This window comes from Lycorma delicatula, chromosome 11, assembly GCF_047948215.1.
Source record: "Lycorma delicatula isolate Av1 chromosome 11, ASM4794821v1, whole genome shotgun sequence".
Taxonomy (NCBI): domain Eukaryota; kingdom Metazoa; phylum Arthropoda; class Insecta; order Hemiptera; family Fulgoridae; genus Lycorma; species Lycorma delicatula.
In genome coordinates this window covers 40,321,320-40,465,498 of record NC_134465.1, presented here as the reverse complement: position 1 = coordinate 40,465,498, position 144,179 = coordinate 40,321,320, and the positions used below count along the sequence as shown (strand labels likewise).

General features: G+C 31.0%; 1 protein-coding gene across 1 annotated transcript; it reads right to left on the bottom strand.

Moving 5' to 3' along the window:
* Positions 1-22,637: 22,637 nt before the first annotated feature.
* On the bottom strand, positions 22,638-143,682 carry Spt20 (transcription factor Spt20 homolog). The gene is made up of 19 exons (XM_075378959.1): positions 143,459-143,682; positions 114,684-114,833; positions 107,402-107,590; positions 102,987-103,158; positions 96,759-96,928; positions 93,743-94,243; positions 90,697-90,947; positions 83,789-83,948; positions 81,030-81,530; positions 72,520-72,616; positions 66,091-67,071; positions 63,811-64,019; positions 62,049-62,136; positions 55,602-55,816; positions 52,518-52,631; positions 48,807-48,882; positions 36,347-36,420; positions 29,115-29,247; positions 22,638-22,927 (listed from the first exon to the last, which is right to left on the bottom strand). The coding sequence occupies exons 2-19, from the start codon at positions 114,717-114,719 to the stop codon at positions 22,638-22,640; spliced, it is 4,257 nt and encodes a 1,418-aa protein (XP_075235074.1). The 5' UTR covers positions 114,720-114,833; positions 143,459-143,682.
* Between the last annotated feature and the right edge of the window lie 497 nt (positions 143,683-144,179).

The following is a 144,179-nucleotide window of genomic DNA, read 5'->3' as shown; positions in this document are numbered from 1 at the left end:
TAAATTACATTAGTTATATCAAAATTCTAAAATTACAATATAAGAAAAATGTAAAAACAAAATCTAGCCACCAAGGAGATAAACCCTGATTTAATAATTTTCTTTAAAGTGTAACTTGAATGAGTAAATTGAAAAAAAATTAACAATGGGGTGGGTGAGTTTTCAAAGAAATCTTAATTGAATGTAAACTAGATATATATCTAAGTTGGTTTCAGTTAAATAGATATGTTCAATTTTCATAAAAATATTTTCAACTGATGCAATAACAAAGATAAGCACATATTAGATATAAAAGCTCGACATACAATCTATAATGCTATTAACAGTAATAATGAAAATAAAACCTAATTTTGTTACAAATTCTAAAAAAAAATATCACCAATATTTAAAGAATAGAAAAAAGTTCATACATTATAATATGAGAATAGAGGAAAGATCCCATTATAGCTTTATAAAAATAAACCAAGCTTAAAATAAACAAGATATGATAAATGAGTAATCAAAGTCAATAGATAATTTGAAAAACAATGAAAAAATATTGTTAAGAAAAAGTTTTAGGAACTACAAAGTATTTGAGGAAAGAAAATTAATTAAGACTGCAGGTTTTTATCAAAATTGTTAATAGTTTAACACAGGATAAGAAAGTGCCAATGAAATATAAACAGATGATATTAATGAATTAGTTCAATCACCCATGCTTGAACATATGGTTCAATCATGGGTGTCTACAAGAGAGTATTAGTAAAACGTAGATGACAGATGAAATCTTAAATTTTTAAGAAACATGGTAGAAAAGGGTTGACAAAATCATGAAAGAAATTCTATGAGAAAACTTAGGATTTATATATTACAAGATAGAATTGAACAGCATAAACTAAGAAGGTTCAGGCACTTACAGAGAACACAAAATGAAACAAAAGCAAAAAAAAAGATGAATAGATGATATAAAAGAAAACAGATGTGGAGAAAGTCTTGTGCTGTAGTAGCAAGAGGTAGAGTTAAGTGAAGGCCCATCACAATAACAATAACAATTTTATTAGTGTGATAAGTACAGATATATAACCCTAATTCAAAAATTATATAAAAAAAGTTAACGATTTCATATTTTCTTAAAATCTGTACAAATCAATCGATGTTTGCTCCTATTTTGTACTAACTATACTCACAACACAATGTACACATCTATGTTAAAACAAAAAGGAGAATATATTAATATAAAATGAAGAAGTAGATTTCTATACCAAAAAACTTGAGGATATGATCTATTGTGGCATTAATATGAACTGAAAAAAATACGATTCGAACTGAAATTAAATTGTTTAAAATAATACTACTGAAAACTGCATTTGAATTTTCTTAATATAACATTATGATAAAATATAAAATAGGCACAAAAATCATTGAAGGAGTAAATAAAATTGCATAGTTTGAAAATTAGAAAAAAGAAAAGTGAAGTGATAATATGGGTAGGTTTAAGGAATTAGGATGGTATAGTCTTGAAGAGGGCAATTAAAATTTATTTATCTTATGCCCTCACTGAAAAAGTAGAAAAACGAGTTACGAGATCACGAATAGGTTGAAGAAAGAAACAAAATTTTCCAAAATATAAACCAATTGTTATAGAATGGATTAATTACATAGAAAATAAAAATTCTATGTGTATTATGCCCCTCTTGTTATTTATGCAATAGATAAATAGATAATATCCGACAGGAATGACGTAGATTCAATGCAAGTACATAAAAGTTTTTGGGATCGGACAAACCAATATAAAGTTGGTTTGGAAATGCAATGAAGATGGAAGATGTGCGATACCCTAAGTGAATATAAGGAAGGTCACCAGGAAGTAGACCATATATGATTTCGACAGATTGCATTAAGGAGATTTTGAAAGAAAAGTTATTTCAAGAGAGGCTGTGGAATAAAAGCAATAGATGTTGAAGTGTAAGTAACATAGGAACTAAAAATATAGGATACACAAGCACATTACAATAATGAAGAGTTGAATTGAATTGAAAGAATTGAACTTAAAAAACTGTTCTGAATAAAATTAATTGTATTTATACATGTATACATGTATTTAAATAATACATTAATATTCAATTTATTAATGTTTATTTCAGTTTTTCTTGAATTAGTAAAAATATTACTGTAAAATTTTCAATGGACATTAGTTTTTTATTGTAATTCTTTTTTTTTGAAACTACAAAAAAAATTCGGTTTTAATATGATTGAACAATAAATAATAAGCATATATATTGTAAAACAGCAATGCAATATTTTGTTTTCAATACTTACAATCACAAACATTTTAAAGTGAATAAAAAAAAACAAAAAAATGATTTATAAAACAATATATTACAATGTAATAAACACTTAAAAAGGAGATACAAAGATACGTTTAACTGAAAAAGTAAAAATGAAGCAAGAATAGTAAACAAGCTTATTATCCACTCATAAAACATTAAACTGTGGTGACTAATGAGGGAACCAAGCACAGCTGTCATCTGAATGCGATGTAACAAGAAATACAAAATATACGAGCAGCTACGTGTGAAAAAATTATAATTCATATCTACATGTATAATAGTAAAGTACTTGTACTTATTTTTTAACTGCTGTAACATATCTAATTTTAAAAACCATAGAAAATGAATGAATAATATAAAAATATAAAGTCAGAGTGAACACAGCACTTGCCGACAGACAATGGTTGGAGAACGCTATATGTTACATTAAATTTTTTTATATACGGTAGTTATTTAAGGTTGATCTCATTTTATTATAATCTCCACAAAAACAAAATGGGTTCATTAATCCAAATCCTTCATATAATTTTTGTTATTGACCTGATAAGTAGTCATTAAATGTAATGTTCAACTGAGATTCAAGAAACAGTTCATTTGTGAACATTAAAAAATTATTTATAAAGCAAGGAGTAGGAATATTAAGTGAAAATTATGTTGTGAAAAATGTTATAAATACCGATTTAAAAATGTCTAAAAAAATTTATTTATAAAACTTAATTTTTTTTTTAAAAATAAGTAGATCCATGAGTAGTTTACATTTAGAAAACGTGTAATTAGATATTCTACAATTATTAATTGCTATTTTTTAAATAAATTATTTAACTACGCTTATTATAAAACAAAAAAATCATACAATAATGTTATATAAACAATATAATACAAACAGAAAAAAAATTAAAATACACTAAAACCTAAATTTATATGTAATTAACAAATTAAAAAGTACGATTTAAAAATTACAGTAAATTTATACTAAATTATGTCGACATCTCTATCTAAAGAATAAATAATTTTAACAATAAAAAAGAAAAAGAAAAACGTAAGCAATTACTATAGAGGTTGACCTTCTTAAAATCCCCCATTCTATAATTCTATTACCAAGACCAAACTTCTATATATTAATATATACATATATAACAGCGGGATCCTATAACGTGCACTACTGGTCGTATAATAGATTTCTCATAAAAAGCAACTCAGATGATCTTTGAATTCATATATTTTAGACACATTAAAGCCATAAGAAAGAATAGAATATAATTTAAAACAACAGATTAATATACGCCCTTCTGTAGCGATGCGATAAATTACATACAACGCTCTACTCTGCAGGTGAAATGGAATTCATACATATTTGTTTTTAATAATCCTCTTTATGAATTTCAAACAAAATTAGTTTTTTAATAATAGTATATTTTTAATAATAGTAAATCACATGATCAGTAAAAACTGACGTAGCCACTTGAATAAATGAAAAAAATTAATCTGATCAAACAATTTTCATATTCATGGTATTACATCAATTATTAGAATGGTTCTGAAATTATTAGAATATAAACAAATAAAAATACCCAAATACATTGCCCTCATCTTAGTAAAATCAAATAATAAAAAACCTTCTGAAACATCCCTCCAATTTCTGAATGAAAGTACTATATTAACTACATCTTGAGAGCTTTTTGATGGTTTATACTATAGATACTTGGCATTTTCAACTAATAACTTTACCACTATATTCAAAATAAAAATAAAAGTGTAAAATACTTGAAAAGAAACAAATGTAATATTCTTATTTATATAATGAAAAATTTAGAAGACAAAACATTTTGTAAAAATGAAATTGTTAATCTCTGATTAAAAACTTTTTTCAAATCCAAAAACAATCTTAAGATGTAATTCATTAAATTTATAAAAAATATATATATTAGATTAATTTTGAGTGCCGTGTTTGTAATATTATATAATAATGTTTTAATTATATAGCTCTGAGAATCTTATGGTTTAGTACATTTTTAATCAAATGATCACATTAATAACGCATATAAGAATTCATAATTAAATGTAAAATATAAGTTTACATTACGTTCTGAGCTAACATGTTTTATCGTTCATAATACAGTCTGTGATTCCAGTTTCTTCAAAACTAAAAAACAATATCTAATATAAAAAATTATAAATATTATATTTTAATATCTTTTAAAGATTTTTTAATGCAATACTTAGATTTAAAAAAAAAAAAAATTTTATAAAATAATCAAATTATTATTAATCTTTTTTATGGAAAGAATCCTGTTAGGAATCTTTTTTATTCAAAAGTAATAATCAGGATGTTACAAAATCAAAATATTTATGACAAAAGTACACTTACATTTTAATTAAAAAATAAAATACAAATGTAAGTGATGAGTAACAAATGGCCAGAATTTTTAGAAGGAAATTAAAATAACCAACAGTTCTACAAGGAGGTTCATATAAGTGGGTGGCACTCAAAGCATTATGTTTCTACGAAAACAAAATATGTTTTATGTACAGAATATATTAAAAGAATACAATTCTGTAATATTAGGCGTGTTTTTTAAGTAAGGGCAGTTTTCAATTTGCCACCATTAGATGTGTTGGAAATTGATGGTGCTAGTGTAGCACATGCATTTATATCAATGATCCATCTGTTAGCAACACTAAGTTAACGTTATTCACATTAGTTGCTGTGTATATCCTGGCTGAAATGAGCACTACAATAAATAATCCCACAAGTTATGAAGTGCGATCAGTAATTCGTTATCTATTGGAAAAAACAAATCTGTTGATGATATTCATAGAGAAATTGTTGATGTTTACAAACCCGGTGTTATTTGCAAAAGTAAAGTTTGAAGCTTGTCGTTTGTTTCAGGAAGGAAGAACAAATGTTCATGATGAAGAACGAAGCGATCACCTGACCATCATCACAGATGAATCGACTGAAAAATGAATGCAAAAGACTTACTGTTTCTCAATTATCAACTGAATTTGCTTTTGTTTCACGATCAGTAATTTACTACATCTCAACTGAAACACTGGATTAAAAAAAGTCATGTTCCAGACAAGTACCAAAAATAATGATAAAACATATAAAGAAAATCGTCTTGCTACGGCTCAAACTTTTTGAGATGCTACAAAAATGAAGCTGATGATATATGGAAAGACGTGTGACCAGTGATGAAACGCAGATATCTTATTCAAATGTTGAGATAAAATGGCAGTTGATGCGACAGCGGCATTCATCATCCCTGAAGTCCAATGAAAAGCTTATGGCTACAGTTTTTTGGGACACTGAAGGGATATTGCCAATTGAATTTCTTGAATGCAAAAGAACTGTTAATGCCGATACATACTGTGAAACTCTTACAAAACTTAAGACGTTCGATTCAAAACAAAAGGCGCAGGATACTAACCAATGGGATTTTGTTTCTCAACGATAACGTGCAACTTCAGATGGCAAACAAAACTGCTGAACAACTGCGACGATTTCATTGGGAAATCTTCGAACATCCGCCTTACGGTTCGGATCTTGGACAGAGTGATTACCTTTTTCTCCATTTAAAACAATGGCTTTCCATCGGAGAAGTTTTAATATGATGATGAATTGAAAAACAGAGTAATTAACTGGTTTAAATCACAGGTGGGAGAATTCTTCACTAATGTAATAATGAGATCGGTAAGCTGATATCAAAAATGTCTTGCAGTGAATGGTGAATATGTAGAAAAATAGTGTGTGTGTGTGTGTAAGTTTATTAATAAAGTTTTTTTCTATTTCACTATTTCAATTTTTATATCAAAACTGACCTTCCTTAAAAAATACGCCTAGTATTTCCTGTACATATATTATCTGACAAAGGTACTGTTACCGAAACAGCTATAATTTTTAAATAATTCTTTTGAAAATCAAAAAGCATTTTATTTTTTTATTTTTGAAAAATAAACAAAATGCAAATAGTGCTGAACGTATACGTAAGATATTTTGTATGACATTATGTAATAATTTTTCAAGTATATAAAAATATAGAAAAGAGGCTGTGAATGCGCATATTATATATTATAACCAGTACTGATTGAACAGCCATCATTTATTTTTTTCTTTCATTAGTGCAGTGAAGCAGTTCACAGACATGTCGATTAGTTACAAATATAAATTTGTAACTCTAAAAAACTCCCTTTACCGTATCATTTAGAAGATCATAAGGAAATATTCAGTACGATAATACTTTTCTTTAAGTTACAGGCGATCTAAAAATTTATGTAATATGCTGTACTGCACTCCTAAAGTTAAATTTTTTTTAAAATGATAACATACTTCATGAATTTCATTAATAATATTTATATAATACTATTGTGAAATATATTTTCTGAATATACAAATTAAGAGAAACATTAACATCTTAACATATGGGGTAATGAGAGGGTACTGCTTTTCCAATTTCCGTAGCTCTTTCTTACACGTTACTTGAATAGAATGAATGATATTTTGCTATGAAATCTTTACCTATATTTGGTTTTGTTTTATGACAAAATTTAAGACTCAATATTTTATTTTATTAATCTTTCAATAAAATTGCTGTAAGTTCTTATGTTCTACGATGAAACCAGTATTCTTTTAGTTTAATAGCTGGTACAAAAAAAAGAGAAAAGAATTTAACATTAATCTGAATTCATATATTTCAAACATTTATATTGGTGATTTTAGACTCCGTAACATTATAATGGTGATTATTACACAAAATATTAATTTTTTTTCTGATTACATCAACAAGATTTATACCAACACAATCATTAATATAATGAAATTAATTAATAAAACACAATATTTATTAAAAGTAAAAAAAAAATTTAAATCACACATATAATAATAAAATTAGAAAAAAATTGAGACATTACTTTTTTTATAATCATAACTATATTGATGTAATCTATCGATCGTTTCACAGTTCATTAAAAAAATAATATGTAAAAATATTTAAAAAAACACATATATCACAAGACAAATACTAAAATTATTAATAATGTAATTAAAAACAAAATGAATGTCATTCAAAGAATAAATAATTTAAAATAAAAATTAAATGTTATCAAATAACATACTATACAACAGACATTCAATAAAAATATATTTCTCACATAATATGGATGTATCTATAAACAAAAAGTAACTAAAACTTAAGCAACACCTAACATAAAAAATAATCTTTGCATCGAAACCATTATAAAATTAATGAAATTTATTAGAATAAAATACAAAATGTTTCTACTATTTTAAATATATCCTATTAACAGCCTAGCTACTCTTACTCTGTTCCAAAACACAGTAGTAAACAAAGAAAGGAACAAATTATATTTATTGTTATCGACAAAATGCTTACTTCAATTCATATAATAAATAAATCTTTCGACCGAAATAACAATTCTTGTTTGTATAGTGAAAAATGCAAATACAGAAAACCCTAAATGTAAAGTCTAAATGAGAAAAAATGAATTAATCCAAACATATTTACATGCATTAACTGAATTTGACTATCAGAATCAAACTTTAACGGTCTATATTAAAGAAACTGTTATTTTTAAATGCATTTTTGCGTTTTTTTTTTGGTCAGCATGGAGTGAAATCAGACTTACTTTTTGTTAGCAGAAAATGGGTTTTATATATATATATATATATATATAAATAAATAGTTAAAACTTTTGATATTAACAAATAATTAATTTTTTTATAAACTCTGTACTTAATAACTGTATTTTTATACATTCGTTTTTATTAGTAATACTTTTCAAATATAAAAATAATAGTATTATTAAGTACATGTCCTTATTAAATGATATACAGTATGTTTTTTTGCATTTAAAGGAAAGTCTCATTTTCTGTAATGGATAAGATTGTTTTTGTTCACCAATGGCGATGATTATGTTTATAGATACGATAACAAGCCTTAATACATTCTAAAACGTTCTGTTTTATATAGTACCAAACATGTAATAATAGTACATCTTGCGTTAAACGTAATATATTCTTTTATATGTGTTCCTATTTTCACATAAAACATTTTCTAATGCGATCAGAAAGATACAGTAATCCTTTGCTGTTCAGAAATCCGTAAAAAAAGAAAAATGGTTTTTGTAATCCAAATAAACACATTTTATTTGTTCTATCCAACATGAAATAGCTGTAACAAGCATTAGACAAGGAATTATTCCTGCTTTCAAAATGTACTGACAAAAATCAGACTTTTAGAGGAATTGAAAATTATAAAAACTTATGCGTTATCTGACAATAAAATAAACTACAACGTATCAGATAATATAATTATATTAAAAAAAAATCATCCACTGAAAATGCTATTTTGAAAAAAGTGTTGAAAGGATGCCGTGTCATCCAGTTTTCAATTTAACAATAATGAAAATTGTCACCAGAGAAGGGTTATGAGAGAAATCCAGCCTCTTAAGTAACTGTGATGCTCATATAATAAGAAACAGATGAAATCATATAGAAATAAAGTAAACAGATGATCAGATGACAAGAGTCAAGATGAGAATGATTAAATTAAATCAGAAACTACCAAATGAAATTTTTAGTTTGATAAGAAAATTACATAAAGGAAGCTGTATAAGTTAAATTCTGTTCCACAGAATGAAACAACACTTAGTCCAAATGGAAGGTTGGAATTCCAATGGTACCACAAAAGAGGTTTTTAAACAGCTTGAAAAAGAATCAATAATAAGCTGCAGAAAATGATTACACTTTTCTTTTATTTTATACATATATTTTTTAAACAGAAAAATTTTTAAATAATATAAAATAAATGAAAAAATTAAAGACAAGTTAAAAATTAAGACTTTTTTACTTTTAAGCAGGTAAATGCTATTTGGTTAATGTAAATAATAATGGGGAGTACAAAATAAAATCATTGTAAACAAATTTATATTTAATAAACAAATTTATACTTAACTACAATCCACAGTTAAGGATTACAATTTTAAATTTTAACTATAGAAGCAGTGACAGTTGATTTTTCAACAAATACAACACAGTTTAAAAGTACAACTGTACTTATATTCTTTATATTCTGTTCCTGTAAGTCCTGAAACACATTGGTATATGATATAGAATACTTTTATTATTTTTAGTTTAAGTTGAACACATTGCTTCTACTATTAAGTATTTATATGTGGGAAAATGTTTTGAAAACATTAATGTAATAGCAGTCCATAGTATAAACTAACTTCAAATTCATATATGTTAGCTTTGTGTTTAAATCATAAAAATAATGTTTATTCATATTATTTTACTTTTTATTCATAAAGATGTGAGGTAAATATTTAAAAGAGAATGAAATTGCATTTATATTACATTAATTTGAAATAATGAATTAATAAAAAATAAATGTAATAATTACGGTTACATGAACAATAGTGAATATGACAATTACTTGAATTATGAATGAAATATAACTGAGAATGCATTTCAGGTTATTTATATCAAACTATAGTAAGAATTTATGTACTAATAAAAAAGTACTAAAAACAAATGTATGAAACGAAGTAATCCCACAAGGAAAAAAAAAATTTTAAATGTTAGCATACAGGTTGTTGGTTCAAGCACCATTCCACTATAGAATTATGCTTCTATTTTTTTAGTTTTTTATAGTCTCAAATTTTAATTAATCATAAAAATATTGTGTATATAAAATGACTATTCGTAATTTTTTTTAATTTGTTAGATATAAATTTTCAATTTTGCTAAAAGTTTTATTCTGCAATTCTTTATTTTTTTCAATTCTCACCCACGATCACATTAACATATTTAAAAAATAAATAATAATTTAAGAAATTAGCTTTACGACTATATTTGATACTGATACTAAACTTAGGTTTATATCCAAAATACCTGAAACTATAAAAAAAACCTCTACAAACGTCAACAGGCAGGCCTGGCAGTAAACAGCTTTACTGCAACCACATTTACAGTTAAAAACCTATTGCACCACCCTCTTTTTCGCTACATTTTATAGTTCTATTGATCATAACATTCTCAGAAAATGTAATTCCTATGATTAACAAAAAATTATATTTACCTGAACACTAATGTATATAAATAGTTACATAAAAACGTAGTAGGTAATGTATTTTCTAAAACGATTTAAAAATAAAGATGTTACCTCATTCAAAATATCTGATGAATTCAAAAGGAAAATTTTTGGTAAAAAGAAAATTAAATATATACAATGCTAGAAATTTAAAAAAATAATTACAATATGTTGACTGATTGATTTCCTTATCAAAGAATATTTTATAAAACATTTTAATTCGGTGTTGTTTACATTCAATTATCAAAGGAAAAAGAAAAGGATGTTGTTTAGCATCAATACTTTTCAACAAATACATTGAGATAAGAATGCAGACAGCATTAGAAAAAGCAAAAGACATTATAGCAGGAGAAGAATGAATAAAGAGAATTAAATACGCAGATGATCAAGCAGTACGGTCAGAATATGAGAAGGAACTCCAGTTGTTTGTATGGAGCAAACAGTTTTTCAATCGCAGAATAAAGGGATTGATTTAATATAAAAATTTAAAAGAACATAAAAATAATCATAAATCTAAATCCTTTATGCTAAAAATAAAAAATTAATTTGTTATTCAATAAATTGATTTAATTAATTTAATAAGATTTGTTGGCAACTTTTTTTTATAATATATAAACTGATTTGTTGACAAATTTCAAATGTTATTAAAAAAAAATAAATAAATAAAAAATTAATTACCCAAAATGAAATTGATTTTTTGTATGATTAATAAAAAATTCCTTTCATATGAGAAAAACTAAATTTAAAGTTTTATATTTTAGTTCTTATAATCCTGCCTTTTTTCGTTTTTTTTTATTTTTATAATTTGATTTTACCTAATAGATACATATCCTTTAATTAGCATTCAAGTAAAAATATCATTACTAACAAATTAAAATTTAAACAGTTTATACCGAGTATAATGATATTAAAAAAGGAAACTTTATAGATTTCAAAATTTACACGACACGATAACAATATTTCCTACTTTTAAATAAAACTCAGAATACACTACACGTGTCACTATTATTAGTCCACTTTTCAGTAGTTAACCCTGTTATTTATTAAAAATATTAGTTTTATTTTAAAACATAAAATAAATAATTACGTATATAAATAAATATTTTAATAAAATACACATTGACAATAAAAAAAACTTACACAAAATATACGTTTATGATATTTTCAATGCATTTACATATTCCTGAGATAATAAAAATAATTATCATTTAAATGAAATATAAGAATATGTCTTAACATATCATGCAATCTAATTATTGTCAAGTTAGAATTTAAATGAAATAATAGCAAAAATTTTTTTTCTCTAAAAAAGAAATACAACTAAAATAAATAATACCGTAAAATTATAAAAGTGATCAAATAATAAAAAACGATACTTCAGTACAGAACTTCCTTCATTCTTCTTTTACAATATTCTAAAAATAAGATAACAACTAGAAATAAATCCCAAAATCATTTGAGTTACCCGTTATGCTTTAAATTAGAAAACCAGAAATGAAAGCGACAGATTTTTTTAACTATGATAAAAGGTGTCAATTTGGCAGGTTATAAAGTCTGATTAAGATGAACACTAGAAGAGGAAACAGTACGACAAATTTTTTTTAAAGAGATTAATTATATTGATGGAACATACAGATTAAACCATCAGACAAGCTGCAAGCGATTTCCAGAGGACACAAATTGCAGGTAAAGTGTGCTCAATATGTCATATTGAAGTTAATTACAAATGTTATTTGTATCTAGTCCCATGTATATAATTTTATGTACTTTTGTTTCACATTTTTTATATTACAGTAATAATAAAATCAACTACTTCTAATGTAGTGCCTGTTGTTTGGAAATTAAGTTATTCATAACAGAATCATAACAACAGGTCAGTCTTTATATTTCATTTTGTGCGTCAGTCACTTCTATTTCATACAAAAGCAAATCGATCGATCAAAGTTTTTAAAATAAATTTATAAAAACTACGGAATGATTATATTGAATGTATTTTTTTAATACTCAAATTAACCTTACTTTTAAAGTTTTAGTGTTGTTTTTAACTATGTTTTAATTGTTTTTTACTTCAAAACCGGACCATGTTTTATAATATAAAAGGAAGTTTGTAAATTATGTACATACTGATACATAAAAATATAATTTTTTAACTTAAGCGATTTAAAAAAATTATTGCCTGGTGAAAGACTAGAAAAAAACCTAATTTTTTGCATTTTAAAGGGGCTTCTGACAGGAGTTTTTTGTGCTGAATATGTTGTAGTATGCTGAACTACATACTCAGTTATCAATTATAACGTATAACAGAAGGTTAGGTTTGTTATACTAAATTAACCCAGAGGGTTAATTTAGTACAAATTAAGGGGTTAATTAACCCCAGAGGGTTAATTTAGTATAAATTCTTAGTTGTCTAGTGGTGAACACATCTTCCCAAATCAGCTGATTTGGAATTCAAGAGTTCCAGCATTCAAGCCCTAGTAAAGTCAGTTATTTTTACATGGATTTGAATACTAGATCGTGGATACTGGTGTTCTTTGGTGGTTGAGTTTCAATTAACCACATATCTAAGGAATGGTTGAACTGAGACTGTACAAGACTACAATTCATTTACACTCATACATATCATCCTCTTTAGTATTATCTGAAAGATAATTACCGGAGGCTAAACAGGAAAAAATAAAAAGAAAAAAAAGTATACTAAATTAAGGATACAGGAATTAATAAGATAACAATATTTATTTATTTATGTACACCAGATTACAGAGTAACAGCTCAGTGAAATGATGTCAACAATACTCTGCAGAGATGCCAAGGCATCTGTGTGCAGTCTGATGTGTAAGTGCAAATTTGTAGTTTTGAACAGACTCAGGCCGACCATTCCTGAGATGTGGTTAACTGAAACCTGACCAACAAAGAACACTGGTATCCACAGTCTAGCATCAAATCCATATAATCGCAACTGCCACTACAAGTACTCGAACTTGAATATGTTAATAATTATTTTTTAAATATAATATCAGTTCACATTGCATAACCAATTGTGTACCTAAAGCAGTAGCTGACAACACAATGAATACAGATAATCAGTGGACTAATCGTGGTGAAGTAGCAGTCGATAACATGGTGAATATAGATAATCAGTGATTAATCATATCTATTATTTATATGTTATAAAATATATAAAGAATGGAAAAAACTGTGGGAATAGCTGACACGTCAATATAAGCGATTAAGTGTCTTAATAAAGAAGGGATTACTGGAAGCGAAGAAATTATATAATACCATCTACAATAAAACAGAAAAGAGATGAAGTATAAAAGGAACCTACCTCAGGGCAGATAATCTTAATACGATAATGATCATCTATTTTTTGTGCATGTTCTTACTTATTATTACTTTGTTTTTAATAAAGAATTTTCTTTTATAATAATTGTGAATTACACTGTCCAACAATGAAAATGTTTCGGACTCAAAAATAACTTATTCTTATGTATTTCTATCAGCTGAATTCAAAAATCACCATGAAAATGACTGATGAGCTATTTGTTTGAAGATACAATGACATTTTTACCCGATCTACATTTTTAGTTTGGGAGTAATTTTGTTTTTGGAGTTGTTACACCTGCTAAATGATAAAACATAATATTCTCCAGCTGTTTGTAGGTAATAAACATTATTATTGTTGCTGTGACTGTGAGTTTCATATTGTCTGTGTTGTAATTAGTTCAGAATTTCTGGTTTTAAAGTGTTTTTGAAGTGAAAAATTTGTTAAATCAAAATGCCACGAAAATGTTTAAATTCAGTGAATAATTTTTGTTACATTTGTGATGAAATAACATTTTCATCACAGAAGTGCAATCTGACAGTGTATCAGCATTATTTTGGTATGACGGTAGGGGATCAGTATAAGTCCACAGAGCAGGTAAGGGCTCCACATATATGTTCCAACTCTTCTTCTTCAGTTATACTATGGGAATGGTTGAAAAATAAAAAATGATCTATGCCTTTGCTACACCTGTGATTTGGCAGGAGCCTACAAACCATACAGATAGCTGCTATTTCTGCTTGACTCCACCTATAAAGGCAGGAAAAGAGGAACAGTTCAATACCGTAATCTTCCATCTGCTATTCGACCTATTCCACATTCAGATAGTTTATCAGTTCCTAATCTACCCCAAAATTATGAGCTTGATGTAGAAAATGAAGACAGTATGGAAGAAACAGAATCCAACAAGCCTTCCACATCTCATGACTCTAATTTTGACGAAAAAGATGATAAACTGCAAAGAGTGAGTCAAGCGGAATTCAGTGATCTCATTCGAGACCTTGATTTGTCAAAGGAGAAGGCAGAACTTCTAGGGCCAAGACTACAGCAGTGGAATCTTCTCTAACGTGATGTCAAGTTCTCATAATACAGACATTGTCATAGGGATCTACTTTTCTTTTTTTTTGAGAAGAAAAATAATCTTCTTATTTGCTGCAACGTTAATGGCTTGATGAAATGTTTTAATTTGAATTATGATGCATCCGACTGGAGGCTATTCTCCTAGAGAAATCAGCAATATTATAATAAAAAAAGAGGGCTACATAGAGTAAAAACACTGAAGGAAGATAAAGACTAGAATACATTAAAAAATAGTAACTAAGAATTTACACATAAATTTAACATTAAACGATTAATATGTAACAGAAAGGAATGGAGAATAACATCAAATCAGTGGAATTAATGACAATCCAAAGAATCCTTACTTGGAACTAAAAGTAATATTTTAGTATACTGTTAAATAATATGAAAAAAAAATCCAGAAAGAAGTAGTAGTATTATTATTACTATAGAAAAATTATCAGTTAATTATATTAAATAGATAAATAGTATTTAAATAAGATGAAATTAAAAAAAACATTCTTGCATAAAACAAAATACAATCTGTTTGTGATGATATATCTTCTTGCTATTACATGAATCTGAAAATAATAACAAGGGACTTAAGAGCTTATTTACATGCTCATTAAAACTGATGGGAAATTGTACAGTTTACAAAACAATAAACTGCACTTTAATTCATTCACGCCATACATCACAGTTTATCAGCAAATAAGAAAAATTAATGACAATATGCTTAGTTATATTGTAATCAAAGTGAAAAAAATAAATATATTTCAGACAATGTAAATTTGTTTTCATTAAATATTAAAAAAACAGCATTATTGTACAAGATAAATTAGATCGCTAGAAAAAAATGAAAATTTCTTTACCATCTCATTTTAAAGTAATAACACTTTTTTTTAAATATACCTCACCATTTTAATTTTTTTTTTAAGATGAATACCCTGTGAAGGTTTCTTTAAATTTTAACGAACAGTGGCTTTTATAAATATACAGATTTACAATCTACAGGAACTTTGTCAACATTTACATTTTCAATCTTATTAACATCAGTTTGTATTAACTCTAATTATTACAAAACAACAAAAAAACCAGCTCTATGACAATTTTTTAAAATAAATCAATAAAATTATTTTTAAATACCTAGCGAATTATAAATTATTTTTGTAATATAACTGTGTACTAATACTATGCTTTTAACAAATAACGTAAAGGATGGCGCAATAGTCGCATGACAAAACGAAAATTATAATTAAATTATTTATATAGCAACAAAAGGCTGATACTCAATAACAGTTACTGATGAATGATAATCAATTTTATAATGTATAAAAAATGCTTTCTCTGACCAGGACACAAACCTGTTACCTCCGGATGAGAGACAGAGCCATTACCAATCCACTGGCATAATAATAATAAAATAATTTTTAATTATAAAGTTTACATTAAAAAAAATAATAACTTTATCATAACATACTAGTACCACTGGAATACTTAGGTATTCCAATACTAAGGTATTGCAAATAATTTTAATGACTTATGTTTTAATGTATTTGGAGTGTCATATTTCAATTTTAACAAAAAAGAAAAAAATTATAATCTTAGAAAAAGGTGCAACTACTGTTATTAATCAGTAGAATTAAATTCACTTTCTGATCTAGCATTATATGTTTACAATTTTTTGAAATATGGTTCTGATATTGTCTGCATTATATTCAATATGCTCAAGAGCAAGCTGAACAGAGGATTTTGAAATGAATGTTTATTTAATCGTGTTTAAGAGTTCTTGAAAGTCAATTACGAGATTAGTTTCTATCCTATCCAACATTTCAATCGCTTTAGTTATCAGGATTTTATACGGTTAAAAATTAAAAAAGTACATTTGCATTTACAACTCAGACTATATAGTGCAGATCAAAGACTTTTGATTTTGTAAAGCATTATTCGACCCACAAAGGGATAATCCGGATTAATTGTATATCAGGTTTATGTTGAATTTATAAGTTAATAGAAACAACTTTACATACCAGAAACGATGAAAATTATAATCTTATTTTAGAACAACTCAGGATAATACAGTACGGCAGATTTGAAGTAATACTGCTCTTTAGCTTATTGGGGCTCTACCATCAAAAATTTCAACAAATTTACTTTCGACATGATGCTTCACGCCTAAGTAATAGGTACATGAAATGTCTCTTTGTCTGCCAAATACTAACTCAATAACTTTTTTTCTGTGGGCTGTGATTAAGAGCCTTGCATGCAGGAAGAAGTCAAAAACGATTGAATAACCGAGTTTATACTGGGGGGGGGGAGGAAATTCTAGAATTCGGATGCCGATAAAATTGTGTTTCTAAGAATGTAAAAAAGAATTCCAGATTAACCTGAATGATGCATTTTGAAGATGAAAACTATTGCAAATAAAAGGTAGATAAAGAATTTAATTTATTTTTTTTATAAATTCAAGTGTTAGTTATTTTTGTGCCATCCTCTGTGTTTATACAATTTTTTTATAATAATTTCAATTATTTTTTTATATAAAATAAAATATTCATTGATAATAAAACAGTTAATATAATCTCACGTTATTCATAAGAAAGCAACACATAAAGATCATGGGTTCACTTCAATATTTTTAATTAGCATTTTACACACTCTGACTGTAGAGGATCCAATTTACACGAGATATCGTTCGCTTCCGAAAATTGCACAGTCATCTCAAAAATAACAAGAATCATTTGCTAAGCATGCAAAGTAAGGAGTTGAAAGTTACCTTTTGCTTTCTTCCCATCAAGCTGAATATAGGGTTGCATAACCCTGTTCATTTCATACCTATCGAAGAAATTCAAGTGATACCTGGCCTTACAGTCATACTCACTATGTTTAACACACGAAATGACTATAGTGAATATCATTAACGTCAGAAAAAGCAAATATGATTCGGTCCCTTTAATACCTCTGGTGCTTTCCATAAAGAGTAATAAAGCAATAAAAATTAATGTACACCTTTCTGTGAGAAACATGTGTTATTTGCAATGCCTCTACTCAATAACGGATTTTTAATAACATTTTTATGTAATGAAAAATTATATTTATTTCAGTTTTCAATAGCTCTATCACCATGCCAATTTAATAAGATTTTCTTGAATCCTGTGGTCAGCGATGAAATAAAAGATGTTTTTTTATTATTCATCTTAAATTAGGAATATGAATATTTTCACTGTTATCAATACCTGCAATAAAATTCAATGAAAATTTTAAAAATATTAGCCATTTGAGAAGCTTGATGAGTCAGCAATTTAATTAAAACTTATTTTCTTTAATATAAGAAAAATTCATTTAAACTATTTTATTATCATTGAATATCTAACTTATTTTAATAAATTCCTGAAAAATTTTAAATCCAAATTAATAAAAATAAGAATAAAACAAATATTTAAGTACTTAAAAAACTAAATCAATCATCGGTTTTATATAAAAAAAAGTAACAGATTTGTAAAATATTTAATTAAAATACTAAAAGACTTTATACTAGTGTTTTAAGTTTAAATTGCTGTATAAAAATCTCATGATAAAAATTGAATATAGAATAGAGAAAACATACATTTAATATGAATTTCTATTACAAAAAGAAGTTTTATTTTTAACCCTTTAACTGTGAAATTTTTAATTCTTCAAAAATTACATAAGTGATATTTTCAAGATTAAAATAAATCTCTTCTTGAAAAATACATTCTTAAATTTATAATTAATAACAGCATATAAAAAATCACTTTCATCAGTAGTTAAAAAAATATGATCAGATCTACAAATGTGATCAAGATTCAAAATTTTACCATTCAGATAGTGCATACCACAATAAAAAGCATCAAATTATATGTTACAATATTATCAGAACAACAAACATGATAAAAAATATTTAAAAAATAATAAAAATAAAAACAACTTTCTATATATTTTAACCGGTTTCTACATCTATTTCTAAATGTACAAGCAACATCAGATAAAATGATTTGAAACCTACTAACTAGACTTACCAATTTTAGTCCACTACAGACTTTTTTGCACTTTATCTTTCAATATTTATTGTTAAATTATTTATTAATTAATTGTATTGTTATTTAATAACAATATTTATTGTTATTTCCTGATAAAAACTGTTATTAATTATACCCGTACGACCTAATTCTTTTTTTATTATGACTTTTAATTACCACATAGCTATTAAAATACATTCTGTTGTATATACTATACTGTATTACATATATTATGTACTCTTATAAAAAACAATATGAGGCAGATTAGAAAGTAAGTACAATTTCCAAACATATCATGACTACATACTCACTGCTGAAGTTCAGTCATCTCTGTGCTTATACACTCACTCCATACATATTTCACTATCTATGCTAGTATAAAGTAAGAAATTTTTGTTTACACTGTTCCATAAGTTTTAAATCTTTAAGATAACTGAAAGACCTGATGACTAAAATATGGTCTGTTATCCAATTTTTTAATGTTAAAAATATGAAACCAGCAGAGATAGAATAATTAGTGAAATTTACAGTAAAATCCAACCGGTGAAAAAATGCACTAGACAGTTTAATGAAGGAGAAGAAAATATTCACGATTACTGACAGAGATTATTTTGCAGCAAATAAATTAAATGTTAGGAGAAATTTTGGAATCTCACCGCCTGAGATCGTGTAAAGTCACAAGACTTTACACAATCTTCAAGAACTATTCTGTATAAAATTGTAAGAAATGATAATCAGAAATCGATCCTACATTACAACAAACATCTAATACTTAGGTAGGTAAATGTCTAACAATGCGTATTGGTTTAAACCAAGCCAGAAGGTATTTTGGGTAAATTTTTTAAATTTACAAAAAAATATTCATGTTTTTTTTTGTAATAAGAAAATCGTTTAGAAATAATTTCATTATTTTTTTAATAGCTATTCAGCTAAATAAGAAATAAATTGATTTCGTGTGTCAAATAAAGATTTTTTTTAATGCAATAAACTTTATAATATATAAAGAGAGGTTGTAACATATAATAATTAAGACTTAACATTAATTATTGTATCTGTGTGGTAAAAATGACTGTACCATCGTTTCTAAAATTATCTCTCTCACAACAGAACAGCGGTCCTGCTTTGTCTCTAAAAATGGTATGCTTTGTCATATTGCAATAAGAAACCGACAATTTATTTTTAAACTTTTAATCGGAATAAAAATTAAATTTACCCAGTTAAAGAGTTAATTGCTTGCTATACAGTTAAAATTAATAAATTGAAATTAAAATTACTAATAAAATAAAAAAATACATAAATATTAGAACTATAGAAAAACTATGAACACAACATAATTAAACTAAACGTGATTAGAAAACATAAAACTGACAATATTATACAAATTTTTACATCGGTACAACTGCATTAATAAATGAGTATGGTATTACTCACATTTTATTACGCATTCTGAGTAATATTTTACATGTGTACAAAACTATATTTTAAATATTTATTGATCATAATTAAAAATTAGTTGTTTACTGTTGTAAACATTTTTTTTTATTTTAATTGATGATTGCTCTAGTAAACATCTGTTTTTCTGTGAGCATACACAGCTAAAAATGAAAAGGATAACTGAGAAGAAATAGATATTTTCAAAATTAAGATAAATAGTTTCTTTAATAAAATTAGATAATAATAATAATAATAATACATATGGAACACATGTTTAGTGGTTACCTCAAATGTAGGTATAGATATACAAAAAATTTAAAAAGATAAAATAATAGATGATAAAAGAAGAAACGTCATGAATCATAAAAAAAAAAAAAAAAAAAAAAAATATTTTAATATGAATGATAAAGGAATTACACTTTTATATCTCGCATAATCACGGTCAGGATTAATAAAATCCCAAATATTTTCAGGATTAAATTTAATTTAGATGATATAAATTCAATGAATATTCAAATTCACTCACAGCTGGTGGGGGATTACATTATCAGAAAAGTCAAAGTTGATCATTGATTACATTGAGCTCACGTAATACTTAAAATCATTTATTTCTTTATATGATAAGAATTCATGTACTGACTTTAAGAACAATTTTATAATTGCAGGCCAAGTTTATATCTTTACTTCATAGTTAAAAAATAAGTTAGTGAAATTATAAGGTATTGATCTGTTTCATTAATCCTTTGGACTCAACTATTATAAAAGCCTTGCAATGATGTTTCTGTTGTTTATTACAAGAATCGTGCTTGCAGTCAGTCTCAGCATGTGAATACAAGTAGAGTATCTTAATTCATCTAGCATGTCCTTGATCTATCAAATTTCTTACAACTACTCTGAAATATTTATGCCGTTAAAAAGAATACAATGCAACTGTTATTGACATCTTCCCTGAAGATATGTAAAGCGCATTTAACCTTGGCAGTTCATACCGCTTTTGTTTGCGCTTAAGTTATGTATATTTTATATTTTTTTGATCCTTTATTTATTACTTTATAATACTTAAGTTATCATTTCTTTTAACATTTAAGTTAGATTATGTCAAATTGTAATTAACATTTTTAATTATATATCTGTTTATATTTTTGACTGAATATATAATTTTATTTACAAAATGGCTTAAAACATTGTGAGATACAGTTATTTGAGAAAACAATACAAAAAAAATTATTTATGATTTACTAAATTTTTTTTTGATTTGTTTAAAAAATAAGATTATAAAATGTCAGAATTAAGAAAAAAACGTTAAATGGAGCAAAACTTTTTTTACTACAAACAACCTAATTCTACTATGGGTAACGTTGTAAAATATAAATGGTCTAAATGTTATAAAAACCGTTTCTAATTAGTGTAAACAAAAAAATGAAAGACATACCCGGATATGATTATAGTTAACTAAATTATTTTAAAAACCTAAGTTTTTATATTATTAATAATAAATACATAAAAGTAAAAAACTTAATTACTACTCTTTAACAAAATAGCCAATGTTTAAAATGTGTAATTACATAGTAAAAAAAAAAATAAAAGTTAATAGAATTTTAAAACTTGCTTACAAAAAACTATAATTTAAAATTAATATGAAATAAAAAAAACATCAGTAAAAATATAAAACAATGTTCAAAAAAAATCAGAGCCCAAAGGGTTAAAGAAAGAGATAACATTAAATATTACAACTAATGCAAAATTACACGTTAGAAGTCACGTATATTATTGTTTACTCAAACAGAAGTATAAACAAGACGATTATTAAATTATGTAATCATCCCATTTTTTCCTTTCAATAATGCTGTACTATTTCTGATTAAGTATTTTATAATATTTTTAAGATAAAAAAATTTTCAACTGAATACTTGAACAGATTAAATGAACCAACTGAATTTAAAAAACATGAAATAAAATGTAATCCAGAGAAATAAGAATGAAAAAAAAAACATACTATGTTCACCTCCTATCAGCGTAGAGAACAATATTCCAAGGCAGTAAATTGAAAACTCAAAATCAAGTCGATACATGATTTTAACCTATATTTCTTGTAACATAAATAAACCAAACACTCTGCAGGACATTCTCTATTTTGTTAATCTAAAACTGTTATATGTTTTTAACACAAGCATATTAAAATTCAAATACTAAACCGATAAAACAACGATCGCACCTATTATAATAATTACATTTCACATAGATTTCAAAACCTTCTTTAAAATCCTGAAAAAATTCTGGGAATTGAAAAATTGTTCGGAGGGCAGTAAAAGCTAAAACAATTCTAATCACGTTATTTAATTTATACAGCAGCAATCATCAGCTATTTATTAGTGTTAGAGGAAGTCGAACGCCGCCGTGGCAGAATATGAGCTTGTGGTTTTATAGCGATCACCGGTGACTGCTGAACCTGCTGTTGAACTTGTGGCTGTTGCTGTTGTTGTTGTTGTTGTTGTTGCTGCTGCTGAGTCAAGCACTGTTGTAAATGTAATTGCGCTGTTTGTTTTTGTAATGCTAGTTGTAGCTGTTGAGCAGCCGCTGGAATAGTTAGAACTTGTTGTCCCGTCTGTGTCTGCTGATTGTTTATATTTCCATCTGTCCTTACCACTGCTACTGTAACAAAGTTAAAACAGTAGGTAATGTGTAATTATCTATTAATATTTAATAATATTAAAATATTTTCAATCGACTAGGATTATATTTAAAAAAAATTAAAACTAAAATACTAACTACTAGTCGGTCAGGACTTGCTTTGTTCGCCTGACCTTCTCTACCCAGAGGGCTCCACACTCTAGATCCCTGATGTTTGTTATTCCCACGGTCGATAGAATATTAGATATTTCACAGATATTCATTAAAGAAAAAAAAAATATTAGTCATTTTACTTCATTATATTTCTGTTGTCACAGTGACAGAAATAAAATGAAGTGAAAGGATTAATTTTACTTAACTGTCTAGACAACATTATATCTCTAGAATGGAAAGTATTGTAATCGGTCCAATTTGGGGATATGTGGTTTTTACTGGATCTTGATGTTTTGATACCTAAGGATCCCAAAAAACCAAATGGAAATTTTCTGGGTGTTAATAGTTTGTATGCACATGTATGTTCGATGTTGGCCTTTAAATCACCTTATATCTCCAGAACTACTATACTGATTTTGATCAAATTTAGTCAGATTACTTTTAAATACGGGGAATTGATGCTAATAAATTTTCAACTTAAAAAATCAAGGGGATAAGACTGTAGAGCGAGGTCACCTTCAGTTACACATTTGTTAACGATTAAAAAATAACAATATTTAAAAAAAAAATGTTTGCAAAATCACACCCCCATCCTAAAAAGTGCTCTAAACTACTGCTATATTGTAACACATCACAGGTGAGCAGTAGAATTAAATAAATGAATAATATTTAAAGTGTAAAAAGTAACTTGGTCTAGCCAAATCTCGAACTCGATCTCCTGGTTGACTCTGAACCTGGTATGTTAAGCCTTGCGGCTACACCAGCTGCCGACCATACAAACAAAATTTGTTCTATGTAAGTTGTGAAATTTCATTAGTTTATTTAGTGCTGACCGTCACTGCTAGTACCGCCACACCCGTACGAATTAAATAAACGAAAAAATATTATATTTAAATAAATTATAAACATTTTAATTTAAGTTGTGTGTGTAAGCCATGCATCATATACAACCCACAACTGTAGGCCACTAGGAATGTGGCTTTAGCCAGGTGATGGGAAAATCCTACATCTGTGTTGTCAGCTTTTTTTTTTCTTTAATGAATATTTTTAATTCACTATTTCACCTCCAAAGGGGGCTAGAGCCTCGCTCCTTGGCTTAATCTGGATAACACGAATGTATCCTATAAATCTGAAAGCAATCAGTCGGTTGGTTCCCACATGATGCTGTTGCAAACAATCAAACAAGACAAACTTTCGTATTATGTATACGATTGATAATTGTATTATGGTACTAAACTGTTCTAAAAAAGTTTGATAAAGTAAGGAAATTTTTAGTTTTTATACAGGTAATTTATGTCAGAGATTATTAATCATTATTACATTTTCTCTTTGGGTTAATACTGACTTATTTTTACTTTTTGCTTTGAAACATCTTAATAAAACACTAAGTTTGTATAATTATTATGTTTACTTATATTACTATCTGAAATATATTATTTCTTAGAGCTTCCTAAACTTAGAAAACAAGAAAATTTAGAAGTCACAAAAATGGTTTTTCAGATCATTGTTTGGCACCATCTTTATAAATAACTAGTATTTTGAAAATTAAAAATGTTAACTTATCTTTGTATTTCTATTTATGAATATACAACATTTGCCAAAAGAGAACAAGTCACTTATTCTTAAAAAATAACACCCACCTCTATCAAACTAGATAACAGACCTCTGCTTTCATGTGTTACTTCAGCTTGTGAAAAAGAGCCTTACTATGCTGCTGATTCCATATTTAACAACCCTTCCAAAATCTTTCCACTGATGTATTTAAAGTAAAATGATTTTCTTTTACAGAAAAAATACTACTCCTATCAATGAATTTAAAAAAATACAAATTAAAAAATCTGAAAAAAATAATGGCCTTTCTGCATCCTGTTTGACATGTACATAAATACATGCACGTTTCAAGTAGTTATGATAAAGGTTATATTAAAAAAACTGAGCATTTATGCACTTGAGTAGCACTTAATTTTTTACAATAATTAATTTTATTCCAGCATATGCTTAAGCTAATCAACACAAAATCAATGCTCATTAGTAATACATCTCCAATCTGTGAACAATGATTTGATCTCTCTTGGGGTTGAGGGCGGGAGGGACCCTTTCCTTGGAGAAACCCTTAAAAAACTATTCTCTGGATAGTGTTGTTACATCATATAATACTTCTTTTTTCTTAACTTGAATCTCTTTTCTCCCAATTCTTCTGCTTTCACTTGCAGGGTGGGGCTGAGGATTGGTATACTTAGCACTGATATACTTGTGAAATCAGTGTAATCTTAACTCAATATAATCTGAAGGGTGTCAGTTATCAATTGATTTGATTTCACAGTAATATAAGCTAACAGCAGAATTTCCTACTATCTAAACTTAGCATCCGAAAGTATAATACAAAAAAAAAATAAAATTTTAATCTAGTGTGTTTGTATTTTCATTAAGTCAAGGCTGATCTACATCATTAGGCATTTTGCTTGTATCAGCACTCAAAATAAAAATTAACAGGCATGTTTCTTATATAGGAGGAATTTGAGTTTTTGTCCTTAAAAAACAAAAATGGATGTAAGCAATGAAATTTACATAATACTTTACAATGCATTCACCCTGAAGTTTGACAAATTTGTCACATCAATTCTGAAGTTTTTCTAAACCTATTCAAAAAGTTCTTATACTTGATAACTGAAAAATCGTCGCTGTCACTTCTGGATTATTAAAAACCTCCTATCTATCAATTCCTTCGTATGGTTTGAAAGTACCAATATGGAACAAAATCTTTCAAGTCGGGTAATTCACTTACCTAAAACCTAAATTTCTTCAAAATATCCAACACCTTGCTAGTTTATGAACACATGAACTGCACTACAAAAAAGGAAAACCCATCTATATCCTTTTTCATTGTTTTTCTTTCAATACAAGTTAGAGCTGTATTTTAAATTACCTATTTAATCCTTATTAACATTTTTGTAATCAAAATAAATCAGTGTTCTTTAACAAGAGTGGGTAGCTTTTACAAAAATGTATTGTTAGATCGTTCAAAGTACAATAAAATCAATTTAAAGGCATCAGCTAATTTTCAATTTTCATCAGCAATTATGTTTTTAGTACACGCTTTGTCAACAGCTTCTGCATATCATAGTGCTTATTAATTATACTCTTATTTCATAACAAATGTTTAATAAATTTCACAACTTTCTACAACCGTATTATGTATGAGAAATTCAAATTCTAGAGCAGAAAGTGTTGAAGATATTCCATAACTTTTTGCATTTCCAATCTCAGAGTCATCACACTAGAAAGAATCATATCAATCTGTGTAAGGGCATTTGACAATCAAAAAATTCTGGCACACTCACAGATCTCCTTGAAGTTGTCTTCTGCAGTAGCAAGAACATCATAATATCTCAGAGTTTGAAAAATGAGAGTAGCACATGTTTGGCTGAAATTATTCTGTTAAAAAATGTAAAGAAATTAAAAAAATAGTTCTACTGTTCAAATTGGAAGTTCACAAAAAAACACTCTTTCCAGCCATGGTGACAAAAATTAGACTTAACATTTTGGGAGATGGATTGAGCCATAAACTGATTATGTGCCAATTCCCATCTCATATCTCATATGCATATATATATATATATATATATATATATATATATATATGCATATGAGATATATATATATATTCATCTGTTATGCTTTAATAAAAAATCAATTTTTAAAAGTTTTTATTTACTTTTTATTGGCTATATTTACTTTTCTCAGAATTAAGTTCTGTACTTCTACAGCGTATTGCTGGTGCAAAATATTACCTGTGGGTGTGGATGTGATTTCATGGACCAAAAATGACACCTCAACTCGGCCAAATTGGCACTGATGAACTTGTAGGCATTCCAGCACCAAGTCTATGTAGTATAAATATTCTTCCCAGCTACTGCTGTAAACAATGATGATTTCCAGGCAGACCAGGTAGCACTGGTGGTGGAGGCCAATGAGGACAGTCGGAACTATTCTCACCAGTCTGTTCTGATACCAGTCAGAATTGGTATCAGCCACCATCTACAACTGAAAAGGCTGTAAACCGTTTGGCTGATTCCTTCAGAAGTACCTGCCAATACCCACTTTTAAGGTCTTTTGTCAAGAAGACGCAGGCACTTCCCAGGTCTTTGATAGTCTAATAGATAAGTGGCAGTGGTGAATCCACATCTTCCGTGATGTCGTTCAGGCGCCATAAGTCCACAAAACAACATGAAGAGTCCTTCTTCTTAACAATGACTACTGGAGAGTTGGATGGTATTTTGATGGCTTTATCAACCTCCTACCTCAGCATTTCTTCCATTTGTTCTCATATAATCCCATTTCTTTTTTTTGCTGTACCAGTAAATCAATAAGCAAAATGGCTGGCTTCCTTACCGAATTCAGATCTCACGTACTGCTGACCGAGTTGGTTGCAAGGGAATGCTGGAAAATACACCCTGCTGCCGCTTCAACACTGTCTCCAATCTTGTCTTTACCTCATGGGGTGCTGTACTTTTCTCTGCCGACCAGTACAGTTTTAATGCTGTGGGTTCGGGTCGATTGTGCCAAAAAATAGTTTTGTGGGTTTCCCTGCCAAGATGGAGGCAGCCATGACTATAGTCCAACACGCATTGTTGCTCCTTCAGCCAGTCATGTCATAAGATGATTTCTTCCCGAAGTCCCGGGACTAGCAGAGGCATGGTGAGACTTCTCGTGTCACCGCAGAGAAGCTCTATTTGCACCACTCCTGTGGTATGGCAGGAAATAGAATTAAATGCTATATCTATCTGGATATTTAGTTTGGATTTGGTTTACCATAGTAACAGCTCCGCTCTTTCAAAGCTGAGTCCACAGCAGAATCTATGGCTGCCTTCATGAGTTATCCTGCTACTTCAGCAGTGTTTCTAGGGATGTTTGGCCTAGTTGATTGGTGGGCTCCACAGCTGGGACCTTTATCACTGTTGTTGGGCGCCTTGTTTGGTCTGTCAGCTAACATGTGGTCGGCAGAGGTGTGGCTAGGTACACTCTTTTTGTTCAGATGAACTTTGTCTCATGTTGGGCGCCAGGAGCTGCGGCTCTTCTATTGGAATCAGATTCAGCTTCCCCTCAACAGCAGTTGGGTTCCCATTACAGCACAGAAATGGTGGACCCCAGAACCCCACAGTGTCGGGTTGGCATCAGTTGCGGCAAGGCGGTTCTCCTGATGGGCCATTGACTGATTGGTCAGCTGGGACAGGAAGGTAGCATCCTCGCCCAGTACCTCCTGCAGTGGGCTGGGCAGGACTGCTGCTCCAGTGGGGATATTGGCATCCGCTGGGAGGTTCCATGTTGGGCCCTCAGGTTTCTTCTTCCATCTTCATCTTCTTTATCTTTAGGCAGTGGTCAGCGATGAATTGAAAATTCATTGCCATTGACCATTGCGTGGTCAGCTAGTTTGGTGGCGAGTGGCACTTGTGCAGGTACGTAGGTGTACTGTACTCCTACTGATATCTGAATGACTAGCATTGCGCTTGCTGATATGAAACTCAGCATGTATGTAGCAACAATACGAAGCTGCCCAAAAAATGCTAATCTTTTAATGTTAAGATGAATTTAAATTAGGTTAATTTTATATCACTAACTCTTAAATATAGTAAATTTTAAAAATTACATAAATATAGTGATTTCACAACAAAATAGAAGATGCAGGTAAGAGAAAAAAGACATTTATCAACAAAGTTATGTGAAAAAACTACAGAGAAAATAGAATTACATCAAGAGGGAATAAGTCATATGACTACATTAAATGAAGAAGAATGGTATGGGGTATAGAATGTGGGGTACTGTGGAGGAGAGGATGATTACAAACAAAATTAGTTAAATTCTTTATAATTTATTTTAATATTTACAGTAACAAATAACGATAAACAAATGTAACAAATAAAAAAGAAAAGGTAAATAAAAAAGGAAAATTCTACAATTTTATTATAAGTGAGTAATTTTAAATAAGCATCCCTTAAAATAATATGTACGACATTCAACCGACAAATAATTATAAACAAAAAAAAAACTGTTATACCTGAGTTGGCAGTAGTCACTTTCAACATATGCCTTGGCGTGTTGATTACACCACGTGTCGCAAATGTTGGTTTTGAACTCACTATGGCTCTTGGCCTCTGCAATGTTCCCACCAGTTGTATCGATTGTCCACCCTTAATATAACAACAGATTATTGCATCAAAATAGAGTAAAATAAACATAAATTACTAAACTATGTAAATAAATCTGAAGCTGAAAAAAAGGGCAAAAGGCAGGCAAGCCTTTGCTAGTAAAACCTTGAAAAAAAGTCCTTATCATAACTGTATCTTGCTCATAGTAAAAATTGTGCTACTATATACAATGGAATAAAAAGCATCCACAATAAACACTTACAACCTTGCATATCCATAAACTGCTGTCTACACTTGACAGAAGTTCAGTAAATCGGAAGGTAACTGTTTGTTCACTACCCTTCATAAATCTAATGGCATTTTGTGGCTTTAGAATTTTCCTTCATTTCAAGAAATAGTACTCGAAATTTGAGAAAGCTAACAATGTTGAGAACAGCAGTGCTGAACTGGAACTAGCTCAGATCCCAGGCAGCATATTTTATGCATAAGGAATAACAAAGATTATTACTTAATATGAAAATTTATCTAAAAAAAAAAGAAAAAACTATAACAGATATATAATAACATTAAGTAATATTTTTATTTATTTAAAAATTAATAATTTAGCCAGCCCTTACTTTTGAAACAACGCCTTGTATCATATAAGCATTACTACAGATTGTTTAAAAAAAAACAATAAGTTTTTCAAGAAAAAAGTAGATACCTAAAACCAGTCATCTGGAAAACCTGGGCATGAATTGACAATCAGTTTTTCCTTGAACAGTTTCCGAAATAATCACAGACTGATTATGCAGAAAGTAATGAACATTTTGATAGAAAAAGATTTGAATTAATTAAACAATTTTTATTTCATATTTACAGGAACCCTTGAACTATGTTTCAACATGGTCAACATATTAATTCAAACACTTTCTGGTACATATATACATCAGGAACGTATTAATTCTAATAAACTGTTACAAAGTTCAAGACACCGTTAAAATAATAAAATTTTTATAAACTTAAACAAATTTAAGTAGAATAGAGGGTAGATCTACTGAAATATTAAAACGTATTACAGCTGTTTAAAAATTATAGTGAAGCATATTACGTCGACAAACAGCAATCTTTTTTTTTCAAGGCAAAAATAACTTTTGTATTATGATGGCCTGGACATGATATATTTGTTGTACAAAATAAATGTTAAAAAAACCTGACAATTAAATTTAATTACAAAAGTATAAACCCATAAACACAAAAATACATCATCAAAGTAAAAAGCCTGTAATGCAAGTTAAAAGCAAAATAAATACATAAAGTTATATCACATTATATATCTTAAAATAATAAATTCACCATCTGCTTTACAGCAAATGGCATGAATATTTGGAATACTCTACAGTAATTTATACATTTGAATATAATTGAACAACCCTAAGAAATAATAAAACAGAAGATAACATTTCATTATTCCCTAGAATAGTTTGCATATTAGCACCTAGTTTAAACCTGTGATACAATGCAGCATAACAGATACAATCCACAAGGATATGATGCTGTATATGAATTTACATCACTATTTTAAACTCAATAAATATAGTGGAATGCCAACTATCTGGACTGACCTTTAAAAGGCAGAATCCGGATAACTGGAAAATTAAAAAAGGTTCATCAGATGTTCTGAACATATTTTTCTAATGTTTAATGGATATCACAGTCAATAAAAAGACAAAAATATAAAAAATTAATGTCATAGTAAATTCTACGAGTAGAAATAAAAGAATCAGAATTTACAAAAATTATCTGAATGAAATAAAAATTTATTATTCCCTATAGTTTTACAAAAGACATCGTTTAAAAAATTTATTAAAAAACTTACTAAAATCATACTGCAGAGAAACTGAGTTAAGTTACTTTGTGATTTAATCACAATGTAATGGAAATTATGCAGCTACTCTGCATAGTTATAAAGCTTAGATAAGACAAAGAATACAGTAATGATGTCAGTTGTTTTAACCAGTACGTAAGAAAATAAAAAGAAACACCATAGTTCATGCTCGGCCGATCAATGTGTTTCAATCATATATATATATATATATATATATATATATATAGTTTAACACACGCCAAAATGTGTACAAAATAAAATGTGTAAAATTTTATTTTGAGCTATACGAATTAAGAGAAAAATCAATTAAAAACAAAAATTGATAAAAATAAATTTCCTGTTAAAGCAAAGCTTTTAATTTGTATTATTATTTTAAATTTAGTAAATAATGCATTAATTTTTTTTTTAATTGCCTAATATGGATGTAACCAGTTTGGAAGCTGAACAGTCAGAAAATCAGCATTTGGATAATCGGTGTCCCACTATACTAACTTAAGTACTAATATGATAGTGATGCCCTTAAGTTGTTTTGATACCAATGCTTATGAAATTTTAACGATAATTTGTCTCAACTATAAGGAAAGATCTGCACAAAGATCAGGAGTACTTTTTGTTTTATGCCCCCACTTTTTTTGCATTTTTTCACATAAAAATTACTTAATATATCATGTTTTATAATAATTGATAAATAAAACATTAGAGAAAACACACTAACACGCTGTTTTATACCTGTATTTTAGACATTCCTCATATTAACATATTTCACATATTAAAATTATAAGCATTATTGCTTATAATTAAAAATAAAAATTATAAATATAATAAAACCAAACTTAACCTAATAAATTCAGTAATAATTGCAATTATTTATTGTTTAAATGATCAAAACATTACTGTTAATTAGTCAAGGTTAGTGAGTGAATTGAGCGTAGATCAAGTTTGATTAGATTATATTTATAATTTCCAAATATACACAATTTGGAAGAATTTTGCCTATATTGTGCTTTCTTTTTCTCCCAAACGAGGACTTGTTTATTTCTACGGCCATTCCTGAACTACCTTTTTAATAAATTATCAGTACACACATCTCTCTCAGGTAAGTTTTCCAATCTGTTACTGCTCTACTTTACATTAAGCTATGCTCACTAACACTGACAAATATGTTAATATGCTTAAAATGACCAGTAATAAAATAGCATGTTAGTGTGTTTTCTCTGATGTTTTATTAATAAATTACACAAGCCTATGATGGTTGTTTTTTAGTTTTTGATGATTGATTCTTATGTATTTTTTAGTGCTGAATCTGAAAATAACATATATTTTTTTCCATAACATCAGTATTTTTTGCAAATCGTAATTTCAAAATTTGTAAAAAGTTGAAAAATTGCAAAAAATGTAATACAACAAAATAGACAAAAGTTTTTTTTATAATAAATTAATATAATATATCACTTTTTTGGCTTATACTAGTAGTATAATAATTATTATACTATTTTTCATTGGGCAGCTTTCAAGCTTCTGCAACTGCAACTTACACTACACTGGCGCTCAGTTGTATTCTGCATTGGATGAAATGTTTCACACTCACACCTTGAGAGCATAATCGGTTTTTTATTTGCATTGCTTTCGGCTGCTATACCAATGTGAGCCTTCCGGCATTGGCTGTTGCACTTTTCTGTAGAATTGTTTACGGATGCGGCAAACTACTGCTTTCGGTCGGTTGTACCCTTCTTAGAAGAGCCAATTTCAGTTTCATTTTTGCGATAAGCTTGTCCCCTGAATCTGTTTGCAATGCATAGAGTGCTTTGGCTTCACACCTGTTTGGCAGGCAAATCGCTGGCTGACCAGTAATTTTGTGTTCGCTATCATCTGGATTCCTGCTGTCCCAGGCAGATTTCAAGCTGTCTTTGATTTGTGTTAACTGGCTTCCGACTATACTTTGCATCTGGTTAAATGTTTCACACTCACACCTTCAAAGCTATATTTGGTGTTTTATCCGCACTGCTTTTGGCTGCTATGCCAATGCAAGCCTTCTGGTGTCAGCCGTCGTGCTTTTCTGTAGGATTGCTTTCGCCTGGCATTCTTATAGCTAAACAGTTGAGTGGTCTGAAGAGGAGGGCAGGGGGGTCAGTGACCCCTTAATTTCTAACAAAAACTGCCACAAAATAAGACTAATTTCCATTATAAAACATTTTTAAATTAATTTATTTTTATTTACTTATTTATTAATTTTTATGAGGTACATCATGCCTTTGGAAACCACTGTCCCTCTTCACCCACCCATAATGATGAAGTATGTATAATACTTACAATTTTATTCCATGTTTCAAAGTTTCTTTGGACGACTTATATTCTGCTTCATGCTTTTCCTTCTATGTTCTCTACAGGTTCATCTCAATGTAACATCCAGGAACAGTATGCCATCATCATAGTAGTTCATTTTCCTTGTTACCTCCTTCCAATTTCCCTCTAACAGCACTATTAGTTGTTGCGCAGTGTATGAGTGGCGCGAATAGCTGCCAATAAACTTGTCAAGTCTTGTCACAACCTGTCAGCCAATCAGTCGAATCCATGCATTCACTGAGCAATGGAGAGCCAACTCTCCCGCTGTCTTGTTATCTTCAACCCAAACCTCCCCAACCTCCTCTTCAGACCACTCAACTATTTAACTAGCTATAAGAATCCATAGTATAAGCCAAAAAAGTGATAATTATATTAATTTATTATTAAAAAAACGTTTTATACATTCTATTTTATACATTTTCACAAAACTTTATCTTTTTACAAACTTTAAAATTTGCGATTTGTGAAAAATCCTGATGTGATGGAAAAAAATGAAGGGTATTTTCAGATTCAGTGCTAAAAAATACATAGGAATCAATTATCAAAAATTAAAAAACATTAAATAACCCAAATTTTGCAGGCTTGTTTTTTTGTAAAATATGCTATATTAAGTAATTTTTACGGGAAAAAATGTGAAAATGAAGGGCATGAAATAAAAAAATAAGAAATCAGGTGGTAGCAGTTATAATGAAGAAAGGCAACAAGTTATAATTCAGAAAGGGGAGGGACAATAATATAGTTTGTTCTTTTTCAATAAACATAGAATTAAGTAATAATTAAAGATTTGTCTTTCAGTTTGAAAGACAAATCTAAGAATGGAGTAACTACAAAAATTTTTAATTCACCGATGACTCTGCCCTTTATTAGAATATAAAGATGAGTTTAAAGAAATTATGAAAGGATATAGATTTATTTTTAATGAAAAATTAAGTTTGAAAAATTAAAAATATAAAGCAAGGGGAATGAAGTGTAACAGAAAGGAGGAAGGAAGGAAGGGAAAAAAAGGATATAAAATAAATTGCATGATTTCCCTACTTAGGAAGTAAAATTACAAACAGTGAATGATACAGGATAGATCAAAATCAAGAAGGCAAAAGCAAGGAGCCCTTTCATAAAGGAAAGAAGCCTGATTGAATCAAATATATATCAATATTGAATATGAACTCGAATGGCATTCTTAAAAAAAATCTGTAAAGGAGTGTACTACTTTAAGATGGCAAAACGTAGATATAAAATGTAGAGATATTTGAAATGTGGTTTTACAAGAGCTGCTGAAAATTATGTCAAGTCAATAGAATATGAAATGAAGAGTTCTTAAGAACAGAATAGGATAGAAGCTTGCAGTAAGATATTGTAAAAAGATGTATTAGCTCAGCAGGTCATATTTATTAATATGACCTGCTGAGCAATGTGGATGTCATATATTTATGACATCCACATAAATATTAATTTTGTAACACAGAGATTTGTAAAGGGTTAAATCTATAGATTTAATTTATAGATCTTAATTGAAGATGAAGACTGACTTTGCAAAATGGATAATTAAGGATGTAAGAAATATCGAACAGAAAGGAATTGTGAATAACATCAAACATGTAAGATTGTAACAGATTCCAAAAAAAAAAAAAAATGAAAGTACACATAACAATTTTATACTCTTTGTACATAATACATAGAAACTAATATGCATACATACACGAATACAGCAGAAGAGTGATCACACACTTAATGACATCCAAGAAAAATTTCCACATTTTATGCACCATAATTCACGAAACTGTCATATTTCATTTTACAAATGAAAAAGTTTACAAAAGGTGGCATCTAATGTGCTTTACAATCAATGCAATGCAAAGTGCATGGAGTTATGAAATGGATCAATTCAAAAGGGAAATGAATTTCTCCTGTGCACAATGGCAGGAAACAGAACGTGGTGTTAGAAATGGTGTTATTTATAATTTTAAATGATTAACTTGGCATATGTTTGATATATCAGTGTGGATATTTTTTACAATTACGGAGACGAATAATGTTGGAGCTTTAAGTTTGTTATTGTAGAATAATTCAAGTTTATGAATTTTATAATAAGTTCTAATTGTTTAGTTACATAGATTTTTCTGAGTTTGATTTGTAATCACATTTTTAATTTCTCACACAATATTTTTACCAGTTTTAACACGTGGGTTGCTACCCTCACCAAAAAGGAAATACAAGTCAATCAAATGACATCACACGTGTTTACAACCCAAATACGAGAAGTTTTAGTAGATACTTTGAACTTGTAAAGTTCATGGCAACTGTCTCCTACGACCAAAAAGACCGATGCTTTGTTGAATTTTTAGTAAAAGTAGACATAACAGATGCTGTAAAATGGTAAACGGATTGTAGAAGGCGATTCAGAACCACAATTGATGTAACCTATGGTCAGGTGGTGTCAGAATCTACTGCTAGAAGCTTCACAACTTCTCCATTACAATGCTTGACCCCACGTTATCAATTTAACAACATGAATCCTTTAACATTTTGAACAGGAAAATTTTTAACATCAATCCTACAGCCAAATTAAAAAAACTTAATTCGTAATAAAAAATATTTTTTTTTTTGTTTTCTAAGGAAACATAATTACTATTAAAGACTGAGATTTTAATTTTTATCAACAGGAAAGCTGTTCGAGCCCAAAATCTTAATGTAGATACTCTCACTGAATATATGCTATTTAAATATCATTCAGACTGGTTTCTTATATCTGAGTTACTGCAAACAGATATGTAAAATGCAGACACAAATCACACATGTACATATACACACTCATACATAATTAATTTTAAATAATAATAATGCGAGAAATCTTGACTAATAAAAAATACAAACAGCACTATATTAAAAACATAATAAATTAGCATTAATAATAAAGAAAAAAAATTTAATTACCAAAATACAAGCAGTAGCTGGGGTAGCAGCCCTCAGGTTAGCTCCCTTACCGGTTGGAGCCAACAGTTGAGCAGCTGTATTTACGCGCACGCACGCACACGCATGCAAAAACAAAACAAAACACACACCATTCTATTTAATAATCATTTCATTATAAAGTTATGATAAAATAAAAAGAAAAACATGTATAGTAAATTAGAATAATTATAAGTTAAACAAGGAAAAAATTTCACACAAATATTATTTGCAGTAATTTTACAAGGCTTTTTTTGTATCTCAAACTAAATTTGCAGACTATAAACAGTAACTGATGACTGTAACAATGTAACTGTACTGCACATAATGACAGATAAAGCTTGAGACCAATTTAGAACTGCATAATTAATCAAATCTATTACATAAAAATTTGTAACACGGCTCATTTTAAAATCAACTCTATTCTGAATTAAGCAGTACACATTACATATTGCTTAAGTTATTTGACATTTCGCAACCATCAATAAAATAAATTAACAAACTAGATTTCATCTTTCAAGAGGTAGTATATGAAATCATACAGTAGCATGTGCAATCGATACAAACTTATCATAAAAATTTAACTTATTACAAATAAAAATAGAAATTTTACACTAAAATTCATCCACACCATGTAAATCACAAATAAAAAAACTATCCCTCAGTATAGAGAAATGGGTCTCTCATTTGAAATTTTTTGTTAAAATTCATCTGGAAAGGTAAATATAGAAAGGGAAACGAGTTTAATAATACGTCATACTAAGTACATACGAAAAATTTTTTCATCAAGAAAGGGGAACCAATGAAAATATTCCACATCAAGAAATAGCAGAGATCATTAAGATTTCAATCATGTAAATCATCACTATAAAAACTTAAATCGCCAGGTTTAATTCCTGGTAAAAGTCTGGCGTCTTTTTCACCGATCATTTTAATCTACTATCTAATCTTTTTTTTTTTTTAAATATGTGAAAAAGCACATTAGAGGTCATAATAGAAAAACTAGATTATTCTTTCTTTTTGTTAAAACAAGTCACATCATTTGTGCATAATCCTGTAGTCATATAAACTTAAACGAATAAGATAATAGACATAGATTGAAATAAAATGCTACTGAACTAAAACACTTTTAGACGTAATTTTGCACGGTAGGCAGTGATAAAATGAAAATAAAACTCTTAAAATGCACTTTATTAACTTATTAAAACATAATTTATTCTAATTGTGTCAGTAGTATTCCCATTATGATAATGATATTATTTCTGTTAGTGATAAAGCAAAATTGCCAGGGATTATATTTGTGGCAAATTCTTTTGGATGATCAAAGTGATTTTGTTTGCAACAGAATCAGATCGTACAATTTTGTTTAGAAATAAATTGTTTTTCTCTATCTGCTTATGAAATATGTTTACATAAAAAACGTCGCCAGTTAATTTGAAAGAAAGAAAGAAAGATGGCAAAGTTTGGTTGCATTAACATTTTTCAATTTTTTTCAAGGTTAAGGTAAAATGATAAATTTTTTTTAGGACTTATCGTTGAATTTTTTTAAATCTTTGAGATGTAGTTGTATATTTTACACCAAGAAAAATAAAATAAAAAAATATTTACAACTTTTCTTAAAACAATCTTTGTGTTTTATTACAATAGTGTTTTGGAAAAATTACCAAAGGGTTTTGGAAGAAAAATTAAAATTTAATTATTTTGCAGCAAATATTAGATGTGATTGGACAATTCTTAAGGAAATTAATAGACTAATTTATAGTATATTTATAAACAACATTCATATTCTGAAATAGAGAAATGTGGAAAAAACGACTTCAATTTTCATCACATATGTTAACTGTAAAAAAAAAACTTCAGTTAAATAGATAGAATATAAGCTTTAAAACAGAAAATAATATTCTTAAAGTAAAAAATAATCCTATACAACAATTAACATCTACTACTGCATATTTAAAATTTTACAAAACATGGAAAAAGATACAACCGGATAGCCAAAATCATAGTAAAACATAAAACAATAAGGTAAAAAAAGAAAAGAAAAAATAAAGTATTTAGCGAGTCCTCTCTCTCTTCTCAAATTAATAAACAGAAAAAGAAAGAAATTTCAAAACAAAATTTGATATCGACATCACAAAGCCAATCTCCATGGCGGAATGGTAACATCCTCTGCCTTTCTTCCAGAGGTTCCAGGTTTGAGTCTCAGTTCAGTATAGCATTTTTCACAAGCACAGAATTCATTATCATCCATCAGTAATTTTTATCAGGCATCAGCTTGTCATTGCAATATGAATAAATAAATATTTCAGGAAGAAAACAGGAAGATTTTCTTATAACATGATACTTTTCCTTTGATCATCCTGGCTTAAACAACAAAAAACAGTAGAAGAAAAGGATAATGAAATACGGTTGCAAGAAGATAATGAAGCTAATGATTTTGTCATTTTAGCAGAAAAAAATCATGATGTAAGAAAGATACTCAAAATAAATAATAAATATATCAAAAGCAGACTGGCATGAGTTAAGATAGATTTTATGTAGAAAAGAAATCGCCTGTTATCAAACGCAAAATTATGAGTCATATTAGAAACTTAAAAATATAACTGATCGATGAATACTATATCATATCAAAAAGAGAAAAAGATACAGCAGTTTCTTAAATACGATGTAGAAAGACACCATGTTTAAAAATTAAATAGACTGATAAAGAATGAAGAAAATTTTAACATCCGTTGGTATAATTATTATTTGTTAAATTCAGAAAACTTATTCGGCACACTAAGTGAGGGTAGACTGGCAACAAGTTTCTATACTATACTTGTATTACACTTCGTTTTTAACAGTACCAACATCTTCAGGTATAACTACTGCAAATCTGTAAACAAGGTTCTGTTAATAATGATGAGTAACTTTGTTTCAGACATTCACTACTCACAATCTGGTGGTTTTACACTACTTGAAATGCTTTTTGTTCAGTAACAACTTGTTATGTGAAGAATATGAAGTAAGGACAAAATGCCAATAAGTGAAATCAAAATTAGTGAACAGATTCCTGTGTGTTGCTGACACTAAACACTATTGTATCTTTTCATTATATATTTATTACCGGTTAATAAATAATTGCCTAGCAGTTGATGTAAATTAAAAAAATTGAAGAGAGACGTTTGTTACAGCATTTTGTAAACAAAGTATGATGGACAGTACACTAAAGCATCAGAATTACTTTATTTTCATGTTGAAGTTAGTGAAGAGCCCAAAAAGAATAATGGAAAACAAAGGATTAAAAAAATAAAATGCACAATTAAGAATACATGTATGAAGAACTAAATATTTTGAAATTAGAAGATGCCGTAGAATAGAAAGTAATGGAGAATTACATCTGATAACTGAATGTCTAAAAAAAGAATGAATGTATTCTGAATTATTTAAATTTATTAGTGTACCTTACAAGAAAGGAAGCAACTGGATCGGTATATCATCTATACAGTGAAATTGATTAAAAGAAGTAATCGACTGATTGTAAATAAATCTGAAAACTGATGATCAAAATCTTGTTATCTTTACCATTCTTATTTTATTTAGTTTACAATTTGGTTTTTACAAATTTGAAGAAAACAAACATTATAACCAAATTAATATCAATACTATAAAAATTAATGTTGTAGGAATAAATAATAAATAAAAAATAAATGGTAAATATTAGTATTTATCAAACATCATCGTGCAATAAAACAAAATCATACGTAAATAATTAAGAATATTATTATCAGTTTTTTATAAAAATTTTTTTTTAAAAAACAATTTAAAAAAGTATTTTACAATATTTTCTGGACCATAAGATACAAATTTATAAACAGGAAATAAATTTTAAGAAATTACAATTAATCAAATATAACAATATATACAAAAATTGAAATAAAGGTTTTTAAGAACATGTTCAATACTAGAATTAGGTGAAAGGTCTTATATAGTTTATATAGTCTTATATAGGTATAAGGTCTTATATACTTTTCAAAGGTTAGTCAAATATTTATTTTTTTACTAATTTTTTTTTGTCTTCAGTCATTTGACTGGTTTGATGCAGCTCTCCAAGATTCCCTATCTAGTGCTAGTCATTTCATTTTGGTACACCCCCTTCATCCTACATCCCTAACAATTCGTTTTACATACTCCAAAAGTTGCCTACCTGCACATTTTTTCCTTCTACCTGTCCTTCCAATATTAAAGCGCCTATTCCATGACGCCTTAATATGTGGCCTATAAATCCGTCTCTGTTTTAAACTATATTTTTCCAAATGCTTCTTTCTTCATCGATTTGCTGTGACACCTCTTCATTTGTCACTTTATCCACCCATCTGATTTTTAACATTCTCCTATAGCACCACATTTTAAAAGCTTCTAATCTTTCCTTCTCAGGTACTCTGATCGTCCAAGTTTTATTTCCATATAAGCTACGCTCCAAACATATACTTTCAAAAAATCTTTTCCTGATGTTTAAATTAAGTTTTGATGTAAACAAATTACATTTCTGAATGAAGGCTCGTTTCACCTGTGCTATTCGGCATTTTATATCGTTCCTGCTTGGCCCATCTTTAATTCTACTTCCCAAATAACAAAATTCTTCTACCTCCATAATATTTTCTCTTCCTATTTTTACATTTAGTGGTCCACCTTCGTTATTTCTACTACATTTCATTACTTTCACTTTGTTCTTGTTTATTTTCATTCAGAAGTTCTTGTGTAGGACTTCATCCATGCTGTTCATTATTCCTTCTAATTGTTCCATTTAACTCTCCGCTAGAATTACTATATCATCAGCAAATCATAGCATCCTTATCTTTTCACCTTGTACTGTTACTCTGGATCTAAATTGTTACTTAACATCATTAAGTGCTAGTTTTATGTAAAGATTAAAAAGTAGCAGGCATAGGGAATATCCTTGTCGGACTCCCTTTCTTATTACGGCTTCTTTCTTATGTTCTTCAATTATTACTGTTGCTGTTTGGTTACTGCAAATGTTAGCAATTGTTCTTCTATCTCTATAGTTGAACCCTAATTTTTTTAAAATGCCGAACATTTTATTCCAATCTACATTATCGAATGCCTTTTCTAGGTCTATAAATGCCAAGTATGTTGGTTTGTTTTTCTTTAATCTTCCTTCTACAATTAATCTGGGCGCTAAAATTGCTTCCTTTGTCCCTAACTTTTCGTGAAACTAAATTGGTCTTCTCCTAACACTTCTTCCACTCTCCTCTCAATTCTTCTGTATAGAATTCTAGTTAAGATTTTAGATGCATGGCTAGTTAAGCTAATTGTTTTGTATTCTTCACATTTATCTGCTCCTGCTTTCTTTTGTATCATGACTATAACACTCTTTTTGAAGTTTGACGGAACTTCCCCTTTTTCACAAATATTACACACCAGTTTGTATAACCTATCAATCGCATTAAATAAATAAGTTTTACTTAATATATTTGCAAATTTTAGAATCAGTTAAATTTTTTCATTATTTTCAAGTAATTTCACATAAAACAATGTTCCAAAGGAATTTATGTGAATGAATAGTGTCATAAAACACTAAGGTAAGCCAAAAGGCTGATTAAAATTTGTGATGAAATTCAACAACTTATTTTTATACATATTAATTCAGATGTCACTAGTGTTTGTAAATATCATGAAAAAATGTTTTTGTCGAAATTCAGTCACCTGTATGAATAGTTCTGCTGTGACCCTTTAAGAACTCATAAAAAAACAGTTAAGAAGAACTTAAGACAAATATCATTATAGTAAACGCTTAAAGAAGACATTTTTCCAAATTTAAATTTATTTCCTGCTCTACATCATAATATTGAAGAATTGGATACTGACTGTTGCATTTTGGGTATATCATTTGAACTACAGTGACTGGTCATTCTTGCAAAATTTCAAGAGAATTATCAGAAGAGATATCATAGCTAAACATAAACTAATATAAAAACAAAAATGAATTCTTGAAAAAAGATGTAGCTACTCACTGAAATCTCATATTGGGTAAATTTTACGAGCATTTTTGAATCAAAATTGTATTAGGTTACTGGTATTGGCAAAGTTATCATTAAATTATGACTTATTATTAATAATTTTAAAAAACTATACTAAAAATATTGAAAACATCAACTTCAATAACGTAGGGGCTAAATATAAAAAATGTAAAGTGCAAAGAAGACAAGAAACCCCCTTGGAGTGCTTATTTAATGAGTGAAAATGGTATTGCTTTTTATACGTTTTTCATGATTTTTGACAGGTTATAACTTCTTTACTAGTACAATACACAAGAAACGTTTTTATTTGTCATAAACATCTATAAAAACACTGCAAGTTGTGAAAATTTGAGATTTTTATCACCAGTCCCATCAGAGTTATTTGAAGACAAAATCTGAATTTAAAAAAAATATTAGTTTTCAAAAAATCATAAAAATTTATGGGTAAGTATATCACTATTAATATTGTTTATGATAAAACCACTAACATATACCTACATATAAAAAAATAATTCAAACTGCGTACGCCATCCCTGCCTCTTGAAAAAATTACGAAAAGTGAGAATTCACCGTTTTTCATGTTCAACTTTAATGGTAATTTTCTCATAGAAAGAAGAGAGATAGGTAAATAAACCATTGGACCAATCGTTTACCTTGAGAAAATATGAATAAATTGCTTTTTGTTTCATCCTTCCAAGACCAATAGTTTTTTAGTAATGATTTTTTCCATAAACCCTTACAATCACAGAAATAGGTAGGTGTACGCACTGTAACAAAATGGCCGCCACAGGTAAACTGCTTAAATAAAAGATTTAAAAAAAATAGTTTTAAGGAAACAATTGGGCAAGTTTCAATTTTTTTTTGAATTGGTCAAGCAACCAGTTTATGTTTTTTGGGGACACTTCAAATGGATTGACCTTTTAGTTTTTTATGATTCATAATGTCAATGGCTTTTGCTAAGTCTAAAAAAACACAGCAGCAATGGGTATTCCTTTATCTAAGTTTTCATAAATTAGTTCAATGACTTTAGCAATAGCATCTTTTGCACTTACTCTTTTTCAAATTTTCTAAAACAATATTGAAAAAGTACTTCAAGTTATGTAGAAATTTTTTTTTTTGTGTAAGAGTTTTTCACAAGTATTTGTGAAATTAGAAATTAATGAAACTGATTGGTAGTTATTTGCATTATTTTTATTTCTGGCTTTATGTATCAAGACAATTTCACCAATTTTAAAATGATATAGACATATTCTTAATTCAAAATATGAGTTTTATATATATGTACCAATGGGAAAACTAAATATTTTGAGGCATTTTTAATTAAATTAGTATGAATGTTTAATATAAATTGGATTTTTGTCTTTAATGCTTGTGGATGAACATGAGTGAGCTGGCACAGAAGGAAGTGAACAGTGGGAAGTATAGGAAGGGGATAGACCACTCTAGCCACCTTGGCATTTGTGTATCTCTGGTCAGTAACATCATGTCAGAGCAAGATGTTCCATTACTGGTTGAGCAACAAATTATCATGAAGTTTCCTATGCATAAGGACATCAAACCCTCTGAAATTTTGATTATACTGCTTGCAAAGTTTTATGATACGACATAATGTACCCAAGTCTAAACCGGCCCAGTAATTAAATCTAATAGAAAGCATGAAGGTGAAGAAAATGAGAGTCACAATAGATGTTCAAGGACAAGTGTGACGGATGACAACATTCGATCGATCTCATCGATTGATTTAATGAATGAACTCATTAAAGACAATCAGGATGTTACGATTGATGAAATTGATTAGAAAGTGGATATCAGTCATGGAAGTGCCCATTCTATTATCACAAAGCACCTTGAGTTTCACAATTTTTTGCAGCAGGTTCACAGATTTTTAAGCCAAAACCAGAAACAAGCTCAACAGGAAATTTGTCAAAAGCTCCTGAATCAATTTTTACGAGAGAGTAATAATTTTTTGATTAGTTACATGTTACATGTACTAATGTGCATCCCTGAGTGAAAATCTTCAAATATGGAGTGGTGTGGAAATGGAGAGCCTTGTCATGTAAAGGTAAAAATGCATCTGTCAACTAAAAAAGTACTCACAACCATCTTTTAGACAGTGGAAAGACACACTGTACTGCTCTTGGAAAAAGTGAATGCACTATAGATACCATTAGCCAATTAGAGAAGTGATTCTTCCTCACTACAATGCCAGGCCTCACACAACCAATATATGCCAAATAAAGTGAAAAAAATTTACTGGGAAACATTACAAAAATTCTCCATATGCTCAGCAATTACTTTTTGTTTGATCATTGAAAGAAGTACTCAGAGGAAATCAATTCCAGAGTGACAATAAATAGAACTTATGTACAGCTGGCTTGTGACACATTCTCAAACGTTTTATGAAGAAGGGATCCTGTATAAGCACTCTACAAATTAAGTAGAACTTCAGGGCAACTACAGAGAAAAGCAAAAATTCATTTTGTTTTTATTCTGTAAAAGTTATTAACATTAAAAAAAAATGTAAAAAAAAAGTCTGGTCTAAATTTGTCTGACCTAGTACATAAGCTGCTAAAATGTTTGAATCTATAAGGCAAGATTAAATCACATTTGTAGAGAGCAGGCACTTGGCAAGTTTACAAAGATTAGTTAATTATCTTAACTCTGGAGCTCTTAAAAGTAAGATAATAGACGGTCATGAAACACAGTAGGGCCTAATTACACTTGGCCTTAGCATTCTAGATGAGGTAAGAATGGTTGCTTAACATACTATTCTAGGCTTGGGAGAAAAAATAATCTCATTAATCATTTCTTATAATTCTTTTTCTATAACTCGTTTAGTTGTTATATTATATTTATATTTTATGTTAGATTATATTATATTTAGTTGTTATATTTCTTATAACGTTTTTTTATTTCTTAAAACTCTTATCTGAATATACCCTTTACACCATACAGTCTAACTTACCATATGGTGTAAAAGGTTTTAATTTAAAATTTCTTTAAGATAACAATCGACATGACTAGAGTTAAACAAAACTGACACAAGAAGATGTTTGTTATTCCGGGCAATTATTAATCAACAGAATGCTGGTCCTAGGATCTTTGATGAACACTTAAGACACCCATAGAATCAGCCTTGGGAAATACACAACAGTTTTTCAGACTAAAATAATTGCAATTTTTAGGGGCATCTGCCAGCGTCTGGAGACAAGGTGTATAAATAAGTAATCATAATTTATTTTCAGTCAGTCGGGTACTACTAAAGCATCTTAACTTTGAACTTTCACAAAATAATTTTTGAACCCTCATTCCTTAATGATGAAGAATTTCACAATAAGTGAGGGCAGTCAGGAAAGAGAAACAAGAAGGTGGTTTTCTGATCAAGAAAGGAGCAAACAATCCATTCAGTAGGAGCAATCCATCAGGTCAGTAGAACTGGGATGTAGGATTAGTACTGTCTTGGCCAGGATAATAGTTACTACAGAGGGTTTCTAATGAAATAAGGAGCTATTGCAAAATACAAATGTACAGATTTTTTTTTTTATTATTATTAATATTTTAAAAACCTTTATCATTCCTTACTAAGATTGAACAGATCAAGTATAAAGAAATGTATCATTATTCTAAGACTGGACATTGTCATGCTAAGTTCTCACTGACAATTATGGAACTATAAAGAAAATCCAGGATTTAGATTATACCCAATGAGACTGCTACATCTCTTATCCAAGAATACAATGAATTTCAGTGGAAAAGAGTTCTGATTTTTGGAGTTTCCTTCCTCCTCGTATAAAATTTGATTCTGTAAGTCAGACTACTCACCTCTTTCACGACACAAGAGCTGACTTGCAGGTTTTGCATAAATAAAAGATATATGAGGTGTGTGAGAAAAATAATGAGATCATGCTCAGTATGAATTTCAACTCCGTTCAGCCAACACATTATTTTTGAGAGCGCCATCAATGAAGTTGTGTTTTTATTGTGCATTACCAAAATGGAGCATCAGAATTTAGAGCAACGTTGTGCAATCAAGTTTTGTGTTAAACTTGGGGAATCTGCGAGTGTGACCTTTGAAAAGATAAAACAGGCCTATGGAAACATTACTTATCAAGAACACAAGTTTTCCACTGGCACAAATCATTTTTGGAAAGCCGAGAACGTGTTGAAGATCAACCTCGCTCAGGGAGACCTTCAACTTCAAAATCTGACAAAAACGTTGAGCGTGTGAGGGTTCCTGTGAGATCAGACTGTTGTTTAACAATAAGGATGATGAGTGAACAGTTAAATTTAAATACTTTCACTGTACATCAAATTCTGACTGACGATTTGGACATGCGAAAGATTTGTGCAAAATCAGTGCTGAAAAACCTCACAACGGAACAAAATGACAATCGAAGAAACGTGTGCGTTGATCTTCTTGAGAGGATTGACAATGACCAAGAATTCTTCAATCACATGATCACAGGTGATGTATCCTAAATATCTGAGTACGATCCTGAAACAAAGCGGCAAAGCGAAGAGTGACATGCTCCTTTATCTCCTTGACCGAAAAAATGTCGAATGAGCAAATCAAAGATCAAAACCATGCTGATTTGCTTTTTTTGACAGTAGGGATATCGTGCATAAAGAATTTGTTCCTCCAGGACAAACTATCAACCAAGCGTTTTACAAAGGTGTCCTTGAAAGGCTCAGGAAAAGAGTGATTCGCGTGAAACCAGACATTGCAGATAAGTGGATGCTTCATCATAACAATGCCCATGTCACACGGCTATTTCCATCAGGGAATTTTTGACCTCAAAATGCATTCCTACAGTTCCTCAACCCCCTTATTCACCTGATTTGAGTCCTTGTGACTTTTTCCTTTTCCAGAAATTGAAACATGCCTTAAAAGGGCGTCATTTTGGAACTCTGGAGAACATTCAGAAGACTGTGACCGACCAGTTAAAAGCCCTACCAGTTGAAGCCTTCCAGCACTGCTATCAGGAGTGGGAACAACGACTCCACCGGTGTATAGTTGCCCAAGGGAACTACTTTGAAGGGGATAATATTGTTGTTTGAAAAAAATAAAAACTTTGGTAAGTAAAAAGTCAGTCTCATTACTTTTCTCTCACACCCGTATGTAATACCTAACACATGTAACAGTTTAAGGTTCTCTGTTCTCACTTTACTACAACAATAGATTGCAAACTGAAATATATGAAAACAATCACTGCAAATCTGATACCATATAACTTTCTTATTGTTATGTATATATAAATATGAATACAGAGGTACAATAAATAATAAAACAGCAGAATGGAAAGACAAAAAACTGGTATGAAATTCCACAAGAAAACTGAGATAAGAAGTACTGCTGTTCGTTAATCAGTAAGTTTATACATTACATCTACAGAACAAATACACAACTAAGAGATCATACTAAGATATCACTTAGTTCCATATTGTTATTATTGTTACATCTGTACTGTAAATAAACAATGTATTACATGAGGTCAGTACTTTTGATTCATTGCTACAGTAAAAAATACTGCAAATACAAAGTAAAATTCATGTTCATAATAGAAAATTATTACTAAAAAAATCATTTTGTTTCCCATTTAAGCGACAAAGGTTATTAAAATGAACACAACAAACAATTGAATTTATGTTATGCTGTGGCTTCAAATCATTAAAAATGGGTACAAATAAACTATGATTTGACTAATCAGATTACATAAAATCACAAAATAAACATTTAAAAATATTTTTAAAACTCATATGCTATACACAAAATTCCCATAATGATCAAAAAGTATAACATTCTGAAGAGAAATAATGAGTCTTTTTATTCTTTGCCCAAACAATTAATGGTGATTTATTTCTCTACATCTTTTCATTACCTGTTCATATCCGAACTTACTATTTCATCAAGACTACGATGTGACATATAGCTAAATGATCAATGAATCGTATGACAAAAATCTAAACACTTCGCAAGCATTGCATAACCACTTTATTTAAAACAATTTAACATAAAAATCTTTTTATTTTTTGGGAAATACAAAACATAAAAGTTTATGTTTAAAATTTCGACATACTTCTGAAGTTTCAAAATGATATGATCAATTTCAACAGGAAAACTTACATATGTGTATGTCTTTAAACTTACTTAAAAAAATAAAATTAATAATATAAAAATTTGTGCGAATAGTGAACTGAACATTTAAATACTGAAGTACGATTAATTTGATTAGAAAATGATAATTACAAAACAAAAGGTATAACCAAATATTTTTCAAACTTTAATAAATTTAATTAAATTATATTTTAGTTTTTACAACTTTTTTTTTCTAAAACTATAGTAAGTATTATGGTCCAGAAATTACATATTAGTAAAAAAAATTAAATTAAAAAACACACAATTAATAAAAAAGTAAAAAACATACCGGTAGTTGAATTTGTAAAAACCATAGTGGCTGCAGGACTAGCAGCCGTTACAGCAACTGTCGTCATTGTACTGCCCTGAAAAATGAAAAAAAATCAATCGATTCACTTATGTCTAAACCTAAGTATGCTACCATATTTAATTCAATTTTATTATATTTCTTTAAACCAAAGATATATTACTTAATGTATATTCTATTGTAGATCAAAGAAAAAGGGGCATAAAAAAACAAAGCTGTTTGTCCTGTGTGTCGGTGTGAACTCAAATAATGATTTGAGTTACAGTTCAAACAATGATTAAAATTAAATTTAGCATAATAATTAACAGTATGTTTTTTATATTGTTTATTATGATTTAAATTAAAACATCTGGTTAAAGGTTTGGTTGTATTTTTATAACTTTGATCTTTGGTTTTGTTTTTTGTATTTATTTGCTTGTTTGAAGTGAATGAGTTAATATTTTCTAAAAGTAGTCATCTGGAATTAAGAAACTCTATAAAGTACTTAAATGTGAGAAACCTTTCATTTGATAATTTCTCACTCCATAATCTTAGTGTTAGAAATTGGACTACAATAAATTCATATGTGTTGACAGGAAGTTGCATTGATTTGAACAAATTGACACATGAGGAAATCTCATTAATAAATTTTGATAAATTATCTACTGATTCTGTTTTTATAGTCTAACCATATGATGCAATTAGCATTATGAGATGCAGTTAAATATTTGTTGTCAAATCATGATTCTAACAATTCTAGAGGTATAACATAATTTTCATTTGTTATTGGGAGATCTTTAATAATAGCTAAGGCTTCATTTTTTAAAGAAGAATGTACACAATGTAATTTTTGGATGTTAGTTAAGTCATCTCTGCTACGTACTAACTCAATAACTATATTAAAATGAAGCTGCCATTCTAACACATTACCTTCAAATATGGGAAAATTTATAGGCTGTGATTGTGTTTGTTTAATTGGTGTAATTGAAATAACTTCTTGACTAGGTTTCGTCTGGCTATTAATTAAATGTTGCAATTTATATTCTATATTACATAAATCTTCTACTAATATACGATCTGAATCTAAAGCCCCATCATTGAATTTTAATTCAATTTCTGATTGAATAATGTCATACTTACTCAGCAATTCAGTAAGATTTCTAATTTTGATTTGTAAAATATAAATATCACCTAATGAGGGATCATACTTATGAATGAATGTGTCAATCCTGGTTAGGACGGCCTCTTTGTTTAATGAATTGTTCCCTTTTCATGTTAATAGTAGTAATGTAAAACATATACAGTAAATTGAAAATATTACGATAATGTAGAACTAGCTGTTGTGATCTCTGGTCGTATGAAATTGCCAATGAGAATTCTTGCAATTTTATGTAGTACCCGGTCCAGATGACCAAAAAATATGGTGAACTGTTCCTTGATTTTGAAGACTGATTTGATTGATAAACATGTACATATAGTAAATTATACATATTTTCAATGTTATATTCATGACAATAAAAAATTGTTAAACATAAACCAGAGATTCATTGAATTATTTCTTGATCATAAGTATGAATCAGTGAATTCAAAATCAAGGAACAGTTCACCATGTGGAACAATAGCAGATACGAATGCGTTCACTGTCAAAGAGCGTTTGTTAGTTTGTGCGAGTCTACGAATGTCCACACACTGGAGAATATTATGAATGCTCCTTTGTGCATTTTAAAGAAATCACCATCGCCATGGCAAATTTTACTGAAATAGGAGAAGACTTTTGCAACAGGGATGTTCTTGATGCACTATGGAGTGGAAGGCCGAGCACTCGTCCTGAGATGTGTGCTACTGTGGAGACATTAATTCAATGATCATCGATTTCATCGATGATCATTGAATTTGATTTATTAGAAAAACTATCAAAGCAAAAAATAATCTTGCTTCAGAGGAACACAAAAAAAATGTTGGAGTAAGCATGTACAAAAATTATATATTTTCCTTTGTACAGTGATGAGTTGAAGAATATTTTTAAAAAATTAGAACTTTAATGTTAGTGACGTACAGCTTGAAAACTGTGTTTACATCTTACCTTCTCATAAATGTAAAAGATTTAACAAAACCTGGAAAAACAGCAGACTACAAATTTATTTGTGAAGACAAAAACTACAATTAAGATATGGTAGAACAATCTAAATGAAAGACTTATTACAAAAAGGAACATTTGACTCCTTACACTGTAGAATACTAGAGAAATCAGCTGTGATCCAGCACTGCCAGTTCACAAAATTATTTTGTATTCAAAATTATAAATTTTGTTCAGAAATGTAACTGTTGAAAAACAGTAGAGGCTAATATCTAATCTTTTTTAATTTTTAATTTAATAAAAATCATTTTCTGAAAGTTTTAAAAAATGAGAACATTTTATTCATGGGAAGGAATCTCTTTGACTGGTGTAATGTTTATTAATCCCTATTTATTTTGAGTTAAATTTTTACTTTCCCATCTAGATAGCACTAGAATCTAGCTATACCTCTAGAAGGGAAAGTATTGCAATTGGTCAAATTTGGGCATAAGCAGTTTTCACCAGTTGTTTTGACACCCAAGGAACCAAAAAAACTGGACGAAAATTTTCCAGATGTTAATGTTAGTACGTACGTACGTGTGTGTGTGTGTGTGTGTGTTCAGTGTTGGCCTCTAAATCATCTTATATCTCCAGAACTACTGGACCAATTTTGACCAAACTTAGTCATAATACTTCTATATAAGGAGCATTGATGCCATTATATTTTTAACTTAAAAAGTCAAGGGGGTGAGGCTGTAGGACAAGGTCACCCTCAGTATCTCGAGATTTCACCTAATTACAGCCATATTTTTCTTAGGCACATTTGTTAATAATTAAAAAACAACAATATTTGCCTAAACATTTTTTTAGCTGTGTTGTGATATCACAGCTGAGCAGTAGAATTAAATAAACTTAATATTTAAACTGTAAAAAAGTATCTCATGATTACACCAGTCTACCAATCATACAAGCGAAATTTGTTCAATGTAAGTTGAACAAATCAGTTGACTGTCGCTGATAGTATCACCACACCCACGCAAATTAAATAAGGTAGGCACGCTTTAGTTAGAATCATTGAATTAAATAAATGAAAGAATATTATAATCCAATAAAATGATAAATATTTTAAATTAAGTTGTGTGTGTGTAAGTCGTGCATCAGAAACAACCCACAGTCATAGGATTTTCCTGGAACACAGCTTTAGCCCAGTGAAGGGAAAGTCCTATAACTGTGTTGTAAGATTTTTATCTATCTGATCTTTATAAGATGTATGCATTACATCACTGTGGATAATCTGAATTGAATGTTTTTCTATACAGACCACTTAAAATAACGCAAGTTTTGTGTGTTTTTTTATTTTCATTATTTTTATAACCATTGTACAGACAATACTCATTTTATAATGTTTTGTTTTAAAAACACTGATCAGACAATATTCATTTATAATGTTTTGTAAGTACTGTTCATTTTTCAATTAATATTTACAATTTTTGAGTGTAGTCTTGTTCTCCAAATTTTTTTCAGAATCTATTGTAAAAATACACTTTTCAAAAACATTTAAATTTTAAGATAATCATTTTAATAAAGGCCCAGAACCTGGGTATTACTATAGAACACTTGATGACACATACACATAGACACAAGTCAGTAATACTTACAACAGATACTGGTAGTGTAGTGGCTGATACCGGTAGTGATGTAACATTAACATTATGAGGTGCTGACACATTGAGTGATACGGAAATAGGAACAGGAAGACCTGGTATAGACATCTAAAAACAAAAATAAAAATATTAACTATCCAATTTCTAAAAGCGGAAGAGTGATGTAACAATGATGAAATATTAATTAACATTTTTCATGAAAGCTGTCACAGATTGAGCCAGTCTGCTTCTGATGTCCAGATTACTTTGATCATACTTTATAATTTTGTTCCTTAAATAACAAAATTCTATAATTTCTGGTATATTATGTTTACTTAGCTTGTTATTTAATTCCTTCTTTATATTACACTTTATTCCCTTTGTTTTCCTTTTATTTTCAAATTAAATTATCATCTTTTAAAATTATTATTATTTCTAAATTATTATGTTTTAAATAGAAATTTAATGATAAAATTTGTAATAATTTTAAAATAAAAAATTTGAACAAATGATTTGAGTATGAACAGGGTGATTGTTAAATTTATATTCCAAGCTCCTTTGAACAAAAAAAAAGGAACTTACACAGCCGAAGATGGATTTTGTTAACAGTTAACTTTCATAAAAACCATAAAAGACGATGAAAGTTGTGTGTTCAGGTACAACCCAGAAACCAAGGCTTAGAAGGATAGGCGGTCAGCTTACAATGTTGTTTATTAATGTTCTTTTGTACGGTGGTAGGAGGAGGGTCCTTATTTTAAATCCAAAATGGCAGCTTTCAACTTGGCTCCATTTAGGAGTAAACATAATTTAAAGATTTTTGAGTGTTTAATTAGCTTATCTGTATATCTACCTATCAGAGCAGCAGCAGCAGCCAAGTGTGAAGCACTACAGGTTCATAACTGAGAGGTCTAGGGGTTTGAGTCTCCGGTTTGTTTTTTTTTTTTTAATTTTTATATTTTTCTTACAAATTTCTACACCAATTTCATTTCTTTTTTTGCTTTATTTTTCTTCTTGTCCGTATTTCCTTCATTTTCCCTGAGTACACTTATTTTCCTCTTCTGTCCATTTTCAACACAGAGATGAGTTTTTATCATAGAGTATTTATTATAACAACAATACTTAGATAACTTACTTATGATAACAATAATTAGATAATATGACAATTTATAAACCTAATAAACAGATTTTTTTATAAAATACAAAAAAATTAAATGAATTTATTTTAACTTTCAGCTTGCCTATTAAAATCTGAAAATATTAGTTTATGTTTTTGTTTTTTTTCTTTTGTAATATCATCCGACAGATTGTAAAAGGTACACTAAAAAAATTAAATTATAAAAATTAAAATAAATAAATTTTTTTTCAAGTTTTATAAAAGAAAATTTGTTTGTTGTAAATCTTTCTTAATCCTTCATTTCCTATGTGACCGCCAACTACCACATATTCATAAAGAATTTAGGATAATGATTGTTATATTTAAATAAAGTAACATAGAGCAAACAAGTTCATATAGTTTTCTCCAGATTCTTATAAATAGTATACAACAAAAACGAAAAAGTTTAAAAAAAGACATACTCAAATCTAATATTTCTCAATTATGAGATTGAAACATTCACCGCTCGGCTACTATCGCTGCATTACTGTAGATATATCAATAAGCTACCTGAACAACTCAAAAATTTTAAAATCAAATTTTGGATTTAAAATATGGACTGTTCCTACCACCTTGCAAAACAGCATCAATAAACTCTGTTGTAAACTGACCATCTCCATTTGTAAGTCAAACACTCAAAGTCAAGAAAGCCGGTTTAATGTTGATTAATGTTGTGAGTAATGTTGATTTTTTCTTTGTTACTAAAAGATGAACATCATACATTCCAAACATAAAGTCAAACAGTTAATAATACTACTATATCAAGAAAATCTCTATTGTCTTAGTGATAGTTTTACTATAAAAATCTGACTAAATATCAAATCTCAGTTCTGCTTTAAAAAACAACTGAAAATTTTACAATATAACTAAACAACCATAACTAAAAAATTACAATATAAATAAAAACATTATAAAATTCTCAGTCAGGAATTTGAAACTGCTAAATGGTAGGAATTAATATTTAAGATGCATTCTTGATAGGAAAATTATTTATTTGTTGTTTTACATTAACTTAGTCTTTCTTACGGCTGTGACAAATGAAAAGCCACAGATCAACACAAAATATTTAGATATATAGCAGCAATCAATGAACTCTGCTTTATTCTTTTTTTTTCTACTTAGCCTCTGGAACCACCTTACGGTATTACTTCAGAGGATGAATGAGGATGACATGTATGAATGTAAATTAAATGTAGTCTTGTACAGTCTCAGGTCAACAATTTCTGAAATGTGTGGTTAATTGAAACCCAACCAATAAAGAAGGATTTGAACCTTGGAACTCTCGACTTCAAAATCAGCTGATTTGCGATGAGTTCACCACTAGACCAACCTGGTGGGTTTACTCTGCTTTATTGCATCAATAGAACCCCACACCACTTTATTCACACCTATGTCAGTTCCATCACAACATTCAATGAAAATGTTTATATTTTTTAATCATTTTAAGGAATCAACAACAGCACACTGTTCCTAAAATTAATGTAAAAAATATGAAAATGAAGCATTTCATAACTAGACGCCATAGCTAAGGAATAATGAAACACTTTTATATTTATTATAGAATGAACAGTAGATGTATTGATAAAACTTTAAACCTAATCGCAAACAACATTAGAACTTTATACTTTCCTTATATTTTGTAAATCCACAGTTTTATACCACATAAAACTGATATTTCATACAATTTCTACCAAGTTTTCTACATGCAAAAACATTTTTCTTTTTAAAAAATAAAAGAAAGTAAGTCACTACATGAAAAAACGAATAAAGATGTTTTCTAAAAAGATATTTTACACATAATTTTTCAGTAAAAAAATTATAATTTCAGTAACAAAAGCTAAAAAAATTGATATTACACTACTTTGCAATATACAAATTACTACATTTATTGAATCCAATAATAAATTATATATAGCAATAAATATATAAAAAACATATCTATCTACCATAGCTCCCTGAAGGCTTGTTATATTAAAATTAATAGACGATTGTGATGGTGAAGACGAAGGTGTATTAGTTGCTAATGAGACAGACTTGGGACTAGAGGACGGGTAAGACGGAGGAGAAGATAATCTATCATGTAATGTTGATCCTGAAGAAGAGCAGGTTGTTGAAGAGTTTGATGTACCAGCAACAACTGAATTATCTACTGAAGAATTTCCTGTAAAAAAAAAATAATAAAATAAATTTTTAAAAAAATTAATAACTTTATATAATAACTTTAACACATTTAACAAAATTTTAATTAAGAATAATATCTCATTTCTTAAAAAAAAATTTTTTGCTTTTAATTTCAAGTATTTATGTTGAAACAGAAGTTTAAAAGATTTTAATAATATTTACAGTATAATTAAATACTATAATTAAATACTATACATACTATTAATTTAATAGTATGTAGTATAATTTTTTTTTATAAAAGTTAATCGATCACAAGACATCTCAATAATAAATCATAATGATAAAGTGCATCAATAAAAATAAAGTATTTCAAACAAAATTAAAATTGATTTAAATTGCATTTACATGATAATTGATATCCATCCCGGTTAACATAAGGTGCAATTCTAAATCATACTGAAACACTAATAAAACTGTTTATAATAATTTGTGTACAGTGATGCATAATCTTTGTAAGGATATTCTACTAAAAAGTGCATTACTAGTGCCATATTTTATATAAATCAACAAAGAAGCTGGATTTAATTGATTCATTTTTTTAAGATGTCAATAAATAGTTGCTGCCACCTTTTCACTATTGATTTGAAAAAGTATTTTTTTAAATGTACAGAGATATATTAATTCCCTACACTATACTATCTGCCTTGTTCTTTCTTGAAACTATGATGCAAGTAAAATAACAGACATACAATTGTTGCTGGAAAGAGTCGATTTTCCTTAGAATAATGATGTCTGCTGTGCAGTCAGTCCCTGCGATAAAGAGTGTAAAAGGGTCTATAGAACACTAAAAATTACCTTCGATTCAATAATCTTGGCATGCTGATACGCAATCATAAATTTGATTTGAGAGGAATAAGCAATGGATAACACTTTGCTCATCGGCTTCCCTAAAAAGCCTGGCATGGGATGCTTGTTAACCTGACAATAGTAACATCATTTCTGGGAGTTACTTGGGACTCATATCAAAACACCCTACAATCACTAGTTATGGTACCTAACAAACATAGCTACAATAAAAAATATCTCCCATAGTAATATGTGGCATCTGATACCTATTCTGTATAACATTCTACATCTACTTCTTCTCTTATTATGTAGGTGTAGAACGTGTTTAAAAAATTTGAAATCGATGTTACAGCTTTTGCAATTTACTTTATGATTTATTAATGTAATGTAAGTTTTTTTTTGGAATTTTGGCAAACTAATTCAAGAGAAAGAAAACTAGGATAAAATCTGACAGCTTCTGCAGAAAATATTTATCATTATTTTGAACAAAATTCTCCTTCTGACAAAACAGAGAACACTAGATTTAATGCATGTATAGGATGTGACAGTGGATTTAATCATACGTATTCTCCCCATTGACTGGTGCATGGAGAGGAATTCATCAGTAGTGAGAAGAGCTCATTTAATGTAGTTTGAATCCCATGAATACACGGCTAGTAAATTAACAAATGTTTCTTATCAAAGCTTATATTAAATAGAAGTCAGTAAGCTACCAGTATAGGTTTTACAAACGATTTAATATCAGGCCTAGAGGTAAGGTTCCCTGCAAGGTATGACAAAACATTTTTAAAAACAGCATAACTAATGATAATAAATTGTTGATAGAGTATTCATACCCCCAAAAACAATTAAATTAAACAAACAGTGTTTAAAAATCTGAGCAGTAAAGCAAGACATATGAGAACGTTTAATTTTTCAGACCACACGTGCATCTGATTTTGCATAAAGACCAATGTTACACAGATTGTGCAACAAATCCTTCTAAACAATTTATATGACTAGGCTTTGTAGACAAATTCAAATAGGCTTTGGTAATTGAGATTCAAGAGTCAATTTGTTTTTTAAGAAGATGGCTCTACAATAATTACCACATCTCAGCCCTACGTTAAGATATTTGCATAATTTTTTTCCCAAATGGAATGGAAAAACTTACAAGGAAGAGGTAAAGACTTAGTTTCACGAAGATAGTAGTACTGCATGGGATTTCATGCAAAATTTAAGAAAATTGTTTGCTGGCTGTGTCATCTCAAGGTATGATGATATCACTCATTATCCATAATCTCTTGATAGCACCAAATCTTTTTATGGAGATATTTAAAAAAACAAAATGTAAATAAAAATACCTTAAACTTTAGATACATTGACAGAAAACATTGAGCAAGAGATAACAAGGATCACTGTTAACCATACTAGAAAGAGTAATGGAAATTGTTCGAGCATGGATTGGTAAATGGACTGAAAATGAGATTATCATTCGAACAATATAATTTTTAAAAGTAACCATTTTTTTCATGGAAAATAAAATTTCGTTTTCTTCTCATAAGTAGTCATTGTTTACTTTTTGTTTAACCATAAGACACCTTACTTTCTTTTAATCGTCTATAATAAAATCTTACAATTTTGTAATATATTAGGCTTACACCAAATAAAAAAATTACCATATGCTTACAGAATACCTTAACAAGGTTCACAATACAGATGGTGTCCCACGATGAAACTTTCAGAATATGTTTTACTGGGGAAAATAATGAAAAAAGTTCATATAAACATAAGTCTGGAAACGCTTTGTTCTTGAGATAAGCTAGCAAAAGATTTTGTCTGGATTTCAGCTCTTCTAATAAAAAAAACATCCTATTGTAATTTTTGGGATCAAAATCAAGGAGTAAAGTTGGTGTTTTTTATGTAATCTGAGCTGCAAAATAGGATAAAACAGGCCCCACAACTGTATCTCCAGTAGTTTTTAAGATATCCGATGTAAAACACAAAATTCAGTAACAAAAAACAAGCTTTTTCAGGTTTGTAGTAGAATAGCTTTATTAAATTACTGATAAATACAGAAGATTTAGTAACAAAACTTATAGAGAATTTAATTCTGAGAAAATTAATGAAAATATAGTCAATGAAAAAGTAAATAAAAACTTAAAAATTGGATTTTTATTGAAGCAAAACAGACGAAAATAGACAGATCACATTATTCTTTCTATACCTAAAAACAAAAAAAAAAAAAATAATTAGTGTTTAATAAGTTAGTGTGTAATAATTATTGAAAATAATTTTAAAAAAGATATAAAATGACATATTATAAAAACAAAATAAAACGAAAGAAATATGTAAAAAACTAAACTGAAATGTATGTTACATTAGAAATATTTAAAAAAATAATTTTGTATAGATTGGCAATACAGCTGGTCAACAATGAAGATTGTGTACTTTGTTTGAATCTGTTCTCATAAATTATCATACAGAAAAAGTAAATGTAGGGTTATCATCATATCGTAGTGTAAAAATGCTGTTTCAATTTTCTAACGAGAAATCTGCCAATATAATTTTAGTTTATGCATTTTGTAATGAAAATTCTGAAGCTGCTTGATGTGAATATCAGGAGAAATTTCCTGGAAGGCGGATTCCAAACATGAAAACTTTTTTCAGTGTATCAGTATTTACAAATGAAAGGGTCATATTCAACGTGTTCAATTTTTGTTGAACATTATGTGATTCAGCCCAGATACTAGTACAAGGCAAATTCATGTTGCACGGGTTTGTCAAAAAACAAAGTGTAACGCATCCTACGGAAAGAAAATCTTTATCCTTTCTGCCTGCAGAGGGTTCAAAATTTCAAGCCAACAGATTATCCCCAGAAACTAAACTTCTTCATAAGCTTCCATACAATGCTCATAAGTTAAATTCAATTTTATTTACTGATGAAGCCTACGAGAAAATAAGTTTTCAATTCTAAAAATAATTATTTATGAAGCGAAACCAATCCACATGATACTGTGGAAACTAGTTTCCAACATAGATTTCACATTAATGTTTCATGTGGCATTATTTAGGAAAAAATTCTGAGACCATTTGTTTTCAATGAAAATCTTGCGGGAGATGCATACGTTCATTTCTTGAAAAATAATTTGCTGGATCTTCTAGAGGATGTACCTTTGCAAACTAGATTGCAAATGATTTTCCGGTACGATGGTGCAATATCAACTTTTTTTTAGTAGCTAGAAACCACTTGAATACTAATTTCTTAAACTGGATTGGATATGTCGGACCAATCGATTGGCCACCACAATCACCTGGCTTAACGCCACTAGATTACTTCATTTAGAGCAATATGAAAATGATAGTATACCGACAAAAAGTTAATACTAAAGAAGGGTTACAAGTGAAAACATGAAATGCTATTGAATTTATACAAGACAATATGAAAATCCACCAGAAATATTTTATGTCATGAAGAGTGAGTGCGTACATTGTGAAACAGCAAATTTCAAACAATTACTGAAACTGAGGTTTGCTATTCTGCTACCATTTATCATTTCATTTATTTTACTTTTGTTTTGCTATATTAAAAATTATGTTTAATAGATACAGAACGAATAATACATTCTCTTGTCTATTTTTTGTCTGTTTTGCATCAATAAAAAAAAAACAGATTTTTAAAAGTTTTACTTTTTATTGGCTGTATTTACATTAATTTCCTCAGAATTAAATTCTCTACAAGTTTTGTTACTAAATCTTCTGCATTTATTAGTCATTTAACAAAGCTATTGTATTACAGACCTAAAAATACTTGTTTTTCAACATTAAATTTTTTGTCTTAATGATTTATTTATTGATGATTCATTTACTAAGTAAACAAGGGGCTTTATAAATTCATCTTTAAAAGACTTAATGACTTTTACAGGTATACTGTTCCACTCAATTGATTTTTTATCATTTTTAGCCCCATAATTTTATTTATTTCATCAACAATTACTGGTTGTAGAAATACAGAATTTTGATATTTTACATTACTTTTAATTTCATCCACTAGATAAGTATTAATAACCCACTCTTTTGTTGAGTTTAGATAACTTTGATTAAATATTTGATATTCTACATGGATTTTGTATAGTTTCATCAACATACTTTAAAATTATGTTTTCTTGAGCACATCTACTGCATTTTTTAATCAATGTCCCATACAATTTTTGCTTTGTTGGTTGTCTTTAATTCTCGAATATCTTTCTTAAATTGTGCTCTGCATAATTTATAATTAGTATTAAAAATTTCATCACTGTATTTTCTATAAAAACTGTACCGAACTTCCATCTCGTTTTTGATCTTTAATAAGCGAGTTGGAATAATAAGATCTTTACAGTCGGAACATACAGTTTTAGTAGTTTCTGAGCGACATGAATTGAAAACCATATTAAATATTTCATAAAACAATTCCTGCATTTGGTTACATGAAATGAGCTCAAATAAGTTGTCCCAACTAACGGAAGACAACCCAACCTTTTAACATCTCTAATTTCCTTATACTTTCATCTTTAAAACTAACATATTCTGTCTCATTAAAATTAGACTTAATTGATGTGTAAAATCTGAGCTGGGTGATTCCATAGATGATTGTTAATTATGAGTTTGTCGTTAAGTAATCTTAAAAGGATATAATTAATTATGTGTTCAATACTACTATTTGCAGCGATTCTAGTCTGTAGTTTGACCACATTTGTTAGGTTATATTCATTTATTAAATCATATATTTATAACTTGGATCATCAGAAGAGAGTTAATGTTTAGATCTCCTGCGATTATAATTATTATGTATTTCATTAATCGATAATTTATCAAAGTGAACTGGAGATGCGTTGGGTGATATACTAGATCTGTAAATCCCTACAATTAAGTACTTAATTTTATCCATAAATAAAGTAACAGTAGCTAATTCAAACTTCTTTTCAATGGCTAGTTCACTGAATTTAACATCCACCTCATATATATATCACATACACACTTTTGCCTTAACACGTCTCACAGCAGAAATAGCATACTCCATATCTACTAATTTAAAAAAATCAATTAAACCACATTTAGTCAAAATACTTATATATGAATTTAATATATACTTCAAATTGTAAGAATCTGTATGTTTTGCTAGAAAACATGTAGAAATCACCTAACCTATTATCTATTTCCGCACAAACTGTAGCAAACACATTCTCAACAGAAAAGCCTAACCAATTCCCAATGTTCTCAGAGTCAGCTGAAAAATCTGACTAGACTTTTTGCTTAAAACTTAAAATGTTTTCTGATATTAAAGTGTGAATTCTGTTATTTAAATGCAAGATTATTAATGTGTTGTATCCTTTATAATACAAAATCTTATTACACATTAAAAGCTTAATTTTTATTAAAGCATAAATTTCTTACTAAACGCTTACCGGTTTGCTGATGGTATTGTACAGAACTAATGATACTAGGCCCTAAACCACTGATGGCAGCGTTTGTCATAACTGAAGGCTTGTTAGGCTGAAAACAAAAACAATTTTTTATTCATTTCAACATTCAAAACATACTTATTTATCCACATTTACAAGCAACTATTAAATATACCTAATTAACACAAGTAAGTCATGTAATTTAAAGTTCTACAGATTTACGTTTTTAATATCCCTTTACAAAAACCACATATATTGTGCACAACAGGAAAATTCTATTAAATTACAACTACAAACACTCATTCTGTTATAACATTAAACCTACTTCAGTTATTAAAAATAATAAACCACTCATTTTCAAATTAACAGAACTTGGTTTCCCAAAGGTATTACAAAGCACCTCATGAAGTAGATTTTAGATTTTTTGATTAGGCCAATCAAATTGTCAAAAATACCTCGTTTTTTTGCCAAAATTAACTTCTGTTAGGTAAGACATGTAAAAAAATAGGAAACATTCTGTAGAATTGAATGAACTAGTTTTACACCCTCTCATTTTTCTGCATCATTTTCAAAATGGCATCAAAAGATGGCAAAAAACAATTTTTTTTTAAATTAAAAAAAAAAATTTAGACCTTTTTCAAAAACAAGTTTTAAATAGTTGTAGAACTTTTTGAAACAAAAATTTAAGTCCTGCCCAATGTCAATTGATCAACAAATAAAATAGTTATTGCAAAGAAACTGTTATAAATAATGTTTTCTTTAAAATGAAAAAAGATTTTTTGATGAAACTTCCAGAATATGTAGTCCTTGGCAAGTAGAATAAGTACCTTTTTTGACTTTTGCAAAATATTCAATAGTTTTTTGCAAAAATCGAGTTTTTCAACAAAAAAAAAAAAAGTTTTCTTAAAATTTGAATAACTCAAACTGTAATGCACCTATGTGAAGCTGAAGACAGCGTCTCTAACATCAGTGCAGCAAGTCCAAGGAAAATTGCATTGAACATGAAGAAACGAGTGGAATCCTGCACCAATGCTAAAGGTAGGCATTTTGAGCATATACTGTATCACAAAAGAAAAAATATTGTCTACTTAGATCCCAGTATCATTTTTTTTTTAATAGGTAAATAAAGTTTGTTTTTATATGCGATTTGCATAACCATATGAACATTCTGTATTACTCTTGAATTTTGCTCGATACTAGCAGCTTGATTACTACAGTTATAATACTGTCCCCCAATGTTGTTAAACTTTGGTGTTCTACGGTAACCTGGTGGTTTATTATAAGCCTACAGCCTGTGTAATTTGATCCTTACTTCACATCTTTTAAATTCTAAACTGTTACTCCCTGACACATTCAAGATGTTGTGAAACAATTAGATTGTAAGGGAGGAAGTTCACCATCTTATCCATGACCCTTATACAATTTTATTTGTTTTTGTCAAATATTACAACATTATGAACAAAGTTATTTTGTTAGTTGTAAAATCAATAGTGTAAAACTATTATTAAAATTAATTATCAATGTAAAACTACAGTATTTTATTTCCTGATAATTATTTGTCGTATCATATTAGTTATTTCAACATATTCAGTTATTGGAAAGTTGTATATATTTTCTACATCTTAAATATTTTTTGTAGGATTTAGTATTTTTATTTTAAGTATGGTTTATGATGCTATCATAAAAAAAGTAGAAATAACTATTACTTTACGATAAAGATAAAACAAATTAAACAAAAAGTAATAATTATGGAACAAAAATTTACCAAATTTCCCTGAAGGTTTGTAATACTAAAATTAATAGAATGAGGAGGTGCAGATGATGAAGGCGATGAAGAGCAAGTATTTGTGACGAGGGAACCTGAAGATTTAGGACTAGACGACGGGTAACATGGAGGAGTAGTTAATCTATCTAATAGAGTAGAACCGGAGCTGTTCGATGAACCAGGTAATGGATTATCAGCCGATGGAGTTCCTGAAAATAAAATATAATTACTATCGTAATAATTTCATTATTAAATTAATTTTAGATGATAATCTTTTACGAATTCATCTGTTTAGAAAGTCAAATACTAGATAGCATTTTTTCTATTTCTAGATTCAAAGATCAAAGTTATTATTCAAGACCATGTGAATATAACAGATAAAGTAATAAATATAAACAAACACCGACAATCAGGCCAGCAAAGGAAGAAATTGCATGAATTACCGAATCTGATATCTCAAAAAAATAAACATGGTTGGACAAAATACAAATTTTGTTTGATCTTGTTTAGTTTTTCCAGGCTACCGATATGGGAAGTTTTTTTTTAAATAAATCCCATCCTCACTTGAAAGCAGAAGCAGTGAATCCTAGTTATGGAACCAAACACTCCAACGAATTATTTTCAAAAAATATAAATAATGATATCAGACACCTTACTGCTTTAAATGTGGTCAGATGTTGAAAGTAAAAAAATCGAAAATTGCAACAATCTTTCTTTCACTTATACTTATGAACATGTTACTTTTTATATACTAGTTTTGTTGAAGAAATTTTATTAACCTTGTTAATAATTGTTGGGTTTTAGTACTAGTTTTCTTTTATTTTCAACTTTAATTTATTTTGCAATGATTTGAAAAATGCATGCATTATTTGCAATTTTATGCATTTTTGTTCTGTCCTGGAAACTAATATTTGAAAAATTAGGATTAATAAATATCTACACAGTTTAAAAATGACTATCATGATTAATCTCATCTTAATGTATTAGGAGGCTTAAATCTCTCATCGGTTACATTGCATTAATTACGTTAAGAAGCTGTGGAAGCATAGCTGTTCTATATTACCTTGCATCCACAGAAAATATATATACAATATGTAAATCTTCAATAAGGCTTTCTCATATACGTTCAGTGTTTTAGTGACACATACAAAACATCTCCTGAAGGTCATGAACAGAAATCCAATAAACATGCAGGTTGCCTAGATACACAAAAAACCGATGCGTGAAAATAAATTTTAAAAAATTAACTTTTCCATGCATTTAAATTAATGAATATGCAACACTTACTTTCAAACACTTGTTTTATATGCATATATTTAATATTATGTGAAAAGTAAACCACCAAAACACAGTAATTAGATAAGTTAAATTTACCGTATTAATTAACTTTGAAACAATTTTAATATATCTGATGAAGTGAAACGGTGCACACCACAAAAGCACTAGTGTGAATTTTTAAAAAATATATGCAGTTAGTGATATTTTTATTTATTATTCATAATAATTATTATATAATGCTAGGATATTTAATTATAAATTCTTATGTACATATTTTCTACAACCTCGTTTTTCGTATATAAATAATACATAATTAAATAATTTCCTTAAAAATCTTTCAAATAAACTTTATTTCATTATCATTTTCAAACATTTACTTAAGATTCTTTTAGCATATTACTTACTTTTTATGTACTAATATGAACTATATCTGTTCTCTTTTGTATTAATTAATTTTATATTTTGTGATACTGCTACTATCGAGGTTTTTCTTAATCCTTCCACATAAAATCTGTGGAATGTATAATCGCAAACACATCTGAATGAATTATTAATTTTTTATCCATACACAAGATTATGAATGTTTATTCAAAAAATTGTAATTTACTTACCTGATGTTGATATGTTCCATTAATTTGATTTAATTAAACTATTTAAGATATTTTTCAGTAAACTATTATTAACATTCTTCTACAGCAGTGCTTTCATAATACTCCTCCATAAAAACATAACTAACATAATTGAATTAAATTGTGCAACTGTTAAAAGGTTTTTCTTATAAAATGTATTTTCTTGTTCAAAGCATAATAGATATTTTTAAATAATCATGTCGTTCGATGATGCAGGAATAATATGAAAACAGTTATGTGTTCTCAAAACTTTTTACAGATCGTAATGGAGCCAAATCAAAATAAGTATATAAAAGAAAAATCAGATACAACAGATAATACATTTGGAAAGATAAATAAACAATATTATCAACTAGAAGAAAGAACATCTTACCGGCAAGTAAAGCAGAAAGTCCAGGCATAGAGAGGCCGAGGTTAGATGTAGAAGCAGCAGGAGATGTAGCCGGTGTCGTCACATTGGAGACATCAACTTGATTAGAAGCCGGAGTAGCGGTCAATCTTCTAACAGTATTTTGTACATTAGCGACACCACTGGTAGATATATTTTGTACATTACTGACAGTTACCGAACCGATACTTCTTTGAGCATTATTACCGACACTACTTACGACACCACTATTAGTCGCTAATGATTGTATATTAACACCAGTTAACGTCTGTACACTTCTCGGTAAAGTATGAATTAAACGACCACTTGATACCGAACCACTTGTAGATAATTTCTGCTGCAATTGTTGTTGTTGTTGAGGCTGTTGCGCTAAAGGTGGGGAAGACAACTGATTTGTCAAAGCAGATAATGATAGCCGAACTGATGAATTTTGCTGAACATTTGATGCAGATGTTGACGGCGATGAATTGCTATTATTATTATTATTATTACTATTACTATTATTAGGAGGTAAACGAGAATTTAATAAATTAGTTAGTGTCATTTTTCTTGCTAAAATTTTTTGATTGAAATTAGTTACACGTTGCTGCGATGAATTCATAACATTATTCACTACACAATTCACATTACTACCACTAGTATTATTTGTACCACTATTATTATTAATAACAGTACTGCTCGATACCGCACCACTATTTAATAAGCTTAATATCGCCGCATTATTGCTATTGTTACTAGTAACTGAATTTACAAGATTACCACTATTATTGTTGTTTGTATTAATGATATGATTATTTAACAAAGTCGATGTCGAACTGTTATTATTAATATTATTATTGTTACTATTACTATTATTATTATTACTATTACCAGTTAAATGATTTAAAAAGTTTATATTTGCAGCATTTAAACTAATACCATCATTATTGGCTGCAGCAGCAGCTGCTGCTGCTGCATTTGCTGCGGCTGAAAACAGAAAAATAAAACAATATTTCAGTACTTAAATATTAAGTCAAATAAAATTTATTATATTTTATACATTTAAAAACCGAACACAAGAAATAAATTTCTTCAGAGAATAGCAGGCCATTATTAATAACATGCATCTCATGCCAGTGACTTTTTGTTGATCATCATCACAGAAAGTTGCATCAAAATTCGGGTAATATTCATCCTATTGAGACACATTCACCTCTCTTAAAGGAGTGGCCTTATAAAATCAAGGAATGAACATCGTGAAAAAAAGAATTCTAGAAAATAACTTTCTTCCTAGACCTTCTTGATAATGTATTAAACCACAAAAAAGACAGATAGATTATGTAAAGTAAAAAATGTACTCCTTACTGAAAACAAATAATGAATTATACATCATGTCTCTATTCAACAGGAGAAAACATGTAATGAGATAACACATCAGAATAACATACATATCAGAAATACATGGTCATGGGTTTAATTGAAGTAATATTTATTCAAAACTCAGGAGCCACTCAGCCAATTTGAATGATTATTTTACTGACATGTTTATTGAACTTCAAAAGTAGTTTCAGATGTAATTTTTTCCTCCTCTATGAATCATGAGATCTTGACGATGGTGAGGGGGCTTGAGTGCTCAGTGATACAGAGTGACTAGACCGAAGGTGCAACCATATCGGAGAGGTATCTGTTGAGAGCCAAACTAAGGAATGATTCCTGAAAGAGGGCAGCAGCTCTTTTAGTAGTTGTTAAGGGAATAGGTCAGGAGGACTTAAACAGCCAATTCAATATCACGCAATCTTCTGAGTTCCGCGCAGCTGAAAGCAATGGAAAACTACAGCTGTTTTTTTTCCAAGAAAATGTAGCACTCTGCATTTTCATGTAACATAGATGGAAGCACCTTCCTTGGTAAAATATTTCGGAGGTAAATTAGTCCCCTGTTGAAATCTTTGAATGGGGACTACTAAAGAAGTGGTCACCAGAAAATTAAAAAATAACATTCTACGACTCGGACCGTGAAATGTTAGAAGTCTAAAAAAGGATGGTAGGTTAGAAAATTTAAAGATGAAAATCGCTAGTTAAATGTCGATGTAGTAGGGGTTAGTGAGGTTCGTTGTTAAGAGGAAAACGACTTTAGGTCAGGTGATTTTAGAATAATTAACTCAACTTCAAATAAAGGGCAGGTAGGAGTCAGTTTCATAATGAACAAGAAGATAGAGAAGTGAGTAGAACATTTCAAAATGCATAGTGATAGAATCATTGTAATAAGGATAAAATCAAAACCTAAGCCGACAACGATCATTAACATCTATATGCCTACAAAAAGTCATGATGATGATGAGTTAGAGTGTGTAGACAAAGAAATTGACAAAGCAATTAAACACATAAAAGGGGATGAAAATTTATTCATAGTTGGAGATTGGAATGCAAGCACTGGTAAAGGCAAAGAAAGAAATATTGTGGGTGAATATGGGCTGGGCAAAAGGAATGAAAGAGGGGACGACGACTTACTGAGTTTTGCAAAAAGTGTAATTTAGTAATTGCCAACACCCAGTTTAAAAATCAAAATACAGGAATACACTCATAGATAAAGCCAGGTGATACTGCAGATATCAGATACATTATATCATGATTAAGCAAAGATTTAGAAATCAACTTGTCGACTGCAAGCTCATCCTGGAGCAGACATTGATAGAGACCATAATTTAGTGATAATGAAATGTAAATTGGGGTTTAAAAACCTGAAGAAAAGGTGTCAGATGAATCGGTGGAATGTAGAGAAACTTGAGGAAGAGGAGGTAAAGAAGATCTTTGAGGATGGCATCGCAAGAAGTCTGAACAAAAAAGATAAGGTAGAAAATATAGAAGAAGAATGGATGTGTTAAAAATGAAATTCTTAAATCAGCAGAAGTGAATTTAGGCGGAACAAAGAGAACTGGTAGAAAACCTTGGATATAAAAAGATATATTGCAGCTGATAGATGGCAGACAGGCAGTTGCAGGCAGGTAATGTTTGGAACATGTAAAACAAATTTTTAGGGATGTGTGATGTAGGGGGTATACCAAAATGAAATGAGTGGCACAAGATACGTAATCTTGGAGAGCTACATGAAACCAGTCAAATGACTGAAAACAAAAAAAATTATTTTTAACCTCCTTATTGGGTAGACAATAAGATTTTAAAGAAGTGTATATAGTATGCATGAGGTGTGTTCAAAAAGTAATGAGAATTTTTGTTTTTTGAAAAGAATTTTATTTATTCGTCTACATTAATGTTATCCTCTTCAAAAGAGTCCCAATTAGATATTATACACTTATGCTAGCACTTTTTCCAATACCCAAAACACTTCTCAAACTTGATCTTTGGAATAGTTTTTAGCTCTTTCAGAGCGATTCGCTTTTAATCTCATCTATGCTTGTAAAATGACGGCCCTTATTTACGGTTCTCTTAATTTTTGGGAATAGAAAAAAGTCACACGGGGCCATGTCTGGCGAATATGGCGGCTGGGGTATCATTACAATATTGTTTTTGGCTAAAAATTGACAACAAGCAATCAAGTGTGAGCAGGCACATTATCCAAGAATTGTTTTGCCACAAATCCAGGTTTTTTTTCGGATTGCTCCACGCAAATGATGATGAACTTGTAGGTAATACTCCCTATTGATTGTTTGAGCTTAAAATCAAAGAACAAGGTGAGCATAACCTTCACATTCAACCGTACTTGTTGAGCTTTTTTCGGTCTTGGTGATCCAGATTGCCTCCACTGTAACAATTGAGCCTTAGTTTTAACATCATATCCATAAACTCATGTTTCATCACCTGTTATGCATGTTTCAGTAGCTCTGCATTGTTGTTGATTTCATTTAGCGACTCCTGAGTAACTTACACTTGTTACTGTTTTGTTCGAAATTCAACAAATTTTGGAATAAATTTTGCAGTCTCATGTTTCATACCCAAACCATCCGGAAAAATTTCATGGCTTGAGCCAATTAATATCCCAACATCACCAGCGACTTCTCTGATTGAGATACTGCAATCATTCATAATCATTTCTTTCAATTTTTCTACGTTTTCATTGGTTGTTGATATGCTGGGGTGTTTGGGGCGCATGCCATCTTTAACATCTTCATGACCTTCTTGGAAACACTTATACTCCTCGTAAACCTTTGCTTTACTCATAGCAGACTCACGAAAAGTAATATTTAACAAATAAAAAATCGCAGATTGTACCAAAACACGTGTTATCCTTTTGACAGCTGACAACAGACTAAACATCCAATATGGCTAAAAATGTACACATACTTTTCAGACATATTTGCCAACACAACAACAAAAAAATCCCAAGAATCGGACTAATACAACTCGCAAAATTTCAAAATTCTCATTACTTTTTGAACACACCTCAAATTTTACAGCAGCAGTTTTCATGTAGTATTTGAATCTGTAATTAAATCACATTCCATAAAAAATCACTAAAAATGGTTCCTGTAACTTCGAAACAGATAAATTAAAACTAGATAAACTGTATTATTATGAATGACATAATTGAATTGAACGATGTTATGAACAATAAAATTTTTCAGAGCATGGTCTTTCTATATAGTGTATAAATAATTACAGTTTGGTCAATATATTGTTAACAATGAGTTTTATGTTAACTTTGAATTTCATGCAAACAGAAGTAAATGTTGATTATGTTAATTGTTATCCATTACCTTGATTTGTCACCATTTTTTTTATTTGTACAGGATTACACATGAACCTCAGATCCTAAATAATTAAATTTTTAAAACGAGTTTGATTTACCAAACAAAGAAATATAAGCACTTAAATCTTAAAATATGTCTGCTATTTGTTGATTTACCTGGAACAGTAAGATGGTTACAGTGCAACACAACCTTTGACTTTCTTGGGTTCCACACAAAACTTTCTTCAACTTGTCTCACATTCTTCTCAACCACACATGGGTCAGTCCATGCACTTGCCTTTACAGAGACACCCTGTTTTTTCCAAACGATTGGAACCAACAATATACGTATACTTTTCCTTGTTGGAGGGTCAATGCTAAGATGTTAAATCAGAGACAAAATGCTTGCCAGATTGCAGTTGCCAACTGAAATGTGTCGTTTTCAAGAACACAGAAAACCTCGTGTTGCTCTGTAGTCATCTTACTCACAACTGACACACAATGATGGGGCAAGCACTCAACCTGTCATTTAGGCAACTACATGCCCTCTAGCAACGTTATTCAAAATTTTTGGACCTACTCTCTAACTATATAGATAAGTCAGATACAATGTATAGTTCAAGAAATAGAGTTACTAAATTAAGGCATCATTTAGAATTGACCTGTATAATAACAGTATAGTATTATACCTATTACAGAAATACAATTATGTACTTGTAAAAACTAATCTAAAGGCTATTTTTGTGAGACATAGACAAAGTTGAGATTTTCTTCTTTTTTTTTGTTCATAAAAAATTATTAATTTATACATAGTATTAATTTATTTTATAAAAAGGAAAAATAATCATATCAAATTAAAGTTTTTTTTCTACTTGATAAAATAGTAAAAGATGCCAAAATAACAATTTTAGAAGAATGTAAACTATTTACTCAGTATCTTTACTTTATAATTTAAGAAAAATTTTTTTTTATGAATTTTAAGATATTTTTGCATTTTTATTAAAATCATAGGCATGAGAATCAAAAGGTTAAACAGAAATTTATAATTTGAATGTGGATTGAGATATCTTAACAATGTTTGGTAAATGCATTTACATAAAATTAAATTTTCAAAATAATAACTATTTACATTTTTATCTAATAATAATTTGGTGATTCTCACTTTACTGTTTTTATTATATAAAAAATTAAACATTAAAAAAGTCAAACCTACTTCTGAAAAAAATATTTTTGAGCCTGTTTCGCACATTTGAACTCCTCCTACAATATTCTGTACATGATAATACTAAACTAAACTAATGCTTGTGGTTAGAAAAAGTAAATTTCAGTCTGCCAACTGAAACTTAAAAACAAATCTTTTTTCAATATAACTGTATAAACAGCATTTATTAAACATTAAAAAAAAATATTGAAAATATTATATATTTGATGGTAAAGTGCATCAAACTTAACTGACAATGATCGCATCGTGTTAGTTAATCACAATATTATAAACACAAATGAAATTCTCTTAAATTACTTAATATCATCTACACTAATGAAATTTTACAGCTTTTTTTCACAAATAGTCAATAAGATTTATATTTTTATTTAAAAAAAAAACAATTTGTATCAAAACAGTTACAAGTTAACACAACATTATTCTCATATCAGTGAGAACAAAAACATTAAAAAGAAGTAAGTTTAGGCTAAATTTACATTAGAAAACTACAAAATAATGAAAAAAACAAAAAAGTCAGAAAAAAAATTACCTTTTTGTAACTGATATTGTTGGGCTGAATTCATCAGATTTTGAGCTAAAGCGCTGATGGCAGGATCTGCTGATAATGATGAAGATTTACTACTCGACTGTAAAAATAAGAATGAATAAGAAATAATTAGAAAAATATATATCAAATAAATAAAATTTAACAAAAAAATTTTGTTTAAATATTTTTACTATTTAAAGAGACAAGTATTGTAACTTTTAATTCATCCCTTCAGAAACATTTTTATTTATGTACCGATGCTTTTTAATTGATCATTTTATTTTTTAACGAGATATACATTTTCCTATACTGATATCTAACAAAGTTGGATTTTAACATTATAAATGATAAAAAACAATAAAATTAGAACAGCTTACATAAACTAGTTTTCCGCTATTACGACTGAAAGAAAGTCTTTCTTACTTCTACTAGAAAGGAAGATTACATCATAAATTTATTATCAGATAAAAGGAGACGAAATCAGTGTTCTGTATTAAACTGATGATTTTAAATGTGAATTTAAAATGGATAAGACAGTACACACATCCGTAGCCAGAAAATATATTTCAATACAGTTGGGGCATCAAAGGGAGAAATATTATGTGTTATTTACTAACAAACCCTTCTTCAAAGTGGAAATTCTGCTACAACACAGCAATAGGGGATTTCAATTGCTTTTCAACACTCTTCTTGCATAACAAATTTCAGTTGAAGCACATTAATTATGCGGGTGAGAAAATCTTTCTGTATACTGAAGGTGCCTCTTCGTCGACCAGAATTGAGGATCTACATTTTAACCTAAACAAGATGGCAGCAATTAGACAAGAGTTGAGCAGTTGGGCCACATTAAGTGGAATTTTTGTGAAAAAATTCTATTAATGATTTTCCAGGAAAATTGATTGAAAATACGAGCAACTTATGAAACATATTTTGAATATCAGATACCATCGACAAACAAAAGTTTTCATACTAGCTTATAAGAATCCTAAATTAATTCACAAAAGAATAGTCCACAACAGAGATGGTTTGGTGAGGTAATTTATTTCACAAAATCACAGTCATGTTAATTTGAAAAGCACTATAGAATTACAATAATAATTATAAGAAAGCATTACATAAAAATGCTCTTTTCCTTTTTTAGAACCAAATTTTGTTATTTCTCTGGACCTAATGGATGAAGAAACTACTTTCTTTAGACATTCTTGAAGAGTAAATATTGCAGAATAAAGCCCAGAACGTAGAACTGAATCAGGGATGAGATAACAGTAACCCTAAAGCTACATTTAAAGATATCATCAAGAATCTTCAAAATAGAGAGCAATATATGAAAAATGGTGGCGTACCATCCACCATTTTTGAAAAAGTGATTTTTAAAAAATAAACTTTCAGCTAAGTACCTTCTTTTATTAATAAATATTTATGCAAATCCAGGGGAAACAAATAATATTTTGTTCAACACTAGTATTATTATAATATATATGTTTTTAAGATAGTGTAGACTAAGGAAATTGTATAGGAATGAAAAAAAAATGGTAGTCCACAGGAAAAAGTCAGAACTATATGTACGGATGTATGGATGCATCAAAACTACCAGCCAAGCTTTCAATTTTCAACAAGTCACCAAAATAAGGGGGCTTATTTTTTTAAATTTAATTCAAATCAAGTTATTAGTGTTCAGGCCTATGAAGCTTGGCTTCCAACACTTCAAGGCAGCTGATGATGGTTTAAAACATGATGGTGGTAATGGTTTTAATCTATTTCCTTAGAATTTAACATTTTTACATAATAAATTTAATATTTTGGAATCTATTATTGAGCCATTAGATATAGACTTAACATTTTCAGGGGGATGCTTCTTGTATTCCAGAAGGTTTTCTTTAGGGAATGTTTTTTTATGAGACTGAGGAGTATGGTGGTACTATGATTTGAGCTCACCCTTTCGATTATTTTGTGGAAATTGACTTTGTTGAGCAGTTTTCAACAGAAAGACTCTGTAAGATGTGTGTTATACTTGCATATGATTGTTTTAGGTATATATAGAACTCCTGTAGCACTGATATGTTTTTTTGATATGATTGAATAAGTTTTGGATGACTTGATCAGAAGTCAAAAATTACTTTTTCTGGTGACTTTAATGTGTGTCCCATAACTAATAATCATAATTTTAATAGGGTCAATAATACTTTTTACTCTTTTGGTTTTGTTTTGTTAATTCAGGTGCTACTAGATTGAGCAGATGTTTGGATAATTACTATGTTAATTTTGATTTGGGTATATGTGAATCCACAATTACTGATTCAAGTTTTTTTCACAGTAAGTGTTTGTCATTAAAAATAAATTTAACAAGAAGTTTTAGTGAGCCAGCTGAGAAATCATTTTGACTTGCAACAAGTAAGGGCCTGTAAAACCCTTTGATTCCGTTTCAGATACTGACTTCGATTTTTGTTATAACACTATTGATCTGTAAGCTAAATGGAATGTTTTCCTCCAGAGGGTAAATCATGCATTTAAATGTTCTTTTCCTTTAAATAGTAGGAAAGGAATACTCAGAACTCAGTCTAACAGTGTTTATACTGATGAATTATACATGATTTTCTTAACATGTTGAATGATTTACACTGATTTAACTAAATGGCTGAGAAAAGGCTTTAAACGGAAGTATGGAGAATCTCTAAGCTAAAGTAAAATATAATAATAATTTTATAAGTAAATCAATTAACGCATAGTTATGACCCACCGGGTTGGTCTAGTGGTGAACGCGTCTTCCCAAATCAGTTGATTTGGAAGTCAAGAGTTCCAGCATTCAAGTCCTAGTAAAGCCAGCTATTTTTACATGGACTTGAATACTAGATCGTGGATACCGGTGTTCTTTGGTGGTTGGGTTTCAATTAACTACACATCTCAGGAATGGTCGAACTGAGAATGTACAAGACTACACTTCATTCACACTCATACATATCATCCTCATTCATCCTCTGGAGTATTATCTAAACGGTAGTTATCGGAGGCTAAACAAGAAAAAAAAAGAAAACCCATAGTTATGAGGAATCTAATAAATGAAAAAAGGGAAAACTTTATTCGGCTAAGTTTTCTGATAAACTGACTTGTGATGTGACATTAATCAATTTTTTGTTGATTTACTAGTAAAACCCACTTCTAATTTGTCAAGTAATCTAAAAAATATTTTAAATTTAAACGGACAAGTGGTGGCACTGAGTCTTTCTTTTCCTTTAATCTATTGGACATTACGAACTATTAAATATTTTTATTTCCTTAAATAGTAACTGACAGGATCTTTACAGAATAAGTAAATTTTCAGTTATTTCTAAACATTTAATGTTCTTAATGATTCATTGAAATTGGCTATTTTTCTTCTCTTGAACAAGGGTGATGATAATCCCTCAAATTACAAACCCATTTCAATTTTGCTACAATTTTTTTAAAAAGCTATAACAAGCTACAATCGTTTCTTATTTTGAAAATAACTACCTTTTTTCTGAGACTCAGTTTAGCTTCAGGCAAAACTTGAATATAAGTGATGCTATTTTGAGCTTTGTCAATAAGAAGCTTGACTGTTTTGAGAAATGTCTTTTTTCACTACAGCAACATTTTTTGATCTCAGTAAAGCTGTTGACAGTCTTCAACATGGCGTGTTAATTGAAAAATTAAAATTTAATAATTTTACTAAGGAAGCCATAAAATTAATAACTTCTTATTTCAGTAACAAAGAAGCTGTGAAACTTAACAACGTTCCACCAGATTCTTTATATTTATTTTGTGGTGTACCCCCAATGCTTGGACCTATATTGTACATAATTTTTATAAATGATCTGAATGTAAGCTTGGGGTTAAAAAATTCACATCTGATGACTTTTGCTGATGATACAACAAATAGCACGTTCAGCAGTTCTTTAAATTATCTTGTTGATATTGTAACAAGACTGATATAACGGACCTGAGTAAAGGATTCCTACCAACTAAGAAGAAAGTAGTAGAAAATAATAATGTGAGAAATCCAGAGAGGGGCTAAAAGAAACCCTTTTAGTGAAAATAACAGGTCTGTTTAAAACCGTTCTTTGTAATACTGCCCACTGACACACCTAAACAGATGCTGTTCTGTGAGAAGAGTTACCGGACCCAGATTTGGAATTTCATGGGAATATGTGAAGGTGGACAATCGTTCTCACGCTTCAAGTTGGGTCTGATCTGGCAGGAAAAGAGGATAGGAATATAAATACTCTGGAGAAGACCAGTTGAAATCAGTTCTGCATGATGAATCCTGCAAGAGGGTGCTGTGACAAGTTCTAAGCAAGGAGTTACAATGTGAGTTTGAAGGAAAGTATTCTGCGAGGAGGTCACTGAAGGAGCGAATTTCTAGTGCACGTTTGACGTCAAAAGTCTAGTGTACAGTGACGTCAAAAGTAATTCCAGTACATGAAAACAACAAGTGATTCGGTGAGTTACTGTTAGACTATAAGTGAAAGAGATAATGTACTAAATTTCATTGATAAATTGTTAGGGTAATTGTACTTGTGAACAGCAAATTTATTTTCATAGGAAGAACTTTATACTTGTCTTATCTATTGTACTATTGTTGTTAAAACAAGACTAGTTGTTGAAAGTGTTAAGATTAGCAATCACGCTAATATCTTTAGTCAATGGGACTAAACTCTGGTTTTCAATAATTTACTACCTGTGAATAAATCCTGACAATTACTTTAAATTCTGTTTTGTATGTACTCACTGTCTGTTATTATTATTATCCCATACTTTCACAGCTTTTACTTTTGCCGGTGACATTCCTTAAACTCAGAGTAATTTTACCAACAAGATTAGGCTTGCTACTGTTGACTACGTGCCTTCCGAGCAACATGGCAGGTGTCAATTATCATGCTCCTTTACATTAGCGTGTGGGTCTTCCACTGGATCTTCAGTTTTTCAAGACTGTTGTGCAAAACAGATGGTATTATTCCCTCCGCAGATATAATTATTAGGATTATATAAACTTCTTTTTGATTCCACATTTCTTTAATTTCAAAATTAAGATCTGTATATTTCTGCAACTTCTCATTGTGTTTAGTGTTGATGTTGTTACTTGATGGGATGGCTATGTCTATTAGGCAAGTTGCTTTTTCCATTTTATTAACTACTACTATATCTAAGCTTATTACAGTTGATGGATGGGTTTTGCTGTTACAATTCCCTGGTTCCAGAAAATTTTTGCATTGATGTTCTCCAAAAAGGAGGCTGGCTCATAAGTATAGTAGGGCCCTTTTTGAAGCTCTAACTTGTATCTATTGCAGAGTTCTATGTGTACAATTTTTGCCACGTTGTTTACCTCCTGGTATACTCTGTCGGAGCTAGAATTGGACAGGCAGTGATTATATGGTCTATTGTTTCACTGTGTTGCATACATAGCCTATATTTGTTGTTGATATTTTCTTTAAGAATAACTTTCTTAAAATTTCTTGTTGCTACTACTTGATCCTGAATGCTGCATATAAACCCCTCCGTCTCAGAATGTAACTTTCCTTGCAAAAGCCAATTATTTGAAGCTGCTTTGTCGACTCCTTCCTAGTCTATATGGTGCTTATATCTCTCATGTAGCTCTTTTCTTCCCTAATCTAGAATTTTATCTCCATTGCTCTCTTTCTTGTGTTCTACGTTGTTAGTCCTGTTGGCTAGGTTTAATGGCGTATAGTTTTGGTCTACCGCTACGATGGCTTGATAGAAGGGGTGTTGCCTGCTATAGAAGTAATCCCTCAAGTTTTCGTTCTGGCCATAGCATAGATTTTTAATATCAAGTACTCCTCTTACACCTTCTTTTTTCATTACCCAAAATGAGCTATTTAAAAATGATCCATTTCTTTCTTTTTTTAGCAAAACACACACATTGAAATTCAATCAAATTTTTGACTGTTAAATCAAGTGGCACCCAGACATTGGGATTTTTTATGTCCAGCTTTTTTCAAACGGCCTAAAACTGTTTTGTGGTTGATCTTTAGTTCATTACTGAAATCACGACTGCTAATGTCCCAGTCTTGCACAATTTTTTCCATAATTTTGTACACTTTTTTAGTCACTGGCTGATCAGACCAAGATGCATCGTTGAAATCATTTCCAGATTTAAAATGAATAATCTAGCTTTTCGCCATACACATATTGATACCGCATCATGTCCTTAAACAATATTTTTTTATCGCCCTGAGTCACGTTCTTTCTTTTTTTATAATAATTTAAATTTATAAAATGAATAAAATTTAAATGTATAGAAATAATTCTTTGAGTCATTTTCAAGACATAATAACTTCTAAATAAATAAACTAATACATCATAATCTTTCTAAAAATACTCAGCAACATGTAACTTTTTAAAAGTACAAATAGTTGCAAGATTTTATTAATATTACCAGAGTTATAGGATCCTAAAGTCATCTGCTGGGAGAATATGAAGAAACGTGAATTTGTTTTTTTACACTATCTATCCTGGTCATTATTATGACTGCAATAAAGCAGCTGAAGTATAAAACGCTCTCTAGACAGTTTTTTCTCTAAAAGTAATGATATTCATTGTAAGCTCGTTCTTGTAGTAAAAAAAAAAAAAGATTTAATAATTTTCTTTCTTGCACAGATTGTTTTACTATAAGATAAACTTAAAATAACTAAATTATGGTTGTTATACATGGATTAATAATTTTTGAATACAAGAACATTATGTTGTTGAATGTTCAGTTCGATTTCAAAACTTAATGCAGTGATTGTTACTTATGACATCTATATATTCTAGCGATAGCAATTTAAATGGCAGCATCTATCAAAACAGCAGCATCAAACAACACTACCTCAAATAATAATTGGGAATTCAATAATCTAAACTCACTCTTGAATGAAAATAATTCAATAAAGTAGACAGAAATTAATGGTCCACTAAAAAATAAAAATCTACTTCCTAAAATATTGACTTACAAGGTACTGCAATAGATTTAATGATATGACAAGATTAAAATAGTCTATATACATACAAATAAAAGTTTGTAGGGTATTTCTAAATTAGTAATAAAAAAGTAACCTTTAATAATGAAAAAAGTAAATTGTTTGATAAAACACCAAATATAGTATATTTTTAAGTTTGTTTTACAAGTGTTCAATATGGCTACCATTTGTAACAAAGCAGTCGTCTCATATGTAATCAATTTCCTACCAAATCCTATGAAGCATGTCTTGATCTTCAGTGGCAACTGTTTGTGTTATCTGGTGCCACAGCTCATTGACAATTCCTAGAAGCAGAGGAACTAACTGTCTTTTAATGTAATCCCATACAGAGAAGTCAAGTGGAGTTAAACCAAGTGAACATAGTGGCCAGGAAATTGTTCTACCATGTCCAATTCAAGTTGGCAATTTGTTATAGAGATAAATGACAACTTTATGTTGATAATGTGGATCTAAGCCCTCTTGTTGGAAAATGAATTCTGTGCCCATATCCTGTTGTAATTGTGGCATTAGATAATTTTCAAGCATATTCAGGTACGATATCCAGTTGAGTCAACAAAAAAGTAAGGACTATAAATTTTGTGACAGCTTAAAGTACAAAAAAAAAAAACATTTACCTTACGCGAGCCCTTTATGTTCAATTGTGTGTCAATTAAATAATTATCTTGAGTCTCAGTTTTGTTTAACATGTTTACACAAAACTCAGTTCATTTTTCTTTATCACCTTCACTCAAAGCTTGTATCAATTGTAATTTTTAGGGTTTAAATGACAGTCGATTATGCAATATCCTCCATACTGTAACCCTAGAAATATTCAATTCTAAGCTGGTGCGACCCGTTGATTTACCTGAACGATGAATGTCTACCCTGACCTAGCATCCTACAATACACAACCTCTTTCAAAGAAACGATTTTACCATGTAATAATATACTGTCTTTGAGGTGGTTTCTTGCGATATTTAGTCGTGAATTGTCTTCAAATAGTAGTAGCCGATTTGGATTCATGAAATCATAAATAACACTGAGAATGCTCTGCACTGAAAAGAACTACGTAATGATTGATGGAATTATTCAATCGTGCATGCCACCTAGTGAGAACGTCAGGAACTAAGTGTTAGACAGAAATGAAACTTGAATATTACTATATTCAGTGATGTATCAAACTATTCTATAAGTCGTTTACTTTTTTTATTATTAAAGTTATATAAAAACTAATTTGGAAATACCCTATTTGAATTGGTCACGATTAATCGGTTCACTGACTTCAAAGCAACCACTAAGAAGTGAAAATAATATGGTTCAAACAGATCCAATTTGGACTATTCTATAATTCACATTCTGCTAATCAGATTAGTTAGCAAAATGTAAATATGTAAGATTAAATTCTGTTGTTTATAAAGCAAAGTCTGATTTTTACAATTCAAACATTTTTCTACAATTAATATTTTTTTCATTCCCATAAAATATTATAGCAGAATTTTACAAATATAACGTAAGATAATTTATAAACTATAAACAGAATACCTGATGCTGAAGTTGATTCGTATTGGCAGTGGCAGTAGAAGACATTTGTTGATTACTCATATTACTATTATTATTACTGCTACTACTGCTACCGCTATTAGCAATATTAGTATTACTACTATTATTATTAATAGGTGGTAAAGTGATTTGGTTAGCAGCAGTTAATTCTCCATTAGCTATAACAGCAGTGGCAGTCGCAGTCCCATTTGACAATAAACCATTGATAGCTAAAACAGAGTTTGGTGATAATAATGCCGCAGCAACTGAACTACTTAAATCTGTTCCTACACCACCACTGACAGAAGACTTTGGTTTAATAATAGCAGCAGTAGAAGTGGAACCAGCAGAACCGCTACCCATCACTGGCGGGGCTGATGCTGTGGCGACTTGAATAGTCGTAGCATTAGTGGCTTGCTGGTGCTGAATCAAAGCTTGCTGCGCTTGTAACAATGCTTGTTGCTGTTGTTGTTGATGCTGTTGCTGCTGTCGCAATATCGCCAACTGTTAAAAACAAAAAAATACAACGTTATTTACTTACTTCAAAGTACCACTTACTTTTTCTATCATTTTAAAGTCTGTAGTTTTACAAGAGATAAAAAAAGAAAATTTTGTTTTTAAATACTGTTGCTGCAATGCTAAGGCTGCATGATGTACACTGGGATTGTAGATTTGTTGCAAAGGAATTGATTCCAAATGTGCTAGTAACCAAGTTCATGGTGTCAATGATGCATATACTTAATGGTACATGTTTAAAAAAAATCTAAGCAAACTAAGACACCCCCACAGGTGAAATTCAATTTGTGATTTGTTACTTAAATGCAAGATTGAAATTTACCATTGAATTTATGAAATTTAAAAACATGCAATGAGTTGTTGAACAGTATGGAGATAGGTGCAACTTTTTAATGAAGGTCACAAAGATGTGCATGATAATTAACAGAACAGGTGACCATCTTTAGTCAATAATTCGGTTTATGAGGTTGAAGGGAAAATCAGAGAGAGCAGACAGATCACCATGTTGTTGCACTCCCTGAATTTTCCACGGATTTCATGTTCACTTCTTTAAAAAAAAAAAAGAAAGAATCTGAGAAACTGGACTGATATTGGAAATTTTGTGCAAACTAGGTGCTAAAGATTCTTACAGAACTTAATTTGAAATAGCAGGGTAGTGTATAGTCTTTCTGACATGACAGGAGCAAGACATGAATTTCTTGAGCGATATAGTCAACATTGTCAAGACATGGTTGTCACATACAACCCCTGAATCAAAAGAACACTTCATGGAGTGAAGGCACATTTCATTGCCAACAAAATCACTATTCTAATATTTTTTTTTACTTGGAAGATCATACCGTTGGCTTGCATCAGAACTATGCTAAACTCATTTTTTCAGGGAAGCTCAATTAGACTACTTCTGCATGAAGGAAATTTGTATTTTTTTTTTTTTTCATAGAATACGTCTTATTTTTTTTAGAAAAACAGCTTCTTTGCTGAATATTAGACTTAGAATAGTTCTGCACTCAAAAGGTATGCATTCAAAGAATATTTATATGGAATATCTCAAAACTGAAAATTTTGGACTTCACATAGTTTTGATGCAAGCCAACGATATGCCCCGGGCATATGCATTAGGACATTCCTTTTCTGCATTAGGGCAGGAAATGAATTTTCCATTGAAGTCCATCAGGAAATGCTTAAGATATTACATTGTGATCCAGTACAAGTAACACGGTACTTACTCAGGGAGATTGTGTTGATTCATAACAATATAACATTCCGCTGCCTGCCTTAATCTCTTCACACTAACTTCAGAAAGAAATAGATCATTCCTGTACAGCAGACCTCATGCAAAATGATTTTCATCTGTTCCAACAACTGGAATCCTTCCTTCTGGCAGTTCTATGAGTTCAAAGAAGCCCTTAATACATTGTTTGTATCACAATCAACATATTTTACAAAGGGAAACAACACCTGGTGCCCATTATGATACATGCCAAAACAGTGACAGCAATAATGTAGAAAAGCAGTGAGTGAGGTCAAATACTGATAGAAATTAGGTTTTTGTCATAACCCATTAGAACTTACTTTCTGGATGTCCCTTGTGATTTACTTATTGATGTTTGTTTAATAATTATTTATTTTTATGCTACTGAATTAAAATATAATTAAACAAAATTGTTCAAAAAATAAGTCTTCGTTCATATTAAACAGCTCAATTAATGGTCAAAATTGTAGTTACTGGGCAATTCAGAATCTGCATACACAGAGTAATGACAGGTTGATTTACCAGAAATTATATTATGGTGCAGATTGTCAGCTAACACTTTAATCGGATCATTCTTTTTAACAACACTGTGACTGATGCTGTTAACTTGAAATTGCTGCAGGAAGTTTAACAAATTCATGAATTTTGAAATCAGGTCTACTTTGATGAAACTTTGTCAGACCGACTGGACATTACAATAATGGAATTTTTTTTAAGAAGACTCGTCAAAATGAAGTTAACTTGACAACAGTTAATCGATTTGAGACTAGCCATTGAAAGAGAATACAACAAAACACTGACCTAAGGATTAATGACCTAAGGATGATGTTTGTGATCTACTCCACGTAATCAGCAGTGCCAGTTAAAGAATCCCCAAAAATTTCTGCATTTGCAAAACTAAAAAAGTGTTAGTAATAACTAAAACAACCAATATTTTTTAATTTTAATTTTAGATATACCTTAATAACTACTGAAAAAATACTTAGGCACATACCTTAGTTTCCCTTTCTTTTAAACTATCGGTGTAAGTTACTCTAGCAGGTTGTCCGGGTACTTTATGTGTTATTCTAACAGATTTTTTACCTTCCATTGTAATTATTTCTGAAAATTGTTGTATATATCTATTTGCTTGAGCTCTTGATCCTAAACTAAACCTAAAACACAAAAGCAATAACCAATTAATATTAATCGGTCATAAAATATTAAAAAATAACAAATACGAGGGTAAATCAAATATAAGGGATTTTATTTTTTTTTAAATTTATTTATGGAAAAATAAAAGGCAAATATAATTTATTTTTCTACATAGTTTCCTGCTTTAGAAATACATTTTTCCCAGTGAGAAGGAAGGTTTTTTATCGCAGCATCGTAGAATGAAGCTGGTTGTATCAGGGGCCAATTGCATATGAATCCCTCCATGAGCCCATTATCTTAAAATTGTTGCCCTCCTAGAGCTTCTTTAAGCAGCCCAAATAAATGAAAATCTCAGAGTGATAGGTCCAGGCTATAGGGAAGATGATCAAGTTGAGTCCAGTGCTCTTCTTCTAGTTTTGAGACCGTCAGAGCTGCAGTATGGGGCCTGGCATTATCGTGGAGGCCTCTCGAATCGGTTGATCTCGTCTTTCGTGGCAATATGCAGCCCTCACCTCGTTTAACAGCTCACAGTAGTAAGCAGCATTGATTGTACGTCGCTCATACAAAAAATCAATGAGCAAAATGCCTTGCCGTTCGAAAAACAGTTGAAAAAACCTTACCAGCTAACAGTTGAGTTAGCTGGGTGGTAGCCCTCCCTCTTTCCTCTGCCACTCCATACTGGCTTGTTTCGACTGGGGAGTGCAGCGGTGGACCAATGTTTCATCGCAGGTGACGATCCGACTTAAAAATGCATCGTCTTCTTTCACAAGCCTTGCTGTAAGCCTCTGACAGACCTCCAAACATCTCAACTTCTGATCTGCAGTCAAAAGGCGAGGGACCCATCTGGTACACACTTTACAGAACTGTAGGTTGTTTGTGATGTTTGCTTAATAGCTCCCATAACTTATTTTGACCTGTTCTGTAATTTCAGATACTCTCACCCATCGATCATCTTCAACAGTGTCTCAAACCACGTGAATGTTTTCATCTGTAATGCTGGTACCAGGACAACAATCGTGTTCCTAATTCTCCACTTGTTCTCGTCCTTCCTTGAACTCTTTAACACACTAGTCATTGACAATGTTTGGTCTCCGAACTGTGCAGTCAATCTCCAGAAAATTTCCGTCACTTGAACTCCTTCACTCACGAGCAAGAAAAATTATAATTATGTATTGCGTAGTGGAGGAATGCACTTGTTGCTGCAACATCGTGAGTATTACTGATGAATTGGTTGGGAGTGTGGAATGGCTGGCTCTCCCCACAACCAATGACCCCACCCAAGCATACTAGAAACGCAAGCCCAGTCCTACCAACCATAGACGCTCAGGAAATAAGTCCCATTTATATTTGATTTACCCTCGTATTTGATCATAACAAATATTTAAAAACTGTACAAAATACACATAAGTTTATTCAGAATAACTGATAGCAACAAAATCACATCACAAATCCATTTTTTCAACTCTACATCATCAATTAACTGTGGAAGAGCTGTTTCATGTATACATAAATAATTTTTTTTAAAACTGATAATTTTAACCATTTTTTAAATTTACAAACTGATATTTAAAGAAACTTTATATATTAATTTTTGAGTTAAAAATAAACATAAAAATTAATTCCTTCATGGTCAACCAGTGATTTCAAAAAATATAAACATAATTTTTTATTCAAATTTTTCTTAAAATTTGAGAATTTTAAATATTGGAGTGTACACTAAAGCATTCTGTTTGGAGGTTTACCGTGACTCAAGCATCATATTACATTTTCATCATAAACAATGCTTCAAACACAGAGTTGCTGATAATTAGAAATAATATTTTGAATTTATCCTAATTTAAAGATAAATATGATGGCATGGAAAAAATTAAAACTGATGGTACTTTTTATTACCGCATGTGGCTTTCACATTGTCCAAGAGCTGGCAGTAGTATGCAACATTCATAATGTTATGTTCATGCAAAAATCAACAAGCAATACACCTTTCAAGTCCAAAAAATGGTTGCGATACAAAAAATGGTTTTCTGATACAAAAAAGTTATTTCCCTCTTGTTACAATTGATTCAGGAGCTTTGGCAAATTTCCTTTCAGACCTGCTTCTTATTTTGGGTTTAAAATTTTGGAACCTGACTCATACAGTCTTTGTAGAATCTGGGATTTCTTTGTGATAATGGAATAGGAAGTTCTATGACTTATACCTACCAACTTCCAAAGCAATTTCATCAACTGTCAATCGTCTTCGGTGAGGTCACAGATTGATCAAAGTTATCTGTGATACTTTTCCTTGACCACTTGTTTGATTATCATTTTCTGCAGCTTCACATCCTTCTTTAAATTTGCTGGCCTGGTCGTAGACTCTGGTACAATATCATGTTCAAAATATTCCAAAATTGTGCAAACTGTCTAGTCAAAACTTTAGATTTTGATATCTCATTCATGAGAAACTTCATGATAATACATTGCGTGACCGACGATGGAATCTTTTGCTCCGACATGATGCTACTGACCAAAGAGATGCGAAAGGTGAGGCAGCTGGAGCAACCATCTTCCCACACTTCACTGTTAATATCTTTCTCCATGTTAGCATGCTCATGATCATACACTAGCCATGAAAACAAAAGTTTGGTTTATATTTGACCGACTCTTGTAATAGTTCATGTTTAGCTCTGTTTAGCTGTAACAAAGTTTGCAAGAATAGGAAAAGTGGTGGTACTTATTTTTCTTTAGTAAAACAAAGTCATGAAATTTACTATTTACTTAGATATAACATAAATAGTTTTAAGTTATATGTCAAATTAAAGACAAAAATTATACATCTTGCATTAAAATCCACTCTTTATAAACGATTTTCTAATTTATTTTTATTAAAAAATAAATTTTACTGATTTAATTGAAATTCTTAAACTGTCAAAATGTTCTAAAACTAACTACAGCAAGAAATGTGAAAGTTAAAAAAAAAATAATAACTTTTCTTCTCACATATACTTTTCTTTCAAAAGTCATTGAAATTCTTTGGATTTCTTCCAAAAACTATATATCCAAATGTGCATAAAAATATACTTTACAAATATATAACTGAACAGACATTTTCCTATTTCTATCATTAGAGCTTCCAATATTTTCACTTTTCTCTTTTAGCATGTTGATATGTTGTCCAACTTTAATAAAAAAAAGTAGAATTTTATAATAAGAAAACATCCTGTGACTTTTTTGCTTAGTGTAAAAAAAAAGTAAACACAAAACCTCCCAGAAATGCATTTTTAAAATCTTGTAATATACAAAGGTGGGATGAAAAGTTACAGGACCGGATAAGAAAACAACATTTTTCTGGGTACATTTTGATTTATTTTTCAACATAATCACCACTAAGGTCTATATGCTGAGCTCTGCATTCCACAAGAGCGCATATGGCAGTTCGGTACGTCAATTTATCCCACTCCTTAAAATAACTACCTACAGCAGCACAACTTCAATACTAGTCAAAAATTTCTTCCCACTAAGCCATTTTTTTTTTTTTTTTTGGTTAGGAAACAAGTTATAGTCTCTGGGAGCCAATCAGTCTCATCAACTGTCACAAATCAAAGTAAAAACTCTGGATTGTACCTAAAGAGCTCAAGACAATTCCTTAAAATGTTTTTTCAGTAATGTTTTTGGTCGGGCATGAGCAAATGTGGCACTAATCTAGCACACAATCTTATTCATGCCCAAATGTTCATGCAAGTTATTGTGCATGTCTTTTGTTGACATGCCTATAGACTATGCTAACTCGTTCACTGTCACTCGTTGATCTGCCTAAACAATTTTATGCAGTTTTTCTATCGTTTCTGGCATAGTTGCTTCAGAGGATCGCTACATGGCTACATGGTTCATCACTAGTGCATGTTCAACCCATTTTATATTCTGCAACCCAGCCTTTAAACTGTTTTTAAACTGCTTTATATGATGAAGAAGAGTCTCCAGATGTCGTATCAAACACTTTTTTAATTTCCTTTGCGCTTAAGCCTTTCAGAAAAAACATATTAAATCACTGCACAAATTTGCCGTTCTTCCTTTTTCCAAAAAATGCCCTAATTGTCCAGTTTGATGGACTGTAAATACCGTACTAAGTGGTGCAGTGTCTTGAAACTCTTAATAGTAAACTAATGAAGAATGAAATCATGTGATGTCATTAAGAAATTTTGCTAATCTCAATATGAGGCTTGGAATTTTCCATCCCACCGTCAAATTATTTTTTTTTCAAATAATGCTGAACGGGATCTGACCTTAAATTAAACATTTTCATTTTCAATTTTTCATTTAATTTTCAAAATTTTCAATCAAATTATATCTAAGTATTAATGTAGATAATATGGGAATTTTTTTAAAAGTGTGCACAGAACTTGATCAAAGAATTTAAAAAATGTTTTTAATTTTTTTATACAGTACAATTTTAATTATAAAAACAATGTTTATTAAGGGAGTGAAATTGGACCCAAATTTTTATACTAAACATTTTGATTTGTTCACAATTTAACTTTATACAGTGCATAATTAAGTGATTAATGTTTGAAAATCCTTGAGAGTATTTGAAATAAAAACCCATCAAGGCCAAAACCGAGTGGCAAGTCATGCAACCCATTGCCAAATTTTTTAATAAATAAATTGCCTTTTTAATTCTACTATATTAGTTAAATTAAACTTAGAACCTGTCCAATTCAACATTTTTTCCTTCATAAAAAAAGAATATTAACGTAAATTGTTGGGTATTATTTTATGTAATTTATCATGATTCATGAAATTTTTTATTAGAGCGTTGTTAACCCTTTATGTAAAAAATTAATTCCACAAAGACCAAATGATCTTTTTTCAAGTTGCATTCAGTAATATGTTTGTCAATGTATAAATTAGAGTAGAATCATAAGACACATTTTTTAAGACCCTAGCTAAGAATCAAACCCAGAAACTTCAGTATAACAAGAGAGCACACTACTGTCTCTCCCACCAAGGTGGTCTTCAATTAATCTTTATTATTCATTAATAAACTATTAAACTACAATATATCATAATTTTTAATTAATAAAAAAAAAATTATTTATTAAATATAACTACTATTGTATATGTATATATTTTTTTACATTAACTTACAAACACATCTAAAATTTTGTAGGAAACAAAATTTACAAATAAGTTTTTTACATTTATTAAGATTTTTGTTCATTTTATTATTTATAATACTTAATAGATGAAATACAGTTTAATATTTTTTGTTTCCAGAAAAACTGTATTATAAATTTGAATACACAATGAATAATTGTTTTTATATTATTAATCTGGTGATAATTTCATGAACTTTTTTTAAGGAAAAAAATATTTTAACGCAAAAAGAATATAATATACATAATAATTTTTCAAATTTTTTAATACTTAAAAAGCTACATATTTTAATAAAATTAATTATTTCTAAATCCCAGGATAATATGGGTCTATACAACAATATGAGACTCAGGAGACAGAGGCCAGATTATTTACAAAGGGTGGCTGAAATGTAAAGCATAGTCACTGGCAACTCGCATATGAAAAAGAAATAGTCAAATGAAACAAATATGGCATAAAAGTACATTTTATTTGCTACAAAAACTTAAATTTATTTTCCTACATAGTCACACTTAACAATTACACATTTTACCTAATGATAACCAGTTTTCTCATTCAGTCAATGATGAATGGAGAAGGTGTTTTTTCTTGATCGATGGCCTCACAGAGTCCTTCAATTCATCATTCATGATGAAATGAATAGCCTTAATAACCTTCTTTATGTCTAGAAAAAAGTGAAAATAACAGGCTGCCAAATCTGTTGAGTACAGTAGGTGTGGAATAGATTCAAATTTCAACTTCACAAGAGTAAACGATACGTGTGGTCAAGCATTATCATATTGCAGAATTATCGGCTCAGTGGATTTTCAAACACAACACACATCTCCTAAGGTGTTACATCTTTGTGTATCACACAAAAATTACAATTGACCCGGTCATCGGTTACATACAATGTTTGTTATCCTAGAACACCTATTTAAAATTTTTTCACACAGATATTTGAATTTATTTAAATATGGTGAAATATTCACTTTACGGGCTTTTAACGAAAAAATTTTATCATCCTCCTATTCAGAGAACTTTGATCAATAGTTTCATCATCATAAACAGCTTTTACATGATGATGATGACTGTTACTATCATTTACTTTTCCACAGGTAAAATATCAAATGCTCCTTGTTGTTTTAAATGAGTTAATATAGCAGGCGTACTCAATTCTACAACAATGACTGATAGAAAATTAGAGGGCATGGGTCAATGAGTTTTAAAATGTTAGCAGTAGGAGAATTAAACTACCAGATGGCAGAATCTGTCACTTTGTGCAACATTTTGTTCTCCGATAAGATTCCAGCATGGATTATATTTCAGTAGCCCCTCATACTGAATAACAGTAACACCAGTGAAAGAAATTAGGAAGTCAATAAGTTTTAATACCTGTTAAAAGAGGGCATTTAAATAAATCGCATAAAAGAACCTAAAATGTAAACACAGCTGAACTGATATACACAGAAAGTCCTGTTAACCTGTTGGTCAAAACAATAAAATTCACTACCAGTACCATGGGAAACAATTTAAAAAAGTTAGCGGTACATAAGGACTACTTTAAACTAATTACATGTAATATGATAAACACAAACAAACGATTAACATCATTCAACATAACTAACATTTTAATAAAACTAAATAATAAAATACCTGCACGTGGCGCCGTTGCTTTCACCATCCTTATATTCCTTATCGACATACAGCTGGCCAACATATTCACAATTAGATGGTCGTTGGAATATCGATAATTTAACATGATATAGTTTACCATTACCGCGTTCCATCTCTAGTATATATTCTTCAACTAATAAAGGTGTAAAATCACTAGTTTCTTTTGGCCTATCTAATGATTTTGCTAATTTCATTACATCGCTCCAATAATCATATGCTTGGCCATCATCCTATTAAAATACAATAATAATTCATCAATGATCACAAGACAAACAGAATGAGACCTGTTTCCATTTAATGATTTTTACAAACAGCCTACATATTTTCAATCCTGTTTATAGGAATTAAAATAAGGAAAGGAGAACCACTTAAAAGTAAATGTAAGTCCTCTTAAAAAAAAAATCAATATCAATTCTTTTACTAATTTTTAAAATGTAATTCTTCAAAAGCAGTAAGAAAATCTGAAAATACAAATAAAATCCCTTTTCCTACAGTATACTTTCTAAATCTTAAGTGAAGTATTATTTTTTATTAATTAAAATATATTTCTAGATAAGTAATACTCATGACAGTATGTCAATTTAATTGTGTAACTAACATTTGGCTGTAGATGCTGGAACTTTGTTCAATAATATTTTTGTACAGCCTGGCAATCACTGGTGTTGTCCAACCACCTTGGAAAACATTATAAATGGTTCAGCCGTATCTAACTGTGTACATATACCCCTTCCTCTCAAAAAACCTTCTTCCAACAACCCTCTTCTGCCACCAAGCACTGCTCATACTCCCAGCTATCACATATCGTGTGATTAAACTTTTTATTGTATATGCCTTAGTTACTTTATAATTCTATACATATTTATTCAATATTTTTGTTCTATTTTTCCATTACTGGATTTTATATCATTTTTGAAGCAATGAGGACATGAACAAATGAAAAATATTTAACCGACACAAAAGCAATTCAATTATGCCATACGTTTATGGGATGTGAATGCTCAGAATTTAAAAAAACTAAAATAAAAAAGAGAAGTAGCATGCTAATGTTACTTAGTTTCACTTGACTAATGGAGAAGTATGTAACAAACCTAAAAGTCTGAGATCCTATAAAGAAAAAAAACAAACATAAAAAACTGCAAATGATAATAATTGTAAGTATGGGTGGCTATCCAGATTGTGAAAAGGATAAAAATAATGTAACTGAATTTAGTTTCTTTTTATTCAATGAATTCAGCCCGTTCCTGTTATATCAGTCTGGTGTTTTACAGATAACTTTATTACAGCGGTACAGAATTACAATAAGGTACAATCAACCACTGCCTACCATTGCACAATAGTTTTGTTAAAATGTTTAAAACAAACATGTAATAACGTTTTTTTTAATATAGAAAAAACCCTTCAGTCATAAGAACATTCTCATCCACTGTTATCTATTCTTTTCACTAAATTAGTCCACCAGATAGACAGAACCCACCTTTTGTAGACATAATTTTATAGGCCTGTATGGTAGCAAACATATTTCTTGACTACAAAATGTACATGTATTGCCAAAGTACTGTTGAGTTTTGATTTTGTGAAATATTGCCAGCATGTACGACTTTAATTGCTTGTTTAAACACATCTTACGATTTTACTTGTAACATAAAGGGCTATGAATTCACAATTAAGAAATAGATATTCATTTTATCAAACACGGCCCATTGGTATGATAATATAATTAATAATTAAAAAACCCACTTACCAATAAATAATTCTTTTTATTTCATATACTTTCAAGCGCTTTTGGAATAGATTTCCATCATCAGGAACCAAAAAATGTATATTATATTCTTAATAAAACTAAAACTTTGTTGTCATATGTAAAGTATATAAACTATAAAGTGGTCGTCATGAGTTTAAAATTGTGTTGACTTAACATCCTGTCATTATGAATGTCTCCACCGTTACGGTAAAGTGGAATAAGTGCGATATGCTCAACTCACTCTATAGTTATTATTTAGTACTTGCTTATACAATATTATGAACAAATAAGATTTTAGAATGATATATTGTATAAGCAAGTACTAAATAATAACTGTAGAATGAGTTGACCATACCGTTCCCATCACATACTGTACCTAAAACCGCTGAGGTATGTGGGATGTGGGTTCGAGTCGGGCCAGTACCGGAACAGAATGGTGATCACAATGCACCGGATCAAAATTTCATTCAGTTGTCCATCTCCCACCTGCAGAGCCTTGTGATGAAAGCATGGCAGCTGGAATGGGAAACCACGATTAAGGGAAGATCCCTATTCAAGTTTATACAGAATCTGGGGGGATGGTATGCCTCGAGTTCATTTTTAAGGGCAACGAGTGCCCAGGTCTCACCAACCATGTTAATTTGAACCAATATCTGTTTCGGTTCCACATGGCAGCTGATGAGCTGTGTGTCTGAGGGAAGGTCCAGTCAAATGAACACATAATATTTGACTGCCCTGCTCTTAGGGGGGCCAGAGACCGACCAGGCCACCCTGGAATTTAAGAGATCAAGGGGGAAATTGGCCACTCACAAGCGGCGAGTCAATGTGGCAAGAGCAGCAGTGTCGGACCGTGTGGGAGTTTCTTGATGTGGTTGCTATGTTCAACCGACATCAGTAGTTTACCTAAGGGAAGGAGTCCTACCGCACTGCTGTCGGAAGCTAACTTAGAAATACATACTGTGAATATCTGACTGAAAAATGAAGATATCATAATTCAACATGGGATGATGATAATAATATTAAGAAAACAGATGGAGCTTCAACTTCTGACTTCTGGGAAATAGAAATCAAGAAAATCATTCACAAGCTCACCCACTGGTGAGCTTGTGAATGATTTAAACTTCACTAAGTTTATAGGGCCGTATTAAAAAAATTGGTCTTTTCATCTACATTTTCTAAATATCCCTTGCAATACAGCGCGCGCGCGCGCGTGTGTGTGTGTGTGTGCATGCAACAACAAAATAATGAATATACAAATATATATAAAAACTGATAATTACATACCTGTCTTTGCTTATTAGCATTATTTGAAACTGATGATATATTGTGGTTGACATTATTATTGTTATTATTGTTATTACTATGACTTTTAAAATTAGTAGGATTTCTGATAAAGTTTTGTTGTGGTGGTGGTTGTTGCTGTTGCTGTTGTTGTTGTTGTTGTGGTTGTGGTTGTTGCTGCGAATTCTGTAATTTTTTATGATTTCTCCTGTATATGAATTTGGCAAGATTCATACTGGAATTATTAGATGACATAATCTCTTCTAATTTTCTCTTTCTATTAACAACTAATTGTGAATAACGACTAGCAGTCAATCTTAACGATGATGTATTGAGTGCCCGTCTAGTATGATAAAAACGTTCCGAGGCTATTCCAACAGCCGGTGATGGATCCAAACATAACGGAGGTTGAGTCGCCAAAATGAGTTGACTCTCTAATTGTAATTTTTCTTCGTTTGACCAATCGCTCGATGATGTTATTAAATTAACATCATTTATCACACTCTGAAAAAATCAATAATGAAAAATCAATTAGTCAACAATAATGTAAACACCAGGTAAAATAAATCTATACAAATGCAGACATATTGCATGTACAGATTGAAGATCAGGATGTTATTATTCTTGTTTCCTATAGGTTTTATGAGCTCAATTTTTGTAATGATAAATGTTCGTTGCCAAAACAGAATAGTTATAGTACTTGGCATGACATTCCTAAAACCACCTCAGGCCACAGAAACCAGATCAGGCTGTTATTCTCAAGAATAAAAACCGTCCATGAAAAGCTCGCTAACACTTGAAAAGTTACGATTGGCAAAAAGGCAACCCTGTATGAGCTTGTCATAGTATTATGCTGCTTTCCGCCTACCAAATTGCTAGAGGACAAGGCAAGCAGTGTACCAAGCACAGAGGTTCTAACTATCATCAAAATGAACACCCAGGTAATTTGTAACTATATTCTAAAAAGATGTGAGAATCACAGTCTGGGTACAAGATGCGGGGTAGACCAGGAAATCCATACACAGTCGTTCACCTGCCGCATACTCAGCCATCCATCAATCCATTCCTTGTTACATGAAGCCTGGCAATTTGCTCAAAACTATTTAGCTTACTTCATAACAATCAACTAGACTTGGATAATTCTCAAGGTATCAGATATTTTACGGATGCTGTAGCTCATTAAGTTCAACAATAGTCTTAAATAAATAGGATAAAAAAGTGGGACTGTAAAAAATATTAAAAGGGCAGGTTAACGACAAGAAAGGAGTAAAACACTTTCAACATCAAGCATAGTTAATCAAATGGGGAAAAAAAGACTCTAAGTTGCAGAGTGAAAAAAACTCCAAGATGATGAAATAAAATCAACAAATCCAAATTCTTCAAAGAATAGGACATCTATCGAGTCACAATTTTTGTAAAGTCTAAAGACTTTCTGATTTGTCACTTTCTGCCTGAACAATTTGATTTAATCCAAAAATAATTCCTTGTTCAGAAATTTAATATTCTTGATCATGTTGAATTCTCATAATTCATTAGTTTGTCAGTTAATGTAATAAAATGTGAGTCTTATTTATATCTTAAATATCTTAATAATGTAAGACACCATGTTAATCGCTCCTCTTCACAACTACAACACTAATACTTTTACTCATTTATCCACTGATTTAGTCATACTGACATACCACAATAAAGTAAAAAAATAACAGGTACTATGCGAACACCTTAACACAAATAATTTATAATAATTTCTACATTATATATAGCAATAAATAATTTTACGTAATTTATAATAATATGACAAAAAAACAGCAAACAATTTTATCCTTGCTTATAAATTTGTGGAAAAATTCTGTTATTACTCAATAAGGTTTTTTTGGGGCGAAAAATGTTTTCAGCTTATCATTGCAAGGGTCAAAATAGTAACAAGAGGCTTTTTCTCAGATGTTAAAATATTAGCAAAATAGGGTTAAACTATGACGAAAACTAAGATAATAAAATTGAAATAGTAAAAGAAACACAACAATTAGGATAATACATGAAACGTGAATAAAAGAATAATATCAAAATTTTAACAGGTTAAATCTTATTAAGTATAATAATTCTTTGTAGAAGTAATAATACCCAGTCTAGTTCATTTTGTCATTTCCTAGGACGCGCCTATGTCTCTTGGCAGTTTAAATTTGCAATGTAAGGCCGCGTAGCATATGCAATCCACAAGGATGTGGTAAGTGGAATCTGCACATTCATTACCCAGGATTCCCACATGGCTAGGGATCCAGTAAAAATTCACCTGTGTGTTATGACAATTTAATTCAGCAATTGTATTATTTTTATTTTGGTAACAATAGGATGCCTGGAATACAAATCATCTACCTCTAATGCTTAGAGAGCACTACACAAATCACTAAAAATAAAAAAACTGAAAAGAAATGAAGTCTAAACATGAAATGAATTTCTGGATCTAACCCGGAGTGTTTTATTAACTGCTTTGATAGAAGAATCATAGCTAAACAAAAAGTGTCTTTTTATATACAACCTATAAATAACAAATTAGAGGCAACAAAAAAATCAAACCGATTGTGATTAAAAACCATTAACTGTTAGATAAACATATCTTAAAGTTCAAATTAAATTTTTTTACTCTAAAACAAAAAATTCTGAAGTATACATAAGAGCGGTAACATCTCTACCATTTTTTAAGTTTGAGTCCTGATCAGGCATTTCATCATCCATAGGCATCTATTACAGCTGTCAGCTTTTTGTCATAAAAGTTTTATTTTACTAATTATCATAATTTTGAATCAATTGATTTTTTTTTCAATTCATTTTAATGCAAAACCATAGCCGCAAATAAAAACATAAGAAATCCAGATAAATAACAAAGTTACAAAAAAAATTCTTAAAATGCTCTTTGTAGGCAAAAGCTTAACAACTGTAAATTTGTAGGTCATATTAAAATCAATATCGTTTATTATCTTAAAAAAAATTAACATTAAAATATTAAACATTTTTAATTTACCTGAGTAGTCGGTCTTAATAATACATGATGAATATCACAGAGGCAATTTGGTGATGTATGACGATAATCATGAACTTCTACTATAACACAACCACTATAATATAATTCAGGATGTGATCTCTCCAATATATCAGCAATAATAGGAGGCAATTCTTCATTATCTATATAACCTAAATGAAAAAAAATAACTATTTAATTAAAATTTACCGTTTTGATACATTTTCCAGTAGTTGAACAGGTTTACCTCAACAAAGAAAGGATAGGTTTACCAGTAAAGAGGATAATATATATGAGATCTGTTCAAAAAGTAATTCTCCTTATTTTTTTCTTAGAGTGTTTGAATTAAAGCAGAAAAACTCAATCGAACCTGACAAAAATGTGTAATTTTTTATAGCCTCTTAGAGTCTAACTGCTAAGCAACTGGTATGTATGGTTGTATAACATATGCTCATTACATTTTTACTTCGAGTATGACAAAAGAATATGTTAAATGATGCTATTCCATAAAATTTTACCAAAAGCTTCACGATACCCAAGATGTAACAATTCTTAGAATCCTGCATAGTAACACAAAGAATGGTATAATCAATTTAAAAATGAATGAACTTAGGCTGACAGTGACCAATCTAGATAACTTCATTTTTTTTTTTTTTTAAAGGAAAGACTATTGTAAAATTATTATCATAAATTTCTCCATTGACTTAGTGATTCAGTTCAGCACAAGAGACCAACCAGACATATGCAAATCAACTGCATTTATTTAATATACATTTTTGAAAATATCTACAAATTTTTAAGTCTATAAAATTTAATATTTATAGCTGCCAATATTGTTTCAAAAATTACGTTCACAAAATCCTTACTTTACCTTTAACTTTTATCTGTATAATACTCCAAACACTCTGTATGATAATTTTTTATATCGATTCAAACTAAAAAAAAAAATGTTTCATCTAAATAAGGGTTTAGAACTTACCAATTCTGAAATTTATAAACATTTTAACAATTCCTAATTACAGTTTGTTTTTAACATAATAAAATAGCTTATGCGTTGTATTCATGTCCTTACTTATGAAGGATGATCAGACAAAATTTAATAAAATAAAATACTAATAAGCTCCAAACAAGAATCATTTATGTTGTTAGTAAAACTTATATAATTAAAGATTACAATTTATTATTATGAAAGGTGGCTGAACTGTAATGCACATTAGCATATAATGGAAGAAAAAATGTTGGACAAAGCAACAGGTACTGGCATCTTGTAGTTTCTTTCCCTTATTGCTAACATCCCAAAACTTGTTGACCCACATCATCTCGCTTTCTGTCAGAGTTGAGTACATCTGCTGTCAATGCATCTAAAACAATGTACAGCGATTGAACTTTTAACCGCACAAAAAATACTGCTAGTGACATTCATCAACATCTAAAAGTCATTTATGGTGATGAAACTGTTGATCCAAGTACTAAGTAGGCAGACATCAGAAGCCAGTAAATTGAATATTAAGAATGAACCTCACAGAGGTAGACGAGAGACAAAACGTGGGTTCATCGTTACAACCCACAAGCAAAACGCCAAAGCTTGAAATACTGGCACTATATTAGGTCACAACCAAAAAATTAAAAAAATAACCCTCTGCAACAAAAATTCTCTTGACAGTGTTCTGGTATTAAAAACATGTAGATATGACATAATACCTGGAAGCCTGATCGATTATAAATTTTATTTGACAAACAGAGATGTTAAAACTAATGTATGTTGTGCTCAACAATCCACAAAATTAATAAATTTTCAACATGATAATGCTCGGCCATATACATCACATATTGAGAAGGCTCTTGTGAAATTGAATTTGAATCTATTCCACACCCCATACTCACCAGATTTGGTGCCCTGTGATTTTCACTACTTTTCGTAATTAAATAAGAAACTTATGACTATACATTTCATCATGAACGAATGATGAAGAAGCGAATGATGAAGCCGCAGTGAGGCTGTGGATCAAGGAAAAACTGCCAGCATTCTTCACTGACTGAATGAGGAAATTCATTCACCATCATGAGAAATGTGTAGCAGTAAATTGTGACTATATGGAAAAATAAATGTAAGTTTTGTAACAAATAAGATGTAGATGTACTCTTATGCCGTTTAATTTTCATTTGATTATCTCTTTTCATTTGCAAGTTACGAGTAACTGTGCATTACATTTCAGCCGTCTCTCGTAGTTAGTAAACTAAATTATCATTAAAACAAATTGCGAAAGTTTTGTTATCTCAATAATCAATGACACATCGAATCGTAAACATATTAATGTCAAAACAAAGCAGTTTTGTTTCACAAATGCATTATACAAGGGTTATTTTTCTTTCAAGGTCCGATCGGTCGTGAAATAAAAACCCGTGCAAAAATTGGATGAACCTTTGCGCATGTATTGCGCAGCCTCTCTAGTATGGCATTCAATCACGTCGCATCACTTCATTTAGTTCTGAACAATAGCAATGAACAATGTAAACATGTCTACAACAATAGCATCTCCCGCCAAGTGTGAAGTGCGTGCAGTAATTCGATTTCTTCAGGCTGAGGGGTGTAATGCAGCTGAAATTCATTGACAAATAAGTAATGTGTACGGTGAAACTTCAATGAGTGACAGCAAAGTGCGACAATGGTGCAGGAACTTTAAAGCAGGACTTACAGATGTTCATGATGCAGGCGATCAGGGAAGGAAGCGAGTGTCAACCGATGATCTCGTTGAGCGAGTGGATGAGGCAATTCGAGAAAATCATCGGTTCACAATTTCTGTATTGAGTGATTCGTTTCCTGAAATTTCAAGGTCAGCTCTCTACACCATTGTGAGTGAGAGACTTTAGTACCACAAACTGTGTGCGAGATGGGTTCCCAAGATGCTGTCCGACTATCACAAAACAATGAGAATGGACGCCTCCCTAACGTTTCTCCAGCGCTACCACAATGAAGGAGAAGATATTTTGAACAAAATTGTCACAGGGGACGAGACATGGGTCCATTTCGAAATTGAAGAAACAAAAGAAACAATCCAAACAGTGGCTGCATTCTCATTCTCCCAGTAAACCAAAGAAGTTCAAGCGAACCTTCTCCAACAGAAAGTGTATGGCTACTGTGTTCTGAGACTGGAATGGAATTCTCTTGGTGGAATTCATGGAACGTGGCACGACCATCATTGCAGCCTCATACTTCGTGACTTTTTAACATCTACGAAGGGCAATTCAGAATAAGTGGAGAGAAATGTTGTCATCAGGCATTGTCTTTCTCCATGACAATGCTCGGCCGCACACTGCAGCTGTAACAAAGAAGCTCCTGCAGCGTTTTCATCGGGAAGTGTTTGATCATCCACCATACAGCCCAGACTTGGCTCCATCCGATTTTCACCTCTTTGCTCACATGAAATGCTGGCTAGGAGGACAACATTTTGGCACAGACATCGAGCTGCAGACCAGCGTAGAAACATGGCTGAAAACACAGGCAGCTCCGTTCTATGACAAGGGTATTGGAAAGTTGGTACTACACTATGACAAATATCTAAATCGGAGTGGCGACTATGTAGAGAAATAGCATAACATGTAAGTACTTGTTACAAAGAAAAAGTTTTTATTTTCACTGCGGTTTTAATTTCGTGACCGATCGGACCTTGAAAAAAAAATAACCCTCGTACTATCGTTAGACATATCTAATACATAATTAATAAATTATTCCAAGTTACTATTAAATAAAATTACATTACATAATTTCAAAAAATTTACAGAATTTATATTTAGTTTTATCATTTAGAGTAATCTAACTGTTTCTTGTAATCACTAAACCTGTATATTACATCATTACTTTTTTATAAATTGTAACTTCTCAAGTTACTTTTAATTTTTTTTAATAATAAGTGTATTAGGTAGGTTGAAAATCCATATGAACAGCTATTAAAATAGTTTTTTCGATTTCAAAATTAGTTATTTTGTAATTCACTGAACAAAAGATGAAATAAAAGTGTAAAAAAGTGAAATAATCCTATCAATATTTATAAATATAAAAGTTATAAATATGATATGGTAGTTATAAATATGAAAGGAACAATCGATCTAGCCACACTTTTTTTTATCTTTGCAATAATGGTTAACCAGTTAATTTTTTAATTTAGTTCTGCATCTTACACATTATAGAGATATAAAAAACACTTATAATTTACATTTCTTTATAATAGTTTTATTTATAATTTTAATAAATGACAACATTTACAATGTGTCCTAATAGTAAATGTAGTCAACCTCACGTATAACCTCTGACAACAGTTTATTTAGATACACTTCAGCCAAAGTGTTAATACTGAAATCAAGAAATCATGATATTAACTCAAGGTAGCAAACCGAATAATTAAAGACAAAACCACAAGACAGAACGAACAAAAACAGAATGAATATTTAATGAAGAGAACAAATGGTATACAAAAGAAATTACCAAGATAATATTACGTAGTACCGAACAAGGTGTACTGAGATTTTTTCACATGTAGGTAAGGTATGCATAAGTAGAGCAGAAGCAATAACAGATGTTTTAAAAACAAAATTTGTTTTAAAATACAGGCTTTAATTTGTGCTACAATAAAATTCCTGATATAATCCAAAATAAACAAAAACAATTTTTCTCTATGGCTGTATTATAACATTTGAATTACATGGCTGGAACCTGATCATAATGAGGATGATTATGAAATTATTTTCATTATGGTACAGGCGTTCAACCGATCAACAAACTACTCTTTTCAACCACTTATCGATCAGAAGCTGGTAGTGTTTAATGTATCACTTGTTTTTTTTATTACTTTGATTCAAATTTTTAATTTAACAAAATTTATTAAGCATTTTATTTTGAGCAAAATGTCACCTCATTTGTATAAATCTATTGACAAACCAATCAAGTTATTGCAGACAATTAACCCGGAAGTACGCTTGTGCACCATAATGCAAGGTGATAAATTTTATTAATTTACTATTATTATTTATCATTAATAATTTTTATGACATTTAATGGAGGAAATAAAAGCATGCAAGTTAAAAAATTAAGATGACCACAATTTTGAAATTTTGAAGGTGACTTCAATTTTTTTTATTTTGTAAAATAAGACACTAGTCTTGGACTCACCAAATCTAATTAAAGTAGGTTTACCCGTTCCTGAGAAATAAATTTTTTGTTGAAAATCACAGACTGGCATCCAGAAGGAAAATAAAAGCAAAATAAGATTTATGTCAATATGAATGTTTTTGCTAATTTTGGTGTCCTGAATCGGTTCCTGAAGTTCGGCTAATATGTCTCAAAGCACTCTGTATAAATGAATATTATTACATGAATCCGACCGTAAATAAATAATTTAATTTAGCTGATAAAAAATATAATTTTATAAAGAATGTTTTTTTTTAACCAGAATAAGTTAGTATAAACCGAAAATTAGAAAATTAAAATTAAAGAAAATTAGATTTGTTTCTAGCAAACAAATTCATTTTAATTTCCTCTTTTTCTGTAACATTTTACTTTAGTAAATAGTAACAGATATCGCAGTTACAATCTTGTATACAGAGGTTACAATTTATGTAGTGATATAGTCAGTAGGAAAACTATATTAACAGTCCAACTTTAGTGTTAAATAATTTAAAATAATGACTACAGAGAACATTAAAAAAAAAAATCATTATATTAAAAATTATTTCATAAGACACATTAGGTATATGTGTCATGTGTTACCTAGTCAACCTTTTATGGCATTTTGAAGTTTGTTGTCGTCGTTGTCATCGAAGTGCTGCAACACAAACAGCTACTTCAGCAGTCTACTGTTTTAATATTTCACACTACTAGTGTGACCTGAATTTCATGATGTTATGATCGTGTAACTTCGATCTCATTTTCAATGATATGCAGTAAGCAAAGTTTATCAAAGATTGGAAATTATGTGGGGAAAAATCAAGAGTACTTAATACACAAAAAAAAATACAATTAGATGTAGAACAGTGGAATAAGGGAGGGATAAAACTGACTACATAGCATGTAAATGATTTGATAGCAGTGAATTAAATCGACAGTAAGACTCACCTTGACAACTCATAAGATCTGAAAATAGCAATTCAGTGTTATTACATCAAAATAATCATCAATGGTGCAAACATAAAAAAAAGTTATTTCATACTTAAAAAAAAAAATGAATTTATACATACCTAATAGTTGATCTTCATTATAAGGCAATCGTTTTGTTTCTAATAAATGTTCACCGCCCATTTTATAACCAAATGTATAACCTTTATTATCTGGATACAATTTAACAACTAAAGTATTTAATTTGTGTAATTTAACTAATTTATCTAATAGATTTGAGCTAGGCCGAAGGTACTGAAAAATAAAATGCCAAAGATAAATAAATACACAAATCAATAATAAATATGTGAAAAGTATCTTAATAATATAAAGCAAAAATATATTATTTATTGTTCATTAAACCAGATCTAAAATGATCAAAATTCTTTTTTAACAAATCTTTCTTTTAATAAGTTTTAAGGGAACAACCCTTCCAATGTTTTTACTCCTTTCCTTTTTAATATCTGTGTGGCCCAATCCTTCTTTTTTCAGTTTCCGTCTCGTTTCTATTTCCCTTTTACATTGAAAAATAACTTTTACAAAGGATTTGGGCTAATCAGCTATTTACTTCTTTTTTTTTATCATCTCCATAAAGTATTTATCTCCTTCTATTCTTCTCTATATTCCCTCCTTATTTCTACTTTATCTGTCCATTTCACTTTTCCCATTCTTCTGTACAACTTAATTTTAAAACTATCACAGTACTTTTTTCCTTCTTTCGAATGTCCATGATTCTGATCTTAATACTTTTCAGCAAAAGCATTCAGCAATCTTCTTTGGTTTAATCAAGATCATTCTTGTCGTCGGTAATCCTTTCAAGTTTTCAAAAAGGTTTTTTCCAGCAAATATTTTGCTTATATTTTAACAATTAAAAATAACAAAACAATTAAAAATAAAATCTAATGGTTTTAAATTACTATCAATAATAAAAATTGTAACACTTACTGCTTAACATACATTTATTTTAATTAATTTTGAGAGGGTGTACAAATTCTTTCATTATATTAATTAAAAATATATCAACAGCTTTTTTTAGGTATATAATAATAAACTTCATTTAGGATATAACGAAGACAGAAAAACTGTGAAATTCTTGCTGAATAATTTGATAAACTGTTCGACTGTTATAAACATCAAGAAAAATTATTCTTTGAATCTGAAATAAAATTTTGAAAGAGAATGCAACCTCCCTGACCAAAGAAGAAATTAAATTAAAAATTAAATCCCTTATAAACAATTAATCTAAAAATGTACACATTTCCTCCTGAAAATCTGGAAAACGATGAGAATACCACCAGAATGGAAAATTACATTAATACATCCTTTGTCAATAAACGAAGATAAACAGGATGTTAACAACTACCAATAAATCTCTCATCAGTAACTTATAAAATATTATCTAAAATACTTCTGAATAAAGTTGACGATAACTTGGATATACAACTTTGTAGTACAGAGTAGATTTATAAAAGGAAGGATCGATTCATTACAATCTTCAATTTGAAGTCCATAATTTGATACCAAACTACAGCAACAAAACATTACTGTAGTAATGTTTTGTAGCAGAATAACCGAATCCCATGTATTACTCAAAGGCTGCCGGGTTTTGACTTGCCACATAGGACATGGTCAACGCTAAATAGAATACGGACTCAGCATGGTAGGTGCGCCTATTTCCTGTATAAATGGGGTAAAACACCGACGCCCCTTTGTGAGTGTGGTGAAAATCAAACCGTCAGACACATCACAGAAGTTTGCCCTAGGACAGCTTATGAAGGGAATCCTGATGGCGATTCCAGAATCAGTAGCATATATTAGTTTCTTAAATCTTTGTTTGTAATTTTGACTCTAATTGGTGTTATGTTTTAGTGCCATACGCTAAATAATAAATAATTACTGTACTATCCTTTATCAATGTTAAGAAAGCATATAATTCTATAGACAGAGAGGTCCAAATAAAAGTGTTAGAATTTGGAATATACACAAATCTGAAAAAATTAACAACAAAAAAATCGCAGATATATTTTCAAAAGTTTTGATTTACAGTTGTAGTATCAGAATCTTTTGAAATCAAAACCAAACTCGGGCAAGGGGACAGCTTACCACCGATACTCATTAATGTGTATTGGAAAAAATAATTACAATATCGAATATACAATTAGAAAATCAGAATATCTTGATAAGGAAAAACAGAATTAAAATCAATCGTGTAGCGTTCACATGTAACCTTACAATCCTCTCAGAAGATCTGGAAATGGCAAGAGCATAAATCATCATTTTATATAGAATAGCTAGTAAAACAGGACTAAAAATATCAGTCGACAAAACAAAAATAATGACAAACATTAAAAACATACAAAAATATTTACAAACAGGAATAGGAAAACAAGAAATACTCAAAGAATTCAGATATCTAAATGAACTTGAAAAAGATTATTTAAATGATATCTAGATGTACAGAAAATTGGATTACAAAAATCAAAACAAGATAGTCTAAAAAATAGAAAAATCTTACAGAATAATAAAAAATACATACAATAAAAAATGCTTATTATAAAAACTGCAAATTAGGACATTACAATATGTAATAAAACCAGAAAGTTTATATGTGTCCAAGTGCTTAAACATGAACACAAATATAGAAATGAAGTAAAGGAGAATAATCAGAAAAATATTAGGTCCTATAAAGAATAGAAAATTACAAGCAACAATGAAATACAACATATAAAGAAAAAAAATAACAGATACAATGTAAAAGCAAAAATTTATGTTCTTTAGTCAACTTTCCAGAACGAGTAAAAACAGGATAACTTAGTAAATCTTTGATTTCTTCTATAACAAGAAAACAGAGATAAACTGGATTAATTAAGTTAAAAAATAAAAGAAAATATTAAAAATAACAATAAATTTAAAATTAAAACTGTTGAAAAATATGACAAAAAAAGATAACAAGGGATGTTCAATAATTGATGGGATAAATTTATGTACAGAAAAACTGTTCATTCAATGACAATGAAACTGTTTGAGGGTCAAGTCGGCAAGGCTTGGAAACACATTTAATCAGCTGTTCGATTATAATTAAACTAAACATAACCTCTTTTGTTGATTTCAGAATATCAGTTCCACTTTAAACATGTACGCTGAAAGAGCAACGTTCAGTGATAAGAATTTTGCTATCACAAGGTGTGAAACCAGCAAATATTTACTCAAGAATATTGAAACAATATGGTGAAACGTGCTTAAACCACAGTAATGTCTATAAGTGAGTGGAACAGTTTAATTCGAGCAGAACAAGTGCAACTGATCTCTATCGCTCTGGAAGATTGGTTGAATTTTCAACTGCCGCGCTGCAAAATTGCACTAAAGATCTTATTCGCGATGACGGGCGAATCAAAATTTTCCAAATTGCTAGTTTCTATAATATTAGTGTTGGAACAGCGCATTTAATCATTCATGACGTGCTGAATTATCGCAAAACGTGTTCGCATTTGTTCCAAGCCAAAGAACAGTTTGATGCGGAAGGTTCTTCCGTTTCCGAAAGTCTTCGACTTTCTACATCGTGTAATAACCTGTAATGAAACGCGGATGCACCATATCGAGAACGAATCCAAACGGCAAAGTCTTGAGTGGAAACATCCGGTTTCGCCCACAAAAAAAAATTCACAACTTACGCGTCAGCCGGTAAAGCGATGTCGATGGTCTTCTGGGACTACCAAGGCCCAATTTTTGGTGATTATTTAGAACATCGTACCGTGAACAGCGAGTACTATTTACTAACACGTTTCAACAGAGAGTAAGACCCGCGATAAGGCGAAAACGTCAGAGCGCTCTCTCAAAAGGTGCGATTCTCTTGCATCACAATGCGCGCCCCACATCGCTCAGAGAGCGGGGAAAACGCTCGAGAATTCGGCTCGGGAGATATCGCCACATCCTCCTTATAGCTCAGACCTCCCCCCCCCCCCCATTTTCATTCGTTCGGCCCGCTCGAAGACTTTGTACGCGGCAAGAAGTTCGACGACAGCTACGCGGTCAAAAAAGCGGTACATAGATGGTTGAAACAACAAAGTAAAGACTTCTACGCTGCGGGAATCAGAAAGATCACAGAACGGTGGGTTAAGTGATTAAATATTGCCGGAAACGATGTTGAAAATTAGTGCTAAGTTTCATCGTCATCGAATAAATCGATTTTTCCTTTATATCAATTCGTCTCGTTAATTACCGAGCGTCTCTCGTATTAAAAAATGCTTAAAAACCAAAATTATAATGTGAAAAGGTTACCGAAAACAAAAGACCAGGAAAGAAAATATGGAAATGAAACGGTCAGAAGAATAAAAAAAGAACAAGCAGAGAGAACGAAGAGGTTCTGGAAAGAAAAAGTACCGACCGACTAACTTAATATTTTAAGATATAAACACCTATAAATAGATCATTATAGGTTACATTTTGCTACTGTGAAAATAAAACACAATATTAATTATATTTTTTTACTCCATATTACCTGTAGAGGCTGTGTTGAACTATCCGATGACTCTTTTTCATACAGTTCCCTTAATTTTTGATGTATCGAAAAGAATTCATTCGAAGGTCCTTTATCATTATTATTATTATTGTTGTTGTTGTTATTTTCCAATCTACCGTTATCGTTGGACTTAGCGGCTGCACCCTTGTTACCGATGTATACCAGATACTGTTATTTTTGTTTAAACAAAAAGCAAAAAAATTAAATTAATAATGAAATATAAAAAAATATATACTTGACATTTGCACACCGCAACAGCGAAGGCTGCCGAGAACTATTTAGCTAGGGCTATTTTGCTTTGTTGTTGACAGGCGACTGAACCCGTCTAAGATTTCATTAACGTTAGGTTCCTGGCAAAAATTAAACCCGGCCGATGCATTATAAAAAGATGTTTTTCTTAAGTCAACTGGAAATTATATAGTTTGTTTTTGTCAACGACAGAAATAGAAATTATTAACCTTTTAAACGGTAAAAACCAAAGAAAATGTAATAAATAACGTCTTCAAAACTCAAATCGCACTTGTGACCGCCTACATCGATTAGATCTCTATTCTCACCCTGGCATCGCTTATTTCTGCAGGAATTTTTTGAGTTAACATAAATTCAAAATGCGATCGAATACCGCGTTCGATCTGTATAGTTTTTGTTTATTCAATATGTATCATCGTTACGTTAATATATTTCATTATTTTAGAGAGTGTCAGTATATTGTTGTCTGGTGGATTTGCGGTTTGCTATGTGATCAATAAATGTTGATTCTGGATAGTTACGAAGAGATTTTAAGAGTTCACTGTATTTTTAAGTTAAGCTGAAACCCGTTTTAACGATGTAGAATATTATTCGAACCGAGAGGTTCGATTTACGTATTCCAGTGGCAGTGTACTTGTTTGCCGATCGTGTTTTATCGTTATATTTATTTTACTGAAAGGTCAGATATTTTATAAATCGGTAAATTATTTTCTCTGAATAACTGTTTACGTATGCAAATGTAAAATACGTTTTGTTTCTTTTATCTTAATTTTTATGTATATTTTACGGGAATGTCAATGCTGTTTTATCTGTTTACGTGCTAAGCGGTTTGTAATACGAGTTTTATGAGGTCTTAAAGCGATAAGGATTTTTTGAGTAGTATGAGGATTACTATTAAAATCGGACGCTTTTCGTGAATCGGGTAATTTGAAGTGGTGTGAACGAGACTGTCGTGTTTGATTTTCTGTATATTTTTGTAAGCCGCTTTTATCGATAGTAAGATTCATAAGACCGAGAAAATTTATGTTTTTATTATGTAATGTTTTGAAAGATTATGTTTTACTCGCCGTTATACCTAATATATTTTCATACGTTAAACTCTTGTAACCGGTACCCGATTACACGTAATCGTTTATTAATCGCTTTAGGTAGCAAAGCAGAAAACAAACAACGCTTAACAATTTCTGTTAATTTTTTCTTTTAATTCAGTAACGATTCCCATACGTGTTCAGAGTCGAATGACCTTTAAACACGCTTTAAATCTATCCCATCATCAAAACAAGATGAGACAAAGTTGAAATTACAAATCGACGCTAAAAAAAAATAAACTAAATGAAAAAAAAACTCCTTTTTTTACTTTTTAGCACGCATTTATAAAAATTTTCTCTCGCAAAAATTTCTTCAGATATGATTAATAACGGTTTTTTTTTTAAATCAGAATGTCGGCCGACAAGGAGTACCCGAAGAAAAAACATATTAAAATAATTTTTTTCTTAACGCAAATACAGTTACCTAAAGTTAGTATAAATACCTAGATTCTCTTAAATTAAATTTCTAATAAGCTTAAATTTTAAGAATTAAACATGAAATTCTAATTTCCAAAATAAAATCTTTTTCATAATTTTGACGATACAATTAAAATCAGATGAAATTTTTCTAAAAAATATTTTTAGATTAATTTTTTTTTAAAGGACGAAAAACGCTTTCGCTTTAATATCGCCCGGAACAAACGATTATAGAGAAAAAATTAAAAAACTAAAGTTAGATTAAAAAAAAAAAAACAACATAAAACTAAAGACTAAGAGCACAGATAAAATATCACTAATAACTTACAACTAACATCACTGTCAGAATCGTAACAATAAGATAATTTATTTAAAATAATATCAAAAAAAATACATAAAATTTAAATAAAGATAAATAAAATTTACCAAAGTCCGTGAGGGGGTACAAAGGGCACCCTTCACGGATAACAAAAATTAAAGTTCTAAATTTTAAACTACAATGAATAAAATAATAAAAAAATTTCTCTCGAGAATAAAAATAAAATACAAATATGTTGTACATTTACTAAGTTGTTATAGTAAATATTAGTAAAAAAAAATTAGATAATGACATCATAAAATCATTAGTAAATATTAATTTTAAAAAACAGCGCCTGATATAATCCCTTCTTATCATTGACCACGATTCGAGGGATTTTTCTGGGCAGTTTAAATTTGTGACGCAAGACCGCACAACCTAAACAATCCACAAGGATGTGGTGCACAGTCAAGCGGCAGTTTCATCTCATACATAACGGTGTGTTTTCTGTTGACATGAGATACCCGTAGGTCCTAATCACAATCGGCAGAAGACCACTACCTCTCGACCAACCTTTCTACACGAGGAGTTCTATGGCAACACAGTATTTTTGATGTGCTGGAGATTAATGTCCGCTCTAGCAGTCCAGTCACCTTGCCGCTTTCTCCGAAGAGCGAGTTTGACGTAATTTATAAAATCGTATATACCAACACTGACGGTGAAGAACGGTTGACTACGTGCGTCTTTAGCAACCGAATCTGGGTATTCATTTCCTGGAATTCCTATGCGGCTAGGGATCCAGTAGAATATCGATGACGATAGGATGTCTAGAATACATATCTTGTAAAACTTGGAATGCACTACACAAGTTGTTACAAATAAGGATATAACGGTAGTTTGGGTCGATAATATTCAAAGCTTTATTGATACCATATAGTTCAAAAGAAAATATATTTCTAATACCAGGTAGACCAAACATATAGAAATAAGTTCGCATTCAACGGTATCATTCTGATTCGATCCGTCTGTGTATACTACTGCGTCTGCGTTTATCTTGAAGAAAATACGGTTAAACGTTTGCTGATCGGCGATAGGTGATGCTGATTGTTTATTGTACACGGTAGGGTCAAAAATAAAATTTATAAGGTTGATTCTCCACGGAGGATATGAAACGGAATACTTTGGAAAAACAGAAGGCGTGTCAACATTTATAAGGTGCAGTAAACGTCGGGTACGAACACTTACAGGTGCAGTATAAAGTGAATGGTCCTCACACCTTCGTAAATTAGGATTCCCAAGGACCGAGTCAAAAGCCGGGAGATTTGGTTGTCCTTTAAGACGAGTAAAGTAAGATGCTAATTCTGGTCCCATCTATCCCAAAGTGATGGCTCACCGCAGTCAACAGGTATGCTTACGACAGAGCCTGATCTAAAGGCGCCTGTGGCAAGCCGAAAGAAAGCATGATATACAGCATCCAGCATTTTAAGCACGGTATGACGCGCTGAAGAGTAGGCGACACACCGTTATCTAAAAGGGAACGAACTAAAGAATAATAAAAACGCAACATACATGACCGATCTGCTCCCCGATCGGTGTTGCCAAGAATTCGCAGCATATAAGTTTAGAACATGTTTTTTTAGTTGTCTGATGTGTTTGGCCTACGTAAACGGCTATAAAAAATTAAACCTAAAAATTTGACATCAGGAAAAATAACAATTAGCTCTCCATTGAGAAAGACTTGCGGAATATAAGGGTCCCGCAGGCGAGAAAATACTACATATGTTGTTTTCAGGTGAAAAGGTGAAGCCGGTAACCTTAGACCAAGCTTCAGGGTGAGCTATAGTGTTCTGCCGTAGTCTTTCTATTGTGGCTATTGAACGGGACGTAATATATACAGCAAAATCATCAACAAATAAAGAACATGAAACAGGTGGCTGGACGCATTTAGTAATACTGTTCATGGCAATAAGTGGCACTTAATACACTTCCTTGGGGAACTTCATTTTCCAAGATGACGCTACCCGATATCTTCAAAACGAACACGGAAAGTTCGGTCATTTAAGAAAACCCTAATAAAAGCAAGCATATTGCCCCAGACTTCCCATTCTTTAAGTATGTTTAGAATACCACTCGCCAGGCCGTGTCGTACGCCTTCTTGATATAAAAGAAAACAGCGACGAGGCGCTGGCAGAGTAGGAAAGACTTTTGAATAGTTGCTTCCAGCGACACTAAACGGTCAATGGAAGATCGTCCTTGGCGGAAACCGCACTGTTCTGGAGTTAAACGGTCATGTAACTCTAAATACCATGTAACCCTGCGATTCACCATTCTCTCCATCACTTTGCATAAAACGCTTGACAAGGAGTTAGGACGGTAGCCTGAGGGGCGCATGCTGTCTTTACCAGGTTAAAGTACTGGTACGAAAATGGCTTCTGACCACACTGGTGGGAAGACGTGTTGAGAATAAACCATTATAAATACACAATAGGTGTTGTAGCACCGAATTAGGAAGGTGTGATATCATACCGAGACGAATGTTGTCAGGTCTAGGGAAGGTGTCACGTGAGTTTTTAAGTGCGTGTGAAAACTCGTTGAATGAAAATAGAGCGTTTAATTCATTGACAGAATCACCAACGTTTAACGGTAATACCGTTTTTCCACCTATATCTTGTACCTGTGAAATACGTTACTATATGATGAAGTGAGAGACACCAAGCGGAAATAATCTCCTAAGGTAGTTAGTTGCCACTGCAAAAGATGATGAAAGGAATTCCCCTACGTGAATGAGTCTGAGAATGTATTGTTTCGGTGATTCAAAAATTTCACGGATTTTTTTTCAAACAGCAGACACGGGAATAGTACGTGCCATAGTGTCCACGTATTTTCTCCATGCTTTCTCTTAGCGTCTAAGAATACACGACATACCGCTCTGGTCTTACGGTACAAATTTAGATGTTCATTTGTAGGCCTGCGGTTAAATTTGCGCAGTGCCTGCCGTCGTTTACGAATAGCGTTTTGGCAATCATCATTCCACCAAAGAACGCAAAAACGTCTAGAATTTCCCAATGTTTGTAGGATATATCTATTAGCGTTTTCAAGTATCTAAAACTAACACCATAGTGTTAGTTTTAGTAGCTGCAACTACCGACTTTTTATTCGTCTTTATTAGCTCAGAAATAATTTGAGCAAGTGAGGCAACCAGATCAGATAACATCTGAACAAGCTTTTTCAGCCCACTGCAGGATCCGTACTGCTGGTTACCTGAATTTGTTAGGGCTTTACTTGATGTAGCGGCGGCGAAAGAAACATCTGGTTTAACCAGGTTACGAGAGTTCTGTATCTTTTTATATTATCTTCGTGCAGCTGAGAAAGACAGGTACAGATTTTGTGAATTGCCTTCTCATCTTTAAAAGTTGAACAATCTCGGGAGCGAACTGTATGTGATCCACTACAGTTTGCACATTTTTTATTTTCTTGGCAGTTAGTGCCATTGTGGTTAGCACACTGAACAAATCTCATATGTCTCAGTTTGCACATATCTCAGTTTTCGGGCAAGATGTAGTAGTGTGGCCAAATGCTTTGAAATATCGCCGTGGGTTAGGAATAAAAGATCGTTCTCTAACTGACAGGATTATTTTTTTTGTCTTCAGTCATTTGACTGGTTTGATGCAGCTCTCAACGATTCCCTATAAAGTGCCAGTCGTTTCATTTCGGTATACGCTCTACATCCTACATTCCTAACAATTTGTTTTACATATTCCAAACGTTGACTGCCTGCACAATTTTTTCCTTCTACCTGTCCCTACAATATTAAAATGACTATTCCAGGATGACTTAATATGTGGCCTATAAGTCTGTCTCTTCTTTTAACTATATTTTTCCAAATGCTTCTTTCTTCATCGATTTGCCGCAACACCTCTTCATTTGTCACTTTATTCACCCATCTGATTTTTAACATTCTCCTATAGCACCACATTTCAAAAGCTTCTAATCTTTTCTTCTCAGGTACTCCGATCGTCCAAGTTTCACTTCCATATAAAGCTACGCTCCAAACATATACTTTCAAAAATCTTTTCCTGACGTTTAAATTAATTTTTGATGTAAACAAAGTATATTTCTGACTGAAGGCTGGTTTCGCCTGTGCTATTCGGAATTTTATGTCGCTCCTACTTCGTCCATCTTTAGTAATTCTACTTCCCAAATAACAAAATTCTTCTACCTCCATAATCTTTTCTCTTCCTATTTTTACTTTCAGTGGTCCGTCTATATTACTTCTACTACATTTCATTTCTTTCGTTTTGTTCTTATTTTCATGCGGTAGTTCTTTCGTAGCACTTCATCCATGCCGTTCATTGTTCTTTCTAAATCATTTTTACTCTCAGTTAAAATTACTATATCATCAGCGAATCGTAGCATCTTTATGTTTTCACCTTGTACTGTTACTCCGGATCTAAATTGTTCTTTAACATCATTAACTGCTAGTTCTACATAAAGATTAAAAAGTAACGGGGATAAGGAACATCCTTGTTGGACTCCCTTTTTTATTACGGCTTCTTTCTTATGTTCTTCAATTATTACTGTTCCTGTAAATGTTAGCAATTGTTCTTCTACCTCTGTATTTGAATCGTAATTTTTTTTAAATGCTGAACATTTTATTCCAGTCTACGTTATCGAATGCTTTTTCTAGGTCTATAAATGCCAAGTATGTTGGGTTTTTTCTTTAATCTTCCTTCTACTATTAATCTAAGCCTTAAAATTGCTTTACTTGTCCCTATACTTTTCCTGAAACTAAATTTATGTTCTCCTAACACTTCTTCCACTTTCCTTTCAATTCTTCTGTACAGAATTCTAGTTAATATTTTTGATGCATGGCTAGTTAAGATTGTTCTGTATTCTTCACATTTATCTGTTCCTACTTTCTTTGGTATCATGACTATAAGACTATTTTTTTTAAAGTCTGATGGATTGAAATTAAATAAATAATCTTTATTACTATGAACACTAAATAACGATGGAACCGTTAAAGATTGGAAACTATCCATCGTGTTAAGTAAATCAGGATTATATTAACCGATTTATCTTGAACAAAAGGACAGCGACACCGTTTGCAAAGAGTATGACGATAAGCGATCTATCACATAACATAATTATGTTTCATGTACTATGAAAATTTACGATAAATATAACTTGCGTAATTAATTCTACTTACATCAGCCTCCTCAATTGCAGCCCCAAGGCTTTGCATCGTAGCCACCCGATTTGCTGCGTTTCAACATTCAGATAAGTTGTAAACAGTAGGCCTTTGACATTGATACGATGTTATTTATTGACGTTGACTTTTTTTATAACTTTTGATATTCTGAAACAAAAAAATCACAAATTGGTAAACTCTTATTTTTTTTTTATAAAAAAGAACTCATAAACTTACATTATAATTCTCTTTTTCATTAAATAATTCGATTACTAAAACTAAAATCATGTTTTGGTGTAAAAAAAATCTGATTGCTTTAACGGGTTTTCTCATAAGACACAAAAACTACATTAATTTAAATATCGACTTAATGAGCATTTTATAAGTAAAAGAACTAGTGGTACAATGCATAAAAAAAAAAACAGATAAAAGGAACAGTTAGCGAGATGTTGAAGGACGTAAATGAGATTCTTTACTGTCTGTTACTATATGAATTCGATAATTAGTTTAAACTACAGAGTGATTTTTTAGTCCTGTTACCCAATTTTAAATGTAATTTAAGAAAGGGAAATTAGGTGGAATAAAAAAATGTATTTGTTACTTACAAAAGAGATTTAATAAAAAGCTATTACTTACATAATTGTTAAAGAATATGCTCAAAATGCCCACCCCTTGCGGTTATACACGGACGGACTCTTTTCAGCATATTAGCAGAAACCTTTTTAAGAGTCTCATTGGAAATATTAGTGATTAAGTCTGAAATATTGACTTCATAAGTTCATCAATAGTGTGAGGATTGTTTTTGAAGGCCTCCGACTTAATATAGCCCCACAAAAAGCAATCAGGAGATGTGAGGTCTGGGAATCTTGGAGGCCATAAGCCCTTGCTTATTATTCGATTATCAAAGAACTCGGTGACGCAGTGTTTTTAATAAGGTGAAGTTTATCGTTCACGATTGCATTTCTTTCACTTTGCCACTGATAATGAACCGTTCTCTTCAGGAAACAGACAATATCGTCTGAAGATCGGTGAAAGGAGACTGGAAACAAGCTTCCTTTGCCGCACCATCAAGGCGCTCGTCGCCTAAAATCCCAATACGGCTGGGGATCCAGCAAAAGCTCACCGTTGTATTACGGTGATTCATTTGTGAAATGGCACAGTGAATCTCACATGTAACAGGGTGTCTGGAGTACACATCATTAATCGTCTGTACGGCGCTCGTGGAATCTGAGGAAACAGGAACATGTCGAAATTTTGGGCTAATAATTTAATTTTTGGGTTTTAATTAAATTTTGTAAGGTTTTATTAATTGGCATACAGTTATGTCACGAAAATACTAGCGATGCCGGGAAGTTTGAAGAAACCGGATTCATTAATAGATGAAGATTTAAATTTAATTACAGAACAAAACAAAAGTAAACTAAAATCCGTTTTAATTTTTCTCTATTTCCAGCTAAACGTTTACGTTTCTGAGAGCTCTCATTTCTTTTTAATCTTGTATAATTTTACTCTTTTCTGGCCTGTCTTTCAACTTCTACCGATCCTTCTAGCACCGTTTTTAATCGGTCATTCTCCTCTGCTACGACCCAACCGGTTAGCCGTGTTATCCTGAATCGTTCTAATTAAGTTTCTATTCATTCTAATTAACTCTCATTATACTGTAATTTCATTTTTCTCTCTTGTCTGTCCGTTTAATCGTCTCCGATCTGCAACATCCCCGTATTTCAAATGCTTCCAGTTTTCTCTTTTTCTTGATATCCATGATTCACAATAGTACAGAAGTGCGGTCCAAACATAACTCTTCACTTGATGTCATCTTACCGTATATCACTGTTATTTCTATTTTTTGTTTTCACTTTTTTAATAATCTATTAACATTATACTTAAGTATTTGTACCGTTTTACTCCTTAAATTCTTTCTTCTTCTGTCCAGACATTGATCAGTTTACCGTTTATCGTTTCCTATCCTCATTAATTTACTCGTAGTTTTCAAAACTTTAATTTTTATTCCATATTCCGTCGTGATTTTTAAATCGTCAACCTGAACCTTAAATAATGATTTTCCCTTTCTCTTACACGCTGATTCCTTCATCTTCTTCTGAATCGTTTCTGGTCGGATCATCAACATTCGTATTAAACAAGGTCAATGACGACGCCCTCGCCTTACTTCTTTTCCTCGATCAAACCGCTTAGTCTTTTGCACATGTTATTTTCGTAACTATTTTCTGACTTAGGTACAGTCTGTCTAGTCTTCTACCCCGTTTAAAACAATCGAATACTTACTCCACACCAATAAAAAACGCAATTATCCCTTTAACTATTTTATAAACCCTCTCGCCTTAATAGCCCCCAATAGTATCTTTTAATCCACCCCCGTTCCAAATCCAAATTCTTCTTCTGTAATCATTTCCTCCATCTTTTAACTCATTCTTACATTCAGAATTCGCATAGCGAAAGACTAAATTAATCGTCTAATTATCTTGACCGTTATAGGACCGTACTCTTTGAAAATCGGAATCACGGTTTTTTTTTAAATCTTTCGGATACGTCGCGTTATTGTAGACCGTATTATAAAATTTTACCGTTTCAAATAATCCTTCATCTAGACAATTAAACGCTTCTTTCGGCAATTCAAAGGGCTTTTCCATTCTTCATATATTTTGAAATCTAAAAGAACCGAGTAAAAAAGCGTACGACAAATTCATACTAGAAACAGGTACGTAGAATAATCACAAGTTAAATTAAAGCATACGAAGTTAATCGATTTCATAACAGAAGGAAGTATACGAAGTAAAAACTGTACAGCGAAACCATGATTATAATACATAAATCGCATAAAAAATTAAAATGTTGGATTATATGAGTACACGTAAAAGTGAAGACTATTACAAAAAGAAACTCCTAAGGACTTAATAGAAGAGAAATTCTTCTGATCTGAGAGGACAAAACAGAAGAGCCAAAAAGAGAAGAAAAATTGTATTGCAAAAAAAAAAATAAAGGATAATAGAATTACACTGAAGGTGACCCAAAACTTTAATGAAAATGTTAATTAAAAATCATTCCAAACCGTTTACGTCCTGCATGTATAAAAGCCGCAAAAAAGTATCTAAATTCTGCAACGAACAAAACCAGAAATATGAACCTCACGTAGGGTATAAAAATGAAGAAAACACACCTAAGTTAGATAACGGTTACGTCCTGAACACATTGTAGTTTGCTAATAGTAGAAGTTCAAGAAAAATCTTACAGTAAAATTTTCTTCAAGACGTAAAACGAAAGAACATACTTTTATATAAAAGTCATCCGGTATTATTTAAACTAAAATAGAAAGAAATCGTAAGAGAAATTAGGTTTTAGACCGCACTAAAAAAATAACCGAGAATAAAACAAACTCGAGCCGAGCCGCGTATAATAAAAATATTTAAAACAAAATTTAGCACAGAACAAAAATTAATGAAACGGTCCATAAGCTTAAAAAAAAGAATAATAAGAAATATTAATATACAAAGGACAAACTTCCACTGAGAACCACGATATCAAATTACTGATTACAAAACCGAGAAGCAAATAGTTATACCGAAGTACTCTCAAAGCAAGAAAGAGCATCAGGAGAAACCAGGCCAAGATAAGGTTCCAAAAAGAAGCGGCAGCCCTACCCGTCATTAAGTCGATTAGTAGCCGGTACACCCTGAACAGAGTATTAAAGCTTCGCATGCTGTACGCTTTGAACGATGCAAGGCTGAAAACGATCAAAAAGTACTAATTCTTACATGTATGTTTCGAGGTTAATAAAACGTGATTAAAATATCTTCATCGGATCTGTTTTTATAAAAAGGAAATCCGTAGATAAGAAATTTCCCGTAAATCTGAGCGTAAAATGTCAAAACGTTTGAATGAGAACGGAAGGTTGGAATAATTCAACTTATTAACACGGTATCAGATAATAATATTAGAATAGACATAATAACGAGTAAGCACATTGAATATTACATAAATAAGCTTTTTATATAAAACTTATCGACAGAATTACTTCTGTCGGATAGATTCAAATTCCAAGTAAACCGCAATATCGAGACGTTAGACGCCTATTAAGTAGATAACAGGAATATAATACAGAGAGATCCGAAAGTCGCGCACATCAAAGTAATAAAAAAATTAACACGTTAAGTAATAATATTTAAAAATTTATTTATTTTTAGAACATACGCTCGGAATGGCGGCCCCGTTCAGTAATACACGTACGAGCTCTTTTTGCAATGTTTAAAGCCGCTTTGTAAAGCACGTGTATACTGATGTTGTTAAACTCCGTTATGTTAATATAGGCCCTTGCCTTTAAGATAACTCCACCGGAAGAAATCTGGGGACGTCAGATCGGGCGAAAGTGGGAGCCACAATCCTTTACAGATGTTACGCTCGCCAGGAAACGTGCAAGAAATGCACGGTTTCATTAGGTGTGTGACACGTGGCACCCTCCTGATAGAACTGACAATCACGTTCATCATCAAGAAGGCAATAAACTGCATAATTATGTCTCGATACGCACCACTATTCACCGTAGTTTCAAAGAAAATGGGGCCCGCTATTTGACAACGTGATAAGGCACACCACACTCCCAGTTTCTGAGAGTTAAGAGGTTTTCATGTGACACGTGTGGATTTTCAGTCGACCAAATGCTAGTGTTTTGACCGTTCACGTAGCCACAAAGCCGAAATCACGCCTCGTCGGTGAAGAAAACACGGTGCGATTCCACGGCTGTCAACAAATGACCGAAACCGAAATGAACAGCACACTACGCGATTTTTTATCATCCGGCTCCTTCGATACCTGCGAACATGATAACCTGCACGAAAGCGTAACCGTTTCATCGCTCTCTTAACACTTCCACATGAAATTTGAGAGTGCGCTGATAAGTCTGTTCAAACTTTTTAAAGGCGAACGCCGCATCAGATTCTTAACTTCGGCCGGTTTACCATCAGTAAAAACGGCCGGTCTTCCGGTTGTCTTCTTGTCTGCAACCGATCCACATTCTCTAAAACGAACGATTAATCTCGTTACGGTCGATTTGTAAGGCGCTGCCACATCCGGATTACCTTGATATTCGTCTATAAAACGTGCATAAGAACGACTGGAAAAATAATATTCAACAATGAAAACTCGTTGCTGCTCGGAAAACGACCTGTTTACCGACCGATAAACAAAGCAATGCTGCAAGCGACGTGCGATTAATACATATCACAAAGGCGTCTACGTTTGTTGTTGTTAATACCCATTGTGAATCTTGCGGTAGCAATGTAGTATACACTTTGTAATGGGAACTGAATAACAATAAAAATGGATTCGTTCAGAAAAATTAAGTACAGACTTTCACAACTCTGTATAACACGTAAACAAGTCTAGGGTTGCGAACGATCATAACAGGAAAATGCACCGAGAGATATAGTACTCTATAACGAAATATTATATAAAAAGGAACATTTAAAAATTACGTACAACAATTACGGGCATTATAAAAACGAACGGATCGGTTTAAAAGAAAGGAAATAGAGACAAAAAACAAAGCAAACTGTAGTAAATACAGAGTTACGTAAAACATATTACGCCTTAACCTATCTCAACTCTCTGTATCGCACCACTGACCTCAGCGGCGAAGCAATAAATAAAATACATGGACAATCTAAATCGACAAAGCGATCAAATAAGATGTCGTTTTAGAAAAATTAAACCGAAAGGTTACAACAACGAATGCGAATCGCATTTCGTTAACAGAAAATAAATTACACGCTTTTAGGCGGTAAGAACGTTGAAAAAGTCTCTTATTTATAGGGAAAAAGCAGCCGATGATTACCTCATAGAAGCTATCTTGCATACATTAACGGTAAAATTTAAGCGACCTTTAAATAATTTACATAAGAATGCGGTACCGATCGGCAACATACTGTGAGAACCGTTATATATGTGAAATAGGATCGTGCCCGCGATACACGACGAAATGAAAATTATATGAAACCCAGAGATTCGCTTAACGTTTCAATAAAAAAAAAAAATTTACCTTTACAATAAAAATATATAATACTCGCCAAATTAAAGAAAAAACATACCGATAAGTCCAATAACTTACGCGCCGTCGCTTTCACATCTCGTTGAATCCAAAATAGTCGACTAATATGTGAACTAACAGTAATAATACGCGACTAAACAGTACCAGGAGTACCAATAGTCGACTAAAATCTAAAATCGAATGCATAGTAGGTTAAGATAAAACACCAAAGACCGATTAACGTAAAGAAAAAGCACGAAAACGAAGGTGAAAATCTAAACCTTAAATTAATATCGAAAGGCGAGTCGTAAAAACAAAGCTACCTGCACGTAGGCGTACGAACGCATACGTGCAGGTAGCTTTGAGTATCGGATAAAGAAAAACAAAATCCCAATATAAAAACAGCGAGTGAGAAAAGGATGCACCGTATTTCCTTTTCTTTCGACTTTTATATATATATATAATTTTTTTAATTGAAATACAAGTAACAATTCTCAAAGAATTCGCCGATAATATTTATTAAATGAAGCAAAAGAAATACCGAATAATATGAATTCACAGATAGAAAAGAAATTTAATAGGAATATGCATAAATAAGAGAAAAATATAATTTTGCGGTTCGTCAAAAAATGAATAACAATGTAATAAAATAAAAAATCAAGGATATGATATAGGTTAACAGATTTATACAGAATATACCTTTAACGAAGACGTTAAGAGCCAGACGAAAAATTAAAAAAAAAGTTTCCCGGCTAAACTAATTTCCCGGCTAAATATAGTGTTAAAAAAATGACGCAACATTATGGAAGAATGTTGTTCCCTAATTTTGTTGCCGGTTTAACCGAGAAAAATGGGTTGCACAATTGCTGCAGGAAATATTCATCGTCTGCCTATACATTAGATGTGCCACTTACGCCCAGACCCATAATCCCTTCACAGAAAAGTACGGTGAGGATGCACCAAGCAAGTCCTCCAACAAGCGGCTGTACGACAAGTTCCAAAGAGACAGGGAATGCGGCAGATGCAGCCAAAAACGGTCGAAAGCGCTAAAAATAGAAAAGTTTATCGACGTGAAGCTGTATATTCTGCCAGTCCCAACACGTCTGTGCGACGCCTATCTAGTCCATCTGGTCTATCCGCCGGTATGCCCACACGGCAACGCGCAAGTGTTTAACTATTCATCCGTACGGAATTCGTATCGCTCTCACGTTATTAGCAGCAGACACTGGACGTGTAGCTTTCTGTCGGCGGTTCATGCCTGACGGGGAAGAACTCGATTATCGGTTTCGGTCTGACGATACACGGTTCCACCTCGCATGGAGTACAGGAAGTAGGTGGAACTGATGGCTGAGCAATTCGGCCGGGCCATCGAGACTGGCTGCGATAAGAGTCCTACGGCGGCCACGGCCAATGGACTGACCCTTGGGTAGTGGCCAGTCCGCTGATCAAAGAGAGCCTGGAGCCGACATGGCCTCTGCTTTCGAGGGGGCGTCTGTTTGTCTCAGGCGGCGGCCCGGGAAAAAGTTGTGGTCCTCTGACCTGAGCGTGCTGCGTGCAAGAGTCAGATCCGCGGATAGAAAGTACCAACGTCGCCCCGTGACGGGGATAATCGTGGATAACGTACGCGGTGAAAGCCTATATATCATCAAGGAAGCCAAACCCAAGTTTTGGAAAGACTCTATGCGCGACTTGCAGCGCAACCCCTGCAGCTCGCAAAGTCAGGTTACCGGCTAAAGCCATTGCACATGCTGTCCAGTGTTCGGTGCGGGTTTGGTGGTGGGGACCACACGTTAACATCTGTGGCGACATACCAGGCGTTCCTGGATACTCTGTTTTCAGATGCTGCGGAGGGTGAAGCAAAAGTCGGCGTTAGGGCGAGAGTTATGTCTATCCCTGGCGTACGGGATGTGGATCCCGTAGATACAGACAGACTGGTTTCTCGAAAGGCACCGGGTATTGACAAACTTGACCCGGACATTTTTTACCATCTTTTGCCTGTCATAATAGAGCCGCTTGGCAGACTGTTCTCGGGGTGCCTTGGCTGGGGTTGCTTTCCGACTTGTTGGAAGGTGGCTTTGGTGAGGGTGCTCTTAAATCAGGAAAGGATCCGAGTGAGGTCGGCAGTTATCGGCCCATCGGTCATCAAGTTGCTTGAAAGGCTGGTTGTGGAACGGCTCTGAGAAAACATCGATATGAACTGTTTTCTAAGTGGAGGCCAATATTGCTTCACAAAAGGGGTTGGCATCGAGGATTGCATCTTCTTATTTGCTCTTTCCGAGGTGGAAAGCGCCAACTGTAAATATGTTTTGGAAATTTTTATAGGCATAGAGGCAGCATTTCCTTCCTTGTGTTGGAGTTCTGTCCTCTATGAGTTGGAACGCCGCGATGTTCCCGTAGCCCTTCAGGCTGTAGTGTGAGACTATTTATCTAATCGTACGGCTTTGTTTAGAGATGCGCACCTGATTGTGGAAAAGTTTATCACCGGTAGAAGCCCGCAGGTTTCCGTACTCGGTCCCCTGCTGTGGAACCTGGTATTTGACGAATTTCTGGGATTAGGGTTCACGGCCTAGGCTTTCGCCGATGACTGTCTCCTTTTAGTTCATGGTAATTCACAACCACAGCTACAAGACCGGGCGCCAGACGGCCTTGTCAACCGCAGAGGGCTAGATGGATATGCAAAATTTAATATTTCTGTGCCCGACGAAGTGTATGCTTCTCAAGGATGCAGACAAATTATCATACAGTCGTAACCCCCATATTAAATATAAAGGCTGTGTAATCAGCCGAGTTAGAGTTCGTAAGTACCTAGGTGTTTTGTTTGATGAAAAGTTGCTGTTTAGCAACCACATTAGGCAAGTAGGCAACCACATTAGGCGGACGCCGTCTCTGTCATGCATAAGGTTAGGAGGATTGCTCGGAAGTATTACGGGCTGTCGGGCCGTCATTTGTACATGGTGTAACCGTGGTGTCTTCGATAGTATGACCTCTTATGCTGCGTCTGTTTGGGCGCATAGGTTGGACAGAAATCGAGGACTTATTCAAAATGTAAGGAATGCCCAGCGCACAGCCTTAATTGTATGCATTGGTGTTTTTAAAACAACCTCCTACGAGGCTACGAAAGCTCTCCTAATCGATTTAGTGGTGAAAGTTGGGGCGGCCATGTGGAAGTTGCGAAGAGATAGGGAGGCCGAGGCATTTGGGATGCGGTTTCGAGCCGGGCCAGTATTGGAGCGGAACGGTGATCGCAATGTACCGGTTCTAAATTTCGAACAGTTGCCCATCTCCCGCCTGCAGAGGAGGCTTTATAGCCTCGCGATGGATGCATGGCAGCAAGAATGGCACGTTACAACTAAAGGTAGGTGCTTGTACAGATTTATACAGGATTTGGGGGGGTATGGTACACCTCTAGTTCGTTTTTAAGGGCAACGGGAGCCCGAGTGCTCTCCAACCACGTGAATTTAAGCCAATATTTGTTTCGGTTCCGCCTGGCAGCTGATGAGCTGTGCATCTGCGGGGAGGTCCAGTCGAACGAACACAAGATGTTTGACTGCTCAGCTCTTGAAGGGGGGCCAGAACTCAGAGGCCAAAGAGAAAATTGGCCACTCATAAGCGGCGAGTCAGTGTGGCGACAGCTGCACTGTCCTTGATGCCGTTGCTTTGTTCAACCGGCATTAGTAGTTCATCTAAGGTAAAAACTCCTACCTCGCTCCTGTGGGATGCTACCCGAGTATTATGGCTGACCACCAGCCAACTAAGGCTCCAAGCGCTTTAAAATGGTGGACAGGTACTTGTTATACATTTAGCGACCTAGGCGTGGCAGCGACTTGTTGTCTTGACGATATAAATTTATCTATTGAAGTCATATACATTTTTAGTAGTTGATGAGGTGCGCCTGCCCATTTTAGTTATATGTGACAAGCTAGCGGGTGGGACACGTAAGCTGGTGGTGTATGGCACCGCGCTTAACCCGCTCATGCTGTTAGGAAAGCTCTAGGAGCTATTAGGACACTGGTCGCTAAACTCTTTCGAAGCTCAGTAACCGTTTATGGCACATACATTCGGTCTTATGCTTTAGGGCGACCGAATGGGGTGGTAGCGGGAGAAATGCCAAGCAAACCAATGTTGCAAACCAGAGGAAAGAAACGTTGCATTCCTACAAAAACCAGTAGTTTTCTCGATCCGGTCGCATATACACGAATAAATTGTGCTTTGATTAGTCAAAATTTTGAAAGATATAATGAAATCACGAAATGATTAAAATCTGTTATTCGGTAATCGCAGATCCCATTCCTAATTTTACACCTTTTATATATCGCTAGATCAAGCTACTCGATCGTTAAATTTTATGCCAAACAGTGAAATATTTCTGATTTGGAAGTCAAGAGTTCCAGCGTTCAAATCCTAGTAAAGACAGTTAGTTTTACACGGAATTGAATACTAGATCGTGGATACCGGTGTTCTTTGGTGGTTGGGTTTCAATTAACCACACATCTCAGGAATGGTCGAACTGAGAATGTACAAGACTACACTTCATTTACACTCATACATATCATCCTCATTCATCCTCTGAAGAATTATCTAAACGGTTGTTATCGGAGGCTAAAAAGGAAGAAGAAAGAAGACAGTGAAATATTTAAGCGGTAATCGACCAAAATATTTATTTACATTAAATTTATTTTTGTCCAGGGCTACATCAGAAAATAACGACAGAATTATTCGTGATGGGAGGATTTATGTTGGAGTAGAAGTAGAAGAAAATCTACTTACTTGCAGTAAAAATCGTACAAAAAGAATGGATTTTTGATAGTAAACGGAGGGAAACTAATGTTTCTCGTACAGATTCCTGATAATAAGCGTATAAATAAGCGCATAAACTGAAGGGGGGTTGAGATAACAGACAAGTATCCAATAAAGGTATCTTGACCTACTCCTTAAACATTCTGAGCCATTAATCTCGTAAATAGAACAACTATCGATAACTAATAATAAAGAATAATTACCAAAAATATTAGTTTAATAAAAACCACATTTTTATAATCTAAATATTAAAACTGTCCGTCTGGACAGTTTGTTAAAACTGTTAAATGAAACCTTTTTTTTTTTTTCGTTTAACCTCCGAGTCCACAGTTAAGCATTACTTCAGAGGATGAGATGAATGATTTGTAGCGTGTGTGAAAATGCCATGCCTGACCGGGATTCGAACCCGGTCAGGGTTCCTGTTAAATGAAATGAAAACTGACACCTGTTAAATGTAGAGTACAGGCAAATGTGTGAAGAAAGAAAACATTCTGTATCGACAAGAAAAGATAAAGTAAGGTTGAAAAAAGAGATAAAAGCCGTAGATTTAGAAGCGAATTAATTTAAATATTAATGTCGGTATAAAATATTAATATTATTACTAATATTAATATCAGAATTTCTTTCAATGTGAAACAACCAGACCAGGTTATTACGGCTCGAAAAACATAGGGATGAGAATAGCCATACGTATATACTCGGGGTTTTAGAAGTTCAATGTAGAATCCAAAATCATTAAGCGTAAAGATTCGTATACAGATTTTAACTTGTACATCTTTTTCTTTCTTTTTCCTGTTTAGCCTCTGGTAACTACCGTTTAGATAATACTTCAGTGGATGAATGAGGATGATGAATATGAGTGTGAATGAAGTGTAGTCTTGTACATTCTCAGTTCGACCATACCTGAGATGTGTGGTTAATTGAAACCCAACCACCAAAGAACACCGGTATCCACGATCTAGTATTCAAATCCGTGTAAAAATAGCTGGCTTTACTAGGACTTCAACGCTGGAACTCTCGACTTCCAAATCAGCTGATTTGGGAAGACGCGTTCACCACTAGACCAACCCGGTGGCTATTTTGTACATCTACAAGTATATTCTTAAACCGGGCGGGGACACAGGTAAAATGTAAGTTGCAAAATGAAATTTCTATGGAATATAACACAAAAATCAAATTATCGATATCACATAAATAAAAAAGAAATAAAAGATTCTAGAATTTAATTTAAGTCTAATAATTTTACGTACATGAAACACTTTTCACCAAAATACGTGTTACATTAAAAAATATAAATAAATAAATACATAAAAATTTATAAAATGTAATTTAAATACATTTGCAAACTAAATGAGCAAAAAAATTTTATCCAACAACACCGACGTATTTAACCGAGCCGTGTTAAAAAAATATGAAATATGAACGACTGTTCTCCCTCGGCCTCCCTACTCGCCAGAGCTGGCTTGTAGCGATTTTTCTTATTTGCGAAATTAAAATTTGTCATCGATAAAATTAAAATGTCATCGATAAAACGGACGCCGTTTTATCGATGACATTAAAGCGAATTCGTCACGGACCTTAAAGGCCGTTTCAATTGGAACTATCCAGGGCTGCTTTGCAAGGTGGAAACACCGCGGAGAAAATCGTGTGAATAGGGTAGGGAAGTACTTTGAAGGGTACGAGGACCGAAAATCTGTAAAATTAAAAAAAATAAAGAACAGATCTCGTATGTGGGACACGACTTATGAAGCTAAGTAAAAATTCAAATGTTACAATTTTAATAGATACAAACTTCAATAACATAATAAACACTTCTTTTTACTTCCTAGTACGAAGTAAAGGAAGTATTGTGATCGCGAAAAATTTCGGTTTTCAGATTTCAACGGGAATATCCATTTTGACTAGTTTCAGCGTACGTACGATATATCACAAGCGGTACTTATTTTCATCGGTTCCAGAGTTATAGCCAAATAAAATTTTAATTAATGAAATATTTGGATCTTACAAGGGTAAAGCACATCGGTTCGAATCAGACTTCATCTCCATTGTTTTTTTTTTAATTTAAATATTTTGATTTATTAACCTCTGATTGTAAAAAAGAAATTGAGATTTTAATGAAATTTGTTTTGTAATTTTCATTTTTAAAAATGTGTATATGTAATTTAATAGGCGTACAAAGGAAGTCATGTGGTGTCCACATGAGATTTTTTATTTTTCAAAACATTAATAATAAGATAGTAGTATATATCATAACATTAAAAAAACACAATAAATCACAGCTCAGTTATATACACACACACATAACCACATAAAATAAAAATTAGTAAATTAATTCTAAAAATAATAAAATAAAAAGACGGCAACAAGCAAAAAGTTTACAAAACTAAAAACAAAAATAATTAAGACACAAAATATAATAAATTTACAAAATTAATAACGAAACATTTATATTTATCGTCTTATCCAAAGATAAAAAATAATATAAGACAATAAATAGTAATGAAAATAATAAACAAGGAATCGGTCCATAAGTCCATAAAATTTAAATTTCATATATGTCCGATTCCTATATTATTACAATGATTATTTGTAAGCAAGAAATTTTAATGTTTATTCTATAAGCGCAAAATAATCACACTTCCGTTAAAAAAGTTAATTATAGCGTTAAAAAAAAAAATAATTAATTTAGCGTAAATTAAACAAACAATTAAACAATACACAACTTGCATACATGAAAATATATTAACACAAAAACCAAAACTTTAAGAAACAAAAATTAAATCGCAAACATGCAATCGTGCAATTATTTTTACCTTACCACTCGCTGCACACGTAGACGGATGGAAATGAATTCATCGAAAGAACCGAATACTACAATATGAAATAAAAAGGTACCCAGAACTATCTTTTAAACAGATTATTACTTCTGTAGGAAGGCTGATATTCAATTCGACGGTTTTTATAAAGATAAAAGAAAAGTATTTAACTTTAAGACGCATTTTTTCTTTTTTTTAAATAAATTTTTTAAGCAATATCGATCGCTACGATTATTACAATCCCCGTACAGTAAAACTGCACCTAAATTAATTTAACTTCAGTAATTTACAGGAATCGGTTTATTTGAAACACGGTTTGGGCCGTCGGGATTTTACCTTACTTTACGGTCTTTCCTATCAAAGCCGGTTTAACGGAACGATCGGCCGGGTAGGAATACGTTTTACCGTCTTACACAAGATCGACCAGGTTATTATCCGTTAACTTTACGCGAATTTAATATAATTTTTTATTGATTTATCCACTATTAAGACTAATAAGTGAACGCTACATTACAATCGCTTCTGTTTATTATAATGACGATGAGAAATGAATTATAGAGTGTACAAAAAGTGTGAAGCCTGACCGGGATTCAAATCCGGAACTTTCAACGAAAAAGGTAAATATACTAACATTGCCTGCGGAAGTGGCCGTTTAAAATATATAATTATTTATTCGTGTAATAGTAACGACAGATCGATGCCAGACAGTTACTGTGACGAACGATATGAATTTTGTAGCGTGTGAAATGTTCAACTCCTGACCGGGACTCGACCCGGAAACTCCGGGTGAAAGGCAGAAACACTAAGACTCCATCCTGCAGATCGACGGAGCGATAAAATCGATAAACATTCGGTTCGATTTGGGTAATTTTTTTAATGTAATTTCTTTTATTTAATACCGATTCTCTAAGACTTTACGAACCCTGGCGATTTAAGCGATTTATCTGAACCGTCTGAAGTAAAAACGGTACTAGTCACATTAAATTTTTCCCGAGTAAGATTTTCATACCGGGTGATTTAAAACTTCACAAGTTTAAAAGCGTATAAAGATTTATCGAGATAACTTACAAATTCGGTCATCACGTAGAAAAACACATCGAGTTTGTCACCTACATTCACTTCGATCGATACGGCTTCCGTTTGTAACGCGACGTACAACCCGCCTGAAGTCGATTTCATTCCAGAATGTAGCCGTCAAGTTGGGCGTTACCTCTGCGGCCGCGGCGTCAATTCGAAGTCTTATCTCAACAACATCGGCAGGCAAAGACGGTACATAAACCCGATTTTTTTTTAATGAAACCCCGCAAGAAAAAATTTAGCGGACTCAAATCGGGGGAGCGAGGCGGCCGTGCGATTGGACCTTCACCACCGATCCGGGAATCAAAAAAAATCTCGGAATTGTAGGCGGTAACGAAATTGTGAATTGTCTTGATAATAACGAGGTCCGTCTTGGGCATCATCGTCTGAGGAATTACAAAATTTTGAAGTGCGACCAGATAAACGATACCGGATACCGTTTATGGTCGCCTCCTGGAAGAAAGCGTTTACGTACGGTCTCCTGGTCGTAAAATCTTTGATCGCTTAGGGCACAAAAAACACTGACAATAGGGCTATCACGAATGCGCTGCAAAATTTTACGAGGGGTTTCGCTACCCCGTATTCGGCAGATACGGGCGTTTACCTTGACGCTGATGTGAAACGTCGACTAGTCAATAAAAATTACATCGTCGTGTACAACTCTATCCATCGTTTACACACAAATCTGCAGCCGAGCGACTTTGACGTCATCTTCAAAGGGTTAAACCACGGTTAGTTTGTGCAATCGTTTACGTAATACGCGACAAACGGTCGTTTGCGGCACGCCAATTCCGCGTGACACTCGTCGAGTTAGTTTCCTCGGACTACGTGCAAAGTTTTCTCCCAGTTGTTCCGCAGCATTTTTGGGGATGCGCGGGCGTCCTGGTGATTTTGTACGTTTAATAAAATGACCTGTCTTCACGAAGTTTGGTGCTAAGAGTAGATCGTACGCCTACTAGGAGACTCCCTACCCTATTCCCTACGAAAATTACGTTGAACTGCAATCCCTAACTGACAATCGTGAAACCAAAACGAATACCGAGCACATTCCCCATCGGTAAATGCATTCATTCTTAACAAATTTTTATACGCTTTTAAAACTGCGAAATCCTTTTTGAATCACCCAGTACAAGAGTAAATGAAGGTCGACCTTGAACGGTTACGGTTAAATATCAGCCGGATGAATATATAAGAGTACATTTGGCTCGTGAAGACGGTAACAGAAAACCGTTTTAAAATTTAATGTCTCAATTAAACCTGTTACGGTATGTTTATTATTCTTCAAATCTGCTATGTCATTTTCTGTTACAATTCAGGTCACCCGCAAACATATGTTTGCAGGATACATCGTACTGATATGCGTTATAATTACCAGCCGATCGGCAAAACGGAGTTTTAGCGATTCCGCTTAGACAGTTCTAAGTGAAAATATAAGCGTGGCTTGGTATTTTTCACGCACTACAAAATCCATCTGTCAATATACGAAAAGGAGGATAACTGCAATTCGGGGTCAGTACATACAATTATTTTACTTCTTTTTTTTTTTTAAGTAAATTTTAAGTCATTTTTAACAAAGAATTCAATACATTTCTGTGCCTGTAATAAAAACAAACTTTATAATATCTTTAATGTACGTATAAATAAATAAAATTTATACAATATAACATTTTATTTTTCTTCAGAAACAAACACGGTCATCGGTCAAATATCACAGAATTTAATAAAAAGTTCTGTTGTATTTTGTTTTTTTAATATGATATTTGTATTTAGAAATAAAACGATCTCTCATTAGAAGTATAAAAGATAAATTTAGCATACGACAGGATCAAAACGAGTATAATATGTACAACAGATATTAAAACTGTAAAAAGGTATGATGGGAATTGTAATCGGTAATTGTAACCTGTTTTTTTTTTTTGTTTGTTTAACCTCCGGGTCCGCAGTCAAGCAATTCTTTCCGCAGAGGATGAGATGAGTGATTGTGAATAATGCCATGCCTGGCCGGGATTCGAATCCAGGACCTCCGGGTGAAAGGCCAAGACGCTACCACTCGCGACACGGAGGCCGGCAGTACTTATAACCTAAATCTATCTAAAGTATATTTTCAGAAAAAAGAAAAAACTCGATTCACAATTGTTTACATCTTTTAATTACACGTATAACACAAGTTATCACTTTTTTTTCTATTACCAACACACGTAATATCAGTTTCTATTAAAAAAAATATCTCGTCTTTAAAAGAAATAGCTTACAGTTAGAATATAATAAACAAAGATTACATCATAAGTGTCATGTAATAACTAATATAATCAGGACGTAATAAAGTTACACGGTGTAATTAATATAAATATATATATATATATATATATATATATATATATATATATATATATAATACAATTTTTGTGATTTTTTTCTTCTTTAGCACGGATGTAAAATAAAGAATGCAAAATTTATCTACTTTTTATTACCTTTACAACACAACAACTAACATCGTTATTTCTCAAATATTCAGTGCTTAAACAAAAAAAAAAACAATTTTAGCCGGTAAAAAATAGACCGGATAAAAATATTAAACTACGCTTCGACCGTATGTTTTCAAGTTTCTTCACCGTGAAAAATACGTTTGTACGCATATATGATGATCGCATCTGTTTTTAAACGTACATAAGAACGTCCCGACATCGTCTTATAGGCTTCTGAAAACAAACTGTGGCCTCACGAAGACAAAAACCGCATCCATTTATAACCCGACATTTACAACATTAATGAAACATTTCAAAGACCTATTTACGGCATAAAAAAATAAAAATTTTCGCTAATTAAAATAAAGTCGAGTTTCAGGTAGCAAAAGCACGTTCGATAAACATTTTCGCTTCGTATTACTTAAGTATATACGATTTAATTTTCTCGATCGTAAACGAAATTAATGTAATCATACGGGGTTTATTCACTTATTCGTTTACCCTTCTTTGACCCTATTACAATAATTCGTCTATCATAAAAATTATTGCCGATGAACAACGAGCCGGCGTGGAAGTTACGATTACAAACAGCAGCGCAACGTTTAACTTTCCTTCGAACGTAATGAATCGACCGCGTAAGTAAAAACTCGATTACTGAACAGCGTTAACGTACATTACATTAACCGAATCCGATATTGAAAAGAACAATTTTCCGGCGCTAATTTGTTTTTAAAACCGCATCAAGTGCAACAGTCATCGGTCACACACACGGCATTATTTAAAATCTATGATCTTCAAAAACCGGTTTGTAAAACGGTTTTATTATTACTTAACACCCTTCTACTTAAAACGTTACTTTCGTCGATACGTTCCGGTATCAGATTGTAGATTTCACGAGATTCACAAATCCTGCTTCCCGATTGTTTTTTATATTTTGAAATAATATATTTTTGTCGATTTCAAACGTATTTGTTCGACGAAAGAAACTACACGACATAAATTAAAAATTTAAGCGATAAAGATCAAATAAAATCACAATCGACCTTCAAAGATAATCGATTCGTAATGATACAGTATTCCCGATTAATTCGATAGACTCAAGTGCACGAGTGGATATTAGATGACATTTACGGTTTATTCAATCGACGATATAGAATTACACGCAGATTTTTTCCACGATCGACTTCTGCGAATTAACACAAGGGTTGCCTAAAAATCTACATCGCTAATTTACAGCCGCTACCCGCATTTAGGCGCTTTATGTACGGACACAAATTTCTGCAGACTTGTCAAGAGAACGATATCCGCCTCTAATCTAAGCACTCGTCGTTTTAGAAACGGCGTAATAATCTTAAAGAAACGGAAACAACTCTGCGACCGAGCTGTAAAAAAAACCGTTACACGATTTTACAACAAAACCGATAAAATAAAACCTAAAAGCGGGCGAAACCGACAAAGTAGACATAACGTGATTATTCCGTACCTTTTGTTCGGTTCTGAGATTTGTAAATCGATCGTAAAACTTTTACAATTAGAAAATTTATAAATCGTAAAACAATATTTATCGTAAACGATCGATTCGACGTTTCTTATGTTCACCGTTACGATCGAATATAAACTTTTTTCCTCTTCTTCTCTTGCAAGACCGTATTAAAAACTACAAAATCATCGATAGATCTTAGCGATCGTATGCCGTTCTACTAGTAAAAAAAAATCACGCCTTACATTTCATTCGTCGATGCCGCAGCACCGATGAAAGATCCTGCGTTAGATCGACCCGTAATGGAGAACGGACGGCAGACAAGCGTGTAACAATATTAGAGACCGCTGCCAGTACGCGTGCGATATATTAATTCATTTATTATCGATAGCCGATCGGAAGCCGATTACGGACTAACCCTTTAAACCCGAGTAAGTTAAACGACGATAGAAACGGCGCTTCTGTTCAGGAGAAAAATATTAGGGCGATCTAAGAAAAATATACGGGATATTAGGAGGTATATATTTATTAAAAGCTTAAAAAAATTGTGAAGATTTTAAATCTTCAATAGATGAAGGTGCTTCATTCTTTTTAATATTGTGACTATAAGAAAAATCGATACAGTTTAAATTAACTCGATAATTATCGAGTAAAATTACACTACTGAAAAAAAAGTAATCGCAAAACAACAATGAAAAATATCGATAACATTAAATTATATTCGTATATCATCCTCTGAAGTAATTTCTAACGGTGAATTCCGGAGGCTAAACGGAATAAAGGACAAAATGACAGTAAGATGATATCAAGAGCGACAAAACATGAAGAGAAGAAGCTGTTGGAAATTACGTCGGTCCACAAAAACTGAAACTAAGAGATCGGAAGAGAGGGAAAAAATTTACAAAATCATGTAAAGAAACAAAATAATAGAGTAGGCCAAATATTAAGTAAAATAAATCTTTTACACCGATAATTACATAATAATACGTTATGCAGATCGTTTCAGGGACGGTTAAACATCGAGATTTAATTTAATCCGGTAATAAGCGATCCGGTAAATAGTGTAGTGAAATACGAGGAATATAATACATAAAAAGATACTCAGGATGTAAGATGTAGCAAATACGCCGACAATGAAAGATTAGCACGGGACAAATACGAAAAGAAATAACACCCAACAATTAAACTAAAGTAAATCTACCTACTAGGCAGATGTTTTGCCTCGTGCTTGGGGTGACGGCAGACTTCAGTTTTGAAAACAATAATCGGTCGATATCAATTTTTTTACAGAGATGAAAAAATAACAACCCACAAGGTCGTTTAACGGTAACTTTGGTCTTAAACGTTTTCTGATCGACGAATTAACGATTATTTGCGTATAAATTTGGAAATATATAATCGAAGAGAATATTTCTGAAAAGAGTATAGCGTAATGAAGTACATATTAGGCCTAACCTATATGTTTTCTGTTTAGAGTATAAAATTTCCCATTTAACGAAAAAAATTTCTCGCTTTTAATTTATACGGGAATAGCCCTATTAATTAACGGCATCGATCTTTAAAATTTTAGAAAGTTTTTAGCATGTACCCGTCAAACGATATCATATTTTGTCACACAATTCGGGAATACTTGGTCGTTTACTAACCGTTAAATAAAATGGAAATATGATATATTTAAAAAAATACCGATTACAGACATTCACAGTAACATTTAAACGTGTTTTATCCCATCAACTTGTAAATTAAATAAAAGTTTACTGAAATATATTAAATAATTAGGTTTAAAAATTATACAAAAACGTGACCGACAATCAATAGCTTCAACATTCTTGCTGTTTTACCTTATTTTTATTAATAAACGCACGATGAAAGTGCACACCTACATATCTCTAAAAAAAAAGTTAAAACAACAGAAGAAAGTTGAACGCGGGTGAAATAATGAAACCGAATGGAAAAGACAAAAACATGCTTACAGACTAACGCATGATATTTACAATAAAACGGTTCCTCTCCGTCCATACTAAAATCAGACTACGATAATGTAATAAGAACAGAAAGTTTTTATATGCAGCAGAACTGTTAAAAGTGAAATAAAAAATTTTCTCAAAAAGAAAGCAAAATGGAATTTGTTCTTAAGTCGTATTGCAACCCTTTCCTTCAGAATCTTGATACATCCATCGCTTTTCAACATACCATCTACTGGAACTAACAAACACGGGAGCTTCAAATGTGAAACAACACCGAAACTTTTTTCTGGAAATGTCTGACCGATCGACGAGTGATATATTTTCATCAGATGCTTTTCTAACGTACAGAACCCTTTTCTCCTGAAAATAAAACTGTACTCCCTAGAAAACATAACATTTTTCCGGTGTCCTTTGGTCCAGTTAGCATGTACTTTGGCCCCCAAGATCCTGTTTTTACACATTACCGGTGTTAAAAGCTGCATTTTGGCCGGCCAGCAAGCTTTCCCACCGGCTGCAAGAAGTACACTGGCCGCTAACTCTCGATTTAAGTCCGCAGCAGATAATATTCATTCAAGTTTACATTTTCTCACTAATAACCGATCTTGTTCGGAGTAGTTTTTCTTTTTTGACCGTATTTGCCTTTCCTTTCAGATAAGATGGAACCGGTTTCTTTAAATTGTTTTAAAATATTATTTTCCGTCCTCACTCCAACACCGCACACGGAAGATATTTGTCGTCGTGTACCGATATGCTCGGAAAAATAAACAATTTTTGAACTCTTTCTTGGAGTTATGTCCAACATAATATATTCAAAACTGACAGAACAAAAAATAGGAAGATATAATTTGTAATAAAACGTGAAATAAACTTTTACAGACAATATTTAATTAAACATGAAAACAACATTATTTATGTTGTTACATAATTATTATTATAATTATTTATGTTGTTAACATTTACATGTTTAATTAAACATGACAACATGAAAATTACTAAATAACAAAAGAAAAATAACCTCGCATTACACAGACAACTTAAAGAATGGGTGTGGTCAAGCAGTGTAGTCAAAATTCCCAGTGTTCAGATTAATTTTTATGCTACTGTGTGTGTGTGTGTCACACACTCCATCCTGTTATGAAGTGCATAAATATTTTTGTAAATTCAATAATTAATATGAATGGCAGAGATGATTAAGACCGGTCTTCCTGCACAGAAGGTCGTTAGATCAAGGAATGCCCAAACTGCATGTATTTTACTGCCACTGTCACCATACTGTCCCCCAACTGAAAACACATCCCGGCCTGGTCATTCATGAATGTGATAAAATAAGAATACAAGAACAAAGAATGCAGCTGCCTATAAGCCCCAGTGCACGCTGATCGACTAATACAATTTAGTAAGTTATTGAAAATATACTGATTACACTCAGGATGAAGATTTAGTTTCATACCTAAGTGCACGTCGTCTGAGCGGCTTCATAAACAAATAAATAGATTTTTAAACATCCATTCTATATACATTTAAGAAAGTTTTTTTTGTAAATAAGTGTTATAAATTATTTCTCCTCAATAAAACATACACAGATTTCTACAAAATACAAAAAATAACTGCAAACTGTTATCAGTATGAAAAAATTTAAACGTATTAACTTAATGTAGGACAAAAAATATCAATATAGTCATACTTCAGTCGTTAGATGAAAAGAGATTGTTTTCAAATTCAATTTCGGAAGGAATACAACACCTGCACCACTAACTGACCTCAATTAATGAAAATATGTATTGAATTATACCTAGAACTTCAATTAGAAAGCTGCACTTTACAAAAACTTACAAGTTGAATCCAACAGGCACTACTTCGCAGGATACTAATCATCCCTACTTTTAAACATTTTAAAACAGTATCTCTTAAAACCAGTTAGCATGATTTCAATATGTTAATGGTTTTGTATAATTCTAGAATTTTATAAATATATTTAGCACCTACAGGTAATTTTCACAAAATTATAGAAAAAATTATATATTTCCCACTAAAACATTTTACTTACACAGTCGGTTGCAATTAAAGAAATATTTGTAATATCTTACAACTTATTTTTATTTATCAGGTTTTTTTTTTAAGTTAATATTATCAATACAATTTTGATTCTATCAATCCAAACGTTATAAGAAGTATACTCAAGATCGAGTCAATAAAACACAAAAATAGGCTATAGTACTCAGGAATTTTAATTGCTGGTTCTACAGTTAAAATAGTAAAATTTCACTTTGGAAATTCTCAGAAATAGTTTTAACGATCGTAACAAAATAAATAGCAGAAATAATGAAATCATCCTATAAATTCATTGGACATAAAATTTTTGGATGATCTGGAAACACCTATGAGAGGATGATTAAGTGCTCCCAACAAAAAAGAAAGGAAGAAACTAGATCTAGATTGTACAAAGACAACATAATTCTAATATGTTCTTCGGGCACCATCTTTATTTACTTTACTGTTCTTTCACATATAAATATTTTTCAGAAATACTTTAAACAAAATTTGCAAGTTAAATTTTTCAAAAATATGTAAAATATTGATAAAATTTAAATATTTTTTTTTTTTACGCGGTACTATATTTTTTGAAATATTTTTCCCATCTACAAGTAATTTTTGCAAAAATACTGAAAAAATTTTTTTCCTCTTAAAACTTTAAATTATTGGTTGCGCCGCATTTTAAATACCTTTGAACAGGATTGAATACTGCAATATTTAATTTTACTGGAGAAAACTTTACATATATACATATAAAATAATGTAAATTTTTTTTTTACTTGTATAACTTCATAACCGCACGCTACAATAATGAATTAATATTATTTACACCTAATGATGAGACAAGTTCTTAAAACAAGTTAAGACAGAAAAATAAAAAAGTACCTAGCATTGAAATTAAAGTATTTACAATGATTTTTTAAATCTACAAAAATTTTAGCAAAATAGGGACAATTTTAAATTAAAAAATGTATTTTTTGCCACAGTTTAAAAGCCATCAAATATTTATCAGAGAGAAATACTCTTTTTAACCAATGAATAAAACAATTGTAAAAAAATTTCATTTTTTGAAAACGGTTAGTATGTTTAATAACAATTTAAATAATAAGTAAACATAAAAAAACTTTCAGTCTTAAAATCTGTTTTTCTTACTTTTTCATTAAAAGATTTTGGAACAAGCGAATTAATAATATTAATATCCAATAAAGAAATAACAATAATAAAAAAAAACCAAATTTAATAAATCTTTAACACATCACTATTAATATACATGTCAATAGTTATTTTAGGATGAATTAAAAGACCTGGTTTTACCTCATAGGCGCTTCAACCCTTGTCAGTAGCTTACTGTGCAACTATTAGACAGTAAACAAAGGTCCATAGGTGACACCCCCTTCCAACACATTCCACCAAAGATAGTTATGTTACCTAGTCATCTTCAACCTAACCTATAAACTCAACCTAACCTATAAAATCAAAAAAGGGAAAGAGGGATAAAAATTAACAAAAAGGTTTGGATGGTGAAAAGGAAAGCCTACCTTGGTAAATACAATATTAGAAAAACAACTTACCAGTGAAAAATTATAGACAACAGGCACCCTTACTACTGACAGTACCTGGTGAAGTTAGGAAAATGTACTTAAATGGGGGCAGAAAATCACAACTCTTTGGTAAAGATTGAATTGCATAAATGTCACATCAAAGATTGCTTTTTCCCAAAAATAAAACAAAATTGGGTACAAAGATCTTAATGAAACAACTTATCCCACCTTTGGAATTATCTGGAATGTATTAACTATAAATACTGACTGCCACTGAAGGTAAATCAACAGATTTAGAAAACCTGTTCACCCAAAAATTATTTTTTTTTAAATATTGGAAATTAAAAAGTTTTCAGAAACTCAAAATCTTTCTTGAATGCTCTATAAAGAATTCTGTGAGCATATGTTCTTGCAAATGTATGACATGAAATATGTATGACTTATATTTTTTTTAAATGACAATCAATTAATGAAATGCTTCATAAAAAAAATTACATTATTGAATTTTTCTTTTTAATTGTCCACAATTACTAAAAATAATAATAATTACATTAAAACATCACCAAAATTTTAGGTAGTTTAATTTTTACCAAAATTTAAAAAAATTTGTTTTGGAATATTACATTTTAACCTTTAAAAAATGTAGTTACAGTTCATTATTTTTCCTGTTACAAGACAATCAGTAAGAGCACAGTAAAATCTTAGAATTATAAAAAATTAAACTACTTTAAAATCATCAATTAAAATAAAAATAGACCAAAGTTTTATACATTAAGATGTAATCTTCTGTAATAACAATGTAGAAAGTACATCTGAATGAATTTGCTAATAAAGCAACTTTTAGATTGGATATTGATAATTTTTTTATTCTTTTATTCTTCATAATTATTGTGGTGAGAATTCATCAATTAATATTAAGTCTCCCACGAACAATTATAAAATTAAATTGTATAATATAAAGAGCTTTCAATTGAAAAAAGTGATTTTTATTCATTCAAAACGTCATGAAAATTGATGCAAAAAAGGATAGGCAAAAACTTTATTGTTCTATACAACAACAAATATGTTAAAATTTCATCAAAATAATATAAACCATCTCTGACTAATTACATTTTGAATATATATAAAAAATTAATCAAATACGTAATTATTTTTCAAATAATTTTGGAAAAGCTGGCAATAATTAATTCACACTAAAATAAAAGAAAAATACAGTTCTAGATAATGAACATAATAAAAGCAAGATTTCATCAATATTATTTGGCACTATTCTTGAGAACTTCAGCTTTAGAATATTAAATGGAAGTTGCGCCTACAATCCAAAATCATTAACATTTAAATTTGGCTCAGTACAATTCTAAATTACATTATGAATGACAAAAATAATGTTAAAAACATACAATAAAAAGTAAAAAGTATTTATTTAGGATGATAAATGTTACACTATCTGAGGTAAGAAAAACTGATGCCATAGGAAAGACAGTATTATTGCAGCAAAGAAATTAAAATAAAAGCTTCATACTGATTCACAGCATGCAGAGGTGGCACACAGATTTACAATCTACCTAATCGTACAGAAAGTAATTTGATATCGGTCTAACCAACTATATTTTAATGCTAGATACTATCTCCTACATACCTGATTTACAATATCTTATCGGGTTCTAATTAACAACACATTAAGGAATAGCGATACAGGGATATAACAGTAATACAGATAATAAGTATACTCGCTTCACAAAAAAAAGGAGTATTGCCTAAAAATCCTTACTTGACAAAGGTGCACAGGTATCTGGAGATTTTTCAGTATACTGAATGATGAAGCAAACAATGTGGACATCAGGAAGAAGTTATTTTCTATACATGAACAGGGTCTTTGATCGTAGTCAATTAAATAATAGTAAAAGTACTTTGTATTACAGAAATAAAAAAGTTATTATTAAACAAACTGATTAATTTATGCTTCGTTCCTTTATGAAGAATACTGACTCGGTCAGTAACTGAAGTGCGAAATGTTTTTACAAACAAAATATCGGGTGTATAGAAAAAAGTTACTTCATAAACAATGATAAAATTGGAATACATACTCTAAAAAAATAAACAGATAAAATCACATATAAGAAAAGCCATTGAAATCAAAAGGTTTCAAAATATTAACCAACTGCCAGTTAATCTGTTCAAAAACAATTCAAACATAAGCAATTTAACTACACTGGAGGCAAAAATATAAATTATAAAAAAGAAAACTACAAAATTATGGCTGGAAACAACAAAAAAGACAATGAACTTTACCACAAGGTAAGCAAACCATCACACACAATTCAGAAATGCAGACTTGCCTTCTATTAGCTCTTGAGATGAACTAGAAAATTAAGCAAGGAAATCAACGACCAAGAAAACAGCACAAAGACAACTACAAAGTGGTTCAAACTGGTCAAAGAATATATAAAAGAAAGAAGCAAGAAACAAATAAAACCACAGACACGTTGAGACAAAAATTCTTCCAGAAGAAAAGAACAGAATGAAAAGGAGAGAAGGACACTCATGCAAAATGAAAAAGCACCGAGAGCAAAGAAGAGAGATGCCAGTAAGAGAAAATATTATAGTTTTAGAGTCCAACAGAGACCAGTGTCAATTAAAAAAAAAAGACAGAAAACTTCAAACTGTAGTAAATAATTACATAAATTCATTTGATTAACACAAATTAAAAGCTACTAACAAAGATTTTTAATTTAAAATAAAATAGATTTTATAAAACATATTCTATTATTAATAACTGTAAGCTACAAAATTTTAGTGCATAAAAAAGTTTTTTTGTTTGTTAAAAATCTAATCTTTTCATGATATTTTACACCATTTTATGTTTTACAAAAATAAATTCTACAAAACATTAGTTACAGTGGATGAATATTGGTAAATACAAAAATGTACTATGTGAACTCCTTTCATCATCCCAGTTTAAAGATGTTACTGTTACATTATGTAAATTTTTTTCCCAATCACTAGAAGGGTAACAATATAAAACGAAAATTCAAAAGTTTAAGTTTTAGCCAATCAAGATTAAAAAAATGATTAAACATTTTACAGCAAATGGTACAAAATTTACACTTAATATCCATTTTTACTTGCATACATTACTTATAAGTAAAATATCAGTTTTTATAAATGTCGAATTAAAAATAGAAGACTATTTTTTTTTAATTTTGATCAGTTTATCATTAAATAATTAATGTTTTATAAATAGAGTTTTAAAAGAATCAATCTCTAAATTTCTAATCAAACTGACAATTAAGGATGAATATTATGAATGCACAACACAATATTATACCAAATAACAATAAACTACATATACAAAGTTTCACAAAACTATGAAGATTGGAAAAATACTAAGTAAAACTCAAATTTAAAAAATTATTTTGACAGTTTTATTAGTGGATTAAAAATTATCCATTCTGAAAATTATTAAATATAAAATAATAAAATAACAGGTTATTAAATTCAAATAAAAAACTCAAGATTCTTAATTAAAAAATGACAATACATGAAATACTCATTAAAAACCATAAAAAAAATGCTATGATAGAAATCTACTGCTCAATTACAAATGTATGTTGGGCCAGTGATTTGAAAACTTTAGACATATCAAATTTCAAAATAATTATAATAATTTTTTAAATGTCTATCACACTTATTGTTTTAAGACAATAGAATATTGTCAATATATTGTTTCAATATAAATAGAATAAAACTGCTTATAATAAAACAAATTTGTTTTTTTTATATTTATAACCACTTTAATAACAATGATCTATAAGAGACAGTTATATTAATTTCAGTGAATATAATCTACAGGCACTATCGCTGTCCAATTTCTTTTTATTTATTTAAATTTAAAAATATACATCAAATTAATAAAATGTTTATACAAAGAAAAGTGAATGAATTGTGGTTCAGGTAACACAGAATACAGTTACAATGTGTAAAGTATCAAAGAATAAATTAATTAAATGATAGCTTAAATTACGTTTTATTCAGTTTCACACACTTAACAAGGAACAGTAACGGACGTAAAGAAAAAATATAATAATTTCTTAAGTCAATAAATAAACAGCTAAATTCTAAATTATTTTGAATTGGACAACACTTTAAAGCGATTTCAACAGAAACATATTATTGTTCTAGTTTATCAAATAAAACAAGAGTAAAACGGGTTAGATGTAAACAACTGATAGATCTCTATTCCAACGATCTCGCATGAATTCCCAGATGCCGCGAATATTATGACATAAAATTATAATAAAACAATACGTTAAAGTAACCGAGATTATTTTCTGTTTAATTATAACTTATAAATTAAATTTCAACGGATTATTCAAAGCAGACCTACATTTGGAAGCCCTAACCTTCACATAGCTTGACACTGATGACATAGTTTTAAGGTTAGATTTTACTGAAAGTGAGCAAGATATTTTCACAACAAAGCGAAACGGCGATGAAACAGATTCAGCCGAACGATACGGAATCGTTATCAGTAGAAACAAGAGAAAATAATAATTTTAAAATGACTATTCCACATTACCTGAAAGTTGTATTATTGGGCGACATGCAGACGGCCATCAGCTGCCGAAGAACCTGCTGATCCCACTAAGAACAAATAGCAAAATGCATTTTTATTTAATCCATCACCTTTATGGTTAAACAAAACAATATTAAATACACAAACACATAAAAGTACTACCTACACCATAATATAATAATAATAACAATAATAATATAAATGTTATGTCACACGTGAAATTATTCCACAAATTCCAGTTTACAAACACAGGCTACATTGAGCCGATAATATAGTACAGATGGCCCACTACTGCCATCTATCAGAAACGGTCGTTACTATTACAACAGTATACTTGCCTCAACTGAAAACTCCTGAAGGAAACGATTTCCCATTAATATTATAACAATAACAGTAAAAATAAAATTAATATTAAACATTTTTACTATAAGAATTAAAATTAAAAAAACAACGTAACTGCCTTTAAAAAATCGTTCAGAATAAAGGATCAGTTAAAATAATCATCTTAATTTTTTTAGTCAGTATAGTTTAAATTCGATTATGGCTCTAAAAATCGGCGTAGTCGTTCTTCACCGAATTTATGGCGAAAAACCTTGGTAATTCTTTGAAACAAAAATAACCGAATAAGGGCTTTAAAACGACCAAATTAAAATACCGTTATTCAGACGATGATACTTAACTGATGATACGTCTGACGTGGCAGACTGTACCAACGATTCGAAGT

What these genes read in the sequence shown, in the direction of transcription:
- Spt20 (XM_075378959.1), bottom strand. Translation starts at nt 114,719, where the DNA reads ATGCAAAGCCTTGGGGCTGCAATTGAGGAGGCTGAT. An exon ending in TAAAAGAAAGGGAAACTAAG is followed by an intron (nt 81,531 to 83,788) that starts GTATGTGCCTAA and finishes TGTTTTTAACAG; the next exon opens with TTGGCGATATTGCGACAGCA. An exon ending in CGAATCAACTTCAGCATCAG is followed by an intron (nt 72,617 to 81,029) that starts GTATTCTGTTTA and finishes TTATTTTTACAG; the next exon opens with TCGAGTAGTAAATCTTCATC.